The sequence below is a fragment of the Ranitomeya variabilis genome, chromosome 1 (genome assembly GCF_051348905.1).
Source record: "Ranitomeya variabilis isolate aRanVar5 chromosome 1, aRanVar5.hap1, whole genome shotgun sequence".
Taxonomy (NCBI): domain Eukaryota; kingdom Metazoa; phylum Chordata; class Amphibia; order Anura; family Dendrobatidae; genus Ranitomeya; species Ranitomeya variabilis.
Genome location: NC_135232.1, coordinates 991,817,610 through 991,961,788, shown reverse-complemented (window position 1 = coordinate 991,961,788; position 144,179 = coordinate 991,817,610). Strand labels below are relative to the sequence as shown.

The following is a 144,179-nucleotide window of genomic DNA, read 5'->3' as shown; positions in this document are numbered from 1 at the left end:
CCAAATGCAACATGGCGTCCCATCTCAATTCCAGTCAATTTTGCATTGAAAAGTCAAATGGCGCTCCTTTCCTTCCGAGCTCTGCCATGCGCCCAAACAGTGGATTACCCCCACATATGGGGTATCAGCATACTCAGGACAAATTGTACAACAAATTTTGGGGTCTATTTTCTCCTGTTACCCTTGGTAAAATAAAACAAATTGGATCTGAAATACATTTTGTGTGAAAAAAAGTTAAATGTTCATTTTTATTTAAACATTCCAAAAATTCCTGTGAAACACCTGAAGGGTTAATAAACTTCTTGAAAGTGGTTTTGAGTACCTTGAGGGGTGCAGTTTTTAGAATGGTGTCACACTTGGGTATTTTCTATCATATAGACCCCTCAAAATGACTTCAAATGAGATGTGGTCCCTAAAAAAAAATGGTGTTGTAAAAATGAGAAATTTCTGGTCAACTTTTAACCCTTATAACTCCGTCACAAAAAAAAATTTTGGTTCCAAAATTGTGCTGATGTAAAGTAGACATGTGGTAAATGTTACTTATTAAGTATTTTGCGTGACATATGTCTGTGATTTAAGGGCATAAAAATTAAAAGTTGGAAAATTGCGAAATTTTCAAAATTTTCGCCAAATATTCGTTTTTTTCACAAATAAACGCAACTTATATCGAAGAAATTTTACCACTATCATGAAGTACGATATGTCACGAGAAAACAATGTCAGAATCGCCAAGATCCGTTGAAGCGTTCCAGAGTTATAACCTCATAAAGGGACAGTGGTCAGAATTGTAAAAATTGGCCCGGTCATTAACGTGCAAATCACCCTTGGGGGTGAAGGGGTTAAAGTTTGAAACTTGAAAAATTTTCAAAATTTTTTATTTTTTTCACAAATAAACGTAAGTCATATCAAACAAATTTTAGCACTTTCATGAAGTACAACATATCACAAAAAGCCATTCTCAGAATCTTGGGGATTCGTTGTAGCGTTCCTGAGTTATTAAAAGTGACACTGGTCAGAATTGTAAAATTTGGCCAGTTCATGAAGGTGAAAACAGGCCTGGTAATGAAGGTGAAAACAGGTTTGGGGGGTGAAGGGGTTAAAGTTCTAAACACATGTACTTTTATTACTTGATTTAGAACAACTTCAATAAGTAAAATTATTAAACTTCCACAAAGATATAATGAGGTAAAGAATCCTACCACACTTTTCAGTAGTTACATATTAAAAGTAGCTGTGTGACTGAATGATATGATAGAAAGAGATCTGCACACTTTTCAACCAATCAAAGACAATTAAAGACAAACCAATAACGTGATAAGATCAAGTTACAATTGCATTTAAAGGTAAAAGCACATATTTTTAATGGACAAGAGTCTAATCTCAGATGTAATGACTGTTGTTCATTACCAGTCATGTTGTATTGTAAGATCAATTTGTATTGATTAACTACACAAATATCTTCCCACTATGTGGAAGTCAGTTTTAAGTTATTAAAAAATGGCATTTAAAATCTATCTAATTCACAGTCTGATAAATTAGAGGGTTATATTGAAGGAGTATAGTTTGGCATAGGCTATTTTGTACCCCCTGTTATAGTTTGGCCTAGGACATTGCATCTCCCAGGGTATACTTTGGCCTGGGCCAAACTATACCCAGGTTTAATCTGGACAGGGGTTAATTTGGCCTGTTACATCGGATTGCTGGGAATGCCAAGGAGAGACACGTGGGTGCCAGAGCTGTATCATTGTGAGATTGTGATGAAGTGTGTGAAGTGCAATGAATACACAAACCACTTAAAAGTCACTGTTTATACCTGTCTATAGATATTATAGCCCAAATTCAATGAAAGGGAAGCATTACAAGGGACTCCTATGTTAGTAGTACATTACCTATATTTAAGATTTTTATCAAACTTTCTATTTTTACAAAATTGTGAGATTAGTATGAAAACATGAAGCATCTGCCATTGTATTAGAAGCTTTGAGCAGGATTTACGCAGATGCAAAATGCTGAAAGTGCAAGGATAGAATATCTTATGATATCAATCAGACTAATATTTTATGTGCAGGAGTCCTCTTTTCCTACAATTGCAGATATCTGGTAGGTATATGGGGCATGTTGGATTTAACATGTCCAATCCTTTCATCACACAGCAGATGAGCCTTCCTTCTCATTTCTTTCTCCATAGGCCATGTTCACTTGTTCAGTATTTGGCCAGTATCTTGCATCATTATTTGCAACACAAAACCAGGAATAGGTGAAAAGTTCCGAATTGGTGCAAATGTTTTTCTTATACTTTTCCTCTGATTGTTCCACTTCTGATTTTCACTTACAAATCTTGATGTAAAATACTTACCAACTACTGAATGTGTAACCGTGTCCTCATTGAAATAAACATGCACAAGTTATGGTGCACTTGACTGAGTAATGTGGAGTTCGGACAGCAATTTCATTTGCATTAACCCTTCAGGTCCATCATGTTGTCATCTATGAGGGCAGCATTAAATAGTAACAGACTTGATGATTTCTGTGGTCTGCCATTCCTGCGTATTTGTGCAGTGTTTTTTGAAAGCTTAGGCTGGTTTCAGACTTGCGTTTGGCAGGGCTGCGGATGAAAGCCTTCTTCCTCCGTTAAGTCCCGCTCACTGCCGAACCTCTTCCTTCAGCTCCCCCTACGTCTGCATGTGTCCTGCGTACCCTATCTTTAACATTGGGTATGCAGGCCATGCGGATGTATGTGGATGCCTCCGCAAGCATAGCTTTGATGCGCTGAGCTGCATCGAACGCAACATGTTGCATTTTGTTGTGGTCGGCGCAGCGTAAAATTTTGTATGGTTCGCTTTACAAGTCAACTGTCATACTCTGATAATGACCACTGAACAAAAAAGAGTAGAACAGAAAAATAAATCATTTTAAATGGGCATGTTGTGTCAGTGTCACTGGAGCAACATCTCCTTAATACAATTATTATTTTTATATTATCAGATACAAAGTCCTATTCATATTTTCTTATTTCTGTGTTTTACATACTGCATGAATGTATCGTCATGTAAAAAATAAGGACTCTTCCACCTTCCATTGAGTCAGATCTTCTCTACAGCTGAACTTCGACTAATTGAAAAGCAAGGACTATCTCCTAGTGCCCACTCACTCCTCCCAAAACCATGTCAACCCCTGAAAACAGGAAAACTGCAGCCAATCACATAAACCAAACAGGTCACATTAAAAAGACAACTTTACATGAATATAAGAATACAAAATAAGGATAGTTTGCGCTACGGTTAAATGTGCATGGTGGTGAAAATTAAAAAAGGACAGATAGAGAAAGGGTTAGTACAGTATGTCAGATGCTGTATCAAATACTGGCACCGAGGTTTGAGAGCAGATTGATAGTAAACCTATGGGGCACACTACAATATACTTGAAGCAATCAGGGGTTGCCTGAAGTTGCTGTATGAGAGTCTGTGCTTCCTTAGGGTTCTTTGGTGCATTCTCAGGTGTTGGTTTGTTCACTATACTTCCCAGATACGAGGAATAGCAGTCTGGCAGTCATGCTATAAGCTGTGGAAGCTGTGGAGAGTAGGAGCGCTGTCCTGGCCGGTGACAAGCACTCATAAACAGAGTCCGGCAGTACATGTGTGTATGCTTGGGTACTTACAGGACCTGCATGATGTCTTCACTCACGTGATGCTTGGGATCATGTGATAGTTACTCTGCCAAGTATGGTGAGCAGTTAAGACCAAAATCCAATGCGTTTTGAAAATCTGTCGCTTTCCTTCTTAAAGAGTCATCTACGTTGTTTAACCCCTTAGTGATAGAGTCAATTTGGTACTTAATGAGCAAGCCAATTTTTACAATTCTGACCACTGTCACTAAAATGTATATGCTATAACTTGCGTTTATTTATGAAAAAGCTGAAACTTGGCAAAAAGTTTGAAAATTTTGCCAAAATTTTAATTTTTGTACCCTTAAATCAGAGAGTGGTGACACACAAAATAGTAAATAATAATAAATAACATTTCCTACATGTCAACTTTACATCAGCACAATTTTGAAAACATTTTTTTTGTTAGGACATTATAAGGGGTAAAAGTTGACCAGCGATGTCTAATTTTTCCAACAACATTTACAAAACCATTTTTTGAGGAACCACCTCACATTTGAAGCGAGTTTGAGGGGTCATTGTAATAGAAAATACCCAAAAGTGACACCATTATAAAAACTTCAACCCTCAAGGTGCGCAAAACCACATTCAAGAAGTTTATTAACCCTTCAGGTGCTTCACGAGAACTAAAGCAATGTGGAAGGAAAAATTGAACATTTCTTTTTTTTCACAAATAACTTACATGGGACCAATTTTTTTATTTTCACAAGGGTATCAGGATAAAATGGACCACAAAATTTGTTGTGCAATTTCTCCTGAGTACACTGATACCCTGTATGTAGGGGAAGGCCACTGTTTGGGCGCATGGCAGGGCTCAGAAGGGAGGGAGCACCGTTTGAATTTTTAAATGCAAAATTGGCTGGAATCAATGGTGGACGCCATGTCACGTTTGGAGACCCCCTGATGTACCTAAACAGTGGAACCCCCCCAATTCTAACTCCAACCCTAACCCAACATGCCCATAACCCTAATCCCAACCCTAACCATAACTCTAACAACAACCTTAACCCCCAACACACCCCTAACCCTAATTCCAACCCTAACCATAACACTAACCCCAACCCTAACACACCCCTAAACCTAATCCCAACCCTAACCATAATCCCAACCATAACCACAGCCATAACCCTAACCACAACCCTAACCCCAACACAACCCTAGCCCCAACTCTATCCCTAACCCAACCCTAACCTTAGCCCTACCCTAATCCTAGCTTTAGCCTGAACCCTAACCCTAGCCACAACCCTAACCCTAGCCCAACCCTAACCCTAGCCCAACCCTATGTAATAATTATAGGGGATAACTCAGGAGACTCTTTGCATGGAACAAGACAACTACAGGACACAGTTTTATAAGTGGTAAAATCTATATTATCACACGGTGATTCAAACAGGTGCAGAGAGAAACTCAAGTCCACAACACTTGGTGCAAATAATAAACGCAGCTTAGCAGTCTATAGGAAACTTCAGAGGAAAATGCAATCAAGCAGAAAGTCTATGAAGCACAGTTTTTCTTGAGGATACTTGACACGAATAAATCCTTGTCTTAGTCCAGGCACAGATATATATGCTTATTAGGCAGTTCAAATCATATCTTAGCTCAACCAGGGAGGCCTGGTTAATAGTCTCAGGTTATTGCAAAGCAGAAACAGCTTACATGTCCAGCAAATGCAGATGGAAGTAAACACGAACAGCAGATGAAGGAGGATTACTGGAAACTTGTGTATGCAGCAGGAACTCAGAGCAGAGTAGCAGGATCACCACACAGGTTCACAGGAGCAGGTGTATAGCCAGGGAGTAATCAGAGGTCAGGAGCTGGATGCAAGGCAGAATACTCTAGCACAGACTGAAGGCTGGGGTGGAGTTTTATAGCAGGAAGACACAGTGCACATGAGACCAAAGATGCCATCTTGGAAAAGGGCAGTAATGCACAAAAGGTAAAAAATGTTCAGAGTCCTGACACCCTAACTCTAGCTCTATCCCCAACCCTAACCCTAGCCCTAGCCCTAACCCTAATGGAAAAAATCCTTTTTTTAATTTTATTATTTTTACCTAATTAATGGGGTGATAAAGGAGCGTTTGATTTACAATTTTTTTTATTTTGATCACTGTGATAGTGTCTATCACAGTGATCAAAATGAACCAATAATAAAAATTTCCTAATGTCGTTGGGTACAGGCCTACAGATCTAGGTGGACGCACTGCACATGCACCTGCCATTTTCTTCCCGGAAGATGCCGACTGCCGAGGGACAGGACAGGGCGATGCAGGAGGATCCAGGTACACCAGAGGTACCGGGAGGGCTCGGATGACCCCATTTCTCTCTCCTCTGATGTGCTATATCATATTAGAGGAGAAATAAATTAAATGGGAAATCAGACTTTTTTTGCAGTCGCTGTTATTCTGTGAATAATGGTGATTGCAACACTGGGGTCGGTAAAAACCGACCCAGATCATGTTCTCCGGGGTCTCAGCTACCCCCTGTAGCCAAGACCCTGGAGAATTTACAACACTGGGGGGCGCTATAACCTTATATCTCAGCGCCATTAAAAAGCGGCGCTGAGGAATAAGTACCCTTAACTGCTGCCGTTAAAAGGAGCGCTTGATTTACAAGATAGTGTCTATCACAGTGATCAAAATGAACCAATAGGAAAAATGTCCTAATGTTGCTGGGTACAGGCCGGCAGATCTAGGTGGGTGCACTGCGCATGCACCAGCTATTCTCTTCCCAGAAGAAGATGCCGATGGCCAAGGGACAGGACAGGGGGATGCAGGAGGATCCGGGTACACCACAGGTACCAGGAGGGCTCAGAGGACCCCATTTCTCTCTCCTCTGATGTGCTAGATCATATTAGAGGAGAAAGAAATTTAATGGGAAATCAGACTTTTTTTTGCAGTCGCTGTTATTCCGTGAATAACGGTGATCGCAAAACACTGGGGTCGGTAAAAAACAACCCGAATCATGTTCTCCGGGGTCTCAGCTACCCCCTGTAGCCAAGACCCTGGAGAATTTACAACACTGGGGGGCGCTATAACCTTATTTGTCAGCGCCATTAAAAAGCGGCGCTGAGGAATAAGTACCCTTAACTGCTGCCATTAAAGGCGTATCGGTGGTCGTTAAGGGGTTAAATATGCATCAAGGTTTGATTGAAATGTCAGTCATTAAAAAGGCAAAGAGTTTGATCTCTTTATTAAGGGAGTCTGTCACCCCAAAAATCGTATCTGAGCTAAGCCCACTGTCATCAGGGGCTTATCTACAGCATTCTGTAATGCTGTAGATAAGCCCCCGATGTAACCTGAAACATGAGAAATAAAGGTTAGATTATACTCACCCAGGGGCGGTCCCGCTGTGGTCCGGTCCGATGGGCATCGCGGTCCAGCGCCTCCTATCTTCATTGGATGACGTCCTCTTCTTGTCTTCTTGCAGCGGCTCTGGCGCAGGCGTACTTTGTCTGCCCTGATGAGGGCAGAGCAAAGTACTGCAGTGCGCAGGCGCCAGGAAAGGTCAGAGAGCCCCGGCACCTGCGCACTGCAGTACTTGGGACGCACACGTAATAAAATCTGAGATTTGAAATTCTGTGTCTCCTTTAGTAATCACAGATTTTTTTAATTTATCCTTAGTGTTTTGCACATCTTGCATTTTTTCCATGGAAAAAAACCTTTTAGATCTTGTTTAAAGTACCCGATTTTTTTTTTCTGTGCAGGAGGATCACGTACCGTAACAGCGATTATATTCCCTAAGTTCTTGGCTTTTTAAAAAAAAATAAATCTAGGATGATTGGATAATTTGTCCCCAATAATTTTATCATCTTTCAGAATGTTCCAGTGTTTTTTAACAATTTTTTTAATATATGTACGTTTGAGTTGTACTGGGTAATGATGGGGATGGTAACAATGTCTTTATTTGCTGTTTGCCCTTTATTTTTTGTATTCAAGAGAAGCTCTGGCGTGGGAATCTGTTTTACATTATTTCTGGCTCCTTAAAGGAGTTTATGATTTTATCCTTTATTTAAAAATGTGCTTGTAAGCGAATTGGCTTCCATATCAAAGCTTTTTGGGCTAGAACAGTTTCTATGGGATCTCATTATACTGGCTCCGAAAAACATTAATCAACCAGCTGGGTAAATGACAGCTGTCCATGGAAATGTAACTGTTTGAATCAGTTGGTTTACTATAAGTAGATGTTTTTATTTGTCCCTCCTCAATATTATTATACTTACCCAGCTGATTACTATTCCATGGAGGTGCACGCACTCTTCTGACCTCCCATTTGCCCGCTACTCTTCTTGTGCTCCCTGCCTGCTCATACAGTGTGAAGTTGGAGGCCTGCCTGCTTATTAAAAAGTTCTACCCTACGAACTGCTGCCTGTCTGCTTGCCTGCAATAACGTACAGTTGCCTGTCTTCAAGGGGATATTCTAGTACTTATAATACTTATCTCCTATACACAAGATATGAAATAATTGTTAGGATCAGTTCACATGGCGGATCTTCAAGCAGAATTTTCACGAGGACAGGTATGCCATCATTCCTTCCAATATCTTCTTGCCCCCATTCATCTCTAAGGAAGACAGCAAAGAGGATTGTGGAATGGCAGGTTTTAGCTGCAGCCGTGCAGAGAAAAGGCCCACACCAAATTCTGCTCGAAAATCTGCCGTGTAAGCTGGCCTTTACCATCGAGCAGCTGCATGCATGCCCAATCAACTGCTCTGCTCATTTCATGGGGCAATGAGATTTTATGGGCGCCCCGTTATTGTGATCAGTTGGGGTGCCAGAAATGTCCAGTGTCCATATCTCCAAACAGCAGTGGCGTAACTACAAAGTTATGGGCCCTGGTGCGAACTTCCAAATGGGACCCCCCCTGCAGCCCTGCCATACAACTCAATGTAACCCCCATAGAATACAACGCAGCCCCCCTCATAGTGTAATGCAGCCCCTCCATACAGGGGCAGTGAGAAAGACATGAGCAAATGGTGACGAGGGGGCAGGGGAGAGGGCACAAGGGGGCTAGGGGAGACAGGCACAAGGGTAACATAGGGGGGATAACATAGATGGATAACATAGGGTGGTAACATAGATGCTCCATAGAAAGCTGTGCCACATATAATGCTCCATACCGTTGATTATTGCCCCATAGATGCTCCATAGAAAGCTGTGCCATATAAAATGCTCAGCACCGTTGATTATTGCCCCATAGAAAGCTGTGCCATATACAATGCTCTGCACCATTGATTATTGCCCCATAGATACTCCATATAAAGCTGTGCAATATATAATGCTGCTGCTGCTGCAATAAAAAAAAAATCACATACTCACCTCTCTTCGCTCATTCCTTTAAAGAAAAATAAATAAAAACATACCTAAAAAGATTATTGGATATTTTAAGAAATGTTTAATACGTTAGAGTAGAGCAGGGCCCTGCCAAATAAGTCTACCTTGTCATGGTTGTGGCTTAAAAAAATCTTTCTGCCAAAATAAAAGCTGATGGATTTGTATGTGATATGGTGTTCGATAAGAACTGTTAATGTGTGATTGGTGAGGATGTGGGGCAGAAGAGGAGAAAAACTCCAAGAGTGGGTGGTGGGACTGTGGAAGATTCGAAGGGTGGAGGTGGAGCTGAGGTGGAGCATGAGTGGAGTCTTAAGGGGGCTCAAAAATTTTGCTAGCATGGGGCCCTGAAATTCCTAGTGGCATCCCTGCATTGAGCAAAGCTGCAATTCAATGTGAAGCAACTGCTGCAAGGTACTACAGAAAATCTCCAATTCAACAGCTCCTAATCTATTTGCATCCATAGGGAGCACAATAACTCAAACAGGAGTGCCTGGCGTGGTGTGCTCTGGCTTGAGATGTGAGAAAAGCTCTTTTAAGTAAACCCTTAGTATGACTAAGAAGTGAAAATGTAAAGTTACTTCTAATATGCATGCTTTATAAAGCAAAACAACATCCAGCACTATAAATTAATTATTTATGCAGTTAATCTAAAAAAGTTTCACAATATCAATCATAATTTTGGTTGTAGAATCCTGTTATCTATTCTGCTATCTATTCTGCTATTACTTGCAATCATGTCTTCCAGTAAAGATATTCTCATTTTGACTCAGTTCATGAGTCTATTCACGAGTAGTGTTGAGCATTCCGATACCGCAAGTATCGGGTATCGGCCGATACTTGCGGTATCGGAATTCCGATACCGGTATTCCGATACTTGCCGCGTATCGGATACCGGAATCGGAAGTTCCAAGATTCAAAATTCAGAAATTCAGCCAATGAGAATGATTCCAAGTGTGGGCACATCCTGTTTAGCATGGAGGGCATGAAAGTACTGGCAAGGCTGTGATTGGCTGCTGAAATGATGTCATGATGCAGTTTAAAAGTCGCTGGCGCCATTTTGCGATCACTCTGCTGTGAATTCAGTTAGTGACAGGACGCTGTTTGCTGACTGAGGGACAGTTTAGAGATAGCGATTTGCTTCTTTGTGCTTTCCAAAGGCTAATTTAGCAACCGCTGTGTTCACCTACTAGTCACCTTGCTTTTGCCTTGTAGCGCTGTTTTCACAGCGATCTGCAAGGTCTGTGTGTGTGTGTGTGTGAGTGCAGCCCACTCTCTAGTCTGAGTGCAGCCACATAGGCCATCCATAGCTGGTTGTATTCAGTTCAGGGAGGGTGGTTCATTGCCTCATACTGTTTTTTTTGTTTTTTTTTTTTTTTTCAAGTAGTGTAGTCTGCTGCTAATTTATTAAAAAAAATCCTATTAGTGTCTTTCCACCCGTCTCCAGCTAATTTGTGGAAAAACACTACATAGGATAAAGTAGAGGAGGGTTTTTGGGCCTTGCAGCGCCGTTTACGGCTGTCTGCACGGTCTCCGTGTGACTGCAGCTCGCCCTGTAGTCTGTGAGCAGCCGTAGCCTGGTTGTCTGCAGCTCAGGGTTGTTCACTGCGTCATACCGCCAAATCAATTTTAATTTTTTTTCAAGTAGTGTAGTCTGCTGCTAATTAATTAAAAAAAATCCTATTAGTGTCTTTCCACCCGTCTCCAGCTAATTTGTGGAAAAACACTACATAGGATAAAGTAGAGGAGGGTTTTTGGGCCTTGCAGCGCCGTTTACGGCTGTCTGCACGGTCTCCGTGTGACTGCAGCTCGCCCTGTAGTCTGTGAGCAGCCGTAGCCTGGTTGTCTCCAGCTCAGGGTTGTTCACTGCGTCATACCGCCAAATCAATTTTAATTTTTTTTCAAGTAGTGTAGTCTGCTGCTAATTAATTTAAAAAAATCCTATTAGTGTCTTTCCACCCGTCTCCAGCTAATTTGTGGAAAAACACTACATAGGATAAAGTAGAGGAGGGTTTTTGGGCCTTGCAGCGCCGTTTACGTCTGTCTGCACGGTCTCTGTGTGACTGCAGCTCTATCTGTTGTCAGTTCAGCCCCCAAAAAAGAAATAAATAATAAAGTTCACCAAACACACCAGTTACACCACTTTACATTTGTGTAGGCCACATTAGCTCATATTAAAGTCTAGTCCACACTTTAGAAAATTAGTGTTTCTTATACCTGTTAGGAGGAGTTGCTCAGGAATAAGCACACAAATCCGTTAGTACTTTTCTGCTTATCTTTATCAGTCAACCAAGATGAAGAAGGCAGTGAGTAAGGCACGTGGGCGTGGGCGCGGAGCAGGGAGGGGACGTGGGGATTCTGTGCCTGCTGCGGGCACCGGTGACTCATCAGCACCCACTTTCACCAGGCAACAGTCGTTCATGCGCAGCTTTGTGTCAGAGCGCCGTACACCGCTGCTGCGTGAAGACCAAATTGAAGCCGTTGTCGGATGGATGGCAGCTAATGCATCAACTTCCATTAGTGCCACATCCTCTCAGACACAGAGCACTGGAGAGCAGCCATCTGTCTCTTCACCACCTGCCAAATTGCCCAGGCAGACAGAGAGCCCAGGACAGGAGCCGTCTCTACTTCTGTTCTCTGAATCTCTTGGCTTGGAAACAGGGGGCCAGCCAAGCAGCATTGGAGAAATGGAAGAAGAGGCAGGGTGCAGTGATGCCCAACAGCTTTTTCTGTCTTCCTCTGAAGAGGCGGGTGGGCCAGTGGCTCCGGTCACCACATCGCAGGCCGCATCAGCTGATGATGACACTCAGGTGCCACTTACTGGTGCGTGCTCTGCTGCTGAGACTACCCAGGAGGAGCAGTTGGGGGCAGAGGGTAGTGTAGATGATGAGGTCCTCGACCCATCTTGGCGTGAGGGACAGGAAGGTGGTGGGAGCAGCTCTGAGGAAGAGATTCCCCGTACGGCCCAAAGAGGGAGAGGGAGGGGGAAGACTGCGGATCCTGCAGCCTCTGCTTTGGCACCCGTTAGGAGCATGTCTCTTCCAAAAGCCAAAAAGGGCGCTCCCAAGACTTGCAGTGCCTGGTCCTTTTTTGACACAGTTGCAGATGACATTTGCTATGTCAGATGCAACGTGTGTCATCACAAAGTCAAAAGAGGTCGAAATGTCAGCAGCCTCAATACCTCCAACATGTGGAAACATGTGCGCACCAGGCACCCGGCGTTGTTAGAAAAACACACTGAAGAGGTAGGCCAACCAACAGCGGCAGCTACCACCTCTTCAGCTCGTGTTGCCTCTTCCTCTAGCTCACACGCAGCTGGTTCGGCTTCCTCCCAGGATCGCCGTGGAAGAACCTCTGGCCCTGTTGTCCAGAGACCCGCTGTAATTCCACCCGCAGCACCACTTTCCCAGTCATCCACACACTCCCAGCCCAGTCTACAGCCATCGGTAGTACAGGCATGGGAGAAAAGGCGGCCTTTCTCGTCAAACCACCCACGAGCACAGGCTCTGACTGCAGGCATTGCCAAACTTCTTTCACTGGAAATGCTGTCATTCAGGCTGGTGGAGACTGACAGCTTCCGTGACTTGATGTCATTGGCAGTCCCACAGTACAATGTGCCCAGCCGCTTTTACTTCAGCAGGCAAGCCGTCCCTGCCCTGCACAAGCATGTGGAGGGACACATAAAACACGCGCTACTGAACGCCGTCAGTAGCAAGGTCCACCTCACCACCGATGCGTGGACCAGTCAACATGGACAGGGGCGATACCTTTCCCTCACTGCCCATTGGGTTAATGTCGTTGAGCCGGGTACAGACCGTGCGAGTGGCGCAGGACGTGTCCTGCCCACTCCAAGGATTGCAGGAATCCATTCTGTACGCATTGACTCCTCCTCTTACACCAGTTCCTCAGAATCATCGCTGCAGGAGCCGTCACAGTCCACCTCCACATGGACCCGTGATGAACGTGTACCTGTTACGACCGACATGAGCACAGCCGTGGCCAAACGTCAACAGGCCGTCTTGAAATTAATTTTTTTGGGGAATCGTAGCCACACAGCGCAGGAGCTCTGGAATGCCATCAAGCAGGAGAGCGATGTGTGGTTTGTGCCAGCGAATCTCCAGCCAGGCATGGTAGTGTGTGATAATGGCCGAAATCTGGTGGCAGCTCTGGGCCTCGGCAACCTCACTCACATCCCATGTCTGGCACATGTGCTCAATTTGGTCGTGCAGAGCTTTTTGAGGGACTATCCGGATCTTGATGCACTGCTGCACAAGGTCCGCCTAGAGTGTGCTCACTTGCGGCGTTCCAGCACGGCAAAAGCGCGCATTGCGGCTCTGCAGCGCCGACACCGCCTGCCGGAACATCGCATCATATGTGACCTACCTACCAGGTGGAATTCCACGTTACATATGTTGGAGCGGTTGTGTGAGCAGCAGCAAGCTGTAATGGAGTACCAGCTGCTTCAGGCGCAAAAAAGTCGCAGTCAGCGCCGTACAGACTTCACAACCACAGAGTGGGCCACTATGAATGACGTCTGCCAGGTTTTGCGTCCCTTTGATTATTCCACGCGGATGGCGAGTGCAGATGATGCACTAGTCAGCATGACTGTCCCCCTTATCTGCCTGCTTGAAAAATCACTGCAAGCGCTAAGGGATGATGTTGTGGAAGAGGTGGAGGATGAGGATTCACCATTTCCATCATCTTCTGGACAGTCAGCGCCACGTGGTTCCTCACAAACGCTTAGGCAGGGGACAGTTTGTGAGGAGGATGAGGAGGAGTCAATGGAGGAGGAAGACATCCGTCCAGAGGAGGGAGTTACCGAATTGTCCAGTACTCAGTGTGTACAGCGAGGGTGGGGTGATGACGAGCGGGCAGAGATCACGCCTCCAGCAGGGGACAGCGTTTCTTGGGCAGTTGGCAGTCTGCAGCACATGGTGGATTACATGCTGCAGTGCCTGAGAAACGACCGCCGCATCGCCCACATTCTCAACATGTCTGATTATTGGGTGTTCACCCTCCTCGATCCTCGCTACCGGGACAACGTAGAAAGCCTCATCACACCGTTGAACCGTGAGCGAAAAATGCGGGAGTACCAAGACACACTGGTCAATTCCATCATCTTCTCCATTCCAACTGAGAGAAGTGCTGCTAGTGCATTCCAAAGCAGCTCAGTGCGTCCAGGCAGTGGTGGAGGCTCTGCACAAAGAGGGAGCAGAAGCAGTGCCTCTGCCCAAGGCAAGACCAGTATGGCCCAACTGTGGCAAAGTTTTCTGTGCCCCCCACAAAAGTCTACACCATCACAGACGGCTCCAGTCAGCAGGAGGCAACGGTTCCGTCAGATGGTGACAGACTACATGTCTTGCCCTCTTGCTGTACTCCCAGACGGCTCTTCCCCTTTCAAGTTTTGGGTCTCAAAGCTGGATACATGGCCAGAGCTAAGCCAGTATGCATTGGAGGTGCTGTCTTGCCCTGCGGCCAGTGTATTATCGGAACGTGTCTTTAGTGCTGCAGGTGGTGTACTAACTGACCGTCGCATGCGACTATCCTCCGATAACGTTGACCGGCTTACTTTCCTGAAAATGAACAAGGCCTGGATCTCGCAGGAATTTGCCACTCCTCCTCCTGATTAAATAATTAGGTCACTGTATACGTTATCCAGGTCTCCTGTTGTGTTCATCTTTCTACCACCTGAACTTAAATTCCTGTGCTCCAACACCGCCAGTTGAGGCTCAGAAGTGCCGTCTGCACAGTCAAAACATACGACCCAGTGTTATTGGGTTTCAGTAACGTCAGCTGATCCCCAGCTGTGTAGCCGGCAATGTGTCATGCGACCGCCACGCTGACACAACAACTGAAATGTAAGGGAATCTGTCCCCCCCCCCCAAGGCGTTTGTTACTGAAAGAGCCACCTTGTGCAGCAGTAATGCTGCACAAGGAAAAGGTAGCTATTTTTGTTTAGCTCCTTGCACACGCAGAACTTAACACTTATAAAATGTGTCCCCTGCAACCGTAAAACCGTCCCGGAGGTGGGACTTTCCTTCGTAATGTGACGCAGCACAGCCGTCATTCCTACCCCCCCGGCGCCGCGCACCGGCTCCTCAGCGTTGTTTTATTCCGTCCCGGAGCCTGCGCTGTTATGTTATCCCGTGGCCAGGCACACTTAGCGCTGCCCGTCTTCTGGCATCATTTGGTGTCAGGATGGCTGCGCCTGTGCGGCCGCGCTGGCAGAGAGCCCGCCTCGCAGTGTCTTCTGATTTAATCCCACTGGGGGCCTGGGATCCATGGACATGCGCAGTGCATATCTGAACCTCCACCTCTCACTCATTTCCCTATGGCTTCTTCAGACTGTTCGGTGTCAGCTGGTCCCTAATAGCATGCCACGGCCGTGACACCGCACAGTCTTAAGAAGCCGTAGGGAGGGGAGTGAGAGGCGAGGATATGCACTGCGCATGTCCATGGATCCCAGGCCCCCAGTGGGATTAAATCAGAAGACACTGCGAGGCGGGCTCTCTGCCAGCGCGGCCGCACAGGCGCAGCCATCCTGACACCAAATGATGCCAGAAGACGGGCAGCGCTAAGTGTGCCTGGCCACGGGATAACATAACAGCGCAGGCTCCGGGACGGAATAAAACAACGCTGAGGAGCCGGTGCGCGGCGCCGGGGGGGTAGGAATGACGGCTGTGCTGCGTCACATTACGAAGGAAAGTCCCACCTCCGGGACGGTTTTACGGTTGCAGGGGACACATTTTATAAGTGTTTAGTTCTGTGTTTGCAAGGAGCATAATGAAAAGAGCCACCTTTTCTTTTTGCATCTTTTGTGCTGCACAAGCTGGCTCTTTCAGCTACAAACGCCTTGGGGGGGGGTTAAAGGTTCCCTTTCGACTTTCTCAGGCTTCGGCCTACATTGTGTTCCTCTGCTTTTCCACCTGTCCCTGGGCTCCAACACCGCCAGTTGCCGTCCAGAAGTGCTGTACGCACAGTCAACAGTCGCTCCTCTGTTATTGGGGTTCAGTAACGTCAGCTGTTCCCCTGCTGTGTGTGTGGCAATCCCTCCTACCTCCTCCAACCTCCTCCTCCTCCACCTGTCCCTGGGCTCCAACACCACCAGTTGCCGTCCAGAAGTGCTGTACGCACAGTCAACAGTCGCTCCTCTGTTATTGGGGTTCAGTAACGTCAGCTGTTCCCCTGCTGTATGTGTGGCAATCCCTCCTACCTCCTCCAACCTCCTCCTCCTCCACCTGTCCCTGGGCTCCAACACCGCCAGTTGCCGTCCAGAAGTGCTGTACGCACAGTCAACAGTCGCTCCTCTGTTATTGGGGTTCAGTAACGTCAGCTGTTCCCCTGCTGTGTGTGTGGCAATCCCTCCTACCTCCTCCAACCTCCTCCTCCTCCACCTGTCCCTGGGCTCCAACACCGCCAGTTGCCGTCCAGAAGTGCTGTACGCACAGTCAACAGTCGCTCCTCTGTTATTGGGGTTCAGTAACGTCAGCTGTTCCCCTGCTGTGTGTGTGGCAATCCCTCCTACCTCCTCCAACCTCCTCCTCCTCCACCTGTCCCTGGGCTCCAACACCGCCAGTTGCCGTCCAGAAGTGCTGTACGCACAGTCAACAGTCGCTCCTCTGTTATTGGGGTTCAGTAACGTCAGCTGTTCCCCTGCTGTGTGTGTGGCAATCCCTCCTACCTCCTCCAACCTCCTCCAACCTCCTCCTCCTCCACCTGTCCCTGGGCTCCAACACCGCCAGTTGCCGTCCAGAAGTGCTGTACGCACAGTCAACAGTCCCTCCTCTGTTATTGGGGTTCAGTAACGTCAGCTGTTCCCCTGCTGTGTGTGTGGCAATCCCTCCTACCTCCTCCAACCTCCTCCTCCTCCACCTGTCCCTGGGCTCCAACACCGCCAGTTGCCGTCCAGAAGTGCTGTACGCACAGTCAACAGTCCCTCCTCTGTTATTGGGGTTCAGTAACGTCAGCTGTTCCCCTGCTGTGTGTGTGGCAATCCCTCCTACCTCCTCCAACCTCCTCCTCCTCCACCTGTCCCTGGGCTCCAACACCGCCAGTTGCCGTCCAGAAGTGCTGTACGCACAGTCAACAGTCCCTCCTCTGTTATTGGGGTTCAGTAACGTCAGCTGTTCCCCTGCTGTGTGTGTGGCAATCCCTCCTACCTCCTCCAACCTCCTCCTCCTCCACCTGTCCCTGGGCTCCAACACCGCCAGTTGCCGTCCAGAAGTGCTGTACGCACAGTCAACAGTCGCTCCTCTGTTATTGGGGTTCAGTAACGTCAGCTGTTCCCCTGCTGTGTGTGTGGCAATCCCTCCTACCTCCTCCAACCTCCTCCTCCTCCACCTGTCCCTGGGCTCCAACACCGCCAGTTGCCGTCCAGAAGTGCTGTACGCACAGTCAACAGTCCCTCCTCTGTTATTGGGGTTCAGTAACGTCAGCTGTTCCCCTGCTGTGTGTGTGGCAATCCCTCCTACCTCCTCCAACCTCCTCCTCCTCCACCTGTCCCTGGGCTCCAACACCGCCAGTTGCCGTCCAGAAGTGCTGTACGCACAGTCAACAGTCGCTCCTCTGTTATTGGGGTTCAGTAACGTCAGCTGTTCCCCTGCTGTGTGTGTGGCAATCCCTCCTACCTCCTCCAACCTCCTCCAACCTCCTCCTCCTCCACCTGTCCCTGGGCTCCAACACCGCCAGTTGCCGTCCAGAAGTGCTGTACGCACAGTCAACAGTCCCTCCTCTGTTATTGGGGTTCAGTAACGTCAGCTGTTCCCCTGCTGTGTGTGTGGCAATCCCTCCTACCTCCTCCAACCTCCTCCTCCTCCACCTGTCCCTGGGCTCCAACACCGCCAGTTGCCGTCCAGAAGTGCTGTACGCACAGAGCCAAACACCTCGCCAATGTGTTAGTGGGGTTCAGCACCGCCAGCTGTTCCCCTGCTGTGTATACGGCAACGTGTACTGCGACCGCCACGCAGTCACAACAAGTTTACTTTAAGGGAACCTGTCCCCCCCCCCCCCCCCAGGCGTTTGTTACTGAAGGAGCCACCTTGTGCAGCAGTAATGATGCAAAGGGAAAAAGTGCCTCTTTTCGTGGTGCTCCTTGCACATGCGGAACCTAACAGTTATGAAATGTGTCCCATCACAGCGTAAAACCGTCCGGTAGGTGGAACTTTCCTTTGTCGTGTGACGCAGCACAGCCATCATTTTTACCCCCTTGGCGCCGTGCGCCGCCTCCTCAGCGTTGTTTGAATCTGTCCCGGAGCCTGCGCTGTTAGGTTAGCCCTTGGCCATGCACACATTTTGCGCTGCCCGTCTTCTGACATCATTTGGTGTCAGGCTGGCTGCGCCTGTGCGGGTGCGCTGGCCGAGATCCCGCCTCGCAGTGTCGTCTAATGTAATCCCACCGCGGGCCTGTGATCCGTGTCCGTGCGCAGTGCATATCCTCGCCTCTCACTCCCCTCCCTACGGCTTCTTCAGACTGTGCGATGTCAGCTGGTCCCTAATAGCATGCCACGGCCGTGACACCGCACAGTCTGAAAAAGCCGTAGGGAGGGGAGTGAGAGGCGAGGATATGCACTGCGCACGGGCACGGATCACAGGCCCGCGGTGGGATTACATTAGACGACACTGCGAGGCGGGATCTCGGCCAGCGCACCCGCACAGGCGCAGCCAGCCTGACACCAAATGATGTCAGAAGACGGGCAGCGCAAAATGTGTGCATGGCCAAGGGCTAACCTAACAGCGCAGGCTCCGGGACAGATTCAAACAACGCTGAGGAGGCGGCGCACGGCGCCAAGGGGGTAAAAGTGATGGCTGTGCTGCGTCACACGACAAAGGAAAGTTCCACCTACCGGACGGTTTTACGCTGTGAGGGGACACATTTCATAACTGTTAGGTTCCGCATGTGCAAGGACCATAATTAAAAGAGCTAAGTTTACCTTTTCCAGCATTAGTGCTGTACACAATGGCTCTTTCAGCTACAAACGCCTGGGGGGGGGGGGGGGTTAAAGGTTTCCTTTCAACTTGCTCGAGTGCAGGCTTCGGCCTACACTCCGCTCCCCCTGCTCCTCCTGCTGACCCTGGGCTCTAACACCGCCAGTTGTGGCCCGGTACTGCTAGCTGCACAGAGAAAAACACCAGCCAATGTGTCAGTGGGGTTCAGCACCGCCAGCTGTTCCCCTGCTGTGCAGCCGGCATCGTGTCCTGCGACCGCCACGCAGACACAACAGACCCAAAGCTGCCGCCAGTGCAGGCTTCGGCCTACACTCCCCTCCCCCTGCTCCTGCTCCTCCTCCTCCTGCTGACCCTGGGCTCTAACAAACCGCCAGTTGGGGCCCAGATGTGCTAGCTGCACAGAGAAAAACACCAGCCAATGTGTCAGTGGGGTCCAGCACCGCCAGCTGTTCCCCTGCTGTGCAGCCGGCAACGTGTCCTGCAAAAGCCACGCAGACACAAGAACTGAAATTGAAGGGAACCTGTCCCCCCTCCCCCAGGCGTTTTTACGTTATCCAGCCACCTTGTACAGCGGTAATGCTGCATGTGTGCAAGGTGGCTCAGAAACGTATTCTCCTCGCACATGTGGAACTGAAAACACGTCTGCAATGTGTCCTCTGTGTGACCATTTAACCGTCCCGGTGGTGTGACTTTCCTTTGTAATGACACGCTGCAACCCCCTTGGTAGCGCTGCCCGTCTTCTGGCATCATTGTTTGGCTGGCTGCGCCTCTGCGGCCGCCCTGACCCACACAACGCCCCTCGGTGTCTTATTTATTGGGACTGCGAGGGTGTGATTGATGGGCAGGATCAGTGCATCAGTTCGCCTGTCCCTCCTCTCCTTCCGCCTTCTTCGGACTGTGCGGCTTCATGGCCGTGGCATGCGATAAGGGATCAGATGACGCCGCACAGTCTGAAGCGGGTGTAAGGACCCGAGTGTGAGAGGCCAACATATGTGCTGCGCCAGGCCCTGAATCCCAGCCCCGCAGTGTTTTTACAATGTTAAGACACTGCGGGGCTGGGATTCATGGTCATCGCGAACCGCACCGGCCGACATTAAATGATGTCAGAAGATGGGCAGCGCTAACAGCGCTAGGCCAGGGGATAACACGACAGCGCAGACTCCTGTACAGCAAATAACAACGCTCAGGAGGCTGCACCCAGCACCAAGGTGGGATTCTTGACATCTGTGCTGCGTCTCATTACAAAGGGAACTCGCGCCTCCAACACAGTTTGACTGTATAAAGGGCTAAATGTTATACGTGTTTCATTCAGCGTGTGCAAGGAGCGAAATTAAAAGAGCAACCTTTGACTTGTGCAGCACTACTGCTGCATAAGCTGTGGCTCTTCTACTTTCTAACCCCTGAGGGGGGGTTAAAGGTTACCTTTGAAATTGGTTCAAGTAGGCTTCGGCCTACACTCTGCTCCCCCTGCAGAGCCCGGGCTCCAACACCGCTAGTTGCTGTCCGGAAGTGCTGGCTGCACAGAGCCAAACACCTCGCCAATGTGTCAGTGGGGTCCAGCACCGCCAGCTGTTCCCCTGCTGTGTAGCCGGCAACGTGTCCTGCGACCGCCACGCAGACACAACAGACCCAAAGCTGCCGCCAGTGCAGGCTTCGGCCTACACTCCCCTCCCCCTGCTCCTGCTCCTCCTCCTCCTGCTGACCCTGGGCTCTAACAAACCGCCAGTTGGGGCCCAGATGTGCTAGCTGCACAGAGAAAAACACCAGCCAATGTGTCAGTGGGGTCCAGCACCGCCAGCTGTTCCCCTGCTGTGCAGCCGGCAACGTGTCCTGCAAAAGCCACGCAGACACAAGAACTGAAATTGAAGGGAACCTGTCCCCCCTCCCCCAGGCGTTTTTACGTTATCCAGCCACCTTGTACAGCGGTAATGCTGCATGTGTGCAAGGTGGCTCAGAAACGTATTCTCCTCGCACATGTGGAACTGAAAACACGTCTGCAATGTGTCCTCTGTGTGACCATTTAACCGTCCCGGTGGTGTGACTTTCCTTTGTAATGACACGCTGCAACCCCCTTGGTAGCGCTGCCCGTCTTCTGGCATCATTGTTTGGCTGGCTGCGCCTCTGCGGCCGCCCTGACCCACACAACGCCCCTCGGTGTCTTATTTATTGGGACTGCGAGGGTGTGATTGATGGGCAGGATCAGTGCATCAGTTCGCCTGTCCCTCCTCTCCTTCCGCCTTCTTCGGACTGTGCGGCTTCATGGCCGTGGCATGCGATAAGGGATCAGATGACGCCGCACAGTCTGAAGCGGGTGTAAGGACCCGAGTGTGAGAGGCCAACATATGTGCTGCGCCAGGCCCTGAATCCCAGCCCCGCAGTGTTTTTACAATGTTAAGACACTGCGGGGCTGGGATTCATGGTCATCGCGAACCGCACCGGCCGACATTAAATGATGTCAGAAGATGGGCAGCGCTAACAGCGCTAGGCCAGGGGATAACACGACAGCGCAGACTCCTGTACAGCAAATAACAACGCTCAGGAGGCTGCACCCAGCACCAAGGTGGGATTCTTGACATCTGTGCTGCGTCTCATTACAAAGGGAACTCGCGCCTCCAACACAGTTTGACTGTATAAAGGGCTAAATGTTATACGTGTTTCATTCAGCGTGTGCAAGGAGCGAAATTAAAAGAGCAACCTTTGACTTGTGCAGCACTACTGCTGCATAAGCTGTGGCTCTTCTACTTTCTAACCCCTGAGGGGGGGTTAAAGGTTACCTTTGAAATTGGTTCAAGTAGGCTTCGGCCTACACTCTGCTCCCCCTGCAGAGCCCGGGCTCCAACACCGCTAGTTGCTGTCCGGAAGTGCTGGCTGCACAGAGCCAAACACCTCGCCAATGTGTCAGTGGGGTCCAGCACCGCCAGCTGTTCCCCTGCTGTGTAGCCGGCAACGTGTCCTGCGACCGCCACGCAGACACAACAGACCCAAAGCTGCCGCCAGTGCAGGCTTCGGCCTACACTCCCCTCCCCCTGCTCCTGCTCCTCCTCCTCCTGCTGACCCTGGGCTCTAACAAACCGCCAGTTGGGGCCCAGATGTGCTAGCTGCACAGAGAAAAACACCAGCCAATGTGTCAGTGGGGTCCAGCACCGCCAGCTGTTCCCCTGCTGTGCAGCCGGCAACGTGTCCTGCAAAAGCCACGCAGACACAAGAACTGAAATTGAAGGGAACCTGTCCCCCCTCCCCCAGGCGTTTTTACGTTATCCAGCCACCTTGTACAGCGGTAATGCTGCATGTGTGCAAGGTGGCTCAGAAACGTATTCTCCTCGCACATGTGGAACTGAAACCACGTCTGCAATGTGTCCTCTGTGTGACCATTTAACCGTCCCGGTGGTGTGACTTTCCTTTGTAATGACACGCTGCAACCCCCTTGGTAGCGCTGCCCGTCTTCTGGCATCATTGTTTGGCTGGCTGCGCCTCTGCGGCCGCCCTGACCCACACAACGCCCCTCGGTGTCTTATTTATTGGGACTGCGAGGGTGTGATTGATGGGCAGGATCAGTGCATCAGTTCGCCTGTCCCTCCTCTCCTTCCGCCTTCTTCGGACTGTGCGGCTTCATGGCCGTGGCATGCGATAAGGGATCAGATGACGCCGCACAGTCTGAAGCGGGTGTAAGGACCCGAGTGTGAGAGGCCAACATATGTGCTGCGCCAGGCCCTGAATCCCAGCCCCGCAGTGTTTTTACAATGTTAAGACACTGCGGGGCTGGGATTCATGGTCATCGCGAACCGCACCGGCCGACATTAAATGATGTCAGAAGATGGGCAGCGCTAACAGCGCTAGGCCAGGGGATAACACGACAGCGCAGACTCCTGTACAGCAAATAACAACGCTCAGGAGGCTGCACCCAGCACCAAGGTGGGATTCTTGACATCTGTGCTGCGTCTCATTACAAAGGGAACTCGCGCCTCCAACACAGTTTGACTGTATAAAGGGCTAAATGTTATACGTGTTTCATTCAGCGTGTGCAAGGAGCGAAATTAAAAGAGCAACCTTTGACTTGTGCAGCACTACTGCTGCATAAGCTGTGGCTCTTCTACTTTCTAACCCCTGAGGGGGGGTTAAAGGTTACCTTTGAAATTGGTTCAAGTAGGCTTCGGCCTACACTCTGCTCCCCCTGCAGAGCCCGGGCTCCAACACCGCTAGTTGCTGTCCGGAAGTGCTGGCTGCACAGAGCCAAACACCTCGCCAATGTGTCAGTGGGGTCCAGCACCGCCAGCTGTTCCCCTGCTGTGTAGCCGGCAACGTGTCCTGCGACCGCCACGCAGACACAACAGACCCAAAGCTGCCGCCAGTGCAGGCTTCGGCCTACACTCCCCTCCCCCTGCTCCTGCTCCTCCTCCTCCTGCTGACCCTGGGCTCTAACAAACCGCCAGTTGGGGCCCAGATGTGCTAGCTGCACAGAGAAAAACACCAGCCAATGTGTCAGTGGGGTCCAGCACCGCCAGCTGTTCCCCTGCTGTGCAGCCGGCAACGTGTCCTGCAAAAGCCACGCAGACACAAGAACTGAAATTGAAGGGAACCTGTCCCCCCTCCCCCAGGCGTTTTTACGTTATCCAGCCACCTTGTACAGCGGTAATGCTGCATGTGTGCAAGGTGGCTCAGAAACGTATTCTCCTCGCACATGTGGAACTGAAACCACGTCTGCAATGTGTCCTCTGTGTGACCATTTAACCGTCCCGGTGGTGTGACTTTCCTTTGTAATGACACGCTGCAACCCCCTTGGTAGCGCTGCCCGTCTTCTGGCATCATTGTTTGGCTGGCTGCGCCTCTGCGGCCGCCCTGACCCACACAACGCCCCTCGGTGTCTTATTTATTGGGACTGCGAGGGTGTGATTGATGGGCAGGATCAGTGCATCAGTTCGCCTGTCCCTCCTCTCCTTCCGCCTTCTTCGGACTGTGCGGCTTCATGGCCGTGGCATGCGATAAGGGATCAGATGACGCCGCACAGTCTGAAGCGGGTGTAAGGACCCGAGTGTGAGAGGCCAACATATGTGCTGCGCCAGGCCCTGAATCCCAGCCCCGCAGTGTTTTTACAATGTTAAGACACTGCGGGGCTGGGATTCATGGTCATCGCGAACCGCACCGGCCGACATTAAATGATGTCAGAAGATGGGCAGCGCTAACAGCGCTAGGCCAGGGGATAACACGACAGCGCAGACTCCTGTACAGCAAATAACAACGCTCAGGAGGCTGCACCCAGCACCAAGGTGGGATTCTTGACATCTGTGCTGCGTCTCATTACAAAGGGAACTCGCGCCTCCAACACAGTTTGACTGTATAAAGGGCTAAATGTTATACGTGTTTCATTCAGCGTGTGCAAGGAGCGAAATTAAAAGAGCAACCTTTGACTTGTGCAGCACTACTGCTGCATAAGCTGTGGCTCTTCTACTTTCTAACCCCTGAGGGGGGGTTAAAGGTTACCTTTGAAATTGGTTCAAGTAGGCTTCGGCCTACACTCTGCTCCCCCTGCAGAGCCCGGGCTCCAACACCGCTAGTTGCTGTCCGGAAGTGCTGGCTGCACAGAGCCAAACACCTCGCCAATGTGTCAGTGGGGTCCAGCACCGCCAGCTGTTCCCCTGCTGTGTAGCCGGCAACGTGTCCTGCGACCGCCACGCAGACACAACAGACCCAAAGCTGCCGCCAGTGCAGGCTTCGGCCTACACTCCCCTCCCCCTGCTCCTGCTCCTCCTCCTCCTGCTGACCCTGGGCTCTAACAAACCGCCAGTTGGGGCCCAGATGTGCTAGCTGCACAGAGAAAAACACCAGCCAATGTGTCAGTGGGGTCCAGCACCGCCAGCTGTTCCCCTGCTGTGCAGCCGGCAACGTGTCCTGCAAAAGCCACGCAGACACTTGCTCTTGGACCTTCTGCTCCCCATCCTGGTTCCAGTACCGTCAGCTGGTTCCGGGCAGAGCCTTTGGCTTAGGTGCCTCCCTTTGGTATCCGAGTTCCACCAACGTCAGGTGGTCCTTGGTAGTGCTTTCAGGCACGGGTACCTCCTGCTTAGTAACCGGGTTCCAGTAACGTCAGCTGGTCCTCGGTAGTTCCATTGGCTCTTGGACCTTCGGCTACCCATCCGGGTTCCAGCACCGTCAGCTGGTTCTCGGCAGTGTCTTTTGCTCTTGTACCTTCTGCTCCCCATCCTGGTTCCAGTACCGTCAGCTGGTTCCGGGCAGAGCCTTTGGCTTAGGTGCCTCCCTCTGGGTATCTGAGTTCCACCAACGTCAGGTGGTCCTTGGTAGTGCTTTCAGCACAGGTACCTCCTGCTTAGTAACCGGGTTCCAGTAACGTCAGCTGGTCCTCGGTAGTTCCATTGGCTCTTGGACCTTCGGGTAGCCATCCGAGTTCCAGTTCCATCAGCTGGTTCTCGGCATTTTCTCAGCCTTCTTGTACCTTCTGCTACATTTCCAAGTTCAAGAGACTAAACACGATGACCCGGAAGACCACCCCTAAGATGACGACGACACCAGAGACGACAACCACCGTGATGACGACGACCCTGGAGACGATGACCCTGAAGACCACCCCGATGACGACGACCCCGGAGACCACCCCGATGACGACGACCCCGGAGACGACGACCCTGGAGACGACGACGACCTGGAAGACCGAGAAGCAGAAGAACAAGAGGCTGCAGAACAAAGAGCAGAAGGACATTAAGCATAACACAAAATATCAGAGCAAAAAATATTATGTAAATTATAAGCAGAAGAAGACTAAGCAGTGTATGGGGGTGAGTCCGTTCCTCCTCGTGGTGCCCCTGGATAAAGCCTGATGCTGCAGGCCAAACTGAACGCGGACAAATGTAACTGTTTTGTGACAGGCAGAACGGAAGGTGTAATCTTCAAACTTTTATAGATAACAACTACGGGAATGCCTGTCACAAATAAGAATATGATGAAGAAGTAGAATATGATGAAGATAATAGTAAACTAAAAACAATATGAACAATGTAACCCAAAAAATAATAGGTAGAAGATGAAGAAGAAGATGAATAAGGTGAAGAAGTTGATGTCAAAGAAGCTGATGATGAGGATAATTAAGAAGAAAGCGTGGGAGAAGTAAAAAAAAAGGTGAAGGGCGTGGAAGCAGTGAAACATCAATATCTGACATTAAAAAAAAAATTAACATAGTCAAATTCTTTCTAACGCCGAACGTCATAAAAAAAAACGCAAAATCCTGCTATTCTATTACATTGGGCTAAACCTCTGTGCCTTTAATATCTCCGCCACGTCCCCCAATACATCCTACATTATTCTTAGTTGTTTTCCTTCATGTAGAATGAACCTACAAGTGTATAAAGGGTTTCTTTTAATTCCGATATTTTCGTCCCATTGACTTGTATTGGTATCGGGTATCGGTATCGGATTGGATCCGATATTTTGCCGGTATCGGCCGATACTTTCCGATACCGATACTTTCAAGTATCGGACGGTATCGCTCAACACTATTCACGAGTCTATTTTCAAAAATCTTAAAAAATTCCTCTCTCATGGTTTTCATACTCTTCTATTCTTTCTTTTCATTTGTGTTCAATAGCATAATAACAACTTAAATAATGTGTAGATATTCACTGTGCACATTTTGAATTTCAATTTTAAATTTTTAAGAAACCTTGAACTAGTACTAGTCTGAGAAGTCTTTTATTTCTCACTAGCAACACAGAACAAACCCATTCACACATATCAATGTAAAAATTGGTGAATCAGTTTTCACAATATTTGCCTTTATTCATAGTGAAATGAATGAGCAGAACTACCTTTCCTTCGATACGTGTGATGCTTGAGATGGGGAAATTCCCCAGGTCAATGGACAATTCATATATATTCTCTTAATGTCACACAAATAAAGTACAATGCCATAAAACAACATTTTCCTGGCAATGGACCACTGGACTTTGGATTAAAGGGGTTGTCTGGCCTTAGGCTACAAGTCTGCAGTCATTCTACATGCCTGCAGATTTGTGAATCCTCACAGTGTGCGCTGTGACGATTCTCCAGTGCATGTGGAATCATTGCCCCAAGTATATAATTTGCACACATATGGTAGCGTGCCAACCAAACACGCGTGGCCACTCTTAATGCAAGTGTATTAACCCCTTCACCCCGAAGCCTGCTTTCACCTTCATGACCAGGCCAATTTTTACAATTCTGACCACTGTCACTTTATGCGGTCATAACTCTGGAACGCTTCAACGGATCCCGGTGATTCTGAGATTATATTCTCGTGACATATTTTACTTTATGACATTTATAAAATTTATTTGATATGACTTGCGTTTATTTGTAAAAAAATGGAAATTTGGCAAAAACTTTGAAAATTTTGCAATTTTCAAGCTTTTAATTTTTATGCCCTTAAATCAGAGAGTCATATCACACAAAAAAGTTAATAAGTTTAATAAATAACATTTCTCACATGTCTACTTTACATCAGCACAATTTTTGGAACAATTTTTTTTGTTAGGAAGTTATAAGGGTTAAATGTTGACCAGCAATTTCTTATTTTTACAACAAAATTTGCAAAACCATTTTTTTAAGGACAACCTCACATTTGAAATGACTTTGAGGGGCCTAACTGGCAGAAAATTCCCCAAATTGACACCATTCTAAAAACTGCACCCCTCAAGTTACTCAAAACCACATTCAGGAAGTTTATTAACCCTTCAAGCGCTTCATAGGAATGTTTGGAATGTGGAAAGAAAAAATAAACATTTACGTTTCTTTCACAAAAAATTTCCTTTAGACCTAATTTTTTCTACTTTTGCAAGGGTAGCAGGAGAAAATGGACCTCACATTGTGTTGTGAAATTTCTCCTGAACATGCCGATACCCCATATGTGGAGGAAATCGACTGTTTGGGCACATGGCAGGGTTTGAAAGCGAAGGAGCGCCATTTCACTTTTTGAATGTAAAATTTGCTGGCATAATTAGCAGACACCATGTCATGTTTGGAGAGCCCCTGATGTGCCTAAACAGTGGACACCCCCAACAAGTGACACCATTTTGGAAACAATACCCCTTAGGGAACTTATCTAGATGTGTATTGAGCACCTTGAACCCACAGGTGCATCACAGAAGTTTATAAAGTAGAGCGGTAAAAGTAAAAAAAAAAATCCCCTATTTCCCAGATAAATCTTTTTCAGCTCCAAATTTAGCATTTTCACAAGGGTAACAAGAGAAATTACTCCATACAATTTGTTGTGCAATTTCACCTGAGTCCACAGACACCCAATATGTGGAGGAAAACAGCTGTTTGGGTGCACGGCAGGGCTTGGAAGGAAAGGAGCGCCATTTGACTTTTTGAATGTAAAATATACTGGAATAATTAGCGGTTGCCATGCCGCATTTGGAGAGCCCCTGATGTGCCCTGAACCCCCAGGTGCTTCACAGAAGTTTATAACAATAAGCTGTGAAAAATTTTTAGCTGCAAATTGTGTATTTTTACAAGGGCAAAAGGAGAAATTGGACCCCAAGGTTTGTTGTGCAATATCTCCTGAGTTCACTGATGCCCCAATAACTCATATGTGGCTGTACAGTACTACTTTGCCAAACTGAGTATCTCGGGAGGGACAGAGCGCTACTTGCCTCCAGGAAAGCAGATTTTCCTAGACTAGTTTGTGGATTCCTAGTTATAAAGACCTCCTAAGTGCTAGAAAAGCAGAATCCCCCCTCAAGTGGCCCCTATTTTGAAAATTATAACGTTTTTGGAATTTATCTACAGATTTAGTGACGATTTTAACTCCATGGTTGTTTTCCAGAAACAGATAGCAAAGGATGTTGCTGAGTGAAAATTGCAATCTGCCACTGTAGTGACCAGTGCGCTGTAGTGACTAGTACATTATGCCCAGCCCATGCTTCTGGAGACACGCACCTGTAAATTAGGTGGGTTCTCATCACAACACAAATGCCAAACATGTGGGCACTAAATGTTGTTTAGGCACACTGGGTCTCAGAGGGGAGGGTGGCATTTGGATTTGGAGCAGAGAATTTGCTGAATTTCTTTTGACGGGTGAGGAGCCATTTTGCTGTTCCAGAGCCTTTGTGCTACCAGTAACATGGAAGCCCCCTGTATTTCCATTAACAGATGACAGATATGAGTGGAGACTTGCTTTTTTTGTGGATTGAGTTGAATCTTTTATTGGGAACATTTTACATAAAGTTTGGGATCACAGTTATCTTACTTTGGGATTTCCATCTAAATCTCTATAGTGACATGATTCAGATGAAACCCCCAATGGATCCATTCACTATAGTCAGGCAGCAGAGTTACTCTGGACTCTGTCTGGCCTCTGTTCCGTGGTTTCCTTCTTTTCAGAATTGCACAAAACTGTGGCCGAGGGCACTTTTATGTAATCCTAAGGCCGGCGTCACACTCGGCGTAAGACAATACGGTCCGTATTTTACGGCCGTAATACGGCCGTAATACGGAGAAATGTTCCCAAAATAGTGATCCGTAGGCAGGGTGTGTCAGCGTATTTTGCGCATGGCATCCTCCGTATGTAATCCGTATGGCATCCGTACTGCGATATTTTCTCGCAGGCTTGCAAAACCGACATCTAATGGATTTATGTGCTCAAATGTTCGGGAAAACATATATACAGTATATATATATATATATATATATATATATATATATATATATATATATATGTCATTGAGACACATATATACACCCACTGGCCACTTTATTAGGTACACCTGTCCAACTTCTTGTTAACACTTAATTTCTAATCAGCCAATCACATGGCGGCAACTCAGTGCATTTAGGCATGTAGACATGGTCAAGACAATCTCCTGCAGTTCAAACCGAGCATCAGTATGGGGAAGAAAGGTGATTTGAGTGCCTTTGAACGTGGCATGGTTGTTGGTGCCAGAAGGGCTGGTCTGAGTATTTCAGAAACTGCTGATCTACTGGGATTTTCACGCACAACCATCTCTAGGGTTTACAGAGAATGGTCCGAAAAAGAAAAAAAATCCAGTGAGCGGCAGTTCTGTGGGCGGAAATGCCTTGTTGATGCCAGAGGTCAGAGGAGAATGGGCAGACTGGTTCGAGCTGATAGAAAGGCAACAGTGACTCAAATCGCCACCCGTTACAACCAAGGTAGGCCTAAGAGCATCTCTGAACGCACAGTGCGTCGAACTTTGAGGCAGATGGGCTACAGCAGCAGAAAACCACACCGGGTACCACTCCTTTCAGCTAAGAACAGGAAACTGAGGCTACAATTTGTACAAGCTCATCGAAATTGGACAGTAGAAGATTGGAAAAACGTTGCTTGGTCTGATGAGTCTCGATTTCTGCTGCGACATTTGGATGGTAGGGTCAGAATTTGGCGTAAACAACATGAAAGCATGGATCCATCCTGCCTTGTATGGAGCATCTTTGGGATGTGCAGCCGACAAATCTGCGGCAACTGTGTGATGCCATCATGTCAATATGGACCAAAATCTCTGAGGAATTCTTCCAGCACCTTGTTGAATCTATGCCACGAAGAATTGAGGCAGTTCTGAAGGCAAAAGGGGTCCAACCCGTTACTAGCATGGTGTACCTAATAAAGTGGCCGGTGAGTGTATATATATAGTCTGTATTTATATTTACTACAGCGCGATATCTGTGAAAAGCCGGTAATTCAATTGCCGGCTTTTCATTTCTCCTTCCCAAACCCGACATGATATGAGACATGGTTTACATACAGTGAACCATGTCATATCCCCATTTTTTTTGCATATTCCACACTACTAATGTTAGTAGTGTGTGTATGCAAAATTTGGGCACTGTAGCTACTAAAATAAAGGGTTAAATGGCGGAAAAAATTGGCGTGGGCTCCCGCGCAATTTTCTCCGCCAGAGTGGTAAAGCCAGTGACTGACGGCAGATATTAATAGCCAGGAGAGGGTCCATGGTTATTGGCCCCCCCGTGGCTACAAACATCTGCCCCCAGCCACCCCAGAAAAGGCACATCTGGAAGATGCGCCTGTTCTGGCACTTGGCCACTCTCTTCCCATTCCCGTGTAGCGGTGGGATATGGGGTAATGAAGGGTTAATGTCACCTTGCTATTGTAAGGTGACATTAAGCCAGATTAATAATGGAGAGGCGTCAATTATGACACCTATCCATTATTAATCCAATTGTTTGAAAGGGTTAAAAAACACACACACATGATTTAAAAGTATTTTAATGAAATAAACACAGCGGTTGTTTTAATATTTTATTGCTCTCTCAATCCATTTGCAGACCCTCGCTTGGCAAAACAATAAACCCACAATATACATACCTTCTGCTGACCCGTCACGTCCCACGAGGTAATCCATCTGAAGGGGTTAAAATAATTTACAAGCAGGAGCCCTGCAAATGCAGCTGTGCTCGTGCTTGTAATTCCCCGGCGAATGAAGGAAATGTAGGTCATTGACCTACATTTCCTTCAGTCACGGTGATGCGCCCCCTGGTGGATGTCTTCATATGACCTGGAGCGTGGGAAAAAGTTCCCAGGCTGCAGTTCATGAGAACATCCAGCAGGGGCGCATCACCGCGACTGAAGTAAATGTAGGTCAATGACCTACATTTCCTTCATTCGCCAGGGAATTACAAGCACGAGCACAGCTGCATTTGCAGGGCTCCTGCTTGTAAATTATTTTAACCCCTTCAGATGGATTACCTCGTGGGACGTGACGGGTCAGCAGAAGGTATGTATATTGTGGGTTTATTGTTTTGCCAAACGAGGGTCTGCAAATGGATTGAGAGAGCAATAAAATATTAAAACAACCGCTGTGTTTATTTCATTAAAATACTTTTTAATAATGTGTGTGTGTTTTATTAACCATTTCATACTATTGGATTAATAATGGATAGGTGTCATAATTGACGCCTCTCCATTATTAATCTGGCTTAATGTCACCTTACAATAGCAAGGTGGCATTAACCCTTCATTACCCCATATCCCACCGCTACACGGGAATGGGAAGAGAGTGGCCAAGTGCCAGAATAGGCGCATCTTCCAGATGTGCCTTTTCTGGGGTGGCTGGGGGCAGATGTTTGTAGCCAGGGGGGCCAATAACCATGGACCCTCTCCTGGCTATTAATATCTGCCGTCAGTCACTGGCTTTACCACTCTGGCGGAGAAAATTGCGTGGGAGCCCACGCCAATTTTTTCCGCCATTTAACCCTTTATTTTAGCAGCTACAGCGCTGAAATTTTGCACATACACACTACTAACATTAGTAGTGTGGAATATGCACAAAAAAAGGGGATATGAGATGGTTTACTGTATGTAAACCATGTCTCATATCCTGTCCGGTTTAGGCAGGAGAAATGAAAAGCCGGCAATTGAATTACCGACTTTTCACTAACACCGCTGCGTATTTCTCGCAAGTCACACTGCTGGTCCGTGTGGAATCCGTATTTTTCTCGCCCCCATAGACTTTCATTGGCGATTTTTTTTGCGCAATACGCTGACAAACGCAGCATGCTGCGATTTTGTACGGCCGTAGAAAGCCGTATAATACTGAACCGTAATATACGGCTGATAGGAGCAGCCCCATTGAGAATAATTGTGCCGTTTATTTTGCGAGTTTTACGGACGTATTTTCTGCGCTCTTACGTCTGTAAAACTCGCCAGTGTGACGCCGGCCTAAAAAGATGGACACTGTCAGATCACAGATCAGACAGCATCCAGAGTGACTCCATCTGCCTCATTATAGGGAATGTTCAGCCAGAGGTTCTGACTGAATCACGTATTTCAGAGCTTTACACAGAAACTCCGGTGTAAGCGCTCAGCTTAGCCTTACTGCGATCTTTGGAGGCAGAATGAAAAAATCAACAGCATGTGAAGAATTGGTTTTATTTATTTTTTATGCCATTCCTCGTGCAATATGTGTGATTAGGAAACTTTATTCTTTGGGTTGGTGCGATTAGAGCGATACCAGATTTATATTGTGTTTTTATGTTTGGCTGCTATGTTTAGGAGACAGAATAAATAAAAACCAGCAATTCAGGAATTGCTTCTTTTTTTTAATAAAGTTCTGCATGTGGTAAAATTGGTAAGACAGCTTTATTCTTCGGGTCAGTACGATAGCAGTGATACCTCATTAATATCCTTTTTTATGTTTTGGCGTTTTTGCCCAATAAAAACTATTTTATAGAAAAAATAATTACTTTTGCATCGTTCTATTCTGAGAGCTATAACTTTTTTATTTTTCTGCTGCTGGAGCTGTATGGCAGCTTGTTTTTTGCAGGACAAGATGACGTTTTCAGTGGTACCATTTTTATTTACATCCGTCTATTTGATTACGTTTTATTCCACTTTTTGTTTGGCAATATGATGATAAAGTATTGGTTTTTTGCCTCGTTTTTTTTTTTTTTTTTTTTACAATGTTCACTGAAGGGGTTAACTAGTGGGACAGTTTTATGGAGCGGGTCATTACAGACACGGCAATGCCAAATGTGTGTGCTTTCATTGTTTTTTTTTTATTTACAAAAATAAATGTATTTATTGGTAAACTATATATTTTTTTCTTTATTTGGGGCTTTTAAAAAATATATTTTTAAACATTATAAAATATTTTTTGTTACCTTTATTACATTGTCCCAGTATGGGACATCACTATATAATTTCAGATCGCTGATCTGACACTTTGCACTGCAGAGTATCAGATCAGCAATCTGACAGGCAGGGAAGGAGGCATGCCAGCGCCTGTTCTCAGCAGGCGCTCACAAGCCATCTTCCCTGCAGGACACGGAAGGACCCCGCAGCCATCTTGGTGCCGGGGGTCTCCATGGAAACCAGCAGGACATCGTGATTGCATTGCGATTTTCTGATGGAAGCGTGCAGGGAGCCCCTTCCCTGCACGATGCTTCTCTACTGACAGCGGCATCAGAGGGGTTAAATGCCCACAATCGGTGCTAGAACCGATCGTGGGCAATGCTGCGGGGTGTCAGCTGTCACATACAGCGGACACCCGCATGCGATCATTGTGGCACTCAGTGTGAGGCCACGCGATCGCGGCGCTGTACTAGTACTGCTCTGGGCGCGAACGCACCTCCCACAGAGCAGTACTAGTACGGCGCAGATCGCAAAGGGTTTAATGTAGGTAATGAGTTGATTAGGAGAGTCTAACTGGTCTGTAGAAACCAGAACTCTTAGGGTATGTTTCCACGATCAGGAAGCGGCAGCAGCTTTTGTAAGTACGACGATTCCGCATGTGTTCATTGAACCATGAGGAATTACCGCGTCCTATACATTGGACTGTGATATTTATCTTGCGGAGACTGAGCATCTCCGCAAGAAAAACTGACATTCTGCAGTCTAGAAAGACGCGCCACATGTGTATATAAGCAGGGAAGCCTGAGGCGTCCCTGCATGCATAGAGGAGATGGGATTTCATAAAATCCCATTCACTATGCTGCAACATCTGGCCCTGCGGATTGGACGCTGCGTATATCTGCAGCGCTTACTGACCGTGGAAACAAACCCTAAATGGTTAGTAGGGGATCAAATACTTATTTCTCACTGCAAAATGCAAATACATTTATATAATTTATACAATGTGATTTTCTGGATTTTATTTTTGATATTCTATCTTTCAATGTTAAAATTAACCTACCTTTAAAATTATAGATTGCTCATGTCTTTGTCAGTGGGCAAACTTACAAAATCAGCAAGGGATCAAATACTTATTTCCCACACTGTATGTTGGTCCATCTCTGCAAACAGTACTGGGGCACTGGATTTCTGTCTCTGTAGATTACTGGACAGTAAGGGTACTGTCACACCGTGCAATTTTCGTCGCTACGACGGCACGATCCGTGACGTCGCAGCGTCGTATGAGTATCGCTCCAGCGTCGTAGACTGCGGTCACACTTTGCAATCACGGCGCTGGAGCGATGCCGAGGTTCGCTGGTAACCAGGGTAAACATCGGGTTACTAAGCGCAGGGCCGCGCTTAGTAACCCGATGTATACCCTGGTTACCAGCGTAAAAGTATAAAAAAACAAACCGTACATACTCACCATCTGATGTCTGTCAGGTCCCTTGCAGTCTGCTTCCCGCTCTGACTGAGTGCAGCCGTACAGTGAGAGCAGAGCGCAGCGGTGACGTCACCGCTGTGATCTGCTCTCACTTTCCGGCCGGCGCTCACAGTCAGAGCGGGAAGCAGTCTGCAAGGGACCTGACAGACATCAGATGGTGAGTATGTACGGTTTGTTTTTTTTTACTTTTACGCTGGTAACCACGGTAAACATCGGGTTACTAAGCGCGGCCCTGCGCTTAGTAACCCGATGTTTACCCTGGTTACCAGCGAACGCATCGCTGGATCGCTGTCACACACAACGATCCAGCGATGACAGCGGGAGATCCAGCGACGAAAGAAAGTTTCAAACGATCTGCTACGACGTACGATTCTCAGCAGGGTCCCTGATCGCTGCTGCGTGTCAGACACTGCGATATCGTAACGATATCGCTAGAACGTCACGAATCGTACCGTCGTAGCGATCAAAATTGCACTGTGTGACAGTACCTTAACCCCGGTGGAGATTGACAAAACACCAAGTCCTTTTGGGGAAGGTGTTAATGCTAAATATTTAGACTTATACAATTTGGAAAAGTTATGGCATAGGGGCAACCTAATTACGATGTTAATAAGTAACAAGAAAAAATGGAGTTCTATACGAAATATTGAATAAAAACCAATATTTTATTACAACAACATAGTAGAAAGACAATTTTACAAAAAATGTAAAGAAAAAAGGGGAGACCCTAGTACAAAAACATCCACGTCACAGACACATAAATTTGTAAATCACCATGGTGTAAGTGTCTAAAAGAGTATTTATATTAGCACACAATGGTAGAGCATAATTCTAGTTCTCATATGGACCAGTGTCCTCCATGCAAAATACGCAGGAACACCATTTGTAATGCATATTAGATAAACAGTTTCTTACCCATGGTAAAGTAAATTGAACAGTGCCTGGGACTCTGGAGACCCCCTGACGCGCGTTTCGCGTAGCTTTTTCTCAGCAGAAGCAGTGTGAAAGACTGGGGAAAAGCATGCCAAGATGCATGAAAGAGCCAGAAACACATTGGCTACTTGCACATTGAACAAGTCTGTAGGAACATGTTCACGCCACCAAGAAACTTGAAGACACAAAAGAGCACAGTGAGGTCAAAAATACTCTGTAATAAAAAAAATTACAGTAATAAGCAAGTGCAAGTCAAAAGATGGAAAAGAACAGGGTATTTAGTTGATACTTTTTTTGCAAAAAAATGTATACTAAGCTGCTCCACCAATCATCAAGGTATACCCATATAGAGCACTCCTAACTAATGTATATAATCCCTAACTGATGTATTTAAAAACCTGATCATCCGTATAGTACCTGTATAAGCAGGGTTCAGAGAGGGAATATCCATGTGGACCTGCTAGATGGAACAGCTTTAGTGCAAATGACCCACAAAGGAGTGGTGGACTCCCCAGTCTTGTAGAAACAAGAGAACAATTATAGAACCAGAAACAGCAGGTCCACATGGATATTCCCTCTCTGAACCCTGCATATGCAGGTACTATATGGATGATCAGGTTTTTAAATACATCAGTTAGGGATTATATACATTAGTTAGGACTGCTCTATATGGTTATACCTTGACGATTAGTGGAGCAGCTTAGTATACATTTTTTTGCAAAAAAGTATTAACTAAATACCCTGTTTTTTTCCATCTTTTGACTAGCACTTGCTTATTACTGTGATTTTTTTACAACAGAGTATTTTTGACCTCACTGTGCTCTTTTGTGTCTTCAAGACGCATGAAAGCTGTGATTAAAAATCATGGTTATTCCACAATATATTGGTTTCTGAAACCTTCCTGAGTTAAACCATTAGCATTCATGTTTCTAAATGATTATGAACTTGTTTTCTTTGCATTATTTGAGGTCTGAAATCACTGAGTTTTTTTTTTATTTTGACCATTTTTCTTTGTCAGAAAAATGTATTGCTTGGAAATTCAGAGACGTTGTCAGAAGTTTATAGAATAAAAGAACAATTTATATTTTACTCAAAAATATACCTATAAAGAGAAAATTCAGACAAACTGAACATTTTGCAGTGGTCTTTTAATTTTTGCCAGAGCTGTAGACATTATTACAGCCTAGGGTGTGGGTAGCAATTCCTTATTCTTATCCATATCTATCATCTATATTTATTTTTAAGATTTTCTTTGTATGTATGTCTGTTATCCGATGTTTACTCACCCTTTTAATGCATATCTAATAAATAGTAATTTTTAGGTCTTTTTTCTATGCTGTTTATGATTAATCCCATTCAGCATTATAATCATGAGCTGTAGGAGATTTATGAATATCTCAATCCTGAAAAAAGCAAGGCGCCACGTTACTGATATTTTAAAGGATTGATTTATTTGGTGAAAAGGAGGAAGAATTCCTATACATAAATCCGAAAAATGTATTAGTTTTAAAATGAATAGCTGCGCATTGGAATAGACTAAATTGAAAGTTTTTGGGTTGCTAGAACACAAATCAGGCTGGATCAGTATGTTAACAATTTTGGGCGAAGCTCTAAGATCAGCCAGGAAAATCTTAAAATATTAGTCTCTGGAGGTATTAACTAGAGGCTTAGTTAAAAGCACCTGGTGGTGAATTTTATGGATGTGCGCTATTACCTTTCAGAAAACAATTTAGTTTACTTGACTTTAGTGAAACTAGGCAACATTTCAGCATAGATTACATGTAGAGGTAGTGGTATGGCTGTATACCTGCCTTTCCCCAAAAAATAATTATACTCTTTTTATATAGATCCGATATGTCTGTCATGAGAAATCTAGGGTAGAAGCAACATGCAAATCAGGCTGAAAGTACACTGGAGGGGTGTCAGTTCATTTAGACTGATTCTTCCAAGTGTCAAGATACCGCTCTACCAGCTTGAAATGCATATGACTTCTATACTAGATTTCTCATGATTAGCCAATAGTACCTCTATAAGAAAGAAAGGTATAATTTTAATTGGGTGACAAGTGCCTATACAGTAACATCACTACTTCCACATGTAGCTATAAGACCAGTGACCAGTAGAAGCGCCACTGCAGTGCGAAACGGCTGTCGTCCATTCCACTCCTGCTCCCATCCTCCCGACGCCGATGTTTTAACGTATTGGAATAAAGAAGTTTTTTAACCAGTGAGTGCCATCCGTTCCTTTCAATTTTTGTATCCAAGTCTTTGAACTAGCAACATCGATTCAACATTTGAAAAATAAACTACAGTATAATACAAGGAACTAATTGCCACAGAAACTCAGGTTGATATGGAAACGATACAGGACTAAAGATCATATCAATGGTATCAGCATGCAATACCAAAATAGCATGAATAATTCTGTCAGCATGCTACAAAACAAGGATATTAAAAAAAACATGGAGAAACCCTGCAGGCTGGAAGGAGGGGGTGTTCGGTGATGCAGGGCTGCAGTGGGTTCCAGGATTTCAGAAAATGTTGGTGGAGTCCCCGCACTTGTCATCCTTTTCACTGCTGTGGAGGTGGCGCATAAGCAGATTGAGATCTCGAAACCTTGTTTTTTTTTCAATGAGGGGCTAAAGGTACCGTCAGTCCGTCACACTAAGCGACACTGCAGCGATATAGACAACGAGCCGATCGTTGGAGCATCGCTGTTTTGGTTGCTGTAGAGATGTCAAACACAGCAGCTCCAGAACGATGCAGGAACGATCCTGTGACGTAACGGTGACTCACTTATCATTCTCACAGGTCGTTAGCTCCATGTAAAACATTGCTGGCATCATTGCTTTTGCTGTCAAACACGACGATACACGCCGACCTGACGACCAAATAAAGTTCTGGACTTCTAGCTCCAACCAGCGATATCACAGCGGGATCCAGATCGCTGCTGCATGTCAAACACAACGAGATCGCTATCCAGGATGCTGCAACGTCACGGATCGTTGTCGTTCTCGTTGTAAAGTTGCTGAGTGTGAAGGTACCTTAAGAACTTATAGGCAGGTAATTGCTAACTACCTGTCTGTTCTGCCCAGTGCAAATCTCTCCTCATGGACCTCTCCCTCTTATGATTTTACTGGTTCCTGTGAGATGAGAGCAGAGCAGCTCTGTGGCTTCCACTCTACTGTGTCAATGGGGCTTCAGTTCTAATGTCACACTGATTGACAGCTGGCTCCCTTCAGTGACTGCCTATGGACAGAGTAGAGAGGAAAAGGAAGAACTGCTCTGATTGACGTGAGATCAAAGGAAGCAACAGAATCATCAGAAGAGGTATAAGGACCTGGCAAAAAAGGCAGGTAGTTAGCAACTACCTGTGGGTATGTTCTTAGCCCTGTAGGAAAGATAAGTTCCAGATAACCTCGTTAACACAAGGCTTACAGCTTATGATATTTTATGTTGGTTTTGTATCAAAAGTGTGTCCTAGTCCTAAATTCTTAAGAAGTAATTTACTGGTGCATAATTCATACTACTGTTTGAAGATATTAGCTGTAATATTATTGTAAGAAGAATGAACTTGGAAATAAGGCTTAGCACAATGTTTGTTTCCACCTTCTATATTGAACTGTATGATGTTATGCTCAAATATAGCACATATTGGACTTTCATTGGTAGATTTTTCTCTATTAACATTGTGTGAAGAGAAGATTTAATACTAATTTCATTAGCACATAGGAACTACTTCTACAGTCTGTGTTTGCAGACCATGGAAATAAGCAAAGTTGAATTATTTTTATTGGCACCTTTCAATAATTTTTAGTAAAAATATGAAAATGTTTTATCAAATCTATTCCCATCCGCAGAATATATAGTCTGTAGACATATATTAATACATTTTGCACAACCCTTGAGAATTTATTTAGGCTTTAGATGTATAGTTCATTACTGTATACAGTACGCACGAACTATATATATATATATATATATATATATATATATATATATATATATATATATATATATATATATATATACACACTGTATATGTATACTTTCATGGCCTAAAGTGTGGTCACGCTTGGCTTGGAATTGTTCCAGAAAATGAAGTATATGATAGGGATGGTAGAGAGCACACAATGCAAAGATGAGTCATCTTCTCTTTTTATCTGGTATCTGGTGTGATTTTCATATTACTCACACCTGTTACTTGCCACAGGTGAGTTTGAATGAGCATAGCATGCTTGAAACAAAGCTGTTTACCCACAATTTTGGAAAGGTGCCAACAGTTTTGTCCAGCCCACAAGTGCCATTGTAATACATTTCTGTGAGAAATACTTCATTTCTCAAACTCAAAAATATTTCCCGGATCCGTGCGTTCCTCGACAACGAAACCACAAAATCATTGGGGCACGCCCTTATCATCTCCCGCCTTCACTACTGCAACCTCCTACTCTCTGGCCTCCCCTCTAGCACTCTGGCACCACTCCAATCCATCCTACACTCTGCTGCCCGATGAATCTACCTGTCTCCCCGCTATTCCCCAGCATCTCCCCTATGCCAAGCCCTTCACTGGCTTCCTATTGCCCAGAGGCTACAGTTCAAAACCCTTACTATGACATACAAAGCCATCCACAACCAGTCTGACTGCTCTTTTTTGTTCTTCTCATGGAATGAAATATCTGAAGCAATTATTTCCCGGCATCCTTATTTTTCTGTTCGTAGGTACATTATCACAGTACTATCTAAGGGAATGCGTGCCATCCCCTCAGCTCTAGCGTTGCTGCCGCCACTGCCCTCTGTATGCGCGGTGTCCCCTCAGCCTGCACACCTCTGCCACACTCCTCAGCACAGCCACGTGTGTGCAGAGGACAGTGGCAACAGCGACACTAGTGCTGAGGTGATGGTGCGCGTGCCCACAGGGAGGGCTCTGCGTGCCCCCTCTGGCACGTGAACAATAGGTTCGCCACCACTGCATTAGAAAGTTCATGCATGTAGCCTGACTGAAGACATTGTGCAATTGAACATTGCACCATTTGGATAAATGAGAAAATAGACATCACTCATATTTGCCTCTAAAAATGTGATATTTTGTGTACAGTAGGTGAGATATTGATAAATTAATTTTAACATGTAATTCAGTAAATGTCACTGGAGGTAAAGACTGCACCTGCAATAACCTTTCTGGGTCTTGGTGTGCAGCAGCTGCTAATGTTTTTATTACCCACATTCCTATTGACTGACTGAAGCAGCAGCTGTTTCAGAATTTGAATGTTAATTTTCTAGTTACCAGAAATACTTCTACCCTTAGGTTACAGACTGCTTTTAATCCTTTATATGTAAGGTTTTTTAGCACTTGACACAAAAACATCATATATTGTAATGAGGTCATATCACATACTCATAGTAAGGCTGCCGTCACAATAGCAGTATTTGGTCAGTATTTTACATCAGTATTTGTAAGCCAGGAGTGGGTGATAAATGCAGAAGTTGTGCATCTGTTTCTATTATACTTTTCTTCTAATTGTTCCACTCCTGGTTTTGGCTTACAAATACTGATGTAAAATACTGACCAAATACTGAACGTGTGACAGCAGCCTAACTCCTAAAAACAGTCTAATATATTTAATAGAATGTCAAGATTAATGAAGGGTTTTTAAGATGAGAAACAAGAGAATCTAAAAGAGGGAAATAAGCAGACAGAGGTAAGCGAGAAAAATAAGAAATAAAGTAGGCCATTAAATAACTAAGCAAAGATATTAGAGTGGAATTAAATTCTATTTGAATATTACAAAAATCAGCGAATATTTTTGTAATTTGCCTATTCATGGATTCAAGAAAATGAACAGTAAAAGGCCATCCAAAGGCTAAAAAGTTATAAAAAACTCTTATTCTTACCTTACCGTTCTGCTCTTTAGCCCCGCTGCATATCACCTGTCCTCGCCACACCTTCTTATCACCACAGCAAGTGCTGAAATACCAGGGCCTCTCACGCTAGGTTGGGATTTCTGGATTTTTTGAGGCCCAAGACAGTTTTGCACATATGCGCACAAGGTCACGTTGCACGTTGTGACATTATAACTTTCCACATGCTTACACAGAACCCTCCGAGGCCTCATCAAAGCTGTAAGTGCTGGCCCAGCATGAGGAGGCACTGGGATTCAGCCATCGCTGTGGTGATAAGAAGATGTGACCAGGACTAAACGGGTGATGATGAGGAGTGGAGGTGCCAGAGAGTTGAGCGGTGAGGTTGAATATGTATATGTATGAGCTTTTTTAAAATATTTTTTACATCTGGCATTTATTAGGCTCTGTTTCTTAAACTCGGTCCTCACGGGCTCCCCCAGTACATCATGTGTTAAGGATTTCCTTAGTATTGCACAGGCGAGAGAACCTATGGCAGTTTTTGATGCCTTGATAATAATTCCAAGGGATAGTAAGGGACATTACATTTGCGGAAAATAATTTTCTAGTGGAACCTCAATAGCTAAAGCTGTATGAAGTTTGTCATAACTATTAATCACCATATCACAGCCTGGATCACAGCTACAGGAGCAATTCAGGAGTCTTTTTTGAAAAATGCTTAGTTACTTTCCAGTAACGGTGTTTTTCAGAGCCGATAACAGCACCACGAGAGGGGATCTGAGCTTCAGAGACAGGAAACCTACAAACATAAAAGGGCTGAACCTCTCTCCTGCATCAGTTGGATGACAGAGCATGAGAGGACCTCCCAGATTAGTAGCAATACATACATATTATCCCGTGCACAAACTAACTTTCCACACATGAATATATTAAGGCAAAAGAAAGTGCTCACCCACACGTGAAGGGAGGGAATATAACTGTGCTGTCATGGACTCCGAAAAACACTGTTACCGGTAAGTAACTAAGCATTTATTCGGTCTCCCATGACAGCACCATGAGAGAATTACAGAGAGGTAAGAAAATTAGGATATTGAAGCACCCTTCTCCCAAATGTGAGATCGAAGGAGGCACCCATATCAAGCCTATAATGTTTGAAAAATGAGGAAGGAGAAGACCAGGTAGCCACCTTATATATTTCTTTAATTGACACCTCCGATCTCTCTGCCCAGGAAGTCACCACGGCTCATGTGGAGTGAGCCTTCAGACCCTCTGGAACTGCAACACCACTTGCTGTATAGGCCAAAGAAATTGCTTCCCTAATCCTTGTAGCTAAAGTGCGTTTAGAAACATTAAGTCCCTTCCGAGCCCCCTAAAAGGAGATAAATAAAGAATTATCTTTCTTCCAAGGGTCAGTTATAGAAATATACCTCAGAAGACACCTCCTAACATCTAATGAAGGTAGTCTCTCTTCCCTTTGATTCCTGGGGTTGGCACAGAAGGATGTGAGTGCTATCTCCTGTAATCTGTGGAACTTAGAGTCTACCTTTGGTAAATACGAGGGATCCTGCATCAATATGACCCTATCCTCCCTAAACTGGGTATATGGTGGAATTCTGGATAGGGCCTGAATATCACTAACCCTATGGGCTGATGTTAATGCCACAAGAAGGGTCGTTTTAAGAGAAATAATTTTTATTGTGGCTACCTTGATGGCCTCAAAGGGAGACTCTGTCAATTCCGTTAGGACTAGGTTCAAATCCCAAGGCATTAACCTCTGTCTAAGGATGTGCCTAGACCTAGTTGATGCCCCAATAACCTTGCCACCCAATAAATGCCTGCCAGATCACAATTATATAGGGTCCCTAGGGCTGACACCTGGACTTTGAGGGTGTTTGTGGACAGACCTATCTCTAGGTCCTTTTGTACTAACTCCAACACTTGGCCTATCCGAACCTTTCCTCCAATCTCCGATACTGAGGCTGATAGAAACTTGCTCCCGGTTCTGGCATATATCTTTTTTGTGGATGCTTTCCTACTCTTAAGGTGTTTACAAGGTTATGAGAAAACCCTTTCCCTTTCAACAGTACCCTCTCAAATTCCACACCTTGAGATGTAAACTGGACGCTCATGGATGAAAGATCGGTCCCTGGGAGAGGCGATCTAAGAGTTCCAGAAGGACCCATGGGTTGATGATGGACATCCTCCTCAGCCAGGCAAACCACAGCCTCTTGGGCCAAAAGGGAGTGATTAGGATAACACGTGCCCTGTCCTCCTGTATCTTCCTCAGTACCAATGGAATCAGGGCTAACAGAGGAAAGGCATATGCTAGCTTAAAATCCTACGGAATTAACAGGGCATCTATACACTGTGTGCAGAATTATTAGGTAAGTTGTATTTTGATCACATGATACTTTTTATACATGTTGTCCTACTCCAAGCTGTTCAGGCTTGTGAGCCAACTACCAATTAAGTAAATCAGGTGATGTGCTTCTCTGTAATGAGGAGGGGTGTTGTCTAATGTCATCAAAACCCTATATAAGGTGTGCTTAATTATTAGGCAACTTCCTTTCCTTTGGAAAAATGGGTCAGAAGAGAGATTTGACGGGCTCTGAAAAGTCCAAAATTGCGAGATGTCTTGCAGAGGGATGCAGCAGTCTTGAAATTGCCAACCTTTTGAAGCGTTATCACCTAACAATCAAGCGTTTCATGGCAAATAGCCAATAGGGTCACAAGAAGCGATATAATACATCCCACTGTAATGCCCTAGTATGGAATTGGGCTCAGCGAACCACCGGAATACAAGAAGTGAGTGAGCCTAAAAGGGACATCGCCCTTCTAAGGGACATAGATGAACCGATAATTGCCTTTGAAACTGATACTGAATATCATCTAATTTGGACACCAGTAACCGACATTGCTGATTCTCAGAGTCCAGCACAAGACCCAGGAATTCCTGCACCTTCAGGAGCTGTGTCCATGACTTGATATTCAGAAGCCACCCCAACCCCTCTAGTGTGGACATAACCCTATTCAATTTAGTTGTGCAGTGCAGGACCGAACTGTCTACAATTAAAAAGTCATCCAGATAGGGGACCATCACATCTTGTTCATGGAGATGTGCCATGACCTCTGCAATCACCTCGTGGAGCAATGGCGAGACCAAACAGGAGGGCTCTAAACAGGAAATGTTTAACCGAACCTCCCAGTGATACCACCACCCTAAGGAACTGCTGGTGATCTGTATGTATAGGTATGTAGTAGTATGCATCCTTAAGATCCAATACTACTATAAAGCAATCTTTAAAGAACAACTTTATTGCTGACCTAACAGACCCCATTTTAAAGGGACAAACCACCAGGAATTTGTTCAGACCTTTTAGATTAATAATGGTCCGAAAAAAAACGTCCAGCTTTTTAATCAGGAACCTCTACCAAGACCACGTTGTGCCACAGTTCCAGGACTTCTGATTCCAGAGCCTGCTATTCTGTCGCTGAGGAACGTGTGGGAGTAATCATAAATCTGTCCTGAGGTATTACACGGAACTCCAATTTTAGTCCTGAACTGATGATATTATGGATCCATACGCTATTTGAAATTTTTGACCAGGCCCGGTAGAAGGCCAAAAGCCTTCCCCCTACCTGGGCCGGCAGTCATTGGGCCGGTTTCCTGTGATCCCAGGAGGAACCAAACATGTGTCCTCTACCTCTCTTTTTCCTGTCATCCCATCTGCTTTTATCCCTGGAAGATCTCCTATGGCTATTTCCCTTCTCCTATTGAAGGTACATCCGTAGTAAGGAACCAACAGGTTAGGGAACTTCTTTTTATTGTTCCACACTTTTTCCAAGAGTTCGTCCAACACTGGTCCGAACAAGTGCTCGCCTTCACAGGGGATGGTGCAAAGCTTTGACCTGGCCTGGATGTCTCCTGGCCAACACTTTAGTCACAAAGCCCTTCGTGCAGTATTAGAAAGGGCCGCAGCTCTAGCAGCTAACCTGAGTCTGCTGATGAGTCAGATAAAAAATCTGCAGCTCCCTGGATCATGGGAAGAGATGTCAGGATACTTTCTCTGGCTGTTTTGTCTTTTAACTGTGACTATATCTGATCCAACCAGACCATTAATAACCATTAACGACCTGGCTGTACAGGTGTCTGCCACCGCCGGCCTAAGGGACCCCACTGACATTTTTTTGCAGGTGCCCTTCAGAAAGGTATCTGTTCTTTTATCTAGCAGGATGGCAGCAAGGATTTCATGGATGCCTTAGTGACTGAAGAATCCAGCTTTGGGGCTTTGTCCCATGAGTATGAGGCAGACTCCTTGAATGGGTACCTTCTTTTGAGGGATGGAGGTAGGGAGCCTTTCTTCTCTGGTCTCTTCCATTCCCGTAAAATAAGAGAATGGATTTTATCGTTCAGTGGAAAGGATCTGCGAACTCTCTGATCCAAACCCCGAACATCACATCCTGCATGGATTTTTCAGGCCAGGGCTCCACAATACACGTGGTATTATTCACCACGTTGACCAGTTTGTTCACCCGGTCGACCGGGAAGCAGGAACGGCTTGACCGGGCATCCAAAGGTGAGGAAGTTGAAGCACATGAGGCCGATATAATCTCCCCTCAGTCACTACCACTGTCTGACACCAGGGACCTGGGCCTCCTCACTCTTTCCTTACAGACACCTTCCTGGGAAAGGGATCTTACTGACTCCCTAACCTCTGCCCTAACGATCTCCCTCAGGCTGGATGCAAAACCTAGTGTATCTTCTGCTACCGTCTGTTGAATGCACAGCTGGCACAACTTCTTCCCATAAGAATCTGGTAGCAAGGCCCTGCAAATTGCACATTCTTTATGCCTGGTCTTAGAAGTACATTTCTTCCCCTAGCAGAAATTAGGGAGAGACCAGGGGAAGACAACATCATGAAGATCACTGCATAACTGAATGGTACCAGAATGCGCGGGGGACATCTCTCAGCCGAAGGATCCTCCTGAGGGGCTGGAGACTCATCCAGTCTGCTGGAACTCCTCTGACCGGACTTTCTATCTCCCATACGACTCCCGCACTGTGCTGCTACGCAGTCATCGCTGGGTCATTCTCAGGTGGGGCTCCTCAGCGAGCTGCTGTTGCACAGGTGAATGCTGTACCAGTTCCTGCTGCTCTGGCGACTAAATGATTTCTAGCTGGATTATGGTCTGAAAGCACCTGATTTCACTCCTGGCCTACTTGAAATATCCAAGGTCACTCCCCCATTCCGGTACTCCTGGCCTCCCGGGTCAGCAGGTCCTCCACATGGCCTGCCAGGTGCTTCTTCCCCCAGACTGCCGGCCGTGCCCCAACCCCTGCAACCGAACCCCAGGAACTCCCACATCCAGCGACACCCCCGGCCGATGACCCGACCCACATGGCCCTGAGCAGTGCTGCCCATAACCCTGGATGTCCCCATATCTGACCCACTACACCTTGTGCAAAAGTGGTTGCAACCTGAATCTTCCTTCTCAGCACAGATGGTGGAGAGGGTCATCATTGACAGATTCATACACTCCCTTCTGAGTCCAGTGCAATGCTGAGTTGCCTGGCGGAAAGGTACCAGGCATTCAAAAGTTTCCTAGGGAAGCAAGGGCTCTTAGCATCTCTGTACTAGGGCTCCTGAAGGAGGGCTGACACTCAAAAGAAGGGAACTAGAGACACATCTTGAGGACGTCCAAGAGACCAGGAGGCATCTATGTTGTTGCCAAAGGCCCCATCTAATAATGTAATTTGTTAGACGTGTCATACCCCAGTTCATATAGCCATCTTTTTCCCCATGACCACCAAGTGAATGGACTGCAGCATAGGATGGCGCTGCTCATAACTTGCATATTATCCCTGCAGTACTGTCCCTCAATCAAGCGAAGACCCGCAGGCATGTCTCCTATGAGTGAACGGAGAGGGTGCAAAAGACTGGTCTGATGGACTCGGGTAGATTGGCAACCTTATTAAGGGCAACAATTCATTATTGGCTGTATCCATGGCAACACTAAAGACTACCCTGTGGCACAAGTGGACATAGACACAAATTGTGGCACTAAAAAAAGTCTCATGAGGTTAGCATAATGAAGGACCTATTACATCATGTTATAATAGACTGGGACTTTGCATTGCTTTGGAACTGTTGGTAGAAAGGGAGGATGCCTGATTGCACAGATAACAGCCCGGTCACTCCTAATTAAACCTTGTTTCAGGCCGCAGCTGATGGGTTTCTATTCTGTGTGATTATTGGAGATGAGGATGAGGCAGCATCCCGTAGACCAACCTCCCTGAGCTGAAGGTGTCCGGGGGAAACTTTGGAACTGCCTAGCTCAGGGATTTATCTCTAAAAGGGGCATTTCAGATTGTAACTGTACTTAATGGTGTTGCTCAAGAGTCAGGGGCTGACCCCGATATCCGTATTTTGTTGTAAATGGGGACTGTCTATATAGGGTCACCAAGCTGGGAGGGGAGGTAATCAAGCAGTTACTGGTGCCAGGGCCATACAGATGAAGGGTGTTAGATATGGCCCATACACATGTGTTAGTTGGTCATCTAGGAGTAGAAAAAACCCAGGAATGGATCCTCCAGAGGTTCTACTGGCCCGGTTGTCACCGAGAAATCATGAATTATTGTAGGTCTGGTCCCACCTGTTAGCTGACCTCTCTGCTGTCTCACCTCCGTAGCCCCTTAGTGCCATTGCCTATCATTGAGGTACCATTTGATCGTATGGCCATGGATCTAGTGGGACCACTGGTCAAATCCACCAGACGGCATCAGTATATCTTGATGGTACTGGACTATGCTAAACGGTATCCGGAGGCCATATCACTAGTATAGCCCAAGAGTTGGTCCATATCTTTCCCAGAACCAAGTTGCATAAGGAGGTTCTAATGGACCAAGGGACTCCCTTTATGTCAAAAGTGATAAGGGAGTTGTGCAAAACCATGTAACTCACACAACTCAGGACTTCAGTCTACCATCTGCAGATGGACGGTTTGGTGGAAAGGTTTAATAAAACATTGAAGGCCATGTTGAAGAAGGTCGTAGAGAAGGATGGCCAAGACTGGGACTTTCTACTGCCATACCTTTTGTTCTCCATCTGGGAAATCTCACAGGCCTCTACTGGTTTCTCCTATTTTGAACTCTTGTATGGCTGACACCCATGTGGACTCCAGGATGTAGTGAAGGAGACCTGGGTGTTGAAGTTTACACCCTACAGAAGTATAATTGAACTTGTCACCCAGATTCAAGAGAGAATTGCCAAGGTAATGCCCATTGTGAAAGAACACCTCAAAGAGGCACAGTCAAGGGTATACAATACATTAAATCGGCAAGGGTGAGACACTTCAATCCATTGGATCGGGTACTGATGCTGATACCTACGGTAGAGAGCCAATTTCTGGCCAAGTTCCAAGGTCCTTCTGAAGTAGTTGACAAGGTTGGTAACGTCAACTGGGTTGTACTCAGATCATAGAGAATGAGATTCTCACAGAGTTTCATGTTAAGGTGAACTTGAAGTCATATCAGATTCCCAAAGCCCTCGGAGAGGTGAAGTGGTGCTGAGCCTGTAAGTTATTGAAGAGTCCTAGAGTGGCTGGTCCTGTCTCATAGTCTTAGTGCCGAAACCAGATGGAAAATGACGATAGGAAGCTGAATGATTTGATTGGAGTCAATGAATTTACTGAACGGCTAGGGCTGGCCCGATACATTACCTCCCTTGACCTTACCAAAGGATATTGGTAAATTCCCATGTCCCAAGATGCCAAGGAGAAGACTGCCTTCTCAATGCCAGATGGATGCTTCCTGTACAGAAGGATGCCATTTAGGTTACAAGGAGTACAAGCCACCTTCTAGACAGCCATGGACCGGATCCTCACAGCCCACAAGAGGTACGCAGTGGCCTACCTGGATGACATCATGATCTTCAGCCAGGATTGGGGAAGTCATCTGGGCAAAGTCCAGGCAATACTTGATGCTCTACGGAAGGTAGGGTTTTCCATAAACTTGAAGAAATATGCCATGGGAATGGAGGAAGCTAAATACTTGGGACATATTTTAGGCAGGGGCAAAAATAAAGCCCCAAATAAATAAAGTTGATGCGATCCAGAGTGGCCAAAACCACTCTCAAAGAAGGATGTCAGAGCATCTAAACCAAGAAATTCCCTCCTGGCCAGCAGAGGGCTTACCTCTATGCCATGAAATATATAAACCTATAAACGATATGCTGGGTTACAAGGTGGAAATAACACTAATAAATAGCAAAAAAAGCAACCAAGCAAAGAGAGGTACCAAAACTGAAATAAATTTTTATTTAAGTATCAAATACACAGATAATTAAACATAGACAAAAACAGTGGAAGGGGAGAGGAAGCATGCCAATGAATACCAACAGCCAGCAAGATGTTATAGGTGGCTGGGAAAGGACACAACAAATCCAGATGACCTGAACTCACTACTGCCGGAAAACGCCCAAAAATAACAATCAAAATGGATGCTGAATTTACAAACTGAGCATGAAAGAATTATGCCCAGAAAAAGACAATAATAATGATATCAACAACCGCTGAGGAGCATTTCCAAAAGGCTAAGATAAATGCTGCAGTGGCAAATGAATCCAGGGAGCAACTCCAGCAATCAAGTGCCATTGAAGCCTATGCAAATTCAGGATAGGGCAAGTGTACCCGGCGCCTAACCACCATTCCTAGGCATAATGTACATGTACTGGACGGATAGCCAATATTTTACCTTGGGACATGGCGGGCACCGGGCTCCGGCGTGGTGTAGTGCAGACAGGAGAGGGCCTCGACGTACGTTTCGCCGAGCAGGCTTCGTCAGGAGGCGTGGCTAAGTGTTGGAAGGGTTGAACAATATATATGAGTAAGTATGAATGTAATGGCCAATCGGCGCACATCCATCATGATGCGGGAACGCCCGGCCACCGGATGCAGCGGCGCACCACGGGGTATGGGCGGGAGGACTGTGCGTCATCACCGCCCATCCCCGCGGCAACGCCGCAAACATCCGGCAGGCCGGGCGCACCACAGCGCATGCGTGGAGTGCGCACAAGCCTGGAAATGGATAATAGTAGGTAGAAATGGGACCCATGCGCAGAATAAACGGCATGTGCCCGTGGTGGTGAGGAAATCCCCGAACGGTGCGTGCGCGTGCGCGGCACGGAGCTCCGGGCGGACGTCATATCCGCCCGTCTCCCCGGCAACGCCGCAAACACCCAACTCGAACGGGCAGACACCTACACCCACACAGGGCAACCACCGAAGGGACGGCCGCCGCAATGGAGGAATAGGACTGCACTGGCCAATGATGTCAGGTCATGAGATACTGCGGGACGGACCAACATATTATTCCCAAATAGGGGACTATTCAATAAGGTGCATTAAAAGGTAATTAGAGTGCTATAGATTCAGTGGAAAACAAAGTAAAACAGCTGAATCAATTGGAACAGCATATAACAAAACAGGGAGCATACAAAAGTATACTTGTGCACCTAAAATGCAATTAGTAGCCGCCCATATATGAATTTACAGCTACCCAAGACACATTTGATAAATTAGGACAGTATATAACAAAAAAAAAAAAAAGGAAAAGGCATACAAAGGTGTGAATATATACCCAAATACTATAATAGATGGCCACCCAAATGAGGTCACAACTGCCCAAAAAGGATATTTAAATTTTTTTCCCCCAAAAAACATATATATGAACAACAGTCCATACTAAATAAGGGTACATGTCATAAATTAAACAAATGTGCACAACAATCTGGGAACGTACGCAAAACTATTGATGTTAAATTGGGTAAAGTGTTACTGTAAAGAATAAATAGCACATATGACATAGCGAAAACAAAAATGTCAGAGAATAGACAGTCCATCCCACAGAAAGTAAATAAGGTTATAAACTAGAAACACTCCACAAGGGAAAGTTAATAGGCCGTAGTCCAATAAATAATGAATAATGACATCTTCACAGATCCAATAGACGCGGCAGTCGTCCATATAGTGGAGTCCATCACGGGATCCCAAAAGCAGAAATGTGGCATAGAAGAAGAGGTAGTTGAAAAAACCTAGTGAAGAATAAAAACAATTACTAAATAGATAAAAGAGATGCTATGCACAGATGGCTAAACCACCAGGACCATAAATTACATAACAACCCAACACGAAAAAATAAAATTAAAACCAAGCTGGATTCATAGAAAAGACCTGAAACTGATGGCCTCATTGAGACCTGTGGGTGAAAGTGTATTCAAATTAACCATCCAACGTGTCTCTTTTTGGAGGAGTTTTTGCTTCAAGTTACCACCGCGGATCCCCATGTAGACGTGGTCAATACCGCGGAAACTCAGACCCTTAGGGTTGCTATTATGGACATCCAAGAAATGTCTCGGGATGGATTTTAATTGGAGCGGCTCAGAACACGTAGCAGAACTTTTAATGTCCCTGATATGCTCCTGCACGCGAACCTTAAATGCCCTCGTCGTCATGCCGATATAGATGCGATCGCAGGGGCATTTAGCGTAATAGACGATCGCCTCTGTGTTACAAGTGATATGATGCACGATCTTGTACGTAGTGTCGCCAGAGGAGTTGGTGAATTCTTTAGTTCTCAAAATGTATTTACAGGCAGAACAACTGCCACACGGGAAACAGCCCCAGGGGGGGCCCTTGGAACTGACACCAAATTGCCCAAAAGGGGTGCTCCTGGGAGGGACATAATGGCTCCTACAGAGGGTATCGCGTAACGTGCGTGATCTTCGCCACGTAATTAATGGATATGGAGTTAGTTGTCCTGATAAATCCCTATCCGTCAGGAGGACCGACCAATGTTTCCTAAAAATTTCACTGATTTTTGACCAGTTCGAATTAAATTGGGTAATGAACCGTGGTGCTGAGGCGTTATTATCCAAAGACCTCCTGGATTGTCCAACCAAGAGCGAGGGTCTATCTGAATGGAGGGCACGCGAATACCCTCGCTGGATATCACTTCGTCTGTAACCCCTGTCCCTGAACCGACGTGTCAGTTCCCCCGCCTGTCTAACAAAGGCACCCTCACTGGAGCAGATCCTGCGGGCACGCAGGAACTGACCAATGGGTATGGAACTTTTAAGTTTGGGCGGGTGGGATGAGGAAAAATGCAGGAGTGCATTGGTGGCCGTGCTCTTGCGGAAGACATCAGTGGCTACTGAACCATCGGATTGCCTGGAAATCGCCAAATCCAAAAAATCAATGGATGTTTGGCTATACCTCCAGGTCAGCCTGATATTGAAGGCATTGGTATTAAGATGGCTCAGAAAGGTGTCCAACTGCGACGAGGAGCCCTGCCAAATGAAGAAAATATCGTCGATATACCGTAGCCACGAGATGACGGAACTGTGACCGGGTGTGTCAAGGACCACATCCCTCTCCCACAGCCCCAGGAACAGATTAGCATACGAGGGCGCACAAGACGCCCCCATAGCAGTGCCCTGGAGCTGTAGGAAGGGGCGGTCCTTGAACACAAAAAAATTGTGAGTCAAAATGAACTCCAGAAGTTCCAAAATAAAATTAATAAGTTCCGGTCCAAGATTAGTCATATCCAAAAAGAATTTAGCAGCCCGCATCCCGTGGCCATGGCCTATCGACGTGTACAGGGACTCCACGTCGCAGGTGACCAGCCACATGTCGTCCTCAAGAGCAAGGCCATCCAGCCTCCTCAGCACATCGGTAGTGTCCTTTACAAATGAAGGAAGAGTCTCCACACATTTCTTCAAATAAAAATCAATGAATTGGCATGAAGGCTCACAAAGACCCCCCATGCCCGAGACAATGGGTCTGCCTGGTGGGCATGAGGGGTCCTTGTGAACCTTGGGCAACAAATAAAAAGTGGGAACAACGGGAAATTCAGGGAAGAGAGCATCACTCATTTTATGAGTTATGGCTGAACATTCCACACCCGCATCAAGAAGAAATTTGAGACTCTGTTGGAAACCTGATAAAGGTATATGCTCGAGTTTTTTATAATGATCAGGTCTCAGTAGCTGACGGAAAGCCTCGGCCTCATAAAGTGTAACCGGCCAGATCACAACATTGCCGCCCTTGTCTGCCTGCTTAATCACGACGTCCTTCATGTCACTTAGCTCCTTGACAGCCCTTCTCAGAAGGGGGGATAAATTGTCATGACTCAGATCAGTACTCAATTGGTCAAATTCTTTCCCCACCAGCTTAACAAAAATTTCTACTGGGGGGCAGGCAGACAAGGGCGGAAAGGTCAAGGACCGCCGATAGAGATGTGTAGGGGCGGAGGGGGAGGCAGTACAGTTATTCTCCGCCTCTAAAGCCTCCAGGTCACTCAGGACCTGAAGGTCGGTAGGAGACATTGAAGGATCTATCTTGGAGGCAAAATGTTTTTTGAAAATTAGCTTTCTCGCAAAAAGTTGTAGGTCTTTAATCAGGGTAAACCTATCGGAGCCCTCCACCGGTGAAAAGGACAGGCCCCTGGATAGCACCTCTAGTTGTGATATACTCAAGACGTGTTGTGATAAGTTAATTACCTTTAAAACCTCCTGGCCTTCTTGTCTCTCATATTGTAATGATGTTTTTTCTTTTTGATAGTAGGAGTGGGCGTTTGCAGAGGACGGGATACTTCCCCCAGACCGCCATCTTTGTCTAAAAAAGAGTCTCCACATGCTCCCCCAGAGGCGGTGGATACGCTAGAGATGGAATATGACCTGGGATGTTTTTTGGGGAATTTCTGATGCCACCGAAACACACGGTTATTTTGGTAATCTTCCAAATCCCGTAAATATTTCTTCGTTTTAATGCTCTGTATTTCCACCTCCCACTTAGAAAGTTCCTCCTCGAGGGTCAAATCAAATTTTTTACAATCCTCGTTGGAAATAGCCCCCTGAATCTGTTCCCGTGTGGTCTCAATTTCCTTCTCAAGGCTTTCAAGAGACCTCTTGTCGGCTCCCACCAAAAGTTCCAGGAGAGTCCTTGAACACTTGGTGAGGGTTTCCTCCCACCTGGCCGTGAAGGTGGAATCCTCCACGCCCAAGGTAGGAAAAATTTGAACACGTAAACCTCGGGGGACAATGTCTTTCTGCAAATAGTGCTCTAAAGCCGCCTTGTTCCACCACACTTTGGTTCTCTTTTTCAAGAGATCTCTAATTTTCAGTTTCAGGTCTTTAATATCATGTGTATCCTTATCGATTGGCCGTTTCTCACCGAACACCGTCCCGAGTTGTGTAACCCAGGATTTGTCACGCTTCTTATAATCCATAAAACCTGTAAGGGAATCTGTAGATACAGAAAAATTAAACCAAACACCTAAACCAAGAAATTCCCTCCTGGCCAGCAGAGGGCTTACCTCTATGCCATGAAATATATAAACCTATAAACGATATGCTGGGTTACAAGGTGGAAATAACACTAATAAATAGCAAAAAAAGCAACCAAGCAAAGAGAGGTACCAAAACTGAAATAAATTTTTATTTAAGTATCAAATACACAGATAATTAAACATAGACAAAAACAGTGGAAGGGGAGAGGAAGCATGCCAATGAATACCAACAGCCAGCAAGATGTTATAGGTGGCTGGGAAAGGACACAACAAATCCAGATGACCTGAACTCACTACTGCCGGAAAACGCCCAAAAATAACAATCAAAATGGATGCTGAATTTACAAACTGAGCATGAAAGAATTATGCCCAGAAAAAGACAATAATAATGATATCAACAACCGCTGAGGAGCATTTCCAAAAGGCTAAGATAAATGCTGCAGTGGCAAATGAATCCAGGGAGCAACTCCAGCAATCAAGTGCCATTGAAGCCTATGCAAATTCAGGATAGGGCAAGTGTACCCGGCGCCTAACCACCATTCCTAGGCATAATGTACATGTACTGGACGGATAGCCAATATTTTACCTTGGGACATGGCGGGCACCGGGCTCCGGCGTGGTGTAGTGCAGACAGGAGAGGGCCTCGACGTACGTTTCGCCGAGCAGGCTTCGTCAGGAGGCGTGGCTAAGTGTTGGAAGGGTTGAACAATATATATGAGTAAGTATGAATGTAATGGCCAATCGGCGCACATCCATCATGATGCGGGAACGCCCGGCCACCGGATGCAGCGGCGCACCACGGGGTATGGGCGGGAGGACTGTGCGTCATCACCGCCCATCCCCGCGGCAACGCCGCAAACATCCGGCAGGCCGGGCGCACCACAGCGCATGCGTGGAGTGCGCACAAGCCTGGAAATGGATAATAGTAGGTAGAAATGGGACCCATGCGCAGAATAAACGGCATGTGCCCGTGGTGGTGAGGAAATCCCCGAACGGTGCGTGCGCGTGCGCGGCACGGAGCTCCGGGCGGACGTCAGAGCATTCCTGGACATCGTGGGCTATTACTGCCAGTTTAGCCCTAATTTTGCCATGGTAGCCACCCCTTTGATGGACTTCATTAAGGGGACAAAGTCGGCTAAGGCTAAGTGATCTCTAGAAGCTGAGACAGCCTTCCAGGAACTGAAGCTAGTCATGTGTTGGTGGCACCAGATTTCTCTTAGGAGTTTGTGGTCTAGATGGAAAAATCAGATATCAGGCTGGGTGCTGTCCTTTCACAAAAGGTGAATGGGTAAGAGCACCCCATAATGTATCTATGTCTGAGGCTGTCATCCTGAGAGATGAATTACTCCATAGTGGAGAAGGAATGTTTAGCCATAAAGTGGGTGTTGGACACTCTAAGGTACTACTTCTTATGCATGATATTCAAGCTAGTGTCAGACAATGCCCCACTGAAGTGGATGAGGGAGAAGAAGGGGAACAATGTCCGAGTTACCAGGTGGTATCTAACACTTCTGGATTTTAACGTTCATGTAGATCACAGACCCAGGAAACTGCATGGCAATTCTGATGCACTTTCGAGGGTGCACTGTTTGTTAGCGGAAGGTGCCAAGCTTCACCGGCTTTGGACAGAGGGCGGTATGTAGGATGGCCACCGGACAGAGCCTTGAGGGGAGATATGTATCATTGAGGTTGGTAGCTTTAGTGATGTAAGCCCAGGAAAGCAGGCTACAGCACACATAGTGCTGAGTTAGTAGTTTACAATTAGCTGATGGCAACTAGACTCTAACTAAAGATTGCTAGATTAAAATATAACTTTTGCTGATGAAATTAAATTAATTTATATTAGTAAAGTGCTTATTTAAAATTGCAGTGTCTTTATTGTTTAGTTATTTACTGACAATTAATTAACCACTAGGGGTAGGTGGTTCCTTCACTTCACAGTGGACTGGCTATGTAGTTCCATTATCTATGGACTTTCTTGGGGGTAAGTATTATTCATTGCTTCCCATCTTAGTAGCATCAAGTTCCAGTGAACAGTTTCACTGTTTAGTTGGTTTTCCGTGGGGGTAAGTATTATTCAATTCTTCTCCTCTCGGTAAGGTAGCATTGAAATATTCACTGACTATTAATTCATAGGGAAAGCATTGATGTTTCCCTAAATGTGAGGCATAGAACAGGACATTAATTCAGTGTTGTCCATGTAAATGACATCTAGATCAAAGAGGCCGCAGACCACTGCTTAGCATATGTTGCCAATATAGTCAATCTGCTCTAAAATGTTAACCAGCTGCCTCCCCGACATGTTTCGCCATTGCTGGCTTCTTCAGCAATTCAATTTCTAACTTCAAAAGCACAAGTTGTTTGTGCAAGAAATAATACAAAAAAATGTAACCTGAACCAGGTGACAAAGAAGTTATAGACTTTATCTGAATACTCTAAAATGGTATCACATGAAAAAAGTGGATGTACAGAATTGTCCATGGAGCTGCAAGTTCACTATTCCCAAGCCTGTAATGTTACTATTATGAATACCAGGTTGTCATCAGCAGATGGTCCCTTGCTTTGATTACATGTGTATAAAGGTCCATTACATGACAAAACCAGCGGAATTAAATGGCTGTAGATTGGCCACTTGTTTGCTGATGGTGATCATTTAATAGCCTGTTTACTCAGGTAGACTACTCTTCAGATGAGCACTGAATGATCTGCTATTGTTCTAGGTACCACTAGTCCTGTGTACACAGGACGATGCACTGCCGAAAACCAAGTATCTTTTGTACGGCACAAAAAATTATTTGTTTTGCTAGTATTCCTCCTTCTAAAATGAGTGTCAAAGGTATTGGAATAGCATAGACATGAAAGTCTTCTGTTTCATCTTTGTGAGGAATTTAGATCTTTAGGCAAAGATGTGTGTGGACATTGTGATGATATCTGTACTAATGTACGGTGTACATAATTTAATCCAATGTTTAATGAGGATTTTCTTCCAGATTTCTCTGCAGATTATGGGTGGGATATACCCATATGGACTTACTTTTACACTCAAGTGTCCTTATCCGGATGCGATATTTCATATAGAAGCAGTTCATTCAAATATTACTGGCCTATTACTTTTAATGAAAACTACTGACTTTTGTCTCTCTATGCATATTTGTGAGTTTTAGAATGAAGCTACATAATCTGAATTAGAACATAATTTCACCAATATCTGCCCAATGTTTGTTTGTGTTTGTTTCTATGTGCATGGTTAATTGCTCATTTTAGGAAGTTTTGGCTCCTATTTGTCTATTTTCTTTCTTATTTTCGCTTGTCTACTCATTTTCAGGAAGTAGCAACATCCTGATTCCTGAACGAAACACATAAAACAATGTACAAATAAAGCAGGAAGGGATATCATTGTTAGAAGAGCTTTAAAGTCAAAACTACTAAAGAAATATGAATTCGCTCATCACATTCCCTGACTATAACTTCTAAAAAAATTGTCATTTTTTAAATTCTTTTTACAATTATTCAAAATATTGTATGTCATACAATACCTACTATGTATAGAATACCTGTAATTTGATGTAGTCAATTGGTGCATTCGAAATCTGAGACACTTCAACAAAACTGTTAAAAAGTAAATACAGAATTGTTAGTGTTACGTCTTTTCTAAAAGAAAAAAATTAAATTTATACTCTGCTACTCATACTGTAGATATTATGATTTCTGAAATACTCAGCACTTTAATTTTGAAAAATAATTGCAAATCTTGACCTTAATATAAGAAATAAAGAACAAGCATAACCGCTAAGAACTGATTGCCAATACCAATCTTCAATTCAGATCAATATCATGTTATGTTGTTATACAATAGTACACAGTTTAAAAAATGGTAATCTGCCACAATGCAGATGCGAACAGAAATTTATGCATACAAGTAGGTATTGTATATCAAATAAGACTCAATATTTATAGTGATTTTTCAAGACTCCTGCCATTCGTCCTGACATGCTGAATATCAGTTTTCGGGAACAAATCCGGACTGATGTCAATTCTTTTTTACATAATAAGTGCTTGGAATTTATCACAATGTCTGTGTTTTTGTTTCCTCCCCCACTTTTTAAGATTTGACCACAGGTTCTCTTTTGGATTGAGATCTGGGGGAGTTTCCTGGTATTGGACACAAAATTTCAATGTTTTGCTTGTTAAGACGATTTGCAAAAGCCTTGAAAATTAAGTGTCTACAACTGTAAATATTGAGACTTTGCATAAACTTGATGCATTTTTCAATAAAATTTTAAAAACTTATAGAATGCTCATAATTGTGCTTCATCAAACAAAGAAAAATCTGACTAAAAGACCAAAAAACACCGAAGCAGCAAACTTTGTGAAAACCAAAATTTGTGTCAGTCTAAAAAGTTTTGACCATGGCTATAGTACCACAGATTACAATGATCTGAGATTATATTATACTAGATGGTGGCCTGATTCTAATGCATCGGGTATTCTAGAATATGTATGTAGTTCATTTATGAAATTTTCAGAATAATGCAATTCATACTAAGGATTCGGCCTGCCGCAACCAATTAGCGAAGCGTGGTTCAAATTCCGCACCAATTCGCGGGCGGATGCGACTGTCGCTGATTGCTCGGGGCCGGGCATGACCAATCAGTGAAGCCAGGGCAGGCTCCAGGTTTTTGAGGGCTCCGGGCGAAAGAGTCTCAGTGGGCCCCCCTCCTTAACACATACCACGATTCATGATGCACAGATACAGCAGAGAAATATAGCACAGCCAAGTAGCGTATAACACAGGCCACATAGTATATAACACAGCCCATGTAGTATATAACACAGCCCACGTAGTATATAACACAACCCACATAATATATAACACAGCCACGTAGTATATTGCCCAGCCACGTAGTATATTGCCCAGCCACGTAGTATATTGCACAGCCACGTAGTATATAACACAGCCACGTAGTATATAGCACAGACATGTAGTATATAGCACAGACACATAGTATATTGCCCAGCCACATAATATATTGCACAGCCACGTACTATATTGCACAGCCACGTAATATATTGCACAGCCACATAGTATATAGCACAGCCACGCAGTATATAGCACAGCCACATAGTATATAGCACAGCCCACATAGTATATAGCTCAGACATGTAGTATATAACACAGCCCACGCAGTATCTAACACAGCCCACGCAGTATATAGCACAGCGGGCACCATATCCCTGTTAAAAAAAGAATAAAAATAAAAAATAGTTAAATACTCACCTTCCGTCGGCCCCCGGATCCAGCCCAGGCATTTACCAATGCTCCTCGCGACAATCCATTCCCAAGAGTGCATTGCGGTCTCACGAGATGATGACGTAGTGGTCTCGTGAGACCGCATCTCGCGAGACCGCAATTCATGGACCGGACAGTCGCGAGGAGCGGAAAAGGCCTGTGCTGGATCCGGGGGCCAACAGAAGGTGAGTATATAATGATTTTGTTATTTTTTTATTATTTTTAACATTAGATCTTTTTACTATTGATGCTACATAGGCAGCATCAATAGTAAAAAGTTGGTCACACAGGGTTAATAGCAGTGTTAATGGAGTGATTTACACCACGACATAACGCGGTCCGTTAACGCTGCCATGTGTGAGCGCTGACTGGAGGGGAGTATGGAGCGGGCACTGTGCCCGTCGCTGATTGGTAGTGGCCATTTGACCGCGACCAATCAGCGACTTGGGATTTCCTTGACAGACAGAAGTGACCCTTAGACAATTATATAGTAGATTTAAAGGGAGAATATAGAAAACATAGTATAACCTCTTCATGACCGCCAATACACCTTTTAATGGTGGTTGTTAAGGGGCTTTAATTCTCAGTGCCACTTTGTCACAGTGCTAAGGATCAAGTGAATTTTTGCCCCCAGTCGTTAAAAATCCTGTGGGTGACAGTTGTATATGACAGCTGCATGAGACTTAGGAAGGTAATTGCTTGCACCAGAATTTTTTAGGGGCTTCATTGCAAATGTGGTAAGTACTTATGCACATGCCAAATTTTTACTTATTTGACCTCTTAAATTTAATTTGCCAAAGCTCGGTAAATGATCGTGTTTCCACTAATACTTTTGTTAGGACTTTGGCTAGGATAGTGGTGCTGTATGATAAGCGGGGGGATGTGTTTGAGGGGAGGGTGTGGGGAGAATTCAGAGTAGTGGTGAACTGTATTTTTTTATTAACTTAATTTGTGGAGATTCAGGCAGGCAATGAGGGCCAAGAAACCATCCACAACATCCAGACAAAAGGGCTTCTGTCATTGGCTGCCAAAATCACATGTTCCTCTACATATAAAAAGCGGACATGTTGTTTTTGCGTCATTTTGTTAGTGTAGCATCACAGAGAGGCTGCTCCTGCTGCAAGTAGTCAGATATTTAGGCAGTTTATTGTCAGTTAGTTCGGCTAGGTAGGATTCTGTGTCAAATAAACCTTCCAGCATCTAAATCGTTTTTGCGGATACTGTGGTGCAGGCCGGAGTCCACATTTCAGAAACTAAATTGTTCGTGCTAATACTGTGGTGCAGGCAGGAGTCCACAGCTCAGAATCTAAATAATTTGTGCTAATTGTGTGATGCAGCCAGGAGAGTCCACGTTTCAGAACCTATATCATTTGTGCTAATATTGTGGTGCTGGCAGCAGTCCACATTTTGAAATCTAAATTGATTGTTCTAATACTGTGATGCAGGCATTAGTTCAGAATCTAAATAGTTTCTGCTGATAGTGTGGTCCAGACACCAGACCACATTTCTGAACCTAAATCTTTTCTGCTAATAGTTTGGTTCAGACACCAGGACACATTTCTGAATCTATTTTTTTTCTGATAATAGTGTGTTCTAGACACCAGGTGACATTTCTGAATCTAAATCCTTTCTGCTAACATTGTGGTCCAGACACCAGGCCACATTTCTGAATCTAAATATTTTCTGCTAATAGTGTGGTCTAGACACCAGGCCACATTTCTGAATCTAAATATTTTTTGCTAATAGTGTGGTCCAGCCAAGAGTCCACATTTCAGCATCTAAATCTTTTGTGCTAATTTTGTGGTCCATCCACACTAGCTCAGCAAATAAATACAGGTTGTTAATTTACTGACAGGTGACTAACAGGTGTGGGCCTAGAGTTATGAAACTGGTTAAAAGAGGGGAAAGGTACATCCAACACGAGTGAGAAAAAGCAAGGTTGTTTTGGAAGGGGGATTAGGCTTGGTTTTCAAGGTGTACTTGCGGTAGGTGGTAATGTTACTGAAAGCTCTACTGAACAAACACTGGCTCATCCTACCGAAAGACATCTGACAACTTCTGTTACTGGACACCCCTTCTATGGCAGCCGCACAGCAGTATACCTTGTAGATGAGGGCCAGAGGCCATGTGCTCTAGTGGATGGCAAGAGTTGCATCAAGTGGCCTCTCCTCCTCTTCCTCCATCTTAACATCACAAACAGTACAGTCCTCAGAGGTGGCACCCCAAGTACCCTTGTTTATACCTGCGTCACATGTCTCCAACCGCCCAACTGACCCAGAGTACAAATATTAACCCCTTCACCCCCGGAGCTTTTTCCGTTTTTCCATTTTCGTTTTTCGCTACCCTCCTTCCCAGAGCCATAACTTTTTTATTTTTCCGTCAATTTGGCCATGTGAGGGCTTATTTTTTGCGGGACGAGTTGTACTTTTGAACGACATCATTGGTTTTAGCATGTCGTGTACTAGAAAACGGGAAAAAAATTCCAAGTGCTGTGAAATTGCAAAAAAAGTGCAATCCCACACTTGTTTTTTGCTTGCCTATTTTGCTAGGTTCACTAAATGCTAAAACTGACCTGCCATTATGATTCTCCAGGTCACTACGAGTTTATAGACACCTAACATGACTAGGTTATTTTTCACCTAAGTGGTGAAAAAAAATTCCAAACTTTGCAAAAAACAAAACAAAACAAAATTGCGCCATTTTCCGATACTCGTAGCGTCTCCATTTTTCGTGATCTGGGGTCAGGTGAGGGCTTATTTTTTGCGTGCCGAGCTGGCGTTTTTAATGATAGCATTTTGGTGTAGATACGTTCTTTTGATCGCCCGTTATTGCATTTTAATGCAATGTCGTGGCGACCAAAAAAACGTAAATCTGGCGTTTCGAATTTTTTTCTCATTACGCCATATAGCGATCAGGTTAATGCTTTTTTTTTATTGATAGATCGGGCGATTCTGAACGCGGCGATACCAAATATGTGTAGGTTGGTTTTTTTTTTTATTGATTTATTTTGATTGGGGCGAAAGGGGGGTGATTTAAACTTTTATATTTTTTTTATTTTTTTCACATTTTTAAAAACTTTTTTTTTTTACTTTTGCCATGCTTCTATAGCCTCCATGGGAGGCTAGAAGCAGGCACAGCCCGATCGGCTCTGCTATGCAGCACCGATCATAAGATCGCTGCTACACAGCAGAATTGCAGGTGTGCTGTGAGCGCCGACCACAGGGGGGCGCTCACAGCCACCGGCAATCAGTAACCATAGAGGTCTCAAGGACCTCTATGGTTACCTTCCTGACACATCGCCGACCCCCGATCATGTGACGGGGGTCGGCGATGCGCTCATATCCGGCCGCACGGCCGGATGCGGTAGTTAAATGCCGCTGTCTGAGTTTGACAGCGGCATTTAACTAGTTAATAGCGGCGGGTGATCGCGATTTCACCCGCCGCTATTGCGCGCACATGTCAGCTGTAAAAAACAGCTGACATGTCGCGACTTTGATGTGCGCTCACCGCCGGAGCGCACATCAAAGCGGGGGTCCCGACATGTGACGTACTATACCGTCACATGTCGGGAAGGGGTTAAAATTGCCATGCATGGGACACGGCTTGGACCAGCATTTCTAGCTTAAACATTGATCAGTAACACATGTATGAGTGACAGGTGTAGGCCTGGTGCTCTGAGAGCACTGCCAAATTCAGGCAACACACATGAAGGAGACCCAACTTGGAGTCCACACATTTCCATAAATTAGGGACAGACACCAGAAAAAGTGGCATCATTTGACCCACAATAAAATTTTTATAATGGCAAAGCAGCAGTCAGGCATGAGCCATTTATGAGAAATGGGAAAGTATTTACAGCTTTGAATTTCATTTCAAATGAAGAGGTGGGCGAGGGATCGTTCTAGGCCTGCTGTGCTGCTTTTCTGCTCAGCCACACACAGGTGGCAAAAACATCAGCTTCATAGACTACTATATTTAGAAACATCATTTAAGGAGAGTAACACAGGTAGTTTACTGAAAGTAACTGCAGACCTGTTGGTCTAGGAGCCATACTGCTACAGGCAACACACAAGAGAGAGACCCAACTTGGAGTCCAAACATTCCAAAAAATTAGGGGCAGACACCACTAAAGTGGCATCAATTTCCCTAGAGTAGAAATAGTATAATGGGGCTTTGATACCCCTTCCACTAAAGACCACCCACCAGTTGGAGACACAGCTTGGAGTTGCTGTAGGAACAGCAGGCACAGAAGCCATATGATAGATGTCACAAACTGCAATAATGCGAGATCAATGCAGCACACTAAAAACTACATCATTGCCTAGTTTACCCAGTCTGCAACGGGAGTGAAAAAAATCATTGGAGATTCATGACTTGTTCATCTTGATAAAAGCTAGGCGGTCTACACTTTCAGGGGACAGCTGGATGTGCTTATCCATCAGGACACCACCAACAGTGCTGAAGACATGTTCTGAGAGAACGTTGGCTGCTATGCATGACAAAACCTCCAAGACGTGACAGGCAAGCTCAGGCCACTCTTCCATTTTTGAAGACCAAAAATGCCAAAGGGTCCAAACCCTCCCTGATGTCATTGAAGTTGAGCTCTAGATACTCCTGCACATTCCTCTCCAGTTGTTCACTATGTATCAGACTTTTACTCAGTTCTGATGGTGCACGGGCTGGTCCAAAAAAATGTGTGAAACGACTCACAGAAATTGCTTCTTCAACTTAAGGTACCGTCACACTAGGCGATATCGCCAGCAATCCGTGACGTTGCAGCGACCTGGATGGCGATATCGCTGTATTTGACACGCAGCAGCGATCTGGATCCCGCTGTGAAATTGCTGGTCGCTGCTAGAAGGTCTGCACATTATTTGGTTGCTAGGTCGCCGTGTATCGCCGTGTTTGACAGCAAAAGCGACGATACCAGCGATATTTTACACTGGTAACCAGGGTAAACATCGGGTTACTAAGCGCAGGGCCGCGCTTAGTAACCCGATGTTTACCCTGGTTACCAGCGTAAAAGTTAAAAAAACAAACAGTACATACTCACCTGCGCGTCTCCCAGCCTCTGCTTCCTGACACTAAAGCGCCGGCCCTAAACTGAAAGTGAAAGCAACAGCGGTGACGTCACCGCTCTGCTGTTAGGGCCGGAGCTCAGTCAGCGTCAGGATGCAGAGGCTGGGGGACGCGCTGGTGAGCATGTACTGTTTGTTTTTTTAACTTTTACGCTGGTAACCAGGGTAAACATCGGGTTACTAAGCGCGGCCCTGCGCTTAGCAACCCGATGTTTACCCTGGTTACCCGGGGACCTCGGCATCGCTGGTCGCTGGAGAGCGGTCTGTGTGACAGCTCTCCAGCGACCACACAGCGACGCTGCAGCGATCGGCATTGCTGTCGCTATCGCTGCAGCGTCGCTTAGTGTGACGGTACCTTTATTACACTGCTGTTGCTGCTAATGTTTTTGCATTGATGACTTGACATTCCTAGAGTTGGAAGCCTATAACTGTGATGCACACTCACTGCTGTCTTGGGGAAGGCCACTTTTAAGATTGTCTACCAGCATGTTTCAATATTCCACCATGCACGCGTCCTTTTCCAGGGCAAAAGCACCTGGCAAAATTTACTCTAATTCCATTGATCTAACAGAGTGGATCCCAGTAGTCAGCACTATTTCTAATCCTAACAATATGGGCATCATGTTGCAGGTAGTGAAGCAAGAAAGCACTCGTGTGTCGGGCTCTTCCATGAGGTCCAAGTCCATGGTGAGTTTGTGGCATGGTAACACACAAGCTTGCTTCCTCCATCCCCTCCCACCAACCACGGACAACAGAGAGGGGATCATTATCCTCTTCATCTCCTGACTGTTGCGCACCCATCACCACTTCCTCCTCATCCTCCTTTATTTGTTCCTCGGTGCCTACACCTTCACTATCAGTTTGTCTGGTACCATGAACTCCCCTCGATCACTGTAATCCACACTCCCTTGGCACCTGCCTGTGCAATGAAAGTCCTGAACTTAGGGATATTCTTATACCTTCAACATCGTCCTCTTGCTTCCACCGGCTCCAGCAAACTATTCAAAGTGAGCTCCAGCATGTAGATGACCGAAATAGTGATGCAGATGATGGCATCGTCAGCTGTAACCATCTTATTAGCAATGTCAAAAATGTGCAGAAGTGTGCAGAGGTCCTTCATCTACCCACTCCGCAAACTTGATTTGCACCACATCTGTACTGCATTGGACGAGGCTATGCAAAATGATATACTGCACCAGGGCTCATCACTGCTGACTAGTGTTGAGCATTCCGATACCGCAAGTATCGGGTATCGGCCGATATTTGTGGTATCGGAATTCCGATACCGAGTTCCGATATTTACCGCATATCGGATACCGTAATCGGAAGTGCCCAGAATTCAAACTGCACGAATTCAGCCAATGAGGAATGATTACAAGTGTGGGCACATCCTGTTCAGCATGGTGGGCATGTAACTACTGGCAAGGCTGTGATTGGCTGCTGAAATTATGTCATGATGCACTATAAAAAATGCTGCCGCCATTTCTGGCTCACTCTGCTGTGAATTCAGTTAGGCATAGGACGCTGTGTTCTGACTGAGGGCCACTTGAGATAGCGATTTGCTTCATTGTGCTTTTACCAGGCTAATTTAGCAACCGCTGTGTGTTCACCTTGCTTTTGCCTTGCAGCGCTGTTTTCACAGCGATCTGCAAGGTCTCTCTGTGTGTGTGTGTGTGTGAGTGCAGCCCACTCTGTAGTCTGTGTGCAGCCATAGCCGGTTGTATTCAGCTCAGGGTGGTTCACTGCCTCATACTGTTCTATCCATTGTCCTTTTTTGCTAAAAGTGCAGCCTGCTGCACATTTTTTCAAATATTTCCTATTAGTGGCTTTCCACCTGTATCCAGCTAAATTGTGGAAAAAGTGGAAAAACACTACATAGGATAACATAGAGAAGGTTTTTTGGGCCTTGCAGCGCCGTTTACGGCTGTCTGCACGGTCTCCGTGTGAGTGCAGCTCTCCCTGCAGTCTGTGTGCAGCCACAGCCGGTTGTATCCAGCTCAGGGTGCGTCACTGCCTCATACCGTAAAATACATTGTCCTTTTTTGCAAATAGTGCAGCCTGCTGCACATTTTTTCCAGTAATTCCTATTAGTGGCTTTCCACCCGTATCCAGCTAAATTGTGGAAAAACACTACATAGGATAACCTAGAGGATGTTTTTTGGGGCTTGCAGCGCCGTTTACGGCTGTCTGCACGGTCTCTGTGTGAGTGCAGCTCGTCCTGTAGTCTGTGTGCAGCCACAGCCGGTTGTATCCAGCTCAGGGTGCGTCACTGCCTCATACCGTAAAATACATTGTCCTTTTTTGCTAATAGTGCAGCCTACTGCACAATTTTTCAAATATTTCCTATTAGTGGCTTTCCACCCGTATCCAGCTAAATTGTGGAAAAACACTACATAGGATAACCTAGAGGAGGTTTTTTGGGCCTTGCAGCGCCGTTTACGGCTGTCTGCACGGTCTCCGTGTGAGTGCAGCTCGCCCTGTAGTCAGTTCTGCCAAAAAATAAATAAATAAATAATAAAGTTCACCAAACACACCACTTTACAGTTGTGTAGGCCACATTAGCTCATATTAATACTTATTAATACATATTATACTAGTCCACACTTTAGAAAATTAGTGTTTCTTATACCTGTTAGGAGCTGTTCAGGAATAAGCACACTAAGCCCTTAGTACTCTTCTGCTTATCTTTATCAGTCAACCAAGATGAAAAAGGCAGGGAGTAAGGCACGTGGGTGTGGGCGCGGAGCAGGGAGAGGACGTGGGGATTCTGTGCCTGCTGCGGGCACCAGCGACTCATCATCACCCAGTTTCAGCAGGGAACAGTCCTTCATGTGCAGCTTAGTCGGAGAGCGCCGTACACCTCTGCTGCATGAAGACCAAATTGAAGCCGTTGTCGGATGGACATCCTCTCAGGCACAGAGCACTGGAGAGCACCCTTCTGTCTCTTCACCACCTGCCAAATTGTCCAGGCAGTCAGAGAGCCCAGGACAGGAGCAGTCTCTACTTCTGTTCTTTGCATCTCTTGGCTTGGAAACAGGGGGCCAGCTAAGCAGCATTGGAGAAATGGAAGAAGAGGCAGTGTGCAGTGATGCGCAACAGCTTTGTCTCTCTGACTCTGAAGAGGCGGGTGGGCCAGTGCCTCCGGTCACCACACCGCAGTACGCATCTGATGATGACACTCAGGTGCCACTTTCTGGTGCATGCTGTGCTGCCGAGACTACCCAGGAGGAGCAGTTGGTGGCAGAGGGTAGTGTAGATGATGAGGTCCTTGACCCATCGTGGCACGAGGAACAGGAAGGTGGAGGGAGCAGCTCTGAGGAAGAGATTCCCCGAACGGGCCAAAGAGGGAGAGGGAGGGGGAAGACTGCGGAGCCTGTAGCCTCCACTTCAGCACCCGTTAGGAGCATGTCTCTTCCAAAAGCCAAAAAGGGCGCTCTCAAGACTTGCAGTGCCTGGTCCTTTTTCGACACAGTTGCAGATGACATTTGCTTTGTCAAATGCAAGGTGTGTCATCAGAAAATCAAAAGAGGGAGAAATGTCGGCAACCTCAATACCTCAAATATGTGGAAACATGTGCGGACCAGGCACACGGTGGAGTTACAAAAACACACTGAAGAGCTAGGCCAACCAACAGCGGCAGCTACCACCTCTTCAGCTCGTGTTGCCTCTTCCTCCAGCTCACACACAGCTGGTTCGGCTTCCTCCCAGGATCGCCATGGAAGAACCTCTGGCACTGTTGTCCAGAGACCCACTGTAATTCCACCCGCAGCACCATGTTCCCAGTCATCCTCACACTCCCAGCCCAGTCTACAGCCATTGGTAGTACAGGCATGGGAGAAAAGGCGGCCCTTCTCGGCAAACCACCCCCGAGCACAGGCTCTGAATGCTGGCATTGCAAAACTACTGTCCCTTGAAATGCTCTCATTCAGGCTGGTGGAGACTGACAGCTTCCATGACTTGATGGCATTGGCAGCCCCACAGTACAATGTGCCCAGCCGCTTTTATTTCAGCAGGCAAGCCGTCCCTGCCCTGCACAAGCATGTGGAGGGACACATAAAACACGCGCTACTGAACGACGTCAGTAGCAAGGTCCACCTCACCACCGATGCGTGGACCAGTCACCATGGGCAGGGGCGATACCTTTCCCTCACTGCCCATTGGGTTAATGTTGTTGAGTCGGGTACAGATCGTGCGAGTGGCGCAGGACGTGTCCTGCCCACTCCAAGGATTGCAGGAATCCAGTCTGTAAGCATTGACTCCTCCCCATACACAAGTTCCTCAGAATCATCGCTGTAGGAGCCGTCACAGTCCACCTCCACATGGACCCGTGAACGTTTACCTGTTTCGATCGACATGAGCACAGCCGTGGCCAAACGTCAACAGGCCGTCTTGAAATTAATTTCTTTGGGGAATCGAAGCCACACAGCGCAGGAGCTCTGAAATGCCATCAAGCAGGAGAGCGACGTGTGGTTTGTGCCAGCGAATCTCCAGCCAGGCATGGTAGTGTGTGACAATGGCCGAAATCTGGTGGCAGCTCTGGCCCTTGGCAACCTCACTCACATCCCATGTCTGGCACATGTGCTCAACTTGGTCGTGCAGAGTTTTTTGAGGGACTATCCGGATCTTGATGCACTGCTGCACAAGGTCCGCCTAGAGTGTGCTCACTTGCGGCGTTCCAGCACAGCAAGATCGCGCATTGCAGCTCTGCAGCGCCGATTCCGCCTTCCGGAACATCGCATCATATGTGACCTACCTACCAGTTGGAATTCCACGTTACATATGTTGGAGCGGTTGTGTGAGCAGCAAGCAGTAATGGAGTACCAGCTGCATCAGGCGCAAAGAAGTCGCACTCCGCGCCGTTCAGACTTCACAACCACAGAGTGGGCCACTATGAAGGACGTCTGCCAGGTTTTGCGTCCCTTCGATTATTCCACGCGGATGGCAAGTGCAGATGATGCACTAGTCAGCCTGACTGTCCCCCTTATCTGCCTGCTTCAACAAACACTGCAAGCGCTAAGGGATGATGTTGTGGAAGAGGTGGAGGATGAGGAGTCACCATTTCCATCAGCTTCTGGACAGTCAGCGCCACGTGGTTCCTCACAAAGGCATAGGCAGGGGACACTTTGTGAGGAGGATGAGGAGGAGTCAATGGAGGAGGAAGACATCCGTCCAGAGGAGGGAGTTACACAATTGTCCAGTAGTCAGTGTGTACAGCTAGGGTGGGGTGATGAAGAGCGGGCACAGATCATGGCTCAAGCAGGGGACAGCGTTTCTTGGCCAGTTGGCAGTCTGCAGCACATGGTTGATTACATGCTGCAGTGCCTGAGAAATGACCGCCGCATCGCCCACATTCTCAACATGGCTGATTATTGGGTGTACACCCTCCTCGATCCTCGCTACCGGGACAATGTACAAAGCCTCATCACACCGTTGAACCGGGAGCTTAAAATGTGGGAGTACCAAGACACACTGGTGAATTCCATCATCTTCTCCAGTCCAACTGAGAGCAGTGCTGCTAGTGCGTTACAAAGCAGCTCAGTGCGTCGAGGCAGTGGAGGAGGCTCTGCACAAAGAGGGAGCAGAAGCAGTGCCTCTGCCCAAGGCAAGACCAGTATGGCCCAACTCCGTCAGATGGTGACAAACTACATATCTTGCCCTCTTACTGTACTCCCAGACGACTCTTCCCCTTTCAAGTTTTGGGTCTCTAAGCTGGATACATGGCCAGAGCTAAGCCAGTATGCATTGGAGGTGCTGGCTTGCCCTGTGGCTAGTGTATTATCAGAATGCGTCTTTAGTGCTGCAGGTGGTGTACCAACAGACCGTCGCATGCAACTATCCTCCGATAACGTTGACCGGCTTACTTTTCTGAAAATGAACCAGACCTGAATCTCGCAGGAATTTGCCACTCCTCTTCCTGATTAAATAATTGGGTGTCTACAGTATCCAGGTCTCCTGTTGTGTTCATCTTTCTACCACCTGAACTGTAATTCCTGGGCTCCAACACCGCCAGTTGAGGCTCAGAAGTGCCGTCTGCACAGTAAAAACATACGACCCAATGTTATTGGGTTTCAGTAACGTCAGCTGATCCCCAGCTGTGTAGCCGGCAATGTGTCCTGCGACCGCCACGCTGACACAACAACTGAAATGTAAGGGAACCTGTCCCCCCCCCAGGCGTTTGTTACTGAAAGAGCCACCTTGTGCAGCAGTAATGCTGCACAAGGGAAAGGTAGCTCTTTTAATTTAGCTCCTTGCACACGCAGAACTTAACACTTATAAAATGTGTCCCCCTGATACCGTGAGACCGTCCCGGAGGTGGGACTTTCCTTCGTAATGGGACGCAGCACAGCCGTCATTCCTACCCCCATGGTGCCGTGCGGCGCCTCCTTAGCGTGTAATGCTGCACAAGGAAATGGTGCCTCTTTTCCTTGTGCTCCTTGCACACACTGAACCTTAACACTTATGAAATGTGTCTCCTCACACCGTTAAACCGTCCCGGAGGTGGGACTTTCCTTTGTAATGTGACGCAGCGCTGCACTCCTACCCCCTTGGCGCCGTGCGCCGCCTCCTCAGCGTTGTTTAATTCTGTCCCGGAGCCTGCGCTGTTATGTTATCCCTTGGCCAGGCGCACTTAGCGCTGCCCGTCTTCTGACATCATTTGGTGTCAGGCTGGCTGCGCCTGTGCGGCCGCGCTGCCCGAGATCCCGCCTCACAGTGTCTTCTGATTTAATCACACTGCGGGCCTGGGATCCATGGGCATGCGCAGTGCATATCTTCACCTCCGCCCCTCACTCATCTCCCTCCGCCTTCTTCAGACTGTGCGCCGTCAGCTGATCCCTAATAGCATGCCACGGCCATGGCGCCGCACAGTCTGAAGAAGCCGGAGGGAGGGGAGTGAGAGGCGAGGATATGCCCATGGATCCCAGGCCCGCAGTGGGATTACATTAGATGACACTGCGAGGCGGGATCTTGGGCAGCACATCCGCACAGGCGCAGCCAGCCTGACACCAAATGATGTCAGAAGATGGGCAGCGCTAAGTGCGCCTGGCCAAGGGATAACATAACAGCGCAGGCTCCCGGACAGAATCAAACAACGCTGAGGAGGCGGCGCACGGCGCCAAGGGGGTAGGAATGACGGCTGTGCTACGTCACATTACAAAGGAAAGTCCCACCTCCGGGATGGTTTTACGGTGTGAGGGGACACATTTCATAAGTGTCTAGTTCAGCGTTTGCAAGGAGCATAATTAAAAGAGCCAGCTTTTCCTTTTGTAGCATTAGTGCTGTACAAGATGGCTCTTTCAGCAACAAACGCCTGGGGGGGTTAAAGGTTCCCTTTCAACTTTCTCCAGTGCAGGCTACGACCTACACTCTGCTCCTCCTGCTGACCCTGGGCTCTAACACCGCCAGTTGGTGCCCGGAGGTGCTGGCTGCACAGAGAAAAACACCAGCCAATGTGTCAGTGGGGTTCAGCAATGCCAGCTGTTCCCCCGCTGTGTAGCCGGCAACGTGTCCTGCAAACGCCACGCAGACACAAAGCTGCCACCAGTGCAGGCTTCGGCCTACACTCTGCTCCCCCTGCTGACCATTTGCTCCATCACCGCTAGTTGGGGCTCTAGGAAGACAATCTTGAATAGGTCCCCATCCTGGTTCCAGTACCGTCAGCTGGTTCCGGGTAAAGCCTTTGGCTTAGGTGCCTCTTTCTGGGTATCCGAGTTCCACCAACGTCAGGTGGTCCTTGGTAGTGCTTTCAGGCATGGGTACCTCCTGCTTAGTAACCGGGTTCCAGTAACGTCAGCTGGTTCTCAGTAGTTCCATTGGCTCTTGGACCTTTGGCTACCCATCCGGGTTCCAGTACCGTCAGCTTGTTCTCGGCAGTGTCTTTTGCTCTTGTACCTTCTGCTCCCCATCCTGGTTCCAGTACCGTCAGCTGGTTCCGGGCAGAGCCTTTGGCTTAGGTGCCTCCTTCTGGGTATCCGAGTTCCACCAACGTCAGGTGGTCCTTGGTAGTGCTTTCTGGCATGGGTACCTCCTGCTTAGTTACCGGGTTCCAGTAACGTCAGCTGGTCCTCGGTAGTTCCATTGGCTCTTGGACCTTCGGGTAGCCATCCGAGTTCCAGTTCCATCAGCTGGTTCTCGGCATTTTCTCAGCCTTCTTGTGCCTTCTGCTACATTTCCAAGTTCAAGACCCTAAAGACGACGACCCGGAAGACCACCCCTAAGATGACGACGACACCAGAGACTACAACCACTGAGATGATGACGACCCTGGAGACGATGACCCTGAAGACCACCCCGATGACAACGACCCCGGAGACGACGACCCTCGAGACGACGACATGGAAGACCGAGAAGCAGAAGAACAAGAGGCTGCAGAACAAAGAGCAGAAGAACATTAAGCATAACACTAAATATCAGAGCAAAAGATATTATCTAAATTATAAGCAGAAGAAGACTAAGCAGTGTATGGGAGTGAGTCCGTTCCTCCTCGTGGTGCCCCTGGATAAAGCCTGATGCTGCAGGCCAAACTGAATGCGGACAAATGCAACTCTTTTGTGACAGGCAGAAAGGAAGGTGTAATCTTCAAACTTTTATAGATAACAACTACAGGAATGCCTGTCACAAATAAGAATATGATGAAGAAGTAGAATATGAAGAAGAATAATAGTTGAATAAAAAGAATATGAAGAATGTAACAAAAAAAAATAATAGGTAGAAGATGAAGAAGAAGATGAATAAGGTGAAGAAGAAGTTGATGTCAAAGATGAAGATGATGATGATGAAGAAGAAAGTGTGGGAGAAGTAAAAAAAAGGTGAAGGGTGTGGAAGTAGTGATAAATCAATATCTGACAAAATAAAAAAATTCTTAACATAGTCAATATCTTTGTAACTCCGAACATCTTAAAAAAAAAAATTTCCTGCTATTCTATTTGATTGGGCTAAACCTCTATGCCTTTAATGTCTCCGCCACCTCCCCCAATACATCCTACATTATTCTTAGTTGTTTTCCTTCATGTAGAATGAACCTACAAGGAAAGAAAGGGTTTATTTTAATTCCGATATTTTCGTCCCATTGACTTGCATTGGTATCGGGTATCGGTATCGGCGAGATCCGATATTTTGCCGGTATCGGCCAATCCAATCCGATACCGATACTTTCCGATATCGGAAGGTATCGCTCAACACTACTGCTGACACAATCTCTGCAACATGTGCAAAGTAGAATTTCACCATGTCTGCAAAATGCTTACATTCCGGTTAACCAGTAGCCCGGAAGACCTCTGTAGCGATAGGGTGTGAACGGTGAAGGTGTCCGTGCTTTCTGCAGCAGTTCATCCAGGCAGGGATAGTGGCAGAAAAATTGCTGTACCAACCTTAGGTGTTTAGTAGTTTAGTAGTTTAGTTCTCCAACCCCTGTTGTCTAGTAGTTTAGTTCTCCCTCTTCTGGTGTGTAGTGGTTTAGTTCTCCATTCCTTGGTGTGTAGTAGTTTAGTTATCCATTCACAAGTGCCCTACAAGCCTTAGGGATTCCAAGACTTGTGGAACAGACCCTTCCCTACTAGCCCTCATTGCCACCAGATTCACCTAGTGCCCAGTCACCGACATGTAACTCCCCTGTCCATTCTTGCTTGTCCAGGTGACAGGACAGTAGTGAAATGCACTCTAGCAGATAGATTTTTTCAAGGAATGGATGATATTGTCTATGACATGCTGTTCTAGTGCAGGCACATCTTTCCTAGAGAAGGAATATTGTGACTCGGCAACTAGTACTGGGGGACTGCGACGGCCATCAGCTTTCGGAAAGTGTGTGAATACACCAGGCGAAAAGGCAGCATTTTGCTGCCAACAGATTGGAGATGGTGAAGTTCTAGTTCTTAGCTGTGTCATATGTAGGAGGAAACAATCTTTTACATAACCACAACTGTGGATTGAGGGCTGGCTGCTGTGCTGAGAGAGGGTGGAATAGGGTGAACACGACAAACTGCTGGACTGTCAATGAGGTGCAGGTGGAGATGTTATGATGGATTGAGAAAGATGTAATGTGCTGGATATCAGAGATCAGTAAGTATCAGCAGGCATGTTCACTTCCATAACAGTTCATGAGCTCTCTCCCCCCAACTGTAGTGGGTAAAAAATGGAAGTTCTGCGACCAGAGACCTGTGTTTGAACACTCACCATGGTGATGGAGGAGGAAGAAGCAGCAGATGCGGTTGATGGAGCTGCTGGCGGCTGGCGAAGCCCGCTAAGCTGCATTTTAGCACAGTGAGATTCCCAGATTAAGGCATGTTGATCGTGCATGTGCCAGTTCATGCATGTAGTAATCAAATTATTTGATTTTTTTCCGCTACTAAGACTTTTTTTTTACAAAGTTGGCAGATAACGTGAATTGGATCATCATTTTCAGTCTCAAAAAAGGCCCAGGCTAGGCAATCCTTGTTATCCATGTGAACTGCAGACCCGCGACCACTCTTGGCCACAGCCAGAGTTGTGGCTGAGGATGTAGTGCTTGTCGTGGTTGCATTACTCTGTGTCTATGCGGGAACCACAACATACCCTCCTCGTCTTCCTCCTTCATCTCCTCTGTGGAGTTAGTCAGCTGCATGTCTCTGGGTTAACACTAAGTAGGATCTACAACCTCATCATCATCTTCTCTGTTCTCCCACTCCTTGTCCTAAGGTTCACCCTCCTCCTCTTTCTGCCCTGACAGTACAATGCAGTCCACATGTGCCTCAGGTATCTGAGTCTCACCAGGATCACCTGCACTCCTGGGGGTTAATATCTGATGACTAGGGTCTACAATTTGTTTGGACCCTACTTTGTCTTGCCCTGGATCCAACTGAAAAGAATGTTGGGCATCCATGCAGATGCTTTCCTGCTCTTGAGTCTGTGGATCTTTGGAGCAGACCTCTGATACCCATGGAATAAAATGTGTGAACAGCTCTGCAGATTCACCCATCTGTTGGGCAGTTGGGGAGTTGTGACACAGGGGTAAACAAGGGTAATTTGGGTGCCACCTCTGAGGACTGTACTGTGTGTGATTTTAATGTAAGGGGGACTACCAGTCCACGGGTACCTGCGCTTCAGGTCCAGAACTGATAAGGCTGCATCCCCTGTTCCCTGGTGGAAACAATAGCGAGCTGGACCAACCTCCTGAACGTGGGGGGCTGGGGCATATAAAGAAGAAAGCATGCACAGCAGAGAGGAGCTTGGCGCCAACCTGGGGCAGTGTGCAGTCAGGTGAGCGGTGCACCCCGTTCACCCCACAGAGTACCAGCAATGCAACAGGCTGCATAGAGAGGGTCCCCCACTGTCTGCAGAGGGACCGCTGTGCTCAGGGGAGCCATGTGTTCAGCAGCAGCCAGGGAGAGAAGTGATCCATCCTCGGAGCACCAGCCAAGCAAAGGTCAGCATACGTCATCTACCGCCGCCAGCCTTGGGGACCAGAGAGAAGGAGACATGCAGTGTGAGCCTGGTGACTACCAGAGAAGAAGGTGCTGTATGGTCCGTGTCCGTGAGTACAGTGCACATGCCACATAAGAGTGACCAGGAACTGGACAGGCACTTGCACCCTGACTTTGCCAGTATATGTTTGTCAAGCCACATTGGGCTCGTACAGGACTGTTGCCCGCACCCAACCACCACCACTGCCACCGCTGACAGAGACTGTGAGGGAAGACGTGCAGGGTGCCCGTTGGTTACCATGGAGTGAGGTGTTGAACGTACGGGGCTAGTGAGTACTCTGTGCATGCTGCCAGGGAGAGATAGGGTGCAGGACTGTTTGTTGCTGCCCATCCCACAACTTGCTTATATTAAGGAGGAGGAAGAGGAGGAGAAGCCACTTGATGCAGCGCTTACCATCCACTGCAGCACATGCTCTTTCTGGCCCTCATCTACAAGGCATAGATGAGGGCTTCTCGCAAGCTATCTGCCTCGGGGTAACCTGTTGTGAATTCCGTTCTCGGGCTCCCTCCTGTGGTCATGAGTGGTACTGTGTGAGTTTGTTCTTGGGCTCCCTCTGGTGGCCTTTAGCGATATGGCTGGGCTCAGCTGCTTCATTTCCTTCTATGCTGGGCCTATTTAACTCACCTGGACCTTCATTTGTTGCCTGCTGTCGGTGTATTCAGTCCTGTTTCTGAGAGCTCCTGAATATTCCTTGTGACCAGTCTCCTGCTGGAGAAGTTAAGTTTGTTTGTTCTTTTGCTCATTATTTCCTTGAAAAGGTTTCTCTGTATATGATGAGTTCAGTCCAGCTTGCTTATATGTGATTTTTTTGCTTGCTGGTTAGTTCTGGGGTGCAGAGTGCGCCCCTCACATCGTGAGTCGGTGTGGGGGTTCTTGTATTCTCTGCGTGGTTTATTTTTGATAGTTTTTGTACTGACCGCACAGACTCCTATCTATTTTCAGTCTATCTAGTGTTAGCGGGCCTCATTTGCTGAACCTGTTTAATTTCTACGTTTGTCTTTTCCCCTTTACTCACCATTATTATTTGTGGGGGGCTGACTATAACTTTGGGGTTATTTCTCTGAGGCAAGTGAGGTCTTTGCTTTCTCTCTAGGGGTAGTCAGTTTCTCAGGCTGTGAACGAGGCGTCTAGGATTTTAGGAACGCTCCACAGCTGCCTTTAGTGTTTGTGGATAGGATCAGGATTGCGGTCAGTATAGCTTCCACATTCCCAGAACTTGTCCTATATTCTGGTCATATGTGTCAGGTCAGTTTTGAGATCCTACCACCGGATCATAACAGTACAGCAGGCCAGAAAGTGTTAATGCAGCAGAAGAGGGAGAAGAGAAATCCTGAAGTAATTTTTTTTTTTTTTTTTTTTTCCTCTGCACTGTGTTTAGTTTCTCTCCTCCCCTTAATCTCTGGGTGGTTCTGAACTCAGCTGCAGATATGGACATTCAGAGTCTGTCTTCTAGTGTGGATCATCTCACTGCAAGGGTACAGGGCATTCAGGATTATGTAGTCCGCAGTCCTATGTCAGAGCCTAAAATACCAATTCCTGAGCTGTTTTCCGGAGATAGATCTAGGTTTTTGAACTTTAAGAATAATTGTAAGTTATTCCTTTCTCTGAGACCTCGCTCCTCTGGTGATTCTGTTCAGCAAGTTAAAATTGTTATTTCTTTGTTACGCGGTGACCCTCAAGATTGGGCATTCTCTCTGGCGCCAGGAGATCCTGCATTGCTAAATGTGGATGCGTTTTTTCTGGCGCTTGGAGTGCTTTATGAGGAACCTAATCTGGTAGACCAAGCAGAGAAGGTTTTGCTGGCTCTCTCTCAGGGTCAAGATGAAGCAGAGGTTTACTGTCAGAAGTTTAGGAAGTGGTCTGTGCTCACTTAATGGAATGAGTGCGCCCTGGCGGCGATTTTCAGAAAGGGTCTTTCTGAAGCCCTTAAAGATGTTAAGGTGGGGTTCCCCACGCCTGTGGGTCTGAATGAGTCTATGTCTTTGGCCATTCAGATAGATCGGCGTCTGCGGGAGCGCAAACCTGTGCACCATCTGGCGGTATTTTCTGAGCAGAAACCTGAGCCTATGCAATGCGACAGGATTCTGACCAGAGTTGAACGGCAAAACCACAGACGTCAGAATGGGTTGTGCTTTTACTGTGGTGATTCTACTCATGTTATCTCAGAGTGTTCTAAGCACACAAAAAGGTTCGCCAAGTCTGTCACCATTGGTACTGTACAACCTAAATTCATTTTGTCTGTTACTTTGATTTGCTCTCTGTCATCCTACTCAGTTATGGCTTTTGTGGATTCAGGTGCCGCCCTGAATTTGATGGATTTGTCATTTGCTAGGCGCTGTGGTTTTATCTTGGAGCCTTTACAGTTCCCTATTCCACTAAAGGGAATTGATGCTACGCCATTGGCCAAGAATAAACCTCAGTACTGGACCCAAGTGACCATGTGCATGGCTCCTGCACATCAGGAGATGATTCGCTTTCTTGTGCTACATAATTTGCATGATGTTGTCGTGTTGGGTCTGCCATGGCTGCAGGCTCATAATCCAGTCCTGGATTGGAAAGCAATGTCTGTGTCAAGTTGGGGTTGCCAGGGAATTCATGGCGATGCTCCTTTGGTGTCAATTGCTTCTTCTACTCCTTCTGAAGTCCCTGAATTTTTGTCGGACTACCAGGATGTATTTGATGAGCCCAAATCTAGTGCTCTACCTCCTCATAGGGATTGTGATTGTGCTATAAATCTGATTCCTGGTAGTAAGTTCCCTAAGGGACGACTTTTTAATTTATCTGTACCAGAACATGCCGCTATGCGGAGTTATATAAAGGAGTCCTTGGAGAAGGGGCATATTCGCCCGTCCTCATCCCCTTTAGGTGCGGGGTTCTTTTTTGTGGCCAAGAAGGATGGTTCTCTGAGACCCTGTATAGATTATCGCCTTCTAAATAACATCACGGTCAAATTTCAGTACCCCTTGCCACTGTTGTCCGATCTGTTTGCCCAGATTAGGGGGGCCAGTTGGTTCACCAAGATAGATCTTCGAGGAGCGTATAATCTTGTGCGCATAAAGCAGGGCGATGAATGGAAAACACCATTTAATACGCCCGAAGGCCATTTTGAGTACTTGGTGATGCCTTTTGGGCTTTCTAATGCCCCCTCTGTGTTTCAGTCCTTCATGCATGACATCTTCCGAGAGTATCTGGATAGATTTATGATTGTGTACCTGGATGATATTTTGGTCTTTTCTGATGATTTGGAGTCTCATGTGAAGCAGGTCAGGATGGTATTTCAGGTCCTGCGTGCCAATGCCTTGTTTGTGAAGGGCTCTAAATGTCTCTTCGGAGTCCAGAAGGTTTCCTTTTTGGGCTTTATTTTTTCTCCTTCTACTATTGAGATGGATCCAGTCAAGGTCCAGGCTATTTATGACTGGACTCAGCCTACATCTGTGAAGAGTCTCCAGAAGTTCTTGGGTTTTGCTAATTTTTACCGTCGCTTCATCACTAATTTTTCTAGTGTGGTTAAGCCTTTGACGGATTTGACCAAGAAGGGTTCTGATGTGACGAATTGGTCTCCTGCGGCCATGGAGGCCTTTCAGGAGCTGAAACGTCGATTTTCTTTGGCTCCTGTCTTGCGCCAGCCCGATGTCTCTCTTCCCTTTCAGGTCGAGGTTGATGCTTCTGAGATTGGAGCAGGGGCTGTCTTGTCGCAGAGAAGCTCTGATGGCTCTGTGATGAGACCATGTGCTTTCTTTTCAAGAAAGTTTTCGCCTGCCGAGCGGAATTATGATGTTGGTAATCGTGAGTTGTTGGCAATGAAGTGGGCATTTGAGGAGTGGCGACATTGGCTTGAGGGAGCCAAGCATCGTGTGGTGGTCTTGACGGATCACAAGAATTTGACTTATCTCGAGTCTGCCAAACGGTTGAATCCGAGACAGGCTCGATGGTCGCTGTTTTTCTCTCGTTTCAATTTCGTGGTTTCATATCTTCCGGGTTCGAAAAACATGAAGGCTGATGCCCTTTCTAGGAGTTTTGTACCTGACTCCCCGGAAGTTTCTGAACCGACTGGTGTCCTCAAAGAGGGGGTGATTTTGTCTGCCATCTCTCCTGATCTGCGACGGGTGTTGCAGGAGTTTCAGGCCAATAGACCTGACCGTTGTCCACCGGAGAGACTGTTTGTCCCGGACAGATGGACCAGTAGAGTTATTTCCGAGGTTCATTCTTCGGTGTTGGCAGGTCATCCTGGGATTTTTGGTACCAGGGATTTGGTGGCGAGGTCCTTTTGGTGGCCTTCCTTGTCGCAGGATGTGCGTTCCTTTGTGCAGTCCTGTGGGATTTGTGCTCGGGCCAAGCCTTGCTGTTCTCGTGCCAGTGGATTGCTTTTGCCTTTGCCTGTCCCGAAGAGGCCTTGGACGCATATTTCCATGGATTTTATTTCGGATCTTCCTGTCTCTCAGAGGATGTCTGTCATCTGGGTGGTTTGTGATCGTTTTTCTAAAATGGTCTGTCATGATCTCTGCAGGCAGAGTTCATAGCAAGCCTATAGAGGGACAAGCTCTCGGAAGATGGAACTATACTGACCATGAACTAAGCCTGCCGCGCAACTAGAAATAGCCAGGTAGCATTTCCTATTTATCGCTAGATGCCCAGCTCTGGCCTAAGACCTAAATAGCTAGCAGAGGGAAATATAAGACCTGGCTCACCTCTAGAGAAATATTCCAAAGAAGACAGTAGCCCCCCACATATAATGACGGTGAGTTCAGATGAAACAACAAACGCAGCAGGAAAATAGTCTTAGCAAATTTGAGGTCCGCTTACTAGATAGCAGAAGACAGATAGTATACTTTCATGGTCAGCAGAAAAATACTAACAAAACACCATCCAGAGATTACCTTAAACTCTGGCATTAACTCATAACGCCAGAGTAGCAATCCCTGATCGACGAGAGCTTTCCAGACACAGTAACAAAACTTCAGCTGCGAACTGGAACAAATAGGCAAAACAAAACATGGACAAAAGTCCAACTTATCAGTAGTTGTCTAGAAGCAGGAACAAGCACTGAGAGGCATCAGATAACATTGTTGACCGGCAAGAAACCACCAGAGAAATGAGCTTAAATAGCGACACCCACTACTGATGGAATCAGGTGAAACAGGAAAGAGGATGACAAGTCCAATTCCACAAGCGGCCACCGGGGGAGCCCAGAATCCAAATTCACAACAGTACCCCCCCCTCAAGGAGGGGGCACCGAACCCTCACCAGATCCACCAGGGCGACCAGGATGAGCCCTATGGAAGGCACGAACAAGATCAGAAGCATGAACATCAGATGCATTGACCCAAGAATTATCCTCCTGGCCGTAACCCTTCCAGTTGACCAGATACTGGAGTTTCCGTCTGGAAACACGAGAGTCCAAAATTTTCTCCACAACGTACTCCAACTCACCCTCAACCAACACCGGAGCAGGAGGCTCAACAGAAGGTACAACAGGTACCTCATACCTGCGCAATAACGACCGATGAAAAACGTTATGAATGGAAAAGGACGCAGGGAGGTCCAAACGGAAAGAAACAGGATTAAGAATCTCCAATATTCTATAAGGGCCGATGAACCGAGGTTTAAACTTAGGAGAAGAGACCCTCATAGGGACAAAACGAGAAGACAGCCACACTAAATCTCCAACACAAAGCCGAGAACCAACACGACGATGACGGTTGGCAAAACGCTGAGTCTTCTCCTGTGACAACTTCAAATTGTCCATAACCTGCCCCCAGATGTGATGCAATCTCTCCACCACCGCATCCACTCCAGGACAATCCGAGGATTCCACCTGACCGGAGGAAAATCGAGGGTGAAACCCCGAATTACAGAAAAACGGGGACACCAAGGTGGAAGAACTGGCCCGATTATTGAGGGCGAACTCTGCCAATGGCAAAAAAGCAACCCAATCATCCTGGTCAGCAGAGACAAAACACCTCAGATATGTCTCAAGGGTCTGATTAGTCCGCTCGGTCTGGCCATTAGTCTGAGGGTGAAAAGCAGATGAAAAAGACAAATCTATGCCCATCCTAGCACAGAATGCCCGCCAAAATCTAGACACAAATTGGGTACCTCTGTCAGAAACAATATTCTCAGGAATACCGTGCAATCGGACAACATTCTGAAAAAACAGAGGAACCAACTCAGAAGAAGAAGGCAACTTGGGCAGAGGAACCAAATGGACCATTTTAGAGAAACGGTCACAGACCACCCAGATGACAGACATCTTCTGGGAAACAGGCAGATCTGAAATAAAATCCATCGAGATGTGTGTCCAAGGCCTCTTAGGAATAGGCAAGGGCAACAGCAGTCCGCTAGCCCGAGAACTACAAGACTTGGCCCGAGCACAAACGTCACATGACTGCACAAAGACTCGCACATCTCGTGACAGAGAAGGCCACCAGAAGGATCTTGCCACCAAATCCCTGGTACCAAAAATTCCGGGATGACCTGCCAATGCAGAAGAATGTACCTCAGAGATGACTCTGCTGGTCCAATCATCCGGAACAAACAGTCTATCAGGCGGACAACGATCCGGTCTATCCGCCTGAAACTCTTGCAAGGACCGCCGCAGATCAGGAGAAACGGCCGACAAAATTACTCCCTCCCTAAGGATACCTGTGGGTTCAGAATTACCAGGAGAGTCCGGGTCAAAACTCCTAGAAAGGGCATCTGCCTTAATATTCTTAGAACCCGGTAGGTATGACACCACAAAATTAAAGCGAGAAAAAAATAAAGACCAGCGCGCCTGTCTAGGATTCAGGCGTCTGGCAGTCTCAAGATAAATCAAATTTTTGTGGTCAGTCAATACCACCACCTGATGCCTAGCCCCCTCGAGCCAATGGCGCCACTCCTCAAACGCCCACTTCATGGCCAAAAGCTCCCGATTCCCAACATCATAATTCCGCTCTGCGGGCGAAAATTTGCGAGAAAAGAAGGCACAAGGCCTAATGACGGAGCAGTCGGAACCTTTCTGCGACAACACTGCCCCAGCTCCGATCTCCGAAGCGTCAACCTCAACCTGAAAAGGCAGATTCACATCAGGCTGACGCAACACAGGGGCAGAGGCAAAACGGCGCTTAAGCTCCTGAAAGGCCTCTACAGCATGAGGGGACCAATTAGCAACATCAGCGCCTTGTCTGGTCAAATCAGTCAGTGGTTTAACGACATCCGAAAAACCAGCAATAAATCGGCGGTAAAAGTTGGCAAAGCCCAAAAATCTCTGAAGACCCTTAAGAGAGGAGGGCTGAGTCCAGTCACAAATAGCTTGCACCTTGACGGGATCCATCTCAATGGAAGAGGGAGAAAAAATATACCCCAAAAAGGAAATTTTCTGGACCCCAAAAACGCACTTAGACCCCTTCACACATAAAGAATTAGACCGCAGAACCTGAAAAACTCTCCTGACCTGCTGGACATGAGAGTCCCAGTCATCAGAAAAAATCAGAATATCATCCAGATATATTATCATAAATTTATCCAGAAAATCGCGGAAAATATCATGCATAAAAGACTGGAAAACTGAAGGGGCATTAGAAAGACCAAAAGGCATGACCAAATACTCAAAGTGGCCCTCGGGCGTATTAAATGCGGTCTTCCACTCATCCCCCTGCCTGATCCGCACCAAATTATACGCCCCACGAAGATCAATTTTAGAGAACCACTTAGCACCCTCTATACGAGCAAACAAATCAGTAAGCAATGGCAATGGGTATTGATACTTAACAGTGATCTTATTCAGAAGCCGATAATCAATACATGGTCTCAAAGAGCCGTCTTTTTTTGAGACAAAGAAAAACCCAGCCCCCAAGGGAGAAGAAGATGGACGAATATGTCCCTTTTCCAAAGACTCCTTTATATATTCCCGCATAGCAGCATGTTCCGGCACAGACAAATTAAACAAACGACCCTTTGGATATTTACAACCCGGTATCAAATCTATGGCACAATCGCACTCACGGTGCGGAGGTAACGACCCAAGCTTGGGTTCGTCAAAGACGTCTTGATAATCAGAGAGGAACTCAGGGACTTCAGAGGGAATGGACGACGAAATAGAAACCAAAGGTACGTCCCCATGAATACCCTTACATCCCCAGCTCAACACAGACATAGCTCTCCAGTCCAAGACTGGGTTGTGAGACTGCAACCATGGCAATCCCAGTACCAAATCGTCATGTAAATTATACAGCACCAGGAAACGAATAATCTCCTGGTGATCCGGATTGATACGCATGGTTACTTGTGTCCAGTATTGTGGTTTATTATTAGCCAATGGGGTGGAGTCAATCCCCCTCAGAGGAATAAGAGTCTCCAAAGGCTCTAAATCAAAACCACAACGATTGGCAAAGGACCAATCCATAAGACTCAGAGCGGCGCCAGAGTCAACATAGGCGTCCGTGGCAATGGATGACAAAGAGCAAATCAGGGTTACAGACAAAATAAACTTAGACTGAATGGTGCCAATGGAAACAGACTTATCAAGCTTCTTTGTACGCCTAGAGCATGCCGATATAACATGAGTAGAATCCCCACAATAGAAACACAATCCATTCTTCCGTCTAAAATTCTGTCGCTCGCTCCTGGACAGAATTCTATCACACTGCATACTTTCTGGCGTCTTTTCCATAGACACCGCCAGATGGTGCATCGGTTTGCGCTCCCGCAGACGCCTATCAATCTGAATAGCCATTGTCATGGACTCATTCAGACCTGCAGGCAAAGGGAACCCCACCATAACATCCTTAACGGAATCAGAGAGACCTTCTCTGAAAGTTGCCGCCAAGGCGCACTCATTCCACTGAGTAAGCACAGACCATTTACGGAATTTTTGGCAGAAAACTTCAGCTTCGTCTTGCCCCTGAGATAGTGCCATCAAAGTTTTTTCTGCCTGAAGTTCCAAATGAGGTTCCTCATAAAGCAAGCCCAAGGCCAGAAAAAACGCATCCACATCGCGTAACGCAGGATCCCCTGCTGGCAATGAGAAGGCCCAATCTTGAGGGTCACCCCTGAGCAAGGAAATCACAATCCTAACCTGCTGAGCAGGGTCTCCAGCTGAACGAGACTTCAGGGACAAATAAAGCTTACAATTATTTCGGAAATTCTGGAAGCTAGCTCTATTCCCTGTGAAGAACTCCGGCAAAGGAATTCTCGGCTCAGATACCGGAGCATGTACTACAAAATCTTGTAAATTTTGTACTTTCGTGATGAGATTATTCAAACCCGCAGTTACATTCTGGAGATCCATTATTGTCAGGTGCACACAGAGCATACAGAGATTAGGAGGAGAGAGAGAAAAAAGACTGCAGCAAGGCAGACTGGAGGAAAAAAAAAAAAAAAAAAAAAAAATTCCAGCAGACTTCTTATAACTCTCCTTTCTCAACCTGGGTCTTTAACACTTTATTGGCCGGTCAAACTGTCATGATCTCTGCAGGCAGAGATCATAGCAAGCCTATAGAGGGACAAGCTCTCGGAAGATGGAACTATACTGACCATGAACTAAGCCTGCCGCGCAACTAGAAATAGCCAGGTAGCATTTCCTATTTATCGCTAGATGCCCAGCTCTGGCCTAAGACCTAAATAGCTAGCAGAGGGAAATATAAGACCTGGCTCACCTCTAGAGAAATATTCCAAAGAAGACAGTAGCCCCCCACATATAATGACGGTGAGTTCAGATGAAACAACAAACGCAGCAGGAAAATAGTCTTAGCAAATTTGAGGTCCGCTTACTAGATAGCAGAAGACAGATAGTATACTTTCATGGTCAGCAGAAAAATACTAACAAAACACCATCCAGAGATTACCTTAAACTCTGGCATTAACTCATAACGCCAGAGTAGCAATCCCTGATCGACGAGAGCTTTCCAGACACAGTAACAAAACTTCAGCTGCGAACTGGAACAAATAGGCAAAACAAAACATGGACAAAAGTCCAACTTATCAGTAGTTGTCTAGAAGCAGGAACAAGCACTGAGAGGCATCAGATAACATTGTTGACCGGCAAGAAACCACCAGAGAAATGAGCTTAAATAGCGACACCCACTACTGATGGAATCAGGTGAAACAGGAAAGAGGATGACAAGTCCAATTCCACAAGCGGCCACCGGGGGAGCCCAGAATCCAAATTCACAACAGTACCCCCCCCTCAAGGAGGGGGCACCGAACCCTCACCAGATCCACCAGGGCGACCAGGATGAGCCCTATGGAAGGCACGAACAAGATCAGAAGCATGAACATCAGATGCATTGACCCAAGAATTATCCTCCTGGCCGTAACCCTTCCAGTTGACCAGATACTGGAGTTTCCGTCTGGAAACACGAGAGTCCAAAATTTTCTCCACAACGTACTCCAACTCACCCTCAACCAACACCGGAGCAGGAGGCTCAACAGAAGGTACAACAGGTACCTCATACCTGCGCAATAACGACCGATGAAAAACGTTATGAATGGAAAAGGACGCAGGGAGGTCCAAACGGAAAGAAACAGGATTAAGAATCTCCAATATTCTATAAGGGCCGATGAACCGAGGTTTAAACTTAGGAGAAGAGACCCTCATAGGGACAAAACGAGAAGACAGCCACACTAAATCTCCAACACAAAGCCGAGAACCAACACGACGATGACGGTTGGCAAAACGCTGAGTCTTCTCCTGTGACAACTTCAAATTGTCCATAACCTGCCCCCAGATGTGATGCAATCTCTCCACCACCGCATCCACTCCAGGACAATCCGAGGATTCCACCTGACCGGAGGAAAATCGAGGGTGAAACCCCGAATTACAGAAAAACGGGGACACCAAGGTGGAAGAACTGGCCCGATTATTGAGGGCGAACTCTGCCAATGGCAAAAAAGCAACCCAATCATCCTGGTCAGCAGAGACAAAACACCTCAGATATGTCTCAAGGGTCTGATTAGTCCGCTCGGTCTGGCCATTAGTCTGAGGGTGAAAAGCAGATGAAAAAGACAAATCTATGCCCATCCTAGCACAGAATGCCCGCCAAAATCTAGACACAAATTGGGTACCTCTGTCAGAAACAATATTCTCAGGAATACCGTGCAATCGGACAACATTCTGAAAAAACAGAGGAACCAACTCAGAAGAAGAAGGCAACTTGGGCAGAGGAACCAAATGGACCATTTTAGAGAAACGGTCACAGACCACCCAGATGACAGACATCTTCTGGGAAACAGGCAGATCTGAAATAAAATCCATCGAGATGTGTGTCCAAGGCCTCTTAGGAATAGGCAAGGGCAACAGCAGTCCGCTAGCCCGAGAACTACAAGACTTGGCCCGAGCACAAACGTCACATGACTGCACAAAGACTCGCACATCTCGTGACAGAGAAGGCCACCAGAAGGATCTTGCCACCAAATCCCTGGTACCAAAAATTCCGGGATGACCTGCCAATGCAGAAGAATGTACCTCAGAGATGACTCTGCTGGTCCAATCATCCGGAACAAACAGTCTATCAGGCGGACAACGATCCGGTCTATCCGCCTGAAACTCTTGCAAGGACCGCCGCAGATCAGGAGAAACGGCCGACAAAATTACTCCCTCCCTAAGGATACCTGTGGGTTCAGAATTACCAGGAGAGTCCGGGTCAAAACTCCTAGAAAGGGCATCTGCCTTAATATTCTTAGAACCCGGTAGGTATGACACCACAAAATTAAAGCGAGAAAAAAATAAAGACCAGCGCGCCTGTCTAGGATTCAGGCGTCTGGCAGTCTCAAGATAAATCAAATTTTTGTGGTCAGTCAATACCACCACCTGATGCCTAGCCCCCTCGAGCCAATGGCGCCACTCCTCAAACGCCCACTTCATGGCCAAAAGCTCCCGATTCCCAACATCATAATTCCGCTCTGCGGGCGAAAATTTGCGAGAAAAGAAGGCACAAGGCCTAATGACGGAGCAGTCGGAACCTTTCTGCGACAACACTGCCCCAGCTCCGATCTCCGAAGCGTCAACCTCAACCTGAAAAGGCAGATTCACATCAGGCTGACGCAACACAGGGGCAGAGGCAAAACGGCGCTTAAGCTCCTGAAAGGCCTCTACAGCATGAGGGGACCAATTAGCAACATCAGCGCCTTGTCTGGTCAAATCAGTCAGTGGTTTAACGACATCCGAAAAACCAGCAATAAATCGGCGGTAAAAGTTGGCAAAGCCCAAAAATCTCTGAAGACCCTTAAGAGAGGAGGGCTGAGTCCAGTCACAAATAGCTTGCACCTTGACGGGATCCATCTCAATGGAAGAGGGAGAAAAAATATACCCCAAAAAGGAAATTTTCTGGACCCCAAAAACGCACTTAGACCCCTTCACACATAAAGAATTAGACCGCAGAACCTGAAAAACTCTCCTGACCTGCTGGACATGAGAGTCCCAGTCATCAGAAAAAATCAGAATATCATCCAGATATATTATCATAAATTTATCCAGAAAATCGCGGAAAATATCATGCATAAAAGACTGGAAAACTGAAGGGGCATTAGAAAGACCAAAAGGCATGACCAAATACTCAAAGTGGCCCTCGGGCGTATTAAATGCGGTCTTCCACTCATCCCCCTGCCTGATCCGCACCAAATTATACGCCCCACGAAGATCAATTTTAGAGAACCACTTAGCACCCTCTATACGAGCAAACAAATCAGTAAGCAATGGCAATGGGTATTGATACTTAACAGTGATCTTATTCAGAAGCCGATAATCAATACATGGTCTCAAAGAGCCGTCTTTTTTTGAGACAAAGAAAAACCCAGCCCCCAAGGGAGAAGAAGATGGACGAATATGTCCCTTTTCCAAAGACTCCTTTATATATTCCCGCATAGCAGCATGTTCCGGCACAGACAAATTAAACAAACGACCCTTTGGATATTTACAACCCGGTATCAAATCTATGGCACAATCGCACTCACGGTGCGGAGGTAACGACCCAAGCTTGGGTTCGTCAAAGACGTCTTGATAATCAGAGAGGAACTCAGGGACTTCAGAGGGAATGGACGACGAAATAGAAACCAAAGGTACGTCCCCATGAATACCCTTACATCCCCAGCTCAACACAGACATAGCTCTCCAGTCCAAGACTGGGTTGTGAGACTGCAACCATGGCAATCCCAGTACCAAATCGTCATGTAAATTATACAGCACCAGGAAACGAATAATCTCCTGGTGATCCGGATTGATACGCATGGTTACTTGTGTCCAGTATTGTGGTTTATTATTAGCCAATGGGGTGGAGTCAATCCCCCTCAGAGGAATAAGAGTCTCCAAAGGCTCTAAATCAAAACCACAACGATTGGCAAAGGACCAATCCATAAGACTCAGAGCGGCGCCAGAGTCAACATAGGCGTCCGTGGCAATGGATGACAAAGAGCAAATCAGGGTTACAGACAAAATAAACTTAGACTGAATGGTGCCAATGGAAACAGACTTATCAAGCTTCTTTGTACGCCTAGAGCATGCCGATATAACATGAGTAGAATCCCCACAATAGAAACACAATCCATTCTTCCGTCTAAAATTCTGTCGCTCGCTCCTGGACAGAATTCTATCACACTGCATACTTTCTGGCGTCTTTTCCATAGACACCGCCAGATGGTGCATCGGTTTGCGCTCCCGCAGACGCCTATCAATCTGAATAGCCATTGTCATGGACTCATTCAGACCTGCAGGCAAAGGGAACCCCACCATAACATCCTTAACGGAATCAGAGAGACCTTCTCTGAAAGTTGCCGCCAAGGCGCACTCATTCCACTGAGTAAGCACAGACCATTTACGGAATTTTTGGCAGAAAACTTCAGCTTCGTCTTGCCCCTGAGATAGTGCCATCAAAGTTTTTTCTGCCTGAAGTTCCAAATGAGGTTCCTCATAAAGCAAGCCCAAGGCCAGAAAAAACGCATCCACATCGCGTAACGCAGGATCCCCTGCTGGCAATGAGAAGGCCCAATCTTGAGGGTCACCCCTGAGCAAGGAAATCACAATCCTAACCTGCTGAGCAGGGTCTCCAGCTGAACGAGACTTCAGGGACAAATAAAGCTTACAATTATTTCGGAAATTCTGGAAGCTAGCTCTATTCCCTGTGAAGAACTCCGGCAAAGGAATTCTCGGCTCAGATACCGGAGCATGTACTACAAAATCTTGTAAATTTTGTACTTTCGTGATGAGATTATTCAAACCCGCAGTTACATTCTGGAGATCCATTATTGTCAGGTGCACACAGAGCATACAGAGATTAGGAGGAGAGAGAGAAAAAAGACTGCAGCAAGGCAGACTGGAGGAAAAAAAAAAAAAAAAAAAAAAAATTCCAGCAGACTTCTTATAACTCTCCTTTCTCAACCTGGGTCTTTAACACTTTATTGGCCGGTCAAACTGTCATGATCTCTGCAGGCAGAGATCATAGCAAGCCTATAGAGGGACAAGCTCTCGGAAGATGGAACTATACTGACCATGAACTAAGCCTGCCGCGCAACTAGAAATAGCCAGGTAGCATTTCCTATTTATCGCTAGATGCCCAGCTCTGGCCTAAGACCTAAATAGCTAGCAGAGGGAAATATAAGACCTGGCTCACCTCTAGAGAAATATTCCAAAGAAGACAGTAGCCCCCCACATATAATGACGGTGAGTTCAGATGAAACAACAAACGCAGCAGGAAAATAGTCTTAGCAAATTTGAGGTCCGCTTACTAGATAGCAGAAGACAGATAGTATACTTTCATGGTCAGCAGAAAAATACTAACAAAACACCATCCAGAGATTACCTTAAACTCTGGCATTAACTCATAACGCCAGAGTAGCAATCCCTGATCGACGAGAGCTTTCCAGACACAGTAACAAAACTTCAGCTGCGAACTGGAACAAATAGGCAAAACAAAACATGGACAAAAGTCCAACTTATCAGTAGTTGTCTAGAAGCAGGAACAAGCACTGAGAGGCATCAGATAACATTGTTGACCGGCAAGAAACCACCAGAGAAATGAGCTTAAATAGCGACACCCACTACTGATGGAATCAGGTGAAACAGGAAAGAGGATGACAAGTCCAATTCCACAAGCGGCCACCGGGGGAGCCCAGAATCCAAATTCACAACAATGGTCCATTTGGTACCTTTGCCTAAGCTGCCTTCCTCCGCCGATTTGGTGCCACTGTTTTTTCAGAATGTGGTTCGTTTACATGGTATTCCGGAGAACATTGTGTCTGACAGAGGATCCCAGTTTGTGTCCAGATTTTGGCGGTCCTTTAGTGCTAAGATGGGCATTGAATTGTCTTTTTCGTCGGCCTTCCATCCTCAGACGAATGGCCAAACCGAACGAACTAATCAGACCTTGGAAACTTATTTGAGATGTTTTGTTTCTGCTGAACAGGATGATTGAGTGACTTTTTTGCCATTGGCTGAGTTCGCCCTCAATAATCGGGCTAGTTCTGCTACTTTGGTTTCACCTTTCTTTTGCAATTCTGGTTTTCATCCTCGCTTTTCCTCGGGTCAGGTTGAACCCTCTGACTGTCCTGGGGTGGATTCTGTGGTGGATAGGTTGCAGCAGATTTGGAACCATGTGGTGGACAATTTGACGTTGTCCCAAGAGAAGTCTCAGCGCTTTGCTAACCGCCGTCGCTGTGTGGGTCCCCGACTTCGCGTGGGGGATTTGGTGTGGTTGTCTTCTCGTTATGTCCCGATGAAGGTTTCCTCTCCTAAGTTCAAGCCTCGTTTCATCGGTCCTTATAAGATTTTGGAAATCCTCAACCCTGTGTCATTTCGTTTAGACCTCCCAACATCGTTTGCCATTCATAATGTGTTCCATTATTATTATTATTATTATTTATTATTATAGCGCCATTTATTCCATGGCGCTTTACATAGGTAATTGTTGCGGAGATATGTGGTGCCTGTGGTCCCTTCTGTTGATCCTCCTGCTCCTGTCTTGGTCGAGGGGGAGTTGGAGTATGTGGTGGAGAAGATCTTGGATTCTCGTATTTCGAGACGGAAGCTTCAGTACTTAGTTAACTGGAAGGGCTATGGTCAGGAGGATTCCTGGGTTGTCACCTCCGATGTCCATGCGGCCGATTTGGTTCGTGCCTTTCATTCGGCTCGTCCTGATCGGCCTGGGAGCTCTGGTGAGGGTTCGGTGACCCCTCCTCAAGGGGGGGTACTGTTGTGAATTCCGTTCTCGGGCTCCCTCCTGTGGTCATGAGTGGTACTGTGTGAGTTTGTTCTTGGGCTCCCTCTGGTGGCCTTTAGCGATATGGCTGGGCTTAGCAGCTTCATTTCCTTCTATGCTGGGCCTATTTAACTCACCTGGACCTTCATTTGTTGCCTGCTGTCGGTGTATTCAGTCCTGTTTCTGAGAGCTCCTGAATATTCCTTGTGACCAGTCTCCTGCTGGAGAAGTTAAGTTTGTTTGTTCTTTTGCTCATTATTTCCTTGAAAAGGTTTCTCTGTATATGATGAGTTCAGTCCAGCTTGCTTATATGTGATTTTTTGCTTGCTGGTTAGTTCTGGGGTGCAGAGTGCGCCCCTCACATCGTGAGTCGGTGTGGGGGTTCTTGTATTCTCTGCGTGGTTTATTTTTGATAGTTTTTGTACTGACCGCACAGACTCCTATCTATTTTCAGTCTATCTAGTGTTAGCGGGCCTCATTTGCTGAACCTGTTTCATTTCTACGTTTGTCTTTTCCCCTTTACTCACCGTTATTATTTGTGGGGGGGCTGACTATAACTTTGGGGTTATTTCTCTGAGGCAAGTGAGGTCTTTGCTTTCTCTCTAGGGGTAGTCAGTTTCTCAGGCAGTGAACGAGGCATCTAGGATTTTAGGAACGCTCCACAGCTGCCTTTAGTGTTTGTGGATAGGATCAGGATTGCGGTCAGTATAGCTTCCACATTCCCAGAACTTGTCCTATATTCTGGTCATATGTGTCAGGTCAGTTTTGAGATCCTACCACCGGATCATAGCAGTAACCCTGGACTCTGATCTCTCCTTCCAAACACATATTTGTGCCCTTTACACCTCCTGCCAATTACAGCTCAAAAATATTTCCTGGATCCGTGCATTCCGTTATCAAGAATCTGCAAAAACCCTAGTCCATGCACTCATCATGTCCCGCTTTGACTACTGCAACCTCCTGCTTTGTGGACTCCCTTCTAACAGTCTTGTACCCCTCCAGTCTATCCTAAACTCTACTGCCCTATTAATCCACCTATCACCCAGCTATTTCCTGGCCTCTCCTCTCTGTCAATCTTTTCACTGGCTCCGCATTACCCAGAGACTCCAGTTCAAAACCCTAACCATGGCATACAAAGCCATCCACAGCCTTTCTCCTCCATACATCTATGACCTAGTCTCCCAGTACTTACCTGCACGCAACCTCTGATCCTCACAAGATCTCCTTCTCTGTTCCCCTCTTATCTCCTCTTTCCACAATCACATACAATATTTCTCCCGTGCATCCCCTGTACTATGGAACTCTCTACCCCAACATATCAGACTCTCGCCTATCATGGAAACCTTGACAAGGAATCTGAAGAACCACCTCTTCCGACAAGCCTACAGTAGCCACCGTTCCACCATACCGCTGCAAGACCAGCTCTACATTCACTTACTGTATCCTCACCTATCCCTTGTAGTCTGTGAGCCATCAGAGGCAAGGTCCTCTCTCCTCCTGTACCAGTCGGTAACTTGTATTGTTTAACATTACTGTTCTTGTTTTTATTATGTATACTCTTTTTCACATGTTAATCGCCTTTGAATAAATGGCTCTATAATAATAAACAATAATAATAATAATACCGCTGTGCGGCTGCCAAAGGAAGGGAGTCGAGTAGCCCATCCAATAACAGAAGTTGTCAAAATGCTATGCCATTATACTGTTTCTACTCTAGTTGTGTATGGCAATACATTTTTGAAATGTGGAGACTCCAAGTTGGTTCTCCATCTGGTGGGTTGCCTATAGTGGAAGGTGTGTCAGAGTTCCATTATACTATTTTTACTCTGGGGAAATTGATGCTACTTTAGTGGTGTGTGGCAATAATTTTGTTTTAAATGTTTAGACTCCAAGTTGGGTCTCTTTCATGTGTGTTGCCTGTAGCAGCAGAGGTCCCAGACCAGCAGGCCTGTACTTATTTTCAGTCAACTCCCTGTGTTACTATCCTTAAATGTGGCGTAGCAGGAAAGCAGTTTAAGCTGTTGTATGAGATATCAGGGCTCCCTGAACAGCAGGCTTACACTGGTCCATCACCCACTTCGTCTCAATTTAAACTTAAATTCAATGCTCTAAATGCTGACCCAGATCTTTATACCTCATGCATGGCCCATGCCTGACTGCTGCTGTGCCATTATCAAATTTCTACTGTGGATGAATTGATCAGTCAACTACCTGTGTTACTTAAATTTTTCTAACATTAGTGGTGTAATAATTATAGGGGATAACTCAGGAGACTCTTTGCGTGGAACAAGACATCTACAGGACACAGTTTTATAAGTGGTAAAGTCTATATTATCACACGGTGATTCAAACAGGTGCAGAGAGAAACTCAAGTCCACAACACTTGGTTCAAATATTAAATGCAGCTCAGCAGTCTATAGGAAACTTCAGAGGAAAATGCAATCACACAGAAAGTCTATGAAGCACAATTATTCTTGAAGATACTTGACACGAATAAGTCCTTGCTTAGTCCAAAACACAGATAGATATGCTTATAAGGCAGTTCAAATAATAACTTAGCTCAACCAGGGAGGTCTGGGTAATAGTCTCAGGTTCTTGCAGAGCAGAAACAGCTTACATGTCCAGCAAATGCAGATGGAAGTAAACATGAGCAGCAGATAAAGGAGGATTACTGGAACTGGTGTATGCAGCAGGAACTCAGAGCAGAGTAGCAGGATCTCCACACAGGTTCACAGGAGCAGGTATATAGCCAGGGAGTCACCAGAGGTCAGGAGCTGGATGCAAGGCAGAATACTCTAGCACAGACTGAAGGCTGGGGTGGAGTTTTATAGCAGGAAGACACAGTGCACATGAGACCAAAGACGCCATCTTGGAAAAGGGCAGTAATGCACAAAAAGGTAATAAAAAATGTTCAGAGTCCTGACATTACTCCCTCCTTAGAAGAGGCCTCAGGACGATCCTGGACCTGGTTTCTCAGGGAATCTCTGATGAAAACAAGAAATCTTCTGTTGGGCATTCATGTTTTTCGCAGGTTCCCAAAAGTCTTCCTCAGGGGGATATCCCTGCCATCTTATCAGATATTGGAGCCGATTCCTGCGAATCCTGGAATCAACAATTTCCTCCACCACAAATTGTTCTTGGTTCTTGCCCATCAATCACCACAGGCTGCGGAGGTGGCACAACACATCCCTGGAAGGTATTAGGAGATACAGGCTTTAGTAAAGATACATGAAAAACTGGGTGTACCTTCATAGTCCTAGGCAGCTTCAGCCGGCAGGCCACAGAGCTCACAATACCATTGATCTTGAAAGGGCCAATGAATTTCTGTCCAAGTTTTTGTGAAGGAACGTTTAAATTCAGATTCTTAGTTGCTAACCACACGGAATCTCCTACCTTGAACATGGGTGCAGGTTTACGGAATCTATCAGCCGATCTCTTATAACATTCTTGAGCTGTGGTCAGGGATTCCTTCAGAACCTCCAGATTTTGCCTCATCGCAGTCAGCCTTTCCTCCACTGCCGGAAACAGAGAATTAATTGGAGACCTAGGTAAGATACACGGATGATAACCCATATTGGCAAAGAAAGGTGTAAATTTAGTGGAGGCGCTCTGAGAATTGTTTTATGAAAATTCGGCTAACGGCAGCAACTCCAACCAATCATCCTGGAGATGGCTGACATAGCATCTTAGATATTGTTCCAGCGTCTGGTTGGTACGCTCAGTCTGACCATTTGTCTGTGGATGGTAAGCAGAAGAGAGACAGACATTAATATTGAGTGCAGAGCAAAACCCCTTCCAGAATCTTGAAGTGAACTGTACTCCACGGTCAGAGATGATCTCATCTGGCACCCCATGCAACCGAAAGACATTCTGTATAACCAAGTTCACTGTATCTTTAGCAGAGGGGAGGCCGGTGCACGGAACAAAATGAGCAGCTTTAGTCAGGCGATCAACTACCACCATGATTGTATTCATGCCCCCCGATGTAAGCAGCTCCACAATAAAGTCCATTGATATAGACCCCCAAGGGCGGGATGGAACAGGTAATGGTTGTAGAAGACCCGTAGGTGCCACATGATGAGTCTTGTAACGAGCACATACCTCGCAAGAGAGAACATAGTCCTTGGTATCCTTCAGGCAAGTTGGCCACCAGAAGAATCGGCTCAGGAACTCTTGTGTCTTCTGTACCCCCGTGACCAGCCAACTTGGAGTCATGTACCAACTTGAGGATCTGCAGACGGATGACCTTAGGGACGTAGATACGTCGATATCTGAACCACATGCCACCCTTAAAGACAAGATTAATATCCACAGGTGGGTTGGCCAGAAATACATCACCGTCATAGGCCTCCCTGCACTCCTTCCACAAGTCCTGATCGTGGATAACTCCGATGAAATTGGCATCAGATAGAATGGTCTTGGACGGGGCTCCAGGTACGGAATCCGCAACATGGATTCGGGATAAAGCATCAGCCTTCCCATTACGAGAACCAGGACGGTACGAGATAACAAAGTTAAATTGATTTAAAAATAAGTTCCAACGAGCCTGACGAGGAGAAAGACATCTAGCGGGTCTAAGGAACTCTAAATTGCGATGGTCAGTTAGCACTATGATCTATTGTGCAGCTCCTTGCAGATGATGCCTCCATTCTTTGAAAGCCGCAATAATAGCCAGCAATTCCTTGTCTCCCACATCGTAATTCTTTTCTGCTGAGGTTAGTCTACGGGAAAAGAAAGCACAAGGATGTAGCAGACCCTTCTCTCCAGTTCTTTGGGAGAGAATAGCCCCCAAAGCATTATCAGAAGCGTCCACCTCCACAAAGAAAGTGTAGGAACTGGGTGTATCAACAGCAGTGCTGATGTGAAACAGATCTTAAGCCGATCAAAAGCTTCTTGAGCCTGTGATGACCACTTAATGGGCTTTTCCTTCTTTGTCAAGGAAGTAATGGGACGGACAATATCAAAAAAATTTCGAATGAAGCGTCTGTAGAAATTTGCAAAACCAATAAAACGTTGGACCTACTTAACGTTCTTGGGTACCGGCCAGTCAAGGATAGCCTAAATCTTATCAGATTACATGTTCAGCCCTTGGGGAGAGATGATATAACCTAAAGGTACCTTCACACGAAGCGACGCTGCAGCGATAGCGACAACGATGCCGATCGCTGCAGCGTCGCTGTTTGATCGCTGGGGAGCTGTCACACAGACCGCTCTCCAGCGACCAACGATGCCGAGGTCCCTGGGTAACCAGGGTAAACATCGGGTTGCTAAGCGCAGGGCCGCGCTTAGTAACCCGATGTTTACCCTGGTTACCAGCGTAAAAGTAAAAAAAACAAACAGTACATGCTCACCTGCGCGTCCCCCAGCGTCTGCTTCCTGACACTGACTGAGCTCCGGCCCTAACAGCACAGGGGTGACGTCACCGCTGTGCTTTCACTTTCACTTTAGGGCCGGCGCTCAGTCAGTGTCAGGAAGCAGACGCTGGGGGACGCGCAGGTGAGTATGTACTGTTTGTTTTTTTTACTTTTACGCTGGTAACCAGGGTAAACATCGGGTTACTAAGCGCGGCCCTGCGCTTGGTAACCCGATGTTTACCCTGGTTACCAGTGTAAAATATCGCTGGTATCATTGCTTTTGCTTTCAAACGCAACGATACACGGCGATCGGACGACCAAATAAAGTTCTGGACTTTATTCAGCGACCAGCGACATCACAGCAGGATCCTGATTGCTGCTGCGTGTCAAACTAAACGATATCGCTAGCGAGGACGCTGCAACGTCACGGATCGCTAGCGATATCGTTACAAAGTCGTTTCGTGTGAAGGTACCTTAAGAACTGAATCTCAGAAGGATGGAACTCGCATTTCTCCGGCTTAATATACAGATGGTTCTCTTTCAGATGTCTTAAAACAGTTTTGACTTGTTCTTCATGTTCCTGTAGAGAGTCAGAAAAGATTAGTATATTGTCCAAATAGATCACTACAAACTGGTCCAACAAATCTCTGAAAATGTCATTAGCAAGGTGTTCAAACGTTGCAGGGGCGTTACAAAGCCCGAAGGGCATCACAAGATATTCAAAGTGTCCTTACCGGCATCTGAATGCTGTCTTCCACTCATCCCCTGGACGAATACGCACCAAATTATAAGCCCCATGAAGATCCAGTTTAGAAAACACCTTAGCATGGCGGACTCTTTCCAGTAATTCGGGAATCAGAGGCAAAGGGTAAGGGTCTCGTACTGTTACCTTATTGAGTTCCGGATAGTCAACATAGGGTCTCAGGGTCCCATCCTTCTTCTTTACAAAAAAGATAGGTGCCCCTGCCAGTGAGGAAGAAGGACGTATGAAGCCTTTGGCCAGATTTTCATCAATATACTCCTTTAAGGCTTGAAGCTCAGGTGCCGCCAAAGGGTATACGTTACCAAATGGAATAGCTGCCCCAGGAAGCAACTCAATGGGACAGTCATAATGCCTGTGTGGAGGAAGCTGATCTGCATTCTTCTTGTCACAGATGTCAGAGAACTCTTTATATGCTGGAGGTAAAGAAGATACCTGTACATGTGGTTCCGTAGCTGGGGACTCAGGGACAGCTTCTGTTAACGCTGAGTTGCTCCTTGTTGGAAAGATAATCTCCTTGGTCTCCCAGTTGATAATTGGGTTCTGAGAACGCAACCAAGGAATGCCTAAAATCACAGGAAAGTGAGGAGAAGAAATTAGCAAGAAAGAAAGTTGCTCCTGATGATTAGGCTCCAACAAAATTTCAAGGGGTACGGTCTCCTGATCCACAGGCCCAGAGATTAAAGGTGACCCATCCACTGTTTCCATGGTAATTGGGGAGGCTCTTTCCTGAATTTCAATACCATGTTCCTTGGCAAATGCGATATCCATGAAATTGCCACCTGCACCAGAGTCAATCATAGCTGCACTGGAAATCCAGTGTCCTGAACACAGGATCTTAATAGGGCGAGAACAGTGAGAGTTCTTTTCCTTAAGCTCCTTGGGGGGTGAAGTCATAGAAAGTGAATGGAATACAGCATTTAAAGGCAGGCTACATTCAGAGATGTCAGATTCATCATCACAGTTGTCATACTCCCCCACTGCTGCTAGCACCTTGTTAGGCCGTCTAGGACACTTAGGACAATTGATCAAGAAGTGGTCAGACTGGCCACAGTAAAAAGATAGACTTTCACGAAGGCGATGCTCCCGGCACTCATTGATCTTGCGCCTCTAAACGGAATCAATTTGCATGGGCACCTCCTCCACCTCCCGAGATGTTTTACCTGCAGACTCTTTGGAAGGAAGGGAAAAGTTAGAAATACGGTTATATGCAGCAAACTTCTCCTGCCTACGCTCAGTAAGGCGAATGTCAATGCGCACACAATGCTGTATAAATGTCTCTAGCTCTTGTGGTGACTCAGAGCGAGCTAGTTCATCTTTTACAATACTAGACAGACCCGTTTTAAAAATAGGCAATTGTCCCAATTGGTATCTACCATTCGATTGGTATCGACCATTGGATCCAGCCGGGCAACTGCTACGTGTTGAGACCAAACATGGTTTTGCTACCTGGCTCCTATTAGCCATTCTATGTATCACCCCACCCTAGGGTGCTAGAACAGTTTGAGACCCTGAAAGGCGTTTAGCCCATTCCAGATAGCTCGAAAATGTAACCGGAGTGTGACTTATGATAAGTCCATATTCTCTTTATGAAATCCTTGCTGTCTGAACAAAGCAGTTACACTGCAACGGCTCCACAGGAGGTCTTCCTGTAGGAGTTTGGATACTAGATAATGTGGTGGGGGTTGGAATTTCTGCTTTTAAGCTGAAAAGGCTTGGCCACCAGCTGAGCCAGTTGTCCTGTTACAGCTACACATGTTTTCAGGAGGATTGTAGAATGCCATTAAATCCCCCCAGCCTTCACAATTGCATTGCAATCTATGTTTAAATATTTTTGTAACCTGATTTGTGCAAGATGCATCAGCACTAAATAGTGTAAGTTGGTGAAGTGAAGGGGGAAAAATATAGGCATAAATTAAATTTATGCAATCAAATAATGAAAAATTGGCAAGTGTGGACACACTTTAGCAATGAAGCCAGTACAGAAATTCTGGTGCAAGCAATTACCTTCATAAGTCACATTCTTAATGAAAGGAAGTCAACCTGTGTGCAATCTAAGTGTCACATGGTCTGTCAGTATACAACACCATTAAGCAAAAAGCACCACTAACCAAGCAACACCATGAAGATCAAGGAGATCTCCAACAAGTAAGGGACAAAGTTGTTGAGAAGTACAATTCAGGGTTGGGTTACAAAAAATATCCTAATCTCTGATGATCCCATGGAGCACCATCAAATGCATTTTCATTAAATGGAAACAACATGGTACCACAACAAACCTGTTAAGAGAGGGCCGCCCATCAAAACTCTCAGCCTGGGCAAGGAGGGTATTAATCAAAGAGGCAGCACAGAGACCAAAGGTGACCTGAAGGAGCCACAGAGTTCCCAAGCAGAGACTGGAGTATCTGTCCATGTCACCGCAATAAGCAATACCCTTCATATAGGTGGCCTTTATGGAAGTGTGGTCAGAAAAAAGCCTTTACTTACACACACAAATTTTAAAGCTCATTTTGAGTTTGCTAAAAGACATGTGGGAGTCTCCTCAAATGTATGGAGGAAAGTGTTGTGGTCAAATGAGAGCAAAATTGAACTTTTTGGCCACCAAGGTAAACGCTATGTGTGATACCAACCCAACACAGCTTCACCCTAAGAACTCCATCCTCACAGTGAAACCCTAAGAACACCATCCTCACAGTGAAACATTGTGATGGCAGCATCAGGCTGTGGGGATGTTTTTCAGCAGCAGGGACAGGGAAAATGGTCTGAGTTGAGGGAAAGATGGATGGTATATAATACAGGGATATTCTTGAGCAAAACCTGTTTCAGTCTGTCAGTGATTTGAGACTAGGACGGAGGTTTACCTTCCAACAAGACAATTGCCCAAAGCATACTGATAAAGCAAGTGGTTTAATGGAAAATCTGTAAATGTTTTCAAGTGGCCTAGTCAAAGCACAGACCTTAATCCAATTGAGAATTTGTGGTCAGACTTGAAGACTGCTGATCACCAGAGGAAACCATCTAACTTGAAGGAGCTGGAGCAGTTTTGCCTTGAGGATCCCAGTAACAAGATGTGAAAAGTTTATAGAGACTTATCCAAAGTGACTTGCAACTGTAATTGCTGCAAAAGTAGGCTCTACAAAGTACTGACTTTATGGGGATGAATAATTATGCACACTGAAGTTTTTAGTTATTTTGTCCTATTTGTTGTTTGTTTCATAATAAAAAGAAAACCAAATGTTTACAGTGGTAGGCGTGTTCTTTACATCAACTGATACAAAATCATAAAGAAACCAGTGAAAATCCATGTTGTGAGGTAGTAAAACACGAAAAATGCCAAGGGGTGGGGGTGAATACTTCTGCAAGCCACAATATTTCTAACTTTTGGTATTTATCCTCTTATAGCACAAATAATATGTGCTGAGGTTTCAGTTGTGAAAAATGAAAAGACAAATCTAAAACTGAATTAAATTGTTCACATTCATAGCTGTATCAATCACTTTTATAACGTATGTATCAACTGAATCCAGTAAAATCGCAGCTGAATAGAAGTGTGAAAGATCCAGGGTAGGTACTGTATATTGCTGATGAGGCTTGTTTGCAGTGATTTAAAAGTGCTATCAGTGCTTATAAGCTACATCAATACACACAATATTGCATGCCTTTGCATTTTTTACACTGCAGCACCTGGAATTGATTTTTTTCTTCCTTGTTATACCTTGCTTTCCGTTATTGTGGAATGTACCATATGAAGATATCTTGGAGCGCTATTATTTACAGATTCTGTGTAATTGTTTTTTTCCATGAAATAAGAATGACAATTTTTTTGCATAATGCTAATTTGTAATGCATAATTATTTAGTATATGTATATTATCTATGACAATAATGCTATTTGTCTATTTGAAACAATTGTCCAGTTCCTAATAAATCCCTTTAATCTTTTATAATGTAATATTTTTATTAATTATTCTTAGTTTTCAATGCAGTGTTGCAGAGCCACAGGGGTTGCAAATAGTTAAATAGTTATACTGGAGCTAGCAGTCACATGTATCACATAATAAATGTAATTGTAAATAATGTAAATGTTGTGATGTTATGGGCTCACTTGGTGAAGTGGATTCTCTAAGCCTAAGGTCAGGGTAAGCAACATGGACTAAAAGCAAAGCAGTAGTGATGGGCGAGCACTAAAATGCTCGGGTGCTCGTTGCTCGGGTCGAGCAAATTGGAATACTCGGGTACTCGACCCGAGCAACGAGCCCAATGTAAGTCAATGGGAAACCCAAGTATTTTTACCACGATACCCCGGGGGCCTTTTTAAGGTCTAAAAACATCTGAAAATACTGGAAACACTCCTCAAATTACACTGGAACAGAATGGAGATCGCCCCTGGAAGCATTTCTGACTCTAGGGCACAGCTGTAAACAATGTTGTCAGAGTTTCACACCATTTTTACAGGTGACCCAAAAAACATACAAAAACAAAACCAAAATAGATTTTGCTGGTAAATATGTTAAGGTACATCCTTTCCAGGGTAATGACTTGTATATAAGGCAAAATAATTTACCCCAGATCTAGATGTTCCTCCACCACTTGGGATATGCTCACACACAGCGTTTTTGATGCGTTTTTCAACTTTAACATTGCTTTCAACCAATACAAATGCATTCACTTGGAAATGTCATTGTAAAATTTAACAACCCTAGCTGGCCATGTGTTGTGCGACACATAAGAAGACACATCTTGTTTCATTTATGAAGGATGCACTCTTAAAGTCACAAAGCCTATTTTTAGAGAGGCATCAGGTGGCATTAATAATCTTAAAGGGCCATTATTCAACAGTGGGTCTCCTGTGCTGTTATTGCCTATGCAGTGAGTGGCAGGGCTGCCAAGAATTACGACGCACCCCAATACCCCTTTTACAAGAGGTACAGAAGGGCTTCCTGAAAAAATGTTGCATTGAATGCAAGGCCTGCCCTGCTATCAAGTCATAAGCACCCCAAGAATCCTTTGAACCCAGGTACTGGATGACCAAAAGAAAACCCACTTCACATTATTCAGTTGGTCCTGCCATACTATTTTCTTATGTATTAACAGCAAGGCCTGCCCTGCTACCAAGTCATATGCACCCAAATAAGCCTTTGAACCCAGGTACTGGATGGCCAAAGGAAAACCCACTTCACATTATTCAGTTGGTCCTGCCATACTGTTTTCTTATGTATTATCAGCAAGGCTTGCCCTGCTACCAAGTCATATGCACCCCAATAAGCCTTTGAACCCAGGTACTGGATGGCCAAAGGAAAACCCACTTCACATTATTCAGTTGGTCCTGCCATACTGTTTTCTAATGTATTAACAGTAAGGCCTGCCCTGCTACCATGTCCTATGCACCCCAATAAGCCTTTGAACCCAGGTACTGGATGGCCACAGGAAAACCCACTTCACATTATTCCACTGGTCCTGCCATACTGTTTTCTTATGTATTAACAGCAAGGCCTGCCCTGCTACCAAGTCATATGCACCCCAATAAGCCTTTGAACCCAGGTACTGGATGGTCACAGGAAAACCCACTTCACATTATTCAGTTGGTACTGCCATACTATTTTCTTATGTATTAACAGCAAGGCCTGCCCTGCTACCAAGTCATATGCACCCAAATAAGTCTTTGAACCCAGGTACTGGATGGCCAAAGGAAAACCCACTTCACATTCTTCAATTGGTCCTGCCATACTGTTTCCTTATGTATTGAATGCAAGGGCAGCCTTGACCCAAATTTGCAAGCAACACAATCCACCCTTGGAAGAAACATGGATGAAGGCCTCATAAAAAAAACTGTCCCATTATAAAGGAGCAGGTCTTCTAGACTCGTAATGCCCATAAACTAAATGCATGGGCTGACAAACATTTCCCCATGGTGAATACATTTTTAAAAAATTTTTTATTGGCATGATAGACAACCTTGCCAAAAATTGGACTGGCGGTAGCAGCACGGAATATGTTAACCCTGGTGATCTAGTGGTGGAGAATTATGAGACGTTGAGGAAGGCCTCATTAAAAATTAGGGCCAATTTAAAAGGAGCGGGTCTCCTAGATTTGTTATGCCCATACACAAATGCATGGGCTGACAAACATTTCCCCATGGGGGTACATTTTTAAAAAATATTTCATGGGCAGGATATACACCCTTGACAAAAATTGGACTGGCTGTAGCAGCACGGAACACAGTAACCCTAGTGATCTAGTGGCGGAGAATCATGAGACCTTGAGTATGGCTTCATTAAAAACTAGGCCCAATTTAAAGGAGCGGGTCTACTAGACTTGCAATGCTCATACACAAAGTGCATGGGCTGACAAACTTTTCCCCATAGGGAGTACATTTTTTAAAAATATTTTATGGGCATGATAGACCGCATTGCCAAAAATTAGACTGGCTGTAGCAGCACAGAACACGTTAACCCTGGTGATCTAGTGGCGGAGAATGATGAGACGTTGAGGAAGGCCTCATTAAAAACTAGGCCCAATTTAAAGGAGCAGGTCTCCTAGACTTGTAATGCCCATACACAAAGTGCATGGGCTGACAAACATTTTCCCCTGGGGGAGTAACATTTTTTTTTGTTTAAAATTATTAACGGGTATCATAAAAACATCCTTGCACAAAAAATGAGTGACTTTTGCATCACGGAATACATTCACCATGGTGTTCGTATGGTTGTGGATGATGAGGATGAGGATAAGGAGGAGGATAACATGAAACAGACCAAATCAGGAAGCATTTACCCATGTGTGGTTGTGAAGAGGTGCATGAGAATACACCTCCACAAAAATGACAATGTATTTGAGGTTATGTTTTGCTGTTTTCATTCAGTGGTGTACAGAAATCTTGCCCAATCCAGCCATCCTGTTCATTTTTACAAGAGTCAGCCTGTCAGCATTTTCAGTTGACAGGCGGATGCGCTTATCTGTTATAATTCCAACAGCAGCACTAAAAATCCGCTCTAACAGAACGCTAGTAGCAGGGCAGGCCAGGACCTTCAAGGCGTAGAGAGCCGGTTCATGCCATGTGTCCAGCTTGTATACCCAATTTTTAAAAGGCACAGAGGAGTCACGGAGGACTTGGTACGATCAGAAAGGTACTCCCTTAGCATCTTCACAAACATTGTACTTCTTGTGACAGCACCCCTTGCCTCTGTGCCGGCACAATGGGAGGGTTGGAGAAAACTGTCCCAGAACTTTGCCATTGTTCCCCTGCTTGAGCTGGATTGTACTTCTGCTCTCTCGCTTGGACTCCTTGGTTGTACAACAAACTCTGACATCTGCTGCCAGCGTTCCCACATGGGAATTTTTTAAGTAATTCCGCTACAAGGGCCCTCTGGTACTGCAACATTATAGTACACCTGTCTGCCTCTGGAAGAAGAGATTGAAAGTTCTCCTTGTAGCATGGGTCTAGAAGTGTCACCAACCAGTAATGAGTGTCACTGAAAATTTTAATAATGCGAGGGTCAACAAAAAGTCAGCCATGTGTGCCAGACTGCTAACATGCAAGACTTCCATGTCCTCACCAACAGGACAACTGACCATGCTGTCCTCCTCTTCCTCCCTGTCCTCAGGCCATCCATGCTGAACAGATGGTATGACAGCTGTTGTGAATTTGGATTCTGGGCTCCCCCGGTGGCTACTGGTGGAATTGAACTTGTGACATCATCTTCCCTGTTCACCTGTTCTGATTAGATCTGGGTGTCGCTATATAACCTGGCTTCTCTGTTAGATGCTTGCCGGTCAACAATGTTATCAGAAGCCTCTCTGTGCTTGTTCCTGCTCCCAGACATCTACTAGATAAGTTGGACATTCGTCCATGTTTTGTTTTTGTATTTTGGTTCCAGTTCACAGCTGCAGTTTCGTTACTGTGTCTGGAAAGCTCTTGTTGATCAGGAATTGCCACTCTGGTATTATGAGTTAATGCCAGAGTCCTAAAGTAATTTCTGGATGTGTTTTGTTAGGGTTTTCTACTGACCATGAAAGTATGCTTTCTGTCTTCTGCTATCTAGAAAGCGGACCTCAAATTTGCTAAAACTATTTTCCTGCTGCGTTTGTTATTTCTTCTAAAATCACCGCCAATATATGTGGGGGGCCTCTGTCTCCTTTTTGGGCATTTCTCTAGAGGTGAGTCAGGTCTTATATTTCCCTCTGCTAGCATTATTTAGTTCTCCGGCCGGCGCTGGGCATATAGGGATAAAAAGTAGGACATGCTACCTGGCTACTTCTAGATGATGCGGTAGGTTTAGTTCATGGTCAGTATAGTTACATCTTCCAAGAGCTTGTTCCTATTGAGGCTTATGCTAGTTCTCTGGCCATGGAGATCATGATAGTTTGACCGGCCCACTAAAGGGTTAAAATCCTTGGCTGAGAAAGGAGAGAAATAAGAAGTCTGCTGAAAATTTTTTTTTTTTTTTTCTCTAGTAGTTAGTGTGCTCTTAATTGGATCACTTGCCAGTCTGTCTATGCTGCAGTCTTTCTTTTTTTTCTCTCTCCTTCTAATCTTTGAATGGCTCTATGTTCACCTGTCTATAATGGATCTACAGAGTGTAACTGCAGGTTTGAATAATCTCGCCACGAAAGTACAAAGTTTGCAAGATTTTGTTGTTCATGCTCCGGTATCAGAGCCGAGAATTCCTTTGCCGGAATTCTTCTCAGGGAATAGATCTAGCTTTCAGAATTTTAGAAATAATTGTAAGTTATTTTTGTCCCTGAAATCTCGTTCTGCTGGAGACCCTGCACAGCAGGTTGGGATTGTGATTTCCTTGCTCCGCGGCGACCCTCAAGATTGGGCTTTTGCATTGGCACCAGGGGATCCTGCGTTGCGCAATGTGGATGCGTTTTTTCTGGCCTTGGGCTTGCTGTATGAGGAACCTCATTTGGAACTTCAGGCAGAAAAAACTTTGATGTCCCTATCGCAGGGGCAAGATGAAGCTGAAATTTACTGCCAAAAATTCCGTAAATGGTCTGTGCTTACTCAGTGGAATGAGTGTGCCTTGGCGGCTACTTTCAGAGAGGGTCTTTCTGATGCCATTAAGGATGTTATGGTGGGGTTCCCTGTGCCTGCAAGTCTGAATGAGTCCATGACAATGGCCATTCAGATCGATAGGCGTCTGCGGGAGCGCAAACCAGTGCACCATCTGGCGGTGTCCACTGAGAAGACGCCAGAAAACATGCAGTGTGATAGAATTCTGTCCAGAAGCGAGCGGCAGAATTTTAGACGGAAAAATGGGTTGTGTTTCTATTGTGGGGATTCTACTCATGTTATATCAGCATGCTTTAAGCGTACTAAAAAGCTTGATACATCCGTTCCCATTGGCACTTTACAGTCTAAATTTATTTTGTCTGTGACCCTGATTTGCTCTTTGTCATCTATTACCACGGACGCCTATATCGACTCTGGCGCCGCTTTGAGTCTTATGGATTGGTCCTTTGCCAATCGTTGTGGGTATGATTTAGAGCCTTTGGAGACTCTTATTCCTCTGAAGGGGATTGACTCCACCCCATTGGCTAATAATAAACCACAATACTGGACACAAGTGACTATGTGTATTAATCCGGATCACCAGGAGACTATTCGTTTTCTGGTGCTGTATAATCTACATGATGATTTGGTGCTGGGATTGCCATGGCTGCAGTCTCACAACCCAGTCCTTGACTGGAGAGCTATGTCTGTGTTGAGCTGGGGATGTAAGGGGACTCATGGGGACGTACCTTTGGTGTCCATTTCATCATCTATTCCCTCTGAAATCCCTGAGTTCCTGTCTGATTATCGTGACGTCTTTGAAGAACCCAAGCTGGGTTCACTACCTCCGCACCGTGAGTGCGATTGTGCTATAGATTTAATTCCGGGTAGTAAATACCCAAAGGGTCGTTTATTTAATCTGTCTGTGCCTGAACATACTGCTATGCGAGAATATATAAAGGAGTCCTTGGAAAAGGGACATATTCGTCCATCGTCATCTCCCTTAGGAGCCGGTTTTTTCTTTGTGTCAAAAAAAGACGGCTCTTTGAGACCATGTATTGATTATCGGCTTTTGAATAAAATCACGGTTAAATATCAATACCCATTGCCGTTGCTGACTGATTTGTTTGCTCGCATAAAGGGGGCCAAGTGGTTCTCTAAGATTGATCTCCGTGGGGCGTATAATTTGGTGCGGATCAGGCAGGGGGATGAGTGGAAAACCGCATTTAATACGCCCGAGGGCCACTTTGAGTATTTGGTGATGCCTTTTGGTCTTTCTAATGCCCCTTCAGTCTTCCAGTCCTTTATGCATGATATTTTCCGCGATTTTTTGGATAAATTTATGATAGTGTATCTGGATGATATTCTGATTTTTTCGGATGATTGGGACTCTCATGTCCGGCAAGTTAAGAGGGTTTTTCAGGTTTTGCGGTCTAATTCTCTGTGTGTCAAGGGTTCTAAGTGCGTTTTTGGGGTTCAGAGAATTTCCTTTTTGGGATATATTTTTTCTCCCTCTTCCATTGAGATGGATCCTGTCAAGGTTCAAGCTATTTGTGATTGGACGCAGCCCTCTTCTCTTAAAAGTCTTCAGAAATTTTTGGGCTTTGCCAACTTTTATCGTCGATTTATTTCTGGTTTTTCGGATGTCGTTAAGCCATTGACCGATTTGACTAGACAGGGTGCTGATGTTGCTAATTGGTCCCCTGATGCTGTGGAGGCCTTTCAGGAGCTTAAGCGCCGTTTTTCTTCTGCCCCTGTGTTGCGTCAGCCTGATGTGACTCTTCCTTTTCAGGTTGAGGTCGACGCTTCTGAGATCGGGGCTGGGGCAGTGTTGTCGCAGAAAAGTTCTGACTGCGCCGTGATGAGGCCTTGTGCCTTCTTTTCCCGTAAATTTTCGCCCGCTGAGCGGAATTATGATGTTGGGAATCGGGAGCTTTTGGCCATGAAGTGGGCGTTTGAGGAGTGGCGCCATTGGCTCGAGGGGGCCAGACATCAGGTGGTGGTATTGACTGACCACAAAAATTTGATCTATCTTGAGACCGCCAGGCGCCTGAATCCTAGACAGGCGCGCTGGTCATTATTTTTCTCTCGGTTTAATTTTGTGGTATCGTACCTACCGGGTTCTAAGAATGTTAAGGCGGATGCCCTTTCTAGGAGTTTTGAGCCTGACTCGCCTGGTAACTCTGAACCTACAGGTATTCTTAAGGAGGGAGTTATCTTGTCAGCCGTTTCTCCAGACCTGCGGCGGGCCTTGCAGGAGTTTCAGGCGGATAGACCGGATCGTTGTCCGCCTGATAGGTTGTTTGTTCCTGATGATTGGACCAGTAGAGTCATCTCTGAGGTACATTCTTCTGCATTGGCAGGTCATCCTGGAATTTTTGGTACCAGGGATTTGGTGGCAAGATCCTTCTGGTGGCCTTCCCTGTCACGAGATGTGCGAGGCTTTGTGCAGTCTTGTGACGTTTGTGCTCGGGCCAAGCCTTGTTGTTCTCGGGCTAGTGGATTATTGTTGCCCTTGCCTATTCCTAAGAGGCCTTGGACACACATCTCGATGGATTTTATTTCAGATCTGCCTGTTTCTCAGAAGATGTCTGTCATCTGGGTGGTGTGTGACCGTTTTTCTAAGATGGTCCATTTGGTTCCCCTGCCCAAATTGCCTTCTTCTTCCGAGTTGGTGCCCCTGTTTTTTCAAAATGTTGTTCGTTTGCATGGTATTCCTGAGAATATCGTTTCTGACAGAGGAACCCAATTTGTGTCTAGATTTTGGCGGGCATTCTGTGCTAGGATGGGCATAGATTTGTCTTTTTCGTCTGCTTTTCACCCTCAGACTAATGGCCAGACCGAGCGGACTAATCAGACCCTGGAGACATATCTGAGGTGTTTTGTGTCTGCTGACCAGGATGATTGGGTTGCTTTTTTGCCATTGGCGGAGTTCGCCCTCAATAATCGGGCCAGCTCTGCCACTTTGGTGTCCCCGTTTTTCTGTAATTCGGGGTTCCACCCTCGATTTTCCTCCGGTCAGATGGAATCCTCGGATTGTCCTGGAGTGGATGCGGTGGTGGAGAGATTGCATCATATCTGGGGGCAGGTGATGGACAATTTAAAGTTGTCCCAGGAGAAGACTCAGCTTTTTGCCAACCGTCACCGTCGTGTTGGTCCTCGGCTTTGTGTTGGAGATTTGGTGTGGTTGTCTTCTCGTTTTGTCCCTATGAGGGTCTCATCTCCTAAGTTTAAGCCTCGGTTCATCGGTCCGTATAAAATATTGGAGATTCTTAACCCTGTTTCCTTCCGTTTGGACCTCCCTGCATCCTTTTCTATTCATAACGTTTTTCATCGGTCGTTATTGCGCAGGTATGAGGCACCGGTTGTGCCTTCCGTTGAGCCTCCTGCTCCGGTGTTGGTTGAGGGTGAGTTGGAGTACGTTGTGGAAAAAATCCTAGACTCCCGTGTTTCCAGACGGAGACTCCAGTATCTGGTCAAGTGGAAGGGATACGGCCAGGAGGATAATTCTTGGGTCACTGCATCTGATGTTCATGCCTCTGATCTGGTTCGTGCCTTTCATAGGGCCCATCCTGATCGCCCTGGTGGTTCTGGTGAGGGTTCGGTGCCCCCTCCTTGAGGGGGGGGTACTGTTGTGAATTTGGATTCTGGGCTCCCCCGGTGGCTACTGGTGGAATTGAACTTGTGACATCATCTTCCCTGTTCACCTGTTCTGATTAGATCTGGGTGTCGCTATATAACCTGGCTTCTCTGTTAGATGCTTGCCGGTCAACAATGTTATCAGAAGCCTCTGTGCTTGTTCCTGCTCCCAGACATCTACTAGATAAGTTGGACATTCGTCCATGTTTTGTTTTTGTATTTTGGTTCCAGTTCACAGCTGCAGTTTCGTTACTGTGTCTGGAAAGCTCTTGTTGATCAGGAATTGCCACTCTGGTATTATGAGTTAATGCCAGAGTCCTAAAGTAATTTCTGGATGTGTTTTGTTAGGGTTTTCTACTGACCATGAAAGTATGCTTTCTGTCTTCTGCTATCTAGAAAGCGGACCTCAAATTTGCTAAAACTATTTTCCTGCTGCGTTTGTTATTTCTTCTAAAATCACCGCCAATATATGTGGGGGGCCTCTGTCTCCTTTTTGGGCATTTCTCTAGAGGTGAGTCAGGTCTTATATTTCCCTCTGCTAGCATTATTTAGTTCTCCGGCCGGCGCTGGGCATATAGGGATAAAAAGTAGGACATGCTACCTGGCTACTTCTAGATGATGCGGTAGGTTTAGTTCATGGTCAGTATAGTTACATCTTCCAAGAGCTTGTTCCTATTGAGGCTTATGCTAGTTCTCTGGCCATGGAGATCATGACAGACAGCTGTGCTTGTAGTACCATCTATAGAGCATGAAAGTAACTCCTGTTCATCCTCCTCTTCCTCTTCCTCATTGTCTACCAATCCTCGTTCAGAAGACATGAGGCTGGGCTGAGTGTAATCCCCCTGTATGTTTCCTTGCGCGATGTCCTCGTGCTCCGCCTGCAATGCATCCTCTTTAATTGTGAGCAGAGAGGTTTTCAGAATGCAGAGAAGCAGGATGGTGATGCAAATTATGGCGTCATCGCCGCTCACCTTCTTGGTGAAGTCCTCAAAGTTTTTGAGGATGGTACATATGTCTGACATCCATGTCCACTCCTGAGGTCTTATGTGTTGAGTCTGAACTGAATAACGATGGCCTTGTTCATGCAGGTAGTCAACAACTGCCTTCTTCTGCTCACAAATCCTTTCCAACATATGCAGTGTAGAGTTCCAACACGTGGGGACATCACACACCAGTCGGTGAACCAGAAGCTGCAAACACTGCTGAAGCACAGCAAGGGTGGCTGAAGCTGTAGCTGACTTTCTAAAATGGGCAGACAGGTGGCATACTTTCATTAGAAGATTCGGCAGCTCCGGGTAACTTTTGAGAAAACTTTGAACGATGAGGTTAAGCACATGGGCCAGGCAAGGTACATGTCTGAGCTCACCTTGCCTCAGAGCCGCCACCAGGTTCCAGCCATGTCACACATGACCATGCCTGGCTGTAGGTTCAGCGGTGTCATCCAAAAATCTGACTGCTCTTTCAGAGCTGTCCACAACTCTTCAGCATTGTGCGGTTTGTCACCTAAGCAGATTAGCTTCAGCACAGCCTATTGACGCTTGGCTGAGGCAGTGCTGCAGTACTTCTAGCTTCTGACTGATGTGCTCATTTCAAAAATGGAGGCTGAAGAAGAGGAGGAGGTGTAGGAGCTGTAGACTGTGGGGGCAACCCTGATTGACATAGGGCCTGCAATCCTTGGCATGGGGAGGATGTGTTCCATCCCAAGATCTGACTGGGTCTCGGCTTCCACTATGTTAACCCAGTGTGCCATCAGTGAGATGTACAGTCCCTGCCCACAAGCACTTATCCACGTGTCCGTGGTTAGGTGGACTTTCCCAGTAACAGCATTGTTGAGGGCATGAGTAATGTTGTGGGACACGTGTTGGTGTAATGCCGGTATGGCACACCGGGAGAAACAGTGGTGACTGGGCACCGAGTACCTTGGGACGGTCGCCGCCATCAGGTTTAGGAAATCTTCCTTCTCAACAAGCCTAAAAGGCAACATTTTGAGCGCAAGCAGATGAGAAAGGTTAGAATTTAGTACTGTGGCCTGTGGAGGGTTGGCTGGGTATTTCCACTTGCATTTCAATGACTGTGGTATAGACAACTGAAGGCTGCGCTGGGACAAGGATGTGGACGAGCTTGATGATGGTGCTGGTTGACTGTAGGCAACAGCAGGTGCAGGCCACTAGGCATCTTCACATGCACGGTGAACTGTGGATTGGCTTATATTCAAAACTGTGGAAGAAGCAGTGTTGTCACCTGCAGACAGTGTTCCTGGATCCTGGGGTTCGGCCCACAAAGTCGGATGCTTTGCTGCCATGTGCATGATCATGTTGGTGGTGGTCAGGCTGGTAATTTTGCTACCCCTGCTGATGCGGGCATGGCATTTGCTGCAAATGGACTATTTAGGGTTATCAGCTGAGTCTTTAAAAAATAACCAGACTCGGGAAGATCTAACAGTTTGAATGGCAACTTCTGTCATGTTGGTGTTACGGGGAAAGGATGCACGCCTTCTGTTTGCGGCCACCACACTGCTTCTTCCTTTCTGCCTGTTGGGGTGATATGCCTCCTTCCCCATGTGTGCTGCTGTCCTCCTGCCAGGTTGGGTCAGTTACTATGTCATCAATCACCTCATCTTCCACATCTGCACCCTGCTCCTCCTGACTTTCTGGCAATTGTGTCTCATTATCGTCCACCTCTTGTGACACTTTCCCACCATCGCCTTCATGTGACCATGGATGTTCAAATCTTTGGGCATCGCTACATGCTACCTCATCTGGCCCGACTTCAAGTTGACCGGCCGAGAATCCAGAATCTTTAAATGGAAAACTGAACAGCTCTTCGGAGTGTCCAAGTGTGGGATCAGTTGTCTCAGGGCACTCGGCATGGTGGGAGGGAGGAGGATCAGGCTGAGTAATATGTTGTCCAGACTCATGGCTACTCAGACTTGACCATGAGGAAGACGAGGTGGTGGTGGTGGCTAAGTAACTGGAAGCATTATCAGCTATCCAACCAACAACCATTTCACACTGCTCTGTCTTCAATAGTGGTGTGCTGCGGTCCCCTAGAAACTGGGACAGGAAGGTCAAGCCAGAAGATGTGGGTCTTTGTTGTGGCCCACTTTCTGCTTGGCCATGGCCTTGTCCTCTGCATGCACCATCAGCATCACGTCCACTTCCCCATCCCTTGCCCCTTGCCTTGCCCATTTTAAATGGACTACTGAAATATTAGTTCTATACAAATGGATTAATTTGGAGAAAACTTATATGTGATCAGTGTGCCTGAGAAGCAAGTATTTGGAGACCACAGATACACCAGGCATCTGACGGAGATAACAGACAGTTTAAATATGTTGTCTTTAAAAAAAAAAAATTTAACCACAAAATACTGAGTAGACCAAGGCTAGCAGACAAAACAATGCAATGTATGCCTGCAAAGCGAGGATTTTGACACCACAGATACACCAGGTGTCTGACAGACACAACAGACTGTTTAAATGTGTGGCCTTTTTAAAAAAAAAAAATTTTTTATACCACTAAATACTGAGTAGGCCAAGGCTAGCAGACAAAACAATGCAACATATGCCTGCAAAGTGAGCATTTAGACACCATAGACACACCAGGCATCTGACGGAGGTAACAGACTGTTTAAATGTGTGGCCTTTTAAAAAAAATAAATAAATAAATTAAACCACTAAATACTAAGTAGACCAGGGCTAGCAGACCAAAAAAATGCAATGTATGCCTATGCCTGAAAAGCAAGAATTTGGAGACCACAGATAGACCAGGCGTCAGATGGAGATAACAGACTGATCAAAATGTGGCTTTGATTTTTTTGGGCCCACCAAAATTGTGTCAATAAGTAGGCTATGACAAAAATTGGAGTACTAAAATTGTAAGAAATTTAGCGCAATGATATGCAATGCGTGTGGCGTACAAATCAGTGATAAATATAAGAACTGTAGCTAAATATTTTTGGGCCAGCTACAGATTTTTGGGGCAGCAAAATTGTGCCAAAAATGTTGTAAGATACTTCAAAAATAATATAGTACCAAAAAAAGGCCAGATTTTTCTGCGCACTCACATCTGATTAAATTTTTAGATTTTCACGCTCTTGTATTGCAATGACCTGGCTGTAGTCTGCAGCGTGTCCAAGCAAATAAATGTAGAAAAAAGAGGTCTATGGATTGCTTTCCAATAAAATGAGAAGGTATAAGCTGCAAAAAAAAAAAAATTGCCACGGATACCTGCAGCTACGTATATATAAAATATGCAGCAGCAGACAGGAATGGAGCTTTTTGAGGTATGCAGTGAGATCTATATACTCACATACAGTGCCTGCAGGCCTTGCACTGATGTGGATATGTGCACATAGACTCCCCTGCCTGCCTAGCTCTGCAATCTATGTACCCCTGAATTAGCCCTAAAAAGGACTGTTGGTTTATCAGGATTTGTGGATTGAACACTAGTAAACCCACACTAACTAATAAATATAAGTATCTAACCCTATCTCAGCAGCAGCTCTCACTACACTAGCTGAGTCCAGAGCAGAATGCGGCAAGCAGGGTGGTGCCAGGTCTCTTATAGACCTGATGACGCTGTGCGGCCAGCCAATCACTGTAATACCACAACAAAGATGGCTGCGGCATTACAGTGCATGGCAGACAATCCCTGCATTCTGATTGGCGCTCTGAAAAGCACCAAAGCTAAAAGGAGGAGACCTGAGCTCCCGCCGAATAATCCCGGAAATACTTTATGCTCACCGAGTACACCGAGCATATTGATACTCAGGCGACTACCAAGTAGTGGCGAGCACGTTCGCTCATCACTACAAAGCAGGCATAACTGCATGTGAATCAGCGAGGGCCAGGACAGTAAAGTATGCAAGTCGGCAAGCAAAGAAATGGAACAAGAAAAACAAGAAGACTCATTGAAGACTCCAGGAATAGAAGCAAAGAACTGATAAATGGAAGAACTGTATGCTATCAGCAGACAGATGGCCAATTTCAGAGATGGTAAATAAATTTATGGTTTCCTGCAGGCAGAGATTATTACACATTGTTACAGCTGCACTGTAGTATGAACAGCACAAGTATCGCAGAGAAGAGTTCATTATGATTACAGCAAACAAATGGTTATCACAGGTCTGAGCCAGAAAGTAAGTGTAGTTAGATTATAATCAATCAGAAGTTTGATGAAAAGATGATTAGCAAGCTGTGATGTAGTGACCCCTGTAACAGGTAGGGGGCGCTGCATGGTCTCCCCGGTATGTGCACGGAGTCACATTGAGGCCGTGAGGATCGACCTGCAGTGATGTCAGGATCATGTGACCAGCCCATGTGATCCATTACTGTGGGTGTGGTTACAGGTACATAACGTGACCAGGGTGTAGGTCACAAGGTCTTCTGTGTGGTTCCTGTGTGGTTCCAGTGTTTGGATCTGAATGATCCAAGTGCAATGTCCTGGAAGCCTGTGTAGGAAGACCTGGGAGGAGGCTTCCTGGAAAGCACATGGTTTGGACCTGGTGGCCTGTGGTGTTGGACTAAGTCCTGAATAGCACCCAGTCAGGCCACATGGCTCTGTGGTGGACAGTCCCAGGTGGGATGGACGTCCTGAAGACCACAGTGTGATCATGGTCCTGGACAGTCTGTGTTAGAAGCTCCTGTGAGTGGAGTCTTCTTGGAGCACCTGAGAGACTGTGGACCTGGTTGATCAGTGTTGGGGAAGATACCGGCCTTCGGTGGCTCTGGACTGACTGTTGTGTGCCGGCCAGGCAAGTTGGTGAACCCCGTAAGGCAGTTTCCCCAGGAGAGAGGACTGACAAGGAGTCAGCAGATGGAGCAGGAGCTCCCATAAGGTATCATTGACTGATGGTGCTTGTTATGTTCTATGAACTGTGTGGTAACTCACCGCAACTGGTCAGGAGAGGACCAGCACGTTTAGTTGCTGCCGACTAAGGATATGAAACTTGATGTGATGTCCTGGTACAGTGTGTAAATGGACTGTTCATGTTGTGGTTTATGATACCTTAATAAACCAAATAGACTGTTTTGTTTTAAAACCCGTGCCCGTGTGCTGAATATCGCGGCCAAGCGAGTGTCCCCCAATACACTCAGTAGGAATAGTCTTACAAAGCTGAGACAAATGGATGATGAGGCAAACTCCAGGAGTATATGGGTGACACCACAGGTTCCTGGTTGTCACAGTGGCATTGCTTTCCTCACGGGGAGAGTGATGTCACGCTTGGAAGTGAGGAAGCATCTCTCTTATCAGGTAAACACAAGCATACAACATGTTCATACTCCAGGCCAGAAGATTGAGCTCTGATCCAGCTTGTGGGTGGATCCCCTATATATATTCTGGTCTGGAGGGAAAGTGAGTTCAGTTCAGTCAGTGAGTGCCAGACAGCAGACTGGAGCAGTCTGAGGCAGAGAGGAAGGAGAGGGGCCGTGCTGCCATGAGAAGTGCTGCAGCTCCTGGAAGGAGATAGCACAGCACAGAGATGAGAACAAGCTGTAGTGAGCATGTAGGGGAGATAGAGCTCAGGAGAGTGAAGAACTGGGGAGTTAGCTGCGACTGGGCTACCTCCCTACTTAGCGCAGACACCGGTAGCCAGAAGACCAAGGTTGTGAGTGACTCCACATCTCACAGCAGAAACCAGCAGGACAGTTGGATTACAAGTCACCTGTCTGCCCTTACACCTGAGGACACAGTAGCGCATAGAGCCTGGATCGTGATAGAGGCCCTGTAAAAAGGCTCGAGCTACCTGTCATATGGGTAATGTCCTACCAACCTGGAGGACAGAGAGAACACATGAGGACCTTGTGAGAGGCTCAAGGAAGCAAGGGACTACACCACAGCGCAAGAAGGAAGGCTTCTATCCCTGCCTGGTAAGGGGGACTCACAGCTCGTTTCCAAGCCAACCGGACCATTGACACCTGTGATCCGGTACCCTGGACTGTGGCTGCCTGAATTCATCAGTAAACCAGGTAAAGAGACTGCAAACCTGTGTCCTCCGTTTCTTGCTATACCACCCACCATCTTCATCTATACACCAGGAGCTGTTATGACCCCAGTGGACAGGGTCTCAGAGGAACGTGTAAGTCTGCGAGATTCAAAAATCCAGCTCATAGGGCTGTGGTAACTGGGTTGACCAAATAGCTACTCCTAACGCCAACACTAGAAGTAGCCGGGGATCATGCCTACGGTGATCGCTAGATGACTCGCGCCAGCCGGAGAATCTAACTACCCCTAGGAGAAGAAAACAAAGACCTCTCTTGCCTCCAGAGAAAGGGACCCCAAAGCAAGATACAAGCCCCCCACAAATAATAACGGTGAGGTAAGAGGAAATGACAAACACAGAAATGAATCAGGTTCAGCAAAGAGAGGCCAGCTTACTAATAGCAGAATATAGCAAGATAACTTATCTGGTCAACAAAAACCCTATAAAAATCCACGCTGGAGATTCAAGAACCCCCGAACCGTCTAACGGTCCGGGGGGAGAACACCAGCCCCCTAGAGCTTCCAGCAAAGGTCAGGATACAGATAGGAACAAGCTGGACAAAAATACCAAACAAAACAAAAGCAAAAAGCAAGGAAGCAGACTTAGCTTGAAATACAGGAACCAGGATCATAGGACAAGAGCACAACAGATTAGCTCTGATTTCAACGATGCCAGGCATTGAACTGAAGGTCCAGGGAGCTTATATAGCAACGCCCCTGAACTAACGGCCCAGGTGAGGATATAGGAAAAGGCAGAAGCTCCAGAGTCAAATCACTAATGACCACTAGAGGGAGCAAAAAGCAAAATCACAACAAGGAGCCCTGGGGACCCAGCTTCACCTGTGGGAATCCATACCATCTTAGGTGCCATAACATCACCCCAGTGGACCCCGGTAAGCAGCGTTGGCCATCCCTGACCGAGAACCACAGGTGGTTTCACGAACAATTCCTAATCTATTCCTAAATACCCCTTTAAAGACTTTTCCCTTAACATGGGTGCCCAGGGCCATGGACCGAGTCATTGCCGCTGTGACACATCTCTTTACGTACTGGACCCAGTACCGAGTACCCCTAGGGCCTGGCGGGTGTTCCACATGTGGAACTGAAAGTAAAGCTTACTGAATACCTATAGAGCACATAGCTGTTTGAGTTATCCTTAGAAGGTCTTGAGTGATGATGTCAAGGGTAGCTGCTGGGTCACAGCTGTAACTCAGTGAGAACATACACAAAGGGAATGGGGAAGAAACCAAGAACCAGTGCCTGAGCTAGGACAGGTGAGTTACATTAACATTTCACCTAATCTCTGAATGCATAGTTACAGTTGTGCTCAAAAGTTTACATACCTCAGCAGAATTTTTGCTTTCTTGGCCTTTTTTCAGAGAATATGAATGATAACACCAAAACTTTTTCTCCACTCATGGTTAGTGGTTTGGTGAAGCCATTTATTGTCAAACTACTGTGTTTTCTCTTTTTAAATCATAATGATGACCCAAAACATCCAAATGACCCTGATCAAAAGTCCACATACCCCATTTCTTAATACCGTGTATTGTCCCCTCTAACATCAATGACAGCTTGAAGTCTTTTTTGTTAGTTGCGGATGTGGTTCTTTATTTTCTCAGATGGTAAAGCTGCCCACTCTTCTTGGCAAAAAGCTTCCAGTTCCTGTAAATTCCTGGGCTGTCTAGCATGAATTGCACGCTTGAATTCCCCCAGAGTGGCTCAATTATATTTAGGTTAGGAGACTGAGATGGCCACTCCAGAACCTTCACTTTGTTCTGCTGTAGCGAAAGACAGGTCGACTAAGCCTTGTGTTCTGAAACGTTGACATGTTGGGACGTCCAAGTACGTCCCTTGCGCAGCTTCCGGGCTGATGATTGCAAATTTGCCTCCAGTATTTGCTGATAATGTGCTGCATTCATCTTTCTTTCAACTTTTACCAACTTTCCTGTGCCTTTGTAGCTTACACATCCCCAAAATATCAGCAATCCACCTCTGTGCTTTACAGTAGGAATGGTGTGTTAGGGCTAGCGGAACGCACCAAGTAAATAGATTAAGTTATTGGTGCGTTCGCAGCCCAGGATCCACTATGCAGGAGGAACCTGCTGCTAGCAAATGGCACTATATGGCGGTATAAGCGAACTCTGTTACTTCACAGAGTCGCCGACAAAAGAAAGCACTGAGCCCTGTTAGACTGACAGGAGTACACAGCTAACTGCTGAGCTGATAGCAGTCAGTGGTCTTGCACACACACAAACTCCTCACCGGAGGTGCCGGTATACTAGGGGCTTATTTCAGCCGGGACCCAGAATACATACACACAAATCTCCTCACCGGAGGTGTGGGTATTCTAGGGCTTATTTCAGCCGGGGACCTAAATACATACACACAAGACCACACTGGTGCAAAGCACATAACACAGATTGATACTAGCGCATGACCGTGTGGTCATGTGAAACTTTTATAGCTGCAGCAACTTCAGGACCTTCCCAGAGGGACCAATGGGAGGCTGCCACAGAATTTTAGCAACTTCTGGACCTTCCTAGAGGACCAATGGGAGTTGCTGCAGTACCTGAGCATGTGACCCTTGATCTCCAATGAGAGATCTTACCCTGTGCATGCTCAGAAGGGGAAAAGTAGGACTTAGTCCCAAAGATGTCTGCTCGCCGCTGACCAGTACTGGCTACAATGGCAGAAGCTGGAAAGGCAGCAGTAACCCTTTGCACAGTATCAGACTGAGCGAGACGCTGGGACCGACGCCTCCGCTGAGCAGGCTCCACTGTGGCAGGAGAAGAATGGGAGACCGCAGCAGAGATGGCTCGAGATTCCCCCTGTGCAGAGGCGGGAACTCGACCCCTAACATGGTGTTCCTTTCATCATAGTCCATAGAGTTTTTCTTTGCATCCCAAACAATTTTCCTGGTAGCTGTGGACAAAATTTTTGTGGGTCTACCTAACCATGGTTTTGTTTTTACAGATCCCCTGATTTTCCATTTGGTAATCACAGTTTGACTGGCATTATCAATTCCTTGAATATCTTTTTTTTTATCCCTTTCCTGTTTTATACAGTTCAACTACTTTTTCCCTTAGATCCATTGACAATTAATTTTGCTTTCCTCATGACTCACAATCCAGAAACATCAGTGGCTGGGTGAAAGATGTAAGGGTATGTGTCCACGTTCAGGATTGCATCAGGATTTGGTCAGGATTTTCCATCAGTATTTGTAAGCCAAAACCAGGAGTGGGTGATAAATGCAGAAGTGGTGCATATGTTTCTATTATACTTTTCCTCTAATTGTTCCACTCCTGGTTTTGGCTTACAAATACTGATGTAAAATCCTGACCAAATCCTGATGCAATCCTGAACGTGGACACATACCCTAAGGGTACCGTCACACAGTGGCATTTTTATCGCTACGACGGCACGATTCGTGACGTTCTAGCGATATCGTTACGATCTCGCAGTGTCTGACACGCTACTGCGATCAGACACCCTGCTGAGAATCGTACGTCGTAGCACATCGTTTGAAACTTTCTTTCATCGCTGGATCTCCCGCTGTCATCGCTGGATCGTTGTGTGTGACAGCGATCCAGCGATGCGTTCGCTGGTAACCAGGGTAAACATCGGGTTACTAAGCGCAGGGCCGCGCTTAGTAACCCGATGTTTACCCTGGTTACCAGCGTAAAAGTAAAAAAAAAAAAACCGTACATACTCACCATCTGATGTCCGTCAGGTCCCTTGCCGTCTGCTTCCCGCTCTGTCTGTCTGCCGGCCGGAAAGTGAGAGCAGATCACAGCGGTGACGTCACTGCTGCGCTCTGCTCTCACTGTACGGCTGCACTCAGTCAGAGCAGGAAGCAGACGGCAAGGGACCTGACGGACATCAGATGGTCAGTATGTACTGTTTTTTTTTTTTTACTTTTACGCTGGTAACCACGGTAAACATCGGGTTACTAAGCGCGGCCCTGCGCTTAGTAACCCGATGTTTACCCTGGTTACCAGCGAACCTCGGCATCGTTGGTCGCTGGAGAGCGGTCTGTGTGACAGCTCCCCAGCGACCACACAACGACTTACCAACGATCACGGCCAGGTCGTATCGCAGGTCGTGATCGTTGGTAAATCGTATAGTGAGACGGTACCCTAAGAGTCTGTCTGGATCCCAGAAACTTACTCAGCTTTTATGCGCACACTGATTACAAGCAAACAGGTCACAGGTGAGGATGTTACCTTGTGTCAACATCTGTGCATCTTATCAGGCCAAAATTACAATGTGATCTTTTGATCACGGTCATTTGGATGTTTTGGGTTGTCATTATGATTTAAAAAGAGAAAACACAGTAGTTTGACAATAAATGGCTTCACCCAACCACTAACCATGAGTGGAGAAAAAGTTTTGGTGTTATCCATGCTCTCTGAAAAAAGGCCAAGAAAGCAAAAATTCTGTCGGGGTATGGGGTACCATATGGGGTATGGTGTCGGGGTACCTTTGAGCACAGTTGTATCTCAGCTTGCACATGTGCATAAAATATATACAGAACAATTTAGAAGCAATTACTGAACTGCTCTGTATCACTATCCACAAGCAAGCCAAATTCCATAGTGGTCATGCCCCCTCTGTTCCTCCTACTTTAACGGTTTCTCTGCCTCATATCTATATCTTAGAAACCAATAATATTAGGTTAATTGTCTTAATTTGTGTCCTTCACATAATGACAGTAGCAATGTATAATTTGGAAGACACTGCCAAGGAGGTGGAATTCCACAGATAGAAGGAAATGGAGAATGTTCTTAGACATGAGTGGAGAGGAAACGAGCTAAGCTGAACAGGAAACAAGTTGTCGTACAATTATCCAGCAGAGATAACTGGGAAAATGAATGCATTTCTTTTCATACCGCAATGACATTTACATGATCCTATATAAGAGAAATAGCTAATTAATCAAATATGTTTTTCAGTCTTTTTGTAACTAAATTCTTATTTAGAGATGACGTGTCAATGTATTTTTTGCATTTTCGCTACAGAATTCTAAAGGATTCTACATTATTTGGTTGGAACAAAAGTGGAAACAAACTAGCTTTTGCACACTTAGGTCCAATCTTTTATTTAGGTTTTTTTATATTTGCAAAAGACCAACATCCATAACATCCATGTGGAAATGGATCTCATTACATTTTGTGGGAACCAACCACCAAGGATTGACTGAGATTTCCAAGATCATTTCTCACTTCGTACTTTTTGATGCTCAAATATTTCTGTTGAGACTTCCATAATCACACATGTTTTGGCAGAACTACTGATGTATATCTTGCATTTTTGCCCCAGATTTTCTCCTTGAATTATAGTCACTGGTCCACAGCAGTGAGTGTCAGTAGAGTTATGACTAGCTACTAGAGTTGTCCTGCAAGCAATCTAACTGCTCTTTGATCCCTTAGGCCGGGTGCACATGATCTGGAAGTAGCAGCGCATTGGACGAAGCGCATGTTTGCTGAATTCAAAGCGCTGCCATTTATTGAACGCTGGTAAATCTACATGTCTTCACTGAACCGTGCGCGTTCACCACGTTCAATACATTCTATGAGTGAAATTTTGTTACTCACTGTCCTCAATAGGGGTCATAATCTGAATTCTTCATATGTATGTTTTTGGGATGAACTTACAGATACTTTCGCCACAGTTATTTACAAAACTAAGTGAAAAACGTACCTAAATCTATAATATATACAAAAGTATATATGATTATTTTTACTATATCTACTTTATTATTATAGAGCCATTAATTTCCACTGCACTTTATAGAAATCACCATCTATGTCCCTGTTGGGATCTAAATTCCCTGTCAGTATGTCTTTAGATAGTGGGAGGAAACCAGAACCCAGAGGAAGCCCACGTTAACACAGGGAGAACATGCAATCTCCGAGCAGATGTTGTGAATGTGAACTTAGGACCCAATCGCTGTAAGGTGCTAAACATTGAGCCAAATGCTGCCCCACATATTTATATATATATACTTGAAAAAGTGTTCATTTCCTGTAAACTTTTCCACATTTTTTTCATGCTACACTGACAAACTTAATTGTATTTTGGGGGGATTTTATGCGATATTTCACACAAAGTAGTAAGTATTTATGAAGTGTAAAGTAAATGTTGCATGGTTTTCTACATATGTTAGCGCTATATAAAAATAAAGATTATTCTTATTATTATTATGATGACATCCGGGTTACCAGACCTGAGAAACTTCCTGTCATGCGCAGTGCAAGTCTCTCAGGTCAGTGTGCAGCGCTGACAGCTTCTATAGTATGCAGATGCTGCTTCATCTGCATGTTATAGAATTATCAGCCTGCAAAAAATGAGTGTCCCATAGTGGGACAAAGTATAAGGCCTGTCCCACATGTCCAGATAATTCCGGTACCGGAAAAATCGGTACCGGAATTATCCGTGTCCGTGTGCCCGTGCATTTCTGCGGCACATCAGTGTGGCACACGTGTGGCACATGTGTGCCGCCCGTGTGCCGACTGGGTACCACACGCACCGTGCAGGAGACAGCACTAGAGATAAGCGCTGTCCCCCCCACGTGGTGCTGAAGCCGCCATTCATATCTTCTCTGCAGCAGCGTTTGCTGTAATAGGGGTGGAGCCGCATATTCATTTCTGTAATGACCGCATACAGTAGAAGCTGCGGCCAGGACAGGACACTGCGAGGGAGCCGGGTAAGTATTTTAATAACAGCGGGCGGCCGCACAGGGGGTGGGAGGGGGGTGGGGACATGGATCTTTATGTTAAACACGAGAAACCAAAAAAAAAAGGATTATTCATATCTTCTCTACAGCAAACGCTGCTGCAGAGAAGATATGAATGGCGGCTTCAGCACCATGTGGGGGGACAGCGCTTACTGTAGCGCTGTCTCCTGCATGGCACACGGACTGCACACGGACAACGTCCGTGTGTGGTACATGTTTTACATGGACCCATTGACTTTAATGGGTCCGTGTAATACGTGCGCTCCCACGAACACTGACATGTCTCCGTGTTTGGCACACGGAGACACGGTCCGCAAAAAATCAATGACATCTGCACAGATGCATTGATTTCAATGTGTCTACGTGTGTCAGTGGCTCCGGTACGTGAGGAAACTGTCACCTCACGCACCGGAGCCACTGACGTGTGAAACCGGCCTAAAAGATAGAATGAAGTAAAAAAAAAAATTTAAATAATTGTAAAAATATATTTTTTAAAATAATAATAAAAAGCCAATATATATTCTATCCCTAAATACATATTTGAATAAAAAAAATCAAAACATTAAAAGTACATATATTTGGTATCCCCGCATCCGTAAGGACCCAACCTATAAAACTGTCCCACTAGTTAACCCCTTTAGTGAACACCATAAAAAAACAAGGCAAAAAAAAAAACAATGCTTTACCATCACACTGCCGAACAAAAAGTGGAATAACATGCGATTAAAAAGACGGATATAAATAATCATGGTACCACTGAAAACATCATCTTGTCCCGCAAAAAACAAGTGCCCACACAGCTCCATCACCTTAAAAATAAAAAAGTTATAGCTCTCAGAATAAAGCGACGCAAAAATAATTATTTTTATATAAAATCGTTTTATTGTATAAAAGCGTCAAAACATTAAAAAAATATAAATGAGGTATTGCTGTAATCGTACTAACCCGAAGAATAAAACTGCCTCATCAATTTTACCAAACGTGGAATGGTGTAAATGCCCTCCCCCAAAGAAAAGAAATTCATGAATTTCTGTTTTTTGTTCATTCTGCCTCACAAAAATTGGAATAAAAAGTGATCAAATAATGTCATGTGCCCGAAAATGGTACCAATAAAAACGTCAACTCGTCCCACAAAAAACAAAACCTCACATGACTCTCTGAGCCAAAATATGGAAAAGTTATAGCTCTCAAAATGTGGTGATGCAAAAACAATTTTTTGCAATAAAAAAAATTGTCTTTAGTGTATGATAGCAGCCAAACCTAAAAACCCACACTAAGGTCTCTTTCACATGTCCCGATATGTCCGGTAACGGAGATGTCAGTGTCCCTGTGTGTAATACTTTTGGCCCACGTGTGGCATTGCGTGTGCTGCATCATTACCAGGACAGGCACCAGGGAAGAAGTGTTACAGTAAGCGCTGCTCCCCGTCGCCGGGTGCTGAACATGGCTCTCCTCATTCTCCCCTGCTTGTGCTGATCGCCGGCACAGCAGGGGAGAATGAGGAGAGCCATGTTCAGCACCCAGCGTCGGGGAACAGCGCTTACTGTAATGCTTCTTCCCCGGCGCCAATGCGTGTCACATGGATGACATCCATGTGTGTTATGCGTATGCATGTGTGCTGGATGTTTTGTGGCCCATGCTGACATTAAAAAACATGTGCACAGACCCATTCACTTGATTAGGCAAATAGCACTCCATTCCAAGTCTTTCCGCATGGCTTCCCAATGGTATAAAATTATGTCACACACCCATGGTGTCAATATAATCACTGCACCCCTAGATGAATTCATTGAGAGGTGTGGTTCCTAAAATGGGGTCCATTATCGGGGTTCTGCTGTTTTGGCACCTCATGGGCTCTCCCAGTGGCTCATGGCACCTGCGAACCATAACAGTAAAATCTGGCGCTCCTTTCCATCTGAACTCTACCATGTACCCAAACAGTGGTTTACCCCCACATATGGGGTATCGGCGTACTCAGGACAAATTGAACAATAACTCTTGAGGTCCAATCTCTTCTGTTACCCTTGGAAAAAATAAATATTGGGGGCAAAAAGATCATTTTTGTGGAAAAAATTTGATTTTTATTTTTACGGCTCTACGTTATAAAATCCTGTGAAGCACTTGGGGGTTCAAAGTACTCACCACATATCTAGATAAGTTCCTTACGGGGTCTAGTTTTTAATATGTGTCAGTTGTTTTTCAATTTTCAAAATTTTCACCAAATTTCCATTTTTTCACAAATAAATGCAGGTAATATCAAATAAATTTTGCCACTATCATGAAGTACAATATGTTACGAGAAAACCGTGTCAGAATCATCAGGATCCGTTGAAGCGTTCCAGAGTTATAACCTCATAAAATGACAGTGGTCAGAATTGTAAAAATTGGCCCGGTCATTAACGTGCAAACGACCCTTGGGGGTAAAGGGGTTAATAATAAAAGACTAAAGCAGGCTACAACCTTATTTACAATAGTACATCATTATATTCTTTAAGGCTGCTTTCACACATCAGTTTTTTGCCATCAGGCACAATCCGGCGAATTTTGAAAAAAACAGATCTGATCCGGCAAAAGTTGCCGCCGGATCCATTTTTTTCTCATAGATTTGTATTAGTGCCGGATTGAGATGGATGGCCTCACGTTACATCCGCTTTTTGCCGGATCCGTCGGCCGGAGAAAACGGACATGCATTTTCCATTCTGGAGAGTCTCTCTCTCTCGCTCCAGAATCCACAATAGCCAGCAGATCCACATACTCGGATTAGGTGAAAAAAGTGATCCGTTGCATCAGTTATTCACAATTTGCAATGGATCCGTTTTTTAAAAAAATTTGCCAGATTCTGCCTGACAGCAAAAAACCGATGTGCGAAAGTAGCCTAACTATTAAATAGTGGCCAGTAATAATAAAAATCTCAAAATATCTGTACGTTAAAAGTTCCCAGGTAGCATATATCCCTTATAATATATTGCATAATGTCTCACTTTACATTTGCTGACTATATAATAATGGTAATCAAAGCTGAAATCTCGTGGCTTTATGTGTTGCTGTGTAGTGATTGGCAAAAATATATTTCTACCAAGCCTGTAGATGAAACAACTTACAATTTTTACCCTGGCACTGAATGAGAATATGATTTTGTACAAAACTGCATTGTCACTACTTACTGTACATTCATCATTTTCTGCACAATAGCTTGATCTATTAATATCTACTACTTACACCGGTTTAGTTCCATGATTACAATATTACCAATTTCCTTCTAAAAAAAAAAAAAAACCTCAGGGAAGCTGTCATACTGATGAGAAAAAGGAGATGCGTTCTAGCTTCTTTGAATCCAAACATCTATTTTAAAATGGTTCTTAAAAAACCATGGCAATGGCAAAGTTCACATGGCAAGATATAGTTTCACATTTCAAACGCTCAAGGCGTCCTTTATCAAACTATACATGAACAGATCCTATACAGCTTTTATACAAAATGTGACCAATGAAAGAGAGATTTGAAATTACATGACAAACATGCTAATCACATTAAAGTTCCATATGCCAAAAAAAGTGGAAGAGTGGAGGGGAAGCAAAGGAGAGGAATAGAAACAAGAGAAAAAGTATGAAATACATAAAACCAGGTCATTACATGCATATACTTTGACGCAAAAAGAAGAATTTTTTTTTTTTTACAATGGAACATAAATACCTTGCAACTATTCAGACCCGCAGGATGGCATGTTCCCAAATAAAAAATCCAAAATGCCTCTCTGGTCATTAGAAGTCTCTTGATGGATGTGCAATGCGTTCTATTCCAGAAATCCTAAATAAAGCAGTACTTCATTGATGACAATGAATAAAATGCCTGGATGCAAATGAAATCGCATGATTTGAACTGGAAAGAAAAAGAATGTCAGTTATGTGTTCAGAAATTCTGACCTTTAAATTGCAGATGGTACAACCTATGTACATCAGATCACATTCAATGCACTTTATCATGTAGACAACAGTGCGAGAGTTGCAGTTTATATATTGTTGTACCGTATATACTCGAGTATAAGCCGACCCGAGTATAAGCCGACCCCCCTAATTTTGCCACAAAAAACTGGGAAAACTTATTGACTCGAGTATAAGCCTAGGGGGAAAAATGCAGCAGGTACCGGTGAATTTCAAAATTAAAAATAGATGCTCCATACCGTTCATTATGGCCCCATAGATGCTCCACATAAAGCTGTGCCACATATAATGCTCTGCACCGTTCATTATGGCCCCATAGATGCTCCACATAAAGCTGTGCCATATATACAATGCTCTGCACCGTTGCCCCATAGCTGTGCCACATATATAATGCTCTGCACCATTGCCCCATAGCTGTGCCATATAGTGCTCTGCACCGTTGCCCCATAGCTGTGCCATATATATAATGCTCTGCACCATTGCCCCATAGCTGTGCCATATAGTGCTCTGCCCCATAGCTGTGCCATATAGTGCTCTGCCCCATAGCTGTGCCATATAGTGCTCTGCCCCATAGCTGTGCCATATAGTGCTCTGCCCCATAGCTGTGCCATATAGTGCTCTGCCCCATAGCTGTGCCATATAGTGCTCTGCCCCATAGCTGTGCCATATAGTGCTCTGCCCCATAGCTGTGCCATATAGTGCTCTGCCCCATAGCTGTGCCATATAGTGCTCTGCCCCATAGCTGTGCCATACAGTGCTCTGCCCCATAGCTGTACCATACAGTGCTCTGCCCCATAGCTGTACCATACAGTGCTCTGCACCGTCCATTATTGCCCCATAGCTGCTGCTGCAATAAAAATAATAAAGCACATACTCACCTGTCTTGCAGCTCCTCGGCGCCATCTTCCCGGCGTCTCCCTGCACTGACTGATCAGGCAGAGGGCGGCGCGCACACTATATGCGTCATCGCGCCCTCTGCCTGAACAGTCAGAGCGGAGAGAGAGACGCCGGGAAGATGGCGCGGCGCCCGGCGTGTGGAACCAGGATAGGTGAATATGCGATACTTACCTGCTCCCGGCGTCCCGCTCCTTCCCCCTGCCTGTCTTCGGTGCCGCAGCCTCTTCCTCTGTCAGCGGTCACCGGCACCGCTGATTAGAGAAATGAATTATGCGGCTCCGCCCCTATGGGAGGTGGAGCAGCCTATTCATTTCTCTAATGAGCGGTCCCACGTGTCCGCTCAGGGGAAGAGGCTGCTGCACCCGGAGATCGTGTAACAGGCAGGGGGAGCGCCAGGATCGCCGGGACTAGGTAAGTATATGACAGTGCTCACCCGCCGACCCCACCACCGATCATGACTCGAGTATAAGCCGAGGGGGCACTTTCAGCCCAAAAATTTGGGCTGAAAATCTCGGCTTATACTCGAGTATATACGGTATTTTAAATTGTTGGGTGTTAAGTTGGAGAATGTGTGAGTTGTTGCAGAATGTTCACATGTTCGACATCTAGATCCTCTGCAGCCAAAGAAACCGGATGGTATAACCATGTCTTTTGTCTGGCTGTGGGATTAAAGAGGATGGGTGAAATAATATTTCCCAATATCGCAGCTCTCTTAGCAACTATGTGACAACCCAATTCTAAAATGGTAGATAAAGTACAATCCTCATATAAAATAGGAATATGTTTCTGAATTAGCTATTTAATTTTAGAAAACTGAGGACTATACTGAATAGAAAGAACTGACTTGCTACCCATTGGGGACTTGATCCTATGCTTGTAACAAGATGTCACCTGTGCTTTCTGTGCACTATATCCACTGCTCTATTCAAAGACCGTTAAGGATAACCCTTTCTTTTTAGTTTATCACAGCATTTTTTCACTTCTTCCTCCGAATAGCATCCTCATTACAGTTTCTAGTAATGCGAGTTAATTCCCCTACTGGTATAGATTTAATTGTATGTTCGGGGTGACTACTCTTCGTATGTAAAATGGTATTGCCTAATAAGGACTTGGAAATGTGGATGTGATAATATTCCTTCCATTCACACCTTCCAATTGTAAATCCAAAGATTAAATAGAAGACAAATGAGCAGTGTCTGTAAAGAAAAGGTTGACTTGATTAGAATTAAGGGAACGGATGAATTCTGATATGGCAGATACATCACCAGACCAAAAAATCAGTGTGTCATCAATGTATCTGCCATACCAGAAAATGTGTGATAAAAAAGGATTGTCAATCATGTACAAAAACTTCTCCTCCCAATAAGCCATCATTAAGTTGGCGAGTGAGGGTGAGTGTTTCCCACCCATCGACACTCCTCTGCATTGTAAATAGCACTGGCTGTCAAAGCAAAAATAATTATGGTCTGGTGCTTCTACACTTATGATGGTACAGCATGGCTGTGTTATAATGAACAATTTAGGCAGAGGAAAGCGGTTTGACCAAATTTCCCCTGGGACTATAAGGATATTAGCTTATGTTTGAGCCTAATGGCAGCCCCCAAATTGATATTGCAGTCCTTTCCTGGGAGTTCTGGACGTGCCGCCAGTACTGCAGCATCCTCTTCTAGTACAAGAAAAGGTGTGTGTTAGCAATTGAATGAAAAAGAGTGCCGTTTTTGATCTTCATGCAAGTTTAAGCATGAATGCAATACCAAATGTTTCAAAAAGGGAAAGGGCAAAGCAAGCGAGTCTTCAGCAAAAATAGAAGTCTGGTGAGAGTAGATCGGATCCTACATTTTTTAAGTAGGTATCCTGATAGAGGGATGGCCTGCTTGTTGCGGGAGAGTTTCAGTTTTGGTTTTAAGATTCCCTTTTTGGCTGAGCCATGTACTATGCTGCCCATCAATTTGTGGTTGGCCCGTATGTATGGGGATGTTGTTAGGGACAAGGTACAGAAGGAAGTTGTGCTCAGCAAGCTGGTCGGACCGTGTGATTCCCCACTGTGCCTGATTTGCGGGTTTCCTCTTTGGGGTAGTTCCTAAAAAGGAACATCGGTTATTGACTGTATAAGCTCAGAGTTGGTGTCAGTTTCCTATGTACATTTTGATAAGGCAGTTAAGTGGGTGGGTAGGCTTGGGGTCATTGATGGTTAAAACGGATATTGAGTCTGCATTCTGTTTACTTCCAGTGCATCCAGAGAGTTTTCACTTGTTAGGCCGGTGTCACACTTGAGAGTGCAATGCGAGAAACTCGCGCATCAATACCTGGCACTGCCGCCAGCACTCTGGACTGGACCATTCAGCTGCATAGAGATGCATGCAGCCACACACTCCGGTCCTGAGTGCCTGAGTGGTTGACTACATCGAGAGCTTTGTGTGATTAGGAACATAGCCTTGCAGAAATGTTTCCTGTTGTGGGGGATTTGGAAGTTTGGGGCTCTGAACTGCATTTTATGTATGGCAATTTAAGCATGGTTCATAGTATAAATAACATGTCAGCAGGATGGCCACCTGTGGTTGCATTATTACATCACCTGGTTTTGAAGTGCTTAAAATTTAACCACTTTCTGACCTCGGACGGGATACTACGTCCGAGGTCAGATCCCCTGCTTTGATGCAGGCTCCGGCGGTGAGCCTGCATCAAAGCCGGGACATTATTGCGCTGACGCTTTGACTCGCTTGCAGTGGCAATGATTTTGGGAGCTAGTACCAGATGCGAGGCCCTGTTCTGTGTATAAGGGGTTAATTTTGGGGAAGTAATTTTGTGTGGGGAATGAGGAGTGAGGGGGTTTGAGGGTCTTTATAGATTGGCTTAGCGAGAGGAACTGATGTGGGGTAGATAGATCAGGGTCAAGAAAGAGGCAGGCATCCTACACCTGGATGCGGGGCTTATAACGTCCCACCCACCCTTTTTTGCTGGTCGTATTATGGGTTGTCAAATAGAAGGGGATTTGAGGATTATCATTTCAGCTGCTTTGGCCTTTCTATATCCATCATCACGCAGTGGTGTTTTATTTTAGGTAAGAGGATGGGAAAGGGTTAATTGTGGGGCCTTATCTTTAAGGTTGGGCAACTTATTCATACAATTCCAGAGTCATACAATTTTGTTTTGAGAAAGAAGCTGGTGCAGCTCTGAAACGTATTAGCTAAATAAACTACACTTTTGCCCCATATCTTTTATGAAGACTTTTCTACAAAGCAGCACAGCAGTTTATCTGTGGCTCTCCCTTCTTCCTATCCAGGTCAGGACATAAGCAGACTCAAAACCATCCAGTAATGTCTCCTCATTTGAAATCTATGTTTAACCCACAACATTTCATTGTATTCAAATGGAATAGTAATTCTAGGTCTTTCCACCCTGTATCTCTCACTCCCCATTTAACCTCTTTCCAACCGTAGACGTATCCATACATCCCAATAGACTGGCGCTTACCGACATGGGATGGATGTATATGTCCAGGCGATTTTGCAAGCACAAATGCTGATTCTGACAGCTGACACCCGGCACTCAGTGCCAGGAGCAGTCCTGCACCGCTCCCGGCACTTTAACGCCCTAAATGCTGTGTTCAAACTCGATTGCAGCATTTCGGGAGCAGACAGAGGGAAGAAAACGCCTCTGCCCTTGAATCAGACACCCAGCGACATCATCGCGGGATTCCGATTGTTGCCAAGGTGATCCGATGTTATGATGATTTCTGGATCACCAGGCACTAGGAAGTTAGTTAGATCATGCACAGTGCATGATCAAACTCACTTGTGTCTGCAGTGCTGAAAGTTTATAATGTACAGCAATGCTCCTCCATTGCTATACCTTATAACCGCGATCACTTCAGAAAGTAAAAGTGCCATAGTGGGACTATGTAAAAAAGTTATTTATTTGTTATATTTTTACAAAAATCACTAAATAATTATATATATATATATATATATATATATATATATATATATATATATATATATATATACAGTGGTGTTCAAAAGTCCTGCATAGGCGTGAAGAAAACTATATGTTTCATACTTCTGCAGCTCTACAGTGAAACTGGTGGAACATATATGTTTTTGTAATCCCTCATTGTTTGCCATTCTCATTTTTGAATGTCCCAAGTGTATTAATTTTATGGCATGCGCATTTTTGATAATTTGTTTTAGAGCATAACCATACCTACACCAGTACAGTGTGTAGAATGGTGAAGAGGTTTCTAAGTTCATTAACTTCCAATGCAAGTTCACACAGACTTAAATTTTACTTTTAAAGATTTATTATTTTTTATTTAATTCAGAGTCCTGAAAAGGGCCTTTTGAGTGCACCTTAAGCTTCTAATACTTTATTGGCCAGCCTTTGCTCTTGAGCACCAGCTTGCATCCCTGTGGCATTGAGTGAACAAGCTTCTGCAGATGTTCACGAGTGATGATGTGGTTCCAGGCCTGTATCAGAGGCTCAATCAACTCACTCTTGGTCCTTGGCCGTTTTCTAGATATCTCTAATGATACCTTGTGCCACAAATTTTCAATTGGATTGAGGTCCGGGGACTGAGCTGGCCAGTCAATAGTAGCCACCTTGTTCTTCCAACACCATTGGCTGCCATACAGCCCCAGACCATTACTTTCATTACATGTTTCACGGAGAAGCTCAAACACTCTGGCTTGTACTCTTCATGTTGGAACCTTCTCACATAAGACTTGCCATCATTTCCTAAAATGCAAAAAGTGCTTTCATCACTAATTAGCACTTTTTCCCACTCCTCCTTCCTCCATTTTAAATATTTCAATGCCCACAGTTTTCTCCTTTGTCTTTGTATGGCTGTCATCAATGGCTTCTTTCGGGCCTTGCACCCTTTCAATCCTGCTTCCAAACATCTCTTCCTAACAGTTGATGTTGCTACCTCAATATTGCACTTTTCTTGCCATTCTCGCAGAAGCTGAGGAGAGGTGAGCTTTTGATTGGCAAGGGATGTTCTTATCAGTACTCTATCCTCCCTTTTAGTTGACTTTCTGAGCCGACCAGATCTGGGCCTGTCCTGGGTAATTCCAAGCTGCTTATGTTGGCAAAATTCTTACGACTATACTCTGATTACAGCCGACCTTCCTTGCGATCTGGGGGCCAGTATAACCCTCTTCATGTAGCACCACAACTCGCACACGATCCTCCACTGACAAAAATCTGAAGGCTCCCATCATAAAACTCTACAGTATGATTCACTAGATAGACCAACAGATAAAACAAACAAACAAAGCAGCAGATGTGATGCAATGTAATGCAATGTGATTGGCTGCCATATCCAGGTTATGATTGGTCACAAGAACCTCATCTGTGATTGGCTAATTTTGGATCTGAAGCTGTACACTATATAGTTGTGCTTTCAATTCCCATATTGTTGCAATAATTTCAGGCAAAACTGCTTCAAAAGCTAAAAATATTACAGGGAGAGAATGCAAAATTGTATTCTGAACAAAACCATATATAATATGTCATATTAGCATCGAAGATATTCGACAGAAAACGTTTAAAACTTGAAAAATCAATTTATCCTATGCCTATGCAGGACTTTTGAACACCACTGTATATATATATATATATATATATATATATATATATATACAGTACAGACCAAAAGTTTGGACACACCTTCTCATTTAAAGATTTTTCTGTATTTGCATGACTATGAAAATTGTACAATCACACTGAAGGCATCAAAACTATGAATTAACACATGTGGAATTATATACTTAACAAAAAAGTGTGAAACAACTTAAATTATGTCTTATATTCTAGGTTCTTCAAAGTAGCCACCTTTTGCTTTGATGACTGCTTTGCACACTATTGGCATACTCTTGATGAGCTTCAAGAGGTAGTCACCGGGAATGGTTTTCACTTCACAGGTGTGCCCTGTCAGGTTTAATAAGTTGGATTTCTTGCCTTAGAAATGGGGTTGGGACCATCAGTTGTGTTGTGCAGAAGTCTGGTGGATACACAGCTGATAGTCCTACTGAATAGACTGTTAGAATTTGTATTATGGCAAAAAAAAAGCAGCTAAGAAAAGAAAAACGAGTAGTCATCATTACTTTAAGAAATGAAGGTCAGTCAGTCCGAAAAATTGGGAAAACTTTGAAAGTGTCCCCAAGTGCAGCGGCAAAAACCATCAAGCGGAAGACCAAGAGTCACCTCTGCTTCCGAGGATAAGTTTATCTGAGTCACCAGCCTCAAAAATTGCAGGTTAACAGCAGCTCAGATTAGAGACCAGGTCAATGCCACACAGAGTTCTAGCAGCAGACACATCTCTACAACAACTGTTAAGATGAGACTGTGCAGCAGGCCTTCATGGTAAAATAGCTGCTAGGAAACCACTGCTAAGGACAGACAACAAGCAGAAGAGACATGTTTGGGTTAAAGAACACAAGGAATGGACATTAGACCAGTGGAAATCTGTGCTTTGGTCTGATGAGTCCAAATTTGAGATCTTTGGTTCCAACCACCGTGTCTTTGTGCGACGCAGAAAAGATGAATGGATGGACTCTACATGCCTGGTTCCCACCGTGAAGCATGGAGGAAGAGGTGTGATGGTGTGGGGGTGCTTTGCTGGTGACACTGTTGGGGATTTATTCAAAATTGAAGGCATACTGAACCAGCATGGCTACCACAGCATCTTGCAGCGGCATGCTATTCCATCCGGTTTGCGTTTAGTTGGACCATCATTTATTTTCAACAGGACAATGACCCCAAACACACCTCCAGGCTGTGTAAGGGCTATTTGACCAAGAAGGAGAGTGATGGGGTGCTACGCCAGATGACCTGGCCTTCACAGTCACCAGACCTGAACCCAATCGAGATGGTTTGGGGTGAACTGGACCGCAGAGTGAAGGCAAAAGGGCCAACAAGTGCTAAGCATCTCTGGGAACTCCTTCAAGATTGTTGGAAGACGTTTCCCGGTGACTACCTCTTGAAGCTCATCAAGAGAATGCCAAGAGTGTGCAAAGCAGTCATCAAAGCAAAAGGTGGCTACTTTGAAGAACCTAGAATATAAGACATAATTTCAGTTGTTTCACACTTTTTTGTTAAGTATATAATTCTACATGTGTTAATTCATCGTTTTGATGCCTTCAGTGTGAATGTACAATTTTCATAGTCATGAAAATACAGAAAAATCTTTAAATGAGAAAATGTGTCCAAACTTTTGGTCTGTACTGTATATATTCTACCTATAAAGAAATATTTTTATGAAACAAATATATAAACAAAACAATAAAAGTAAACATATTTTGTATTGCCGCTTCCATAATGATCCATCATATAAAACTGTCACTAGTTACCCCCTTTAGTGTACTCCGGAAAAAAAGGCAAAACAAAATGCTTTATCATCATACTAACAAACAAAAAGTGGAATAAAATGTGCTAAAAAAAATATATAAATATACATGGTAAAGTAGAAAACATCATCTCATACCACAAAAAGCAAGCCATTAAACAGCTTCATCAGTGGAAAAATAAAAAAGTTATAGGTCTCGGAATAAAGTGATGCCAAAATAATTTTTTTTTCTACAAAATAGTTTTTATAGTGTAAAAGTACCAAAACTTAAAAAAAGATATAAATGTTGTATCGCTGTAATTGTATTGACATTTTACTACACTTGGAAAAACAAAAAACAATTCCTGAAATGCTGGTTATTGTTCATTCTGCCTCCCAAAAATCAGAATAGATAGCGATCAAAAAATGTAATGTGCCAGAAAATGGTACCAGTAAAAACTTCACCTTGTACCGCAAAAAATAAGGCCTCAGGTGATTCTGTCTGATGAAATATAGAAAAATTATAGCTCCCAAAATATAGGGATGCAGAAACTAGTTTTTGCAATAAAAAGGCATATTTTAGTGTTTGATAGCAGCCAAACATAAAAATCAGATATAAATCTGGTATCGCTGTAATCGCATCGGCCCAAAGAATAAAGTCTTGTAATCACTTATACCACACGAGGAACGTCATAAAAATAAATAAAACCAATTCTTCACCTGCTGTTCATTTATTCATTCTGCCTCCCAAAGGTCGCAGTAAGGCTCGGCACAAATTTATACTCTACGTTGAGCACTTGCACTGGGGTTTCCATGTAAATCTTTGAAATGCGTGATTCAGATGGAATCCCCAGAGGAAGATTCTCTATAATAAGGCAAATGGTGGTACTGTGGATGCTGTCTGGCCTATGATCCGGCGATGTCCGTCTTTTTAGGCGAGCATAAAAGTGCAGTCGGCCACATTTTTATGCACTTCTGAAAAGAAGGACACCACTGAACAGATGCCAGAAAGAGTCCACAGTAACTCTGCATCCTCATTATAGTGAATGGATCCTACGGGGGTTTCATCTGAATCATGCCTCGCAAAGAGTTAGATGGAAAACCCAGTGCGCAGCATAGAACGCAGGAAAAATGTGATCCCAAACATTATGTAAAATGTTCCCAGTAAAAGCTTCATCTCAATCCACAAAAAAAGCAAGTCCCCACTCAGATCTGTCATCTGTTAATGGAAATATAATGGACTTCCACGTAAATGGTAGTACAAAGACTCTGGAGAAAGCAAAATGGCTCCTCACCCTCCAAAAGAAATTCAGCAATTTCTGTGCTGCCAAATCCAAATGCCCACCTCCCTTCTGAGCCCAAGTGTGACTAAACCACATATAGCGTACACATGTTTGGCACTTCTGTAGCGATGATAGCCTGTCTAATTTACGGATGTGTGTCTCCAGAAGCATGAGCTGGGCATAACGTACTGGACACTATAAAGTACTGTTCACTACAGCATACTGGTCACTAAGCAATATTCACTGCTGCTTGTTTCTGGAAGAAACCCATGGAGTCAAAATCGTCACTATACCTGTAGATAAATTCCCAAAGGGGTATAATTTCCAAAATGAGATCACTTGAGGGAGGGATTATGCTCTTCTAGCACTTAGGGGCTCTGTATATGGAGTCCACAAACTATTATACTGTAGGTAAATCTGTGCTCCAGAAGGCAAATAGCGCTCCGTCCCTCCCGAGTCTCGCTGTCTGGCTAAGCAGTACTGTACATCCACATATGGAGCATTGCCACGTTCAGTAGAAATTGTGGGACAAATTTTGGTGCCATTTTTACCCACTTATTTTGTGAAAATGTAAAATCTGGGGCTAAAACTAAATTTTGGTGGTAAAAATTCAATTATTTTTTCTTAACTGCACAATGGTATAAAATTCTGTGACACATGCGTGGTGTTAAAATGATCACTGCACCCCTAGATAAATTCATTAAGAGGTATAGCTTGTAAAATGGGGTCACCTTGTAAAATGGGGTCACTTTTGAGGGGTTCTGCTGTGCTGGCACCTCATGGGCTTTCCCACTGGGTCATGGCACCCGCAAACCATAACAGTAAAATCACACTATAATATGGCGCTCCTTGCCTTCTGAGCTTTGCACTGTACCTGAAAAGTATTTCCCAATTACATGTAGGATTTTGGGGCACTCAGGAAAAAATGGACCTCAGTTTGTTGCAAAAATTTCTCCTATGAACCCATATAAAAATTAAAAACTTGGGGCTAAAACATCATTTTAGTGGTAAAAATGTAATTTATTCTTTCTGGTATAAAATTATGTGAGGCACATGTCGTGTCAATATAATCACTGCACCCCTAGATGAATTCATTGGGTGGAGTAGTTTGTAAAATGAGTTCACATATGAGGGGTTTCTGTTGTTCTGGCACCTCAGGGGCTCTGCCAATATGACATGCCACACTAAAACCATTTCAGCAAAATTTTTACTTCAGTATGGCACTTCTTCCCTTCTGAGGTTTGCACTGTTCCTCAAAAGTAGTTTCCCCCACATGTGGGGTATCGGCATACTCAGAAGATATTTCACAACAAAATGTATTGCGCAATTTCTCCTAAAAATAAAAACAATTGGGGATAAAATAACATTTCTCTGGGGAAAAAGTGATTTTTTTTTTAATTTTCACAGCTCAATGTAATAAACTTGGTTATTTCAAGGTGCCCACCACACACCTAAATACATTTCTTGAGGGGTCTATTTTCCAAAATGTGGTTACTTGTGCGGGGTTGCCACCATTTAGGCAGATCAGGGGCTCTCTAAACAGGACATGGCATCCCCTAATGATTTCAGCAAATCTTACATTCAAAAAGTCAAATGACGCTCCTTCTCTTCCGTGCCCTGCTCTTGTTACCCTTATGAAAATGCAAGATTTTGGACTAAAAAACATTTTTGTGCGGAAAGTGCTTGACCTTATAAACTTCTGTAAAGCACCTGGGGGTTTAAAGTGCTTACCACCCATCTAAATACATTCCTTGATGGGTCTAGTTTCCAAAATGGGGTCACTTGTGGTGGTTTCCACTGTTTAGGCACATCAAGGGCTCTCCAAATGAGACATTGCGTCTGCTAATGATTCCAGCTAATTTCTAATTAAAAAAGTCAAGTGGCTCTCCTTCCCATCTGAGCTCTTCCGTGCACCCAAACCGTGGTTTCCCCCCACATATGGGGTGTCAGCATGCTCAGGAGAAATTGAACAACAAATTTTTGGAAAAAAGGGGGAAAGTCAGTTCACCTTCACAGGAGACTCCATGCAGGGAAACCTGCAGTGCTGCAGTCCAAGAATCATGTGAGAAAATGAAAAAAATCCAGTCTTCAATAAAATTATAAGTCTTTATTAGCAATCCTTAAAAGTCGCAACAGTGTGTATGGGTATGAAAAAATGTGCAAATCGAGCAAACGCATTTCCGAATTCAATCCTTATTCATTGCATGTGGTAATAATAAAATCTGACTTTTTATGTCATATCCTGTGTAATCATGTGATTGGAAATATACAATCCTATGTGAGCTAGATTACAAAGTTATAAAAATCCATAAAGATTGAAAATATCTAAATCAAATCATTTTCAAAATACAATCGGACAAGTAACAGAGCTTAAATATCCAAAAATATTTACTCCGTTATTACAACGTTATGAGACTAATTTAAATACCTGCCGTATCAAAAGAATATAAATTAATTTGTGGATATCGACCTTTCTAATTAAACAGGGATAAATTATGGTCACAATAGGGCCACCTTTTTGTTTTCTAAGCGTCTTATGTATTTGCAGAAGGATATATCAAAGAGGTGTTCTTAGATTGCTATTAGGAATTTGACTATTCTTTGCTATCAGCTTACAGTCTGACAACATGTGGAAGGTGATTTTTTTCTCTCTTAAATTGGTATGGTGCTGTGTGGCAGCCATTGCTGCTGTGATGATATGCTTGTGGGGTGGGGTTACCTGGAGCCATAGGGGCTTTGCCTTGCAGCATTGATGCTATGCTGCACTAGGTCACTCTCCCTACTGGCGCACTGTTGCTTTGGCGTTAGTTGTACCTTTTAGGTCAGGGACCTACTGAGTGGTTCACCGTAACATGGTAGTAGGCTTCATACAGTCAGATCAGGATAATAAACTAAGAACCGCATGTTCAGATCAATGTGTGATTTTTGGATGTGTGGTCCATGTCTTTTTGTACAGTTATAATATATAACAGGTGTTACTGGATGAGACACTAGCAGAAACTCATAACTAGTGATGAGCAAATATACTCGTTACTCAAGATTTCTCGAGCATGCTCGGGGGTCCTCCGAGTATTTTTTAGTGCTCAGAAATTTAGTTTTTCTTCCCGCAGCTGAATGATTTACATGTGTTAGCCAGCATAAGTACATGTGGAGGTTGCCTGATTGCTAGGGAATCCCCACATGTACTTATGCTGGCTAACAGATGTAAATCATTCAGCTGCGGCAAAAAAAACTACATCTCCGAGCACTAAAAAATACTCAGAGGACCCCCAAGCATGCTCAAGAAATCTCGAATAACGAGTATATTCGCTCATCACTACTCATAACATTATTCATCAATGAGGCCATCTTAATTTGCCTGATCAAGTATAACAGTAATTCTTTTCTGGATTTAGGGTGGTTTTGTAATTTAATTTATATACATCTCTTTATCCTCCAACTGTGTCATGATCTCAGACGCAATCCATTGCTTGTGTCTAGATATTACGGTTACCGGATGTTCAAATTCAATAGTTCCGTTTTTTTAAGTAATAGAATTATTCCAAAATGTAATTGACATCTAAGAGTTTGCCTTAGGCAAACATCTGTACACACGTACATTGAGTACATACATTTTATATTATTCTGCAAGGTTTTTATTTAAGATATATTAAGATGTAGACCATTTAATGCTAAACCTGTTCTTAAATAAATAAATTAAGTATTTTTTTTTTTTCATGTGGTGGACGAATTTTGTTTTCTAAAGGATATCCCTGTACTGAAACGAATCCAAGGTTTGATACAGCAAGTGTCAAGTCAGGGAGTTCTGCTTGCCAAGAAAAACCTTAGATTAAAGATTATTTTTCTGTCACATTTTTTTTTTAAGAAAAAATAAGACAAGACCTTTCTACAGTGGAACTGGTTATGCCGTGACAGTTTATTTTCTTTGTCGTAATAATAGGAAACCCGTTAAAAAAAAATAAACAGTGACTGGAGAAAACTGTAAGAAAAAACAAGAGGTGAATTTAATGAATGGGCTGGAGGAACAGCAGAAAATGTGTTTGTTGGCGAATTCAGAAAAAGGAAAGGGTAATCTGAGATCAGAGGGAAAGAGAGGGCATATGAAGCATTGATTGGGAATCAGCTAGCAAAGCAAAATTATGACTGTGTAAGAGCGTTTCGGTAAAAATTGAGCCATTTAATTTTTTAAAGTAGTATCTAGATGTATGTGATGTACATTTTTGTAGAAATTAGTCTTAGTTGTCATAAAAACATTCATGCACAAAGTACACATTATTCCTATAAATCAGGGTTATCAAACATGCTGCCCAAGGGCCACATGCGGCCCCCAAGGATGTCATGTTCACCAGAACGCTCAAGAAACACTCTAGCGCCCCTTAAAGGGAACCTGTCACCCCCCAGGCATTTTTAACTAAAAGAGCCACCTTGTGCAGCAGTAATGCTGCATTCTGACAAGGTGGCTCTTTCAGTTCTGGGTGCTGTAACTAGAGAAATAATCAGTTTTATAATTTATCTGAAATACCTGGTCTTCAGTCATGGAGGCAGGCCTTTCCCCCCTGCTGCAGATGCCACACAGCCGTCACTCAAGTCTTCTTGGCGCCGGGCGCCGCCTCCTCACCGCAGTTTTGAAATGAGCTGGCGCCTGCGCTCTTTTCTCCTGCCTTGGGCAGGCGCAGTGAGCGCTGCCCGTCTGTCCTCATATGCAAGCCGCCCTGCCTGTGAATCCCAGCCCCGCAATGTGAATAAATCAGAAGACACTGCGGGGCGGGGATTCACAGGCAGGATGGCCGCACAGGCGCAGTCAGCTAGACTGCATATGAGGACGGACGGGCAGCACTCACTGCGCCTGCCCAAGGCAGGAGAAAAGAGCGCAGGCGCCAGCTCATTTCAATACAGCGCTGAGGAGGCAGCGCCCGGCGCCAAGAAGATGTGAGTGACGGCTGTGTGGCGTCTGCAGCAGGGGGGAAATACCTGCCTCCTTGACTGAAGAAAAGGTATTTAGGACAAATTACAAAACTGATTATTTCGGCAGTTACAGCACCCAGAACTAAAAGAGCCACCTTGTCAGAATGCAGCATTACTGCTGCACAAGGTGGCTCTTTTAGTTAAAAACGCCTGGGGGGTGACAGG

At 45.4% G+C, this 144,179-nt stretch overlaps 1 long non-coding RNA gene across 2 annotated transcripts; it reads right to left on the bottom strand.

Moving 5' to 3' along the window:
- Positions 1 to 50,171: 50,171 nt before the first annotated feature.
- On the bottom strand, positions 50,172 to 130,677 carry LOC143782516 (uncharacterized). Of its 2 annotated transcripts, none has more exons than XR_013216995.1 (4): positions 130,614 to 130,677; positions 129,298 to 129,483; positions 58,699 to 58,753; positions 50,172 to 51,890 (listed from the first exon to the last, which is right to left on the bottom strand). It is a non-coding gene; the product is annotated as an uncharacterized LOC143782516 (long non-coding RNA). The 2 variants fall into 2 exon arrangements; XR_013216991.1 differs by lacking the exon at positions 130,614 to 130,677 and adding an exon at positions 130,424 to 130,463.
- Positions 130,678 to 144,179: the final 13,502 nt, after the last annotated feature.